The sequence below is a fragment of the Miniopterus natalensis genome, chromosome 18 (genome assembly GCF_054644295.1).
Source record: "Miniopterus natalensis isolate mMinNat1 chromosome 18, mMinNat1.hap1, whole genome shotgun sequence".
NCBI classification, from domain to species: domain Eukaryota; kingdom Metazoa; phylum Chordata; class Mammalia; order Chiroptera; family Miniopteridae; genus Miniopterus; species Miniopterus natalensis.
In genome coordinates this window covers 4,893,230-5,034,864 of record NC_142098.1, presented here as the reverse complement: position 1 = coordinate 5,034,864, position 141,635 = coordinate 4,893,230, and the positions used below count along the sequence as shown (strand labels likewise).

The 141,635-nt window shown below is 48.6% G+C and overlaps 3 protein-coding genes across 5 annotated transcripts; 2 read left to right on the top strand and 1 right to left on the bottom strand.

The window, feature by feature from the left end:
• The first annotated feature begins 25,770 nt into the window (after positions 1–25,770).
• SIAH1 (siah E3 ubiquitin protein ligase 1) lies at positions 25,771–42,305 on the top strand. Of its 3 annotated transcripts, none has more exons than XM_087827115.1 (2): positions 25,771–25,787; positions 40,386–42,305. In XM_087827115.1, the coding sequence occupies exon 2, from the start codon at positions 40,388–40,390 to the stop codon at positions 41,234–41,236; it is 849 nt and encodes a 282-aa protein (XP_087683241.1). In that variant the 5' UTR covers positions 25,771–25,787; positions 40,386–40,387; the 3' UTR covers positions 41,237–42,305. The 3 variants fall into 3 exon arrangements, with proteins under 3 accessions (XP_087683241.1, XP_016069259.1, XP_016069258.2); XM_016213773.2 differs by lacking the exon at positions 25,771–25,787 and adding an exon at positions 26,327–26,417; XM_016213772.2 differs by lacking the exon at positions 25,771–25,787 and adding an exon at positions 26,431–26,491.
• On the bottom strand, positions 42,152–95,361 carry LONP2 (lon peptidase 2, peroxisomal). The gene is made up of 15 exons (XM_087827116.1): positions 95,057–95,361; positions 88,059–88,293; positions 86,594–86,725; positions 84,982–85,104; positions 81,239–81,402; positions 79,814–79,908; positions 76,307–76,565; positions 70,377–70,518; positions 69,052–69,202; positions 66,937–67,063; positions 63,272–63,399; positions 49,819–49,961; positions 48,428–48,635; positions 47,892–48,082; positions 42,152–43,741 (listed from the first exon to the last, which is right to left on the bottom strand). Exons 1-15 carry the CDS (start codon positions 95,287–95,289, stop codon positions 43,520–43,522), a joined length of 2,553 nt encoding a protein of 850 aa, XP_087683242.1. The 5' UTR covers positions 95,290–95,361; the 3' UTR covers positions 42,152–43,519.
• Positions 95,362–99,397: 4,036 nt separating this feature from the next.
• Positions 99,398–141,435, top strand: ABCC11 (ATP binding cassette subfamily C member 11). The gene is given in 32 exon segments (XM_087827384.1): positions 99,398–99,486; positions 100,117–100,181; positions 103,111–103,253; positions 104,516–104,574; positions 104,576–104,647; positions 104,946–105,104; positions 106,020–106,167; positions 107,511–107,744; positions 110,577–110,750; positions 111,478–111,625; positions 111,767–111,915; positions 113,258–113,365; positions 114,678–114,938; positions 116,929–117,000; positions 117,834–117,958; positions 119,536–119,608; positions 120,526–120,729; positions 121,811–121,945; positions 122,021–122,117; positions 125,271–125,360; positions 127,024–127,127; positions 128,346–128,543; positions 129,656–129,882; positions 130,005–130,142; positions 131,382–131,568; positions 134,137–134,226; positions 135,538–135,727; positions 137,154–137,313; positions 139,426–139,504; positions 140,030–140,143; positions 141,064–141,233; positions 141,330–141,435. Coding segments are annotated over 32 exon segments (4,368 nt in total).
• Positions 141,436–141,635: the final 200 nt, after the last annotated feature.

The following is a 141,635-nucleotide window of genomic DNA, read 5'->3' as shown; positions in this document are numbered from 1 at the left end:
TCACCATCACCACCATCATCACCACTACCATTATCATCACCACTACCACCATCACCATCATCACCACCACTACCATCACCACCACCATCATCACCATTGTTGGGAATGTAAATTGATGCACCAATTATGGAAGAAAGTGTGGCGATTCCTCAAAAAATTAAAATTAAAAGTAGAACTACCATGTGATTCAGAAATCCTCTTTCTGGGTAGTTATCTGAAAAAAATGAAACTATCTTAAAGAGATATCTGCACCCCATGTTCAGTGAAGCATTATTTACAGTATCCAAGATATGGAAACAAGAAGATATCAATGGACAAGTGGATAAAGGAGATGTGGTGTACACACACACTGGAACCATAAAAAAGAAATCCTGCCAGTTACAGCAACATGGGTGGACCTACACAGTATTATGCTAAGTAAAATAAGTCAGAGGAAAACATATGAGCTCATTTATATGTAGAATCTAGAAGGAGGAAAACAACAACGTGAGCTCACAGACATGGAGAACAGATTGGCGGTTGCCAGGGGCGAGGAGTGGAAGGCGGGCAAAGTGAGTAAAGGGGTCACACGGTACAAGCTGCCCGTTATAAAATAAGCTCGTCCTGGGATGTGATGGACAGCGCGGTGACTATAGTTAACAGGACTGTATTGTACATGTGACAGCTGCGAAGAGGGTAGATTTTAAAAGTCCCCATCATGGTCCAGCCGGGCGTGGCTCAGTGGTTGAGCGTCGACCTAGGATCCCAGCGATCGGGGTTTGATTCCCGGTCAGGGCACATGCCCGGGTTGCAGGTTCTATCCCCAGTTGGGGGGCGTGCAGGAGGCAGCCGATCAATGACTCATCATTGATGTTTCTCTCTCTCTCTCCCTCTCCTTTCCTCTCTCCGAAATCAATAAAGATATATATATTTTAAAAAGTTCCCATCATGTTGCAAACCATATTTCCTTGGATTAAATGGCTTCTTTTTGCAAAGAATGTTCTCAAAAATTTTAACTATGTGTGGTGATGGGTGTTAACTAGACTCGCTGTGGTGATCGTTTTGCAGTGTTTAAAAATACCAAATCACTACGTTGTACACCTGACTAATATATGCCAGTTGTATTTCAATTTTAAAAGATCATAAAATGATTTTTAAAACAGGAATGAATATGGAGTAAATTAACACAGGGAGGAATGATTGAATAGATGAAGCCTTTATCATTGCCTCTTATAAGGCAAAATTTAGGGGAGTTGAGCTATTTCCCATTCCTCCCTGTCCAATACCTGTCAGTGCGGCTGTGCCACAGCAAACTCAATCCTACGAGTTGAATGAGTGAAGGCGTGCTCCCCTGAACCTGGGGACTCCTAGTGTCTGTCATGCTGTACAGTAGAGTGCATAGCATATGCTCTTTAAATGGTTGACAGTTAATGAATGGAATTATTAACAACACACATACCACTTAGCAAATGACTGAAATAATATTTCCCAATATCGTCCATTAATATTTACTAGAAACAGTTTGCTACAACCACATGACTGCTGGGTTTCTTAGCAAGTTAAAAAAACCCCACTGTGGGGAGGGGGCTGTGCCTGAATCTAAAAGACTGTCGGTGTGCGTTCCTAGGAGCCCTGCGGGTCTGCCCCTCGCCTTCTGCGCCGAGGCTGCGGGGCGAGCCCGGGGCGAGGAGGCGGCGCCCGGGCAGGCGGGCTGCTGGGGAAGCGGCTTCCTCAGCCACGTTCTCTGGGATTCGCCTTTTCTATTCTCAACATTATTATCCAATTTCCATGTGACTTTACACGATGCAAGGTAAATATTAGGACAAGTACTTCTTTGCAAAAGGAAGCCATTTCACCCAAGGAAATATGGTTGGTTCGTAGTGATGGATGGTGTTTGGACAAGCTGACTTCGTACAAAGTCAACATTTATGGGACTCGGAGCAGGCTCCGTGGCTAAATAAAGGCTCCCACCTCTGCTCGGCCTGGTCCTCCATCACACGGAAGCAGCCAGGAATGGGAGCCGCGGAGGAGCGGCTTTTGGAAACGTGGAGGTCGAAAGGCCACGGCCGAGGCCAGAGGCTCCTGCGCACTAGCCCGGGGGCGTCCCAAGTCTACCTGCTGCTCCGGGCGCTCCGTGGGCTCCCGTCAGCACGAGCCCCCCTGCTCCCACCCCGAGCTCAAAGCTGAGCAGGGGGCAGCTTCCTTGCCGCCAGCCTCAGGAGCCCCTCTCCCTCCTCCCTTTCTTGCTGGGAATGTTCTTTCAAGAAACAAAAGCTCCGAGACCAGGAAAGGTGCGGCTGAGAGGCAGGGTGCCCTGGCTGTCCAGCCACCTGTTGGTGGTGCAACGACGTGACTGGAAAGAGCGGACGGGAGGCTGGCCCGGGCCCCGCGCCCGCCCCCGCCCGCGGTCTGCCCGCCTTCCTCGCGTGTGCCCGCGCTCGGGACTCAGCTCCACTCGCTCGCCTCTTTCCTGCCTCCTCCAGGGACCATGGCTTGTTGGAGACTCTGCCCGACACTGACTCCCAGCCCCTTCCCTGCCTCTCCATTGTTCTCGATTACAGGAAACCACAGCTCCCAGGCCCCCCCCCCAAGTGGCTTCCAGGCGGCTTGTGTGATGGGAGAGCCGGTGGGAAACTGCAGCGTAGAAAGAGGGAGAATCGGGCGTTGCTCCCTCTTGCTCGGCCTTAGGTGGCACCTCCAGCAGTGGCTGTGTCTCTTCTGTGGCTCCAGCTTGCAGAGGACAGCCCTTACGTGGCTCTGACTCCTTCGGGACAGCTCTTGTTGCCACCTGGCTGGCTCCACAGGCAGCCCGGGCCCTGGTCTAGCTTCTGCCAGCCAGCGTGGACTCAGGGCTCGCTCCCCAGCCTTGGGGAGTCCTCCTGCTGTCGCTGAGCTGTGTTCTTCACTGTCCCCTGCTAACTTCTCATCTCTCCATTCTCCATGCAAAACCAATTCCTTGTATTCAATTCCCTCTGTTCAAAGATCAGGAGTAATCTCAGGACTCTGACGGATACAGAGAAGCCCCAAGAGGAGTTAACCAAGGGAGTCACCCAAGTGTTTATTTACAGTCACCACTGAGAGGCTCTGCACAAGTCGGTCACTTGGCTGAGACTCACCCAAAGCTAAGGCTAAGGTCCACTGGCTGGGAAACCCGGGTGGAACACAGTCACCACCTGTGCCTGTGCCTCCAGAAACCCACCAGGGCTCCCAGCCCTGGCCCTGACCCTGCTCCTTGGCCCTTCCTCTCAGCGTAGAGCTGGCCCCACCTGGCTGCTTGGTTTGAGGGACTAGCTCCTTTCTGCCGGCTCTTTGGCCCAGTGGGGCCTCCCATTAACAACAGGGTGTAAAGAAACAGATCACAGTGGGACTTAATTTGGAGCCACTTAAATAGGTGGATTTTAGAGCCTTAATTCCCTCTGTTTCCTAACGGTGCCACTGAGAACCTGAGGGCTTGCGGGCTCCACCATCAGGTGTGGGCGGGGGCTGCCCTGCAGGCAGGAGGTGACCCTCGGCAGGAGAAGGCCAGGTCAGTCTCCAGTGCAGGACTCTGTGGTCATTTTCTCCTTGGAAATGGGCCATTATTGGTGAGAGGACCAGAAAGGAGCTCCGGGGAGGTGAGGGGAGCAGCAGAGCAGCCTGGTGTCGAAGGGCCACCCCTTGCTGTGGGGACCTAAGACTCCACCGTCTCCCTTGCTGGAAGGGATTGCCTCCAAGCCACATGCAAGGGCCTCCAGACGCAGGGCCTGTTCCACTTCCCACTTGGGACGCATATCTTTTAAAAGAAAGAAAGAAAACCCACTCTGGAGGCTTGTTGCCGTCTGTGGATTTTACCCACAGTCTAGGCAATATGGCTTGATGACTGTGGACTGAGAATCCTGCCAGCAGCCCACGCTCCAGGGTCCTGGTGTCCGGAAGGGCACGGCTGGTCAGGCGACCATGGCGGAGGCTGTCCCTGCGCAGCAGGACTTACCGGCCAGCAAAGTGGGGAGGACGGGTCCAGGAGCGGGTTTTGCATCAGAGAAACGAGAGGAAAGCTGGGTTTATTCCCTCTTTCTAGTTTCGTAAGCGTCGGTTGACTACTTACTGGTTCAGGCACTGCGGGCTCTTACCTTCCCTCACCTGATCTTCACAACCCTGGAGTCGGTGCAGCGAGGTCACTGGCCGAGGTCACATGGCTGCCTGTGGCGCTAGCTGCAAGGGCAATGTTTAGACTCCTCAACCCCGGAGGCCAAATAAACATCTGGTGAGGCAAGGGTCAGCAGCTGGAGACGCAGAGGGAGGCTCCCAGCGCAGGGACGGTGGGAGCGGGCTGATGTGAGCGCTGGGCCAGAACAGCGGAATGAGAAGCCCGCGGGGAGAGGAGGACCCAGCTGGGAGGGAGACGTCAGTGCCGCAGCGAGAGCAAGTTCCTGTTCCATCCCGACCTTTGACCTGCAGGCGCTGCCTGGGGTTTGTCTTCCTTCAAGACGCAGCCCCCCGCCCCCCCAAAGTAAACTGAAGTGATGACCTTGGCGGACTGGATGTGAGCACTAAGGGAAAGGAAGGGGTCCAAGATATTTCCGAGTCTCTTTGGTTCCACGTGTAATTCCCTCTGGGTTAGTGTTTTTTAAAACGTGGTTATTGGAATAGCATTCCTCAGATGAAAACATATGCGTTGAATTAAACAAAATGCAGAAACCTAAATTGCAAAAACCTGTGCACATTTTAAAACCAATGATGAGTGGTTTACATTGCACTTGACAGATAATTTATTTAGAGAGCAGAGAAAATGACCCTTCTCAAGTTGCATTCACGTGATCTTTTCAAACAGCTTATTGAGACATGATTCACAAGTCTACATCTCACCCATTTCAAGTGAGCGATTCAATCGTTTTCAGTATACTCACAGCTGTGTAACCGTCACCACAATTAAGTTTACAACATTTTATTTACCCCAAAAGAAACCCTGGACCCTTTAACAATCACTCTTCATCCCAACCCCACCTCCATCTCCCCAGCCTTAAGCAACCACTAACCTCGCTGTCTGTATAGATTTGCAGATTCTGGACATTTCACATAAATGGAATTCTGTCATGTGGTCTTCCGCGATTGACTGCTTAGCATGAACCTTCTTTTCAAGGTTCATCACGCTGTGTGTCAACACCTTATTCCTTTTTGTTGATGCATAACATTCCGTTGTATGGACATACCATGTTTCATTTATCCATGCGTCAGTTGATGGACACGGGTTATTTCCACTTTTTGGCTATTATGACTAATGCTTCTATGAATGTGAGTGTACAAGTTTTTGTGTGGACATAGATTTTAAATTTTCTTGGTATATACTTAGGAATGAAATTGCTGGGTCACATGGCAGTTTCTATCAGACTGTTTCCCACATGGCTGTCCCACTGCACATTCCCACCTTCAGCGTAGGAGGGTTCTGATTTCTCCACGTGCTTGCCAACACTTGTTATTATCTGTCTTTTTTATGACAGCCATCCAGCTGGGTGTGAAGTGGACTCTCATTGTGGTTTTAGTGTGCATGTCCCTGATGGTTAACGAGGTTGAATATCTTTTCATGCATCCAATTCACCTTTGAATTCTCTAACTGCCCCCCTGCCCCGACCCTGCTTGTTTAGGCCCTTACCATCTCTCCCCTGACTGGTTTGCATGCTTCCTCACTGGTCTTTCCATCTCCCACTCCACTCCCTAAAATGCAACCCCAGACAGTGTCACTCTCTGCCTAATACCCTGAATGACTCCCAGTCACCCAGAGGACAGAGTCCAAACTGCTGGGTGGGGCATTCATTTCCCTTTGCAGTCTGTCTCCAGCTGATCTATGTCCCATCTCTCTGTTTCCTCTTATGCAGCTGTGCTGTGGCTTTCCCCAAGCTGTTCCCTCTGCTTGTCACCCCTTCCCTGAAGTGTCGATCTAGGCAGCAATTACTGTTCTTCAAATAGAATCTGAGTGAAGGCAGGCAGGCCCTTCTTCTGCACAACTCCAGGGACCACCATTTTCATTGAAATCTGTGTCAGGAGACAGCCAAGTATACAGCCCACAGGACAAAGCCAGCCCGCTACCTGTTTTTGTATAGTTCATGAACCAAGAATACTTTACTTTTTTTAATGATTGAAAATAATTAACAAGTAGCATATTTCATGACACAATTTCAGTGCCTATAAATAAAGTTTCGCAGGAATTTAGGCCAGCTCATTTGTGTACATATCACCTATGGCTGCGTTTGTGCTATAATGGCAGAGTTGAATGACTGCAATGGAGATGGTATGGCCCACAAAGTGTAAAATATTTACTGTTTGGCCCTTTACAGAAAATGTTTGCCGATCCCTGGTCTGTATGAATGGCGCCAACCCTCTAATGGTTATCACAGGGTGTAATGCTATGTCTCCTTCCCCCACAAATCTGTGCTCCAAAACCTGAGGCTGGCTCTCTGAGTCTCATCCATCTTTGTAGCCTCAGAGTGTCGCCCAGGGTCTGGCACGAAGAGAGACCTCCATAAATGTCTGTGCCACCGCGCTGAATTAAATATTTCCTGGATATGCTGAAGATGAACTAATAAAACACTAAAGATTTCAGAATTAATGTAACTCACAAAAAAACGAAGACAGCCCTTGTCAACTGATGATCATTGTGCCAATTCAGTGCCAACAGGGATCCCCAATTTGGTGTGGTGAAGAAGGAAACTACTCAGTGCAAAACAGCTCAGCTGTGAGACCACCAGGGCGGTGGAGCTGCTCTGGGGCAGGCGGGCAGGCCCCTGGCCCGCCAGACGGCTCTGCTCTGCGCCCAGCCAGCCTGCTCTGCGCTGCGCTGCGGGGCCTCCGCTCTGCTGAGACGCCTCGGGTAGCCCAGCCCGGCCAGGGAGCCCGCCTGTGCCTCAGGGGGCGCTGGCGAGCGGCTCCCACGCCCACAGGGGAGCTGTCTTATAGGGACAGAAGTGCCCACCCCGGTCTCTGATTGGTCCATCGTCATGCAGATGAGTACTCTGAATCCCCGCAGCCTGATTGGTCCAAAAGGCACTGATTGGTCAGAAGAGAACCTACCTCTCTGATTGGTGGAAGCTGCGGGCTCTATGGGGAAAGCCTGGTCCTATTGGCTGAAATAGGATTCCAGGAAGCCTTTATAAGGGCTGCTCAGCCCCCGACACGGGGCAGGCAGGCAGGCAGGCAGGGCGGCAGGCAGGGCAGGCTTCCCCTTGAAGTGCAGTGTGCGTGCGGGGCTCCTGTGCAGACAGGGCTGCTAGGCTTTGGTTTTTAAAATTTGAGCCCAGTTAGCCACCAGGAGCCTTTCTTAGTAGGTGTCTTTCCCCCCCCTTCAGGGTTCACAACCTGCTGACAAATTTCTAGATCTGTTGTTTCTGACTTTAAACACATTCCACATTTCAGCATAACTTGTATGGTTTCTTCTCTCTCTCCTCCCAGAGAAGGACTGATTGGCATATTTCATTGAATCAAATTATATTCATTCACTGTGGTTGCTGTCGGATGTTGGACAGGTGGTAGAGCCCCTGGATCCACTGGAGGTGGCCCGGGCTGCACAGAATTGAGAGCCACGCCTCGGGGAACATGGTTCATGCAGAGACTCATCTGGTGAGATCAGAGCTCTCGGTGAAGAGGAAGCCTGGGCTCTCTGGAGAAGTCAATAGAAGAACTCAGAAGCTGTTACACTCAAGAAGTATTTGTGCAATGCAGGGGAAGGCACCGGGCAGTATGGAACCCATGCTTGTGTGCTGGATCCCGTGAAAAGAAGGCACCTGGCCTTCCTCATCTCATTTAGTATCTTATTTCAGTTGTGGGCACAGACCCGGAGAGGGGACGCCACTTGTCCACACATGCTCCATAGAGCTTGTGTTCTAGTCCTGGTATCGCCGATCCCCAGCTTGCACCTCTCTCTCTGCCAGAGCTCTTGCTGGATATGGAGAGCTTGCTTTTACCAGGGGGCTTGAACAGGCCTTTGCTGCTCTTGGTTTCCCTGAAATTTATTTATTTTCCTGCAGGAGAAAAGTCCTGACCTCTGAACATGAGTCAGAGACCTTTCAAGGATTGCCCTGTGTCCCCCACCATCTGTGTCTTCATCTCCTCTCTCCTCCCGGATGGGGAGGATACAGGAGGCAACCAATTGATCTCTCTCTAGAATCAATGAAAAAAATACATCCTTGGGTGAGGGTTTTTTAAATTTAAAAATGAAAGTAGTCACCATATTTGCAGACTTCCTGATTCACTCAGGGCTTCTGCCCTCAGAGCCTCAGAGGAGGTGGCCCTGCTTGGCCTCCCTGCCCCGAGGCCCTGAGCACAGTCCAGCCAGCTGGCTAATTGCACAGTAAGGTTTGCAGCCCTCCCGCAGTGCTTCGATTCTTAAACCTTCTTGGAATTTCAGGCCATCCCAGGTCTCCCAAAAGACTCACGGAGGGAGTTTCCCACACCCGATGTTTGCTGGCCACGCCAGGCACTGTTAGGATGTACCCCTTTCCCTTCCCAGACCTGGCCAGTTAGCACCCTTGGTAAGAGCAAATAGGTGTATGGGGGCGGGGGGGGGGGCTGTTAGGAGAGACTCTCACTTTCAAGGTTTTTAATTTTTAAAAAAATTCTGTATTTGAGTTTTTACAATGTGTATACATTACTTTTGAAAAAAAATAAAAGTAAAAATAAGTGAAGGTATGAATAGTGACTGATAAACTCCCAGGGGCAACCAGCCTGTGGAGGCCAATTCTGTGTCCTGGGGAAGGCCCAGCCCTTCAGATGAGTAGGAGGCCTCCTGCACCCGGAGGCTCGCCTGTGACTCAGACGGTGCTCAGGCAAGAGGGAGTCACAGAGGGTTTAAGGGGGCGGGGGGTACAGTGTCTGGTCGCCATGAGCACTCACATTCTCCCTCTAGGCTTGCCACAGGCATACTGTAAGCTTCTTATAAACTTCTTGTACTGTTCCAAACTTAGATTTGCCCCACTCCATCCCAACCACACCACCTCCGACTCCCCAGTCTGTACCTTCTCAATAAATTCCCCGGTGCTCAAGCAACACGCTGATGTGTATTTATCCTTCCTCTCCCTCCTTCCGAGGGAGTCCTAGTCCTGTGGATTCCTCTCCGGTTCACCCTCCTCTCTCCACACTCAAGCTACGTCCAAACCCAGACTGCCCCTCACCTGGGTCACTGTTGCAGCCTCTCCCTGGTCCCCGCACCCCTGTAGCCCCTCCCCGGTCCTCTGGGACTTCACAGCCAGAATGCTCTTGTTCAGACACAAATCCGAGCCAGTTTCTCACTTAAGCTCCCAACACACGTGAGATAAAACAGAAGCTCTGTGATACGACCTGAAGGATTGTCCTGCTTCTGCCCCAAACTCACCTGTCACCCCACGTGCCTTCCACTCTCCACGTGCACATTTACCAGCAATTTCAAGGTTTTTCCTGTAATTTGGCGTCATGGCACTTGCCTGTTCCCCTGGGATCTGGATTTCTGCACAAGAATCAGCTCCTTTCCTCTCCTCTCGCCCCCGCCCCAAATTGTACCCACCTGACCCTACCTACACTCACTGGTAGAAAAACCAAATGTTTTCTTCTTCACCAAACCCTCCCTGCTCACTGACCAGTGGGTCAGGTCCACATAACCCTCATGAGTCTTTTGGCTGATTTAAAAAGATTAAATCAACCAATTAAGTTCAGAGCTCACCAAGTTGGGGGATATCATTTGAGAACTCTTAGAGGGCTCCAGGAAACAGCATCATGTGATGCGGGGTGCCGTGGGGAGCACTGAAGCACCCCTAGGCAGTTCCGGCCCGACCTCGAGACCAGCAGTGCACGGGGCTAGGAGGATGGCAATGCCCGCTCACTAACCCGCAGGGCCTCCCTCTACCAGGGCCTTCTCGGACCAGCTCGTTTCCTCAGCCACAGTACTTTTCGAGCTGTTTATTACCTAGCCCAACTTGTGCATAAGTTGTTTTCAACAAATGCACGTTTCATTCCATTCAAAAAAGCGGACCTTTGAAGACCGGTGGTCAAGTCTGGGGTCCCAGCCCAGCCGGTGTGGCTCAGCGGGTGAGCTTCGACCTAGGATTCAGGAGATCGAGGTTCGATTCCTGGTCAGAGCACATGCCCGGGTTGCAGGCTCGATCCCTGGTGGGGGCGTGCAGGAGGCAGCCCATCAATGACTCTCATCATTGATGTTTCTATCTCTCTCTCTCCCTTCCTCTCTCTAAAAAAACAAAACAAAAAAACACACCAAAAGACTGGGGTCCTAGACAGTGTACTGTTTGGGGGAGGTAATTTTCTGGGCCAGGCCACGCTGCTTTTGTCGCTAAGTAACAACTGGTTTTTAGTGGAAAACTCAGGGAGGGCTGTGCAGTCGTGTCCTCGCTCCGCTTCCCCTTCCCTCGGGCTCCCCACGAGCAGAGGCTCCGCACACCTCGAGGGGGCAGGCCTGTGTGTAGACACGTCTGTAACGAGCGTTGAGGAGGCGCACGAGGATGTCACAGAATTCTTGTGTGCGTGCCAAGAAGGGGCAGGACTAGAGGGGAGCCTCCTGGCCCGTCCCTGAGCTCCGAAGGACCCCGAGGAAAGCCCCCCGCTGACAACCCAGCTCCAGGGCACGGACCTGAGGCCGGGTGGGCTGCAGGAGGAAGATGCCCCGCGGACCTGTGGCCCCTTTCGCAGCGTTGCTCCGGCGTGTGCGGCCCCCGGCCTACTCCTGCCGGCTGCGCGCCAGGTAACCTCCCCGCAGAGGCGGCCCAGCTGGCTCACCAGGGCCCGCGCCGCTCGGCGGTCAGCTGGCGGTTGAGGCCGAGCTGGGGAGAGGGCCCAGGCCCACTGAGAGCGTTTCAGCACCCGGACTCCCCTGAGGAGGTCCTCATGCCTCATAGAACCAACAGGAGGCTATCTTTTTTGTGGAAGGGAGGGAGGGAGGGGGAAGGGAGGAAGGAAGGGAAGGGAGGGAAGGGAGGGAAGGAAGGGGAGGGAGGGGAGGAAGGGGAGGAAGGGGAGGGAGGGAGGGAGGGAGGGAGGGAGGAAGGAAGGAAGGAAGGAGGGAGGGAGGGAGGGAGAAAGGGAGGAAGGGAGGGAGGGAGGGAGGGAGGGAGGGAGGGAGGGAGGGAGGGAGGAAGGGAGGAAAGAAGGAAGGAGGGAGGGAGGGAGGGAGGGAGGGAGGAAAGAAGGAGGGAGGGAGGGAGGGAGGGAGGGAGGGAGGGAGGGAGGGAGGAAAGAAGGAGGGAGGGAGAGAGGGAGGGAGGGAGGGAAGGAAGCGAGGGGGGAGGGGTAAAAGATAAAAGGTGGCAGGCAGGGGCACAGTGTGCTGTACAGAAATGGACTTTGGCCCAGAGCTCGGTGTGGAGGCCGCTACGAGGCTGCCTACCATTGTGACCTCGGTTGGGCAAGTTACATTTCCCGAACTTTATTTCCTCATTTATAAAGTGGAGGAAACAATTGATAAAATGGGAAATCCTACTGGGGTGGCGAGGATTACGTGAGTTAATGAGGTGGCTGACGTGATGCACGCAGCCGATAGCCACAGCCTCCCTGGAGCAGTTTTGTCGTTGTTCCTTTTCACCCGGGTAGAGATGAAGCGTTTCCAGGCCAACACCTTCACCTCGCAGACGGGGACACTCAGGGCGGGGTACTGACTTGCCTGAGCTCTCAGCAGCCAGGGCTTAGGGGCCTTTCCCAGTCCCTGGCCATTGCTTGGCCCCATTCTGTGGGGCCCCTGTGACCCAGCTTCGGAGACAGGGAGGGAGGACATCTGAGATCCCCGCTGGGGAAGGAGTGGGAGAAACCTAACCCTACTGGGACTTTGTCAGCTCCCCAGCAGGCCTGTGTCAATTAGTTTAATGGAGTCCTTTGTGTGGACCCAGGTAGGGAGCAAGAGGGGACAGTATTTATTTGCTCTTTCCTTTCACTACCTGGGTTTCACAAAGGTGCATCCTCATATTGACTTAGAGGCCTTGGGTGTCAGGAAATCTATGCTTGCCCATCCCTGTTGCCATGACAGCAAGGTCCTGAAGGGTGCCAGTGGCATCATGTCCTGCCTTGTTCTTTAATACCCAGAAAAAAAAAAGTGACCACTCAGATCTTATACTCTTTCCAAGAAAAGGGAAAAAAAGCCAACCCTGTAGTTCACGTAGTTTAAAGAATCACACAAATTATTTGGAAGCTGCTGAACTGGATGCTTAACAAGATGCCGACCTCCCTTGGCCTGAGCCTTGGCTTTCCGTCTCAGTCCCGATGTTCTAGCATGGCCTTTGGGTCCTGCAATACCTATCAAGCGGGCAAAGGACACCTAGAGATCTGACCCCCACCCTCACCCCTGCAACACACACGTACACATGACTCACACACACACACACGACACACACACACGACTCACACACATGACACGCGCGCACACACACACAGGCCACCAGTACCAAGTGACCACGTGTCCAGGTTTAGAGGCAAGGACTCACCTCTTCATTGTATGAATATCTCACTTTCCTGGGCCAAACATTTAGCAACTTGCTGTGGATTGAATACCCCAATCCCATTTTCATGTAAATATCCTGCACTTTCCAACTAAATCTTTCCTCCCAGGTTGGGTAGGCAGGAGAAATTTGCATTTTTCATTCAAGAAGGAAACATTGAAATTGGGTAGAGGAACCCAGTGGTTTTTTCTCTTTGAGTCTGGAAAATCATTTTGGTTCGCATATTATTCCAGCAAGAAAGAGGGATGAAGGAATTAACAGTGTAAGAACGGGAGCCCTTTAATCCTGGCCTCCCTTGAAGGTAGCCCTCCCACATGCTCTCTGGCTTTCTGTTTCCATCTGCTCCCTTGGAGGAGTCTGGAAAGTGTGACCTCAAAGGGAAGGAGAGGCGGGAAATATTCTGGGGGACTTGCCCGAGGCAAGAAGATGAAGAAATGACTAAGGGATGTGCAAAGGTGCTAGAGTTAGTTATGGGGGCAAAACATAGATGTTTAACAGAGAACAAAATGAGGGCACTCAGGCCAAACCGTCCCTATCTAGAGGGGGAATTAGCAAAACGTCGTCACAACCAAGCTGGGGAGACCCGGTGACAGGGCACTCTCGCTCTGGAGGGAAATGGGAGATGGATGGGCAGAGGGGCGGCCCTCCCGCTAGGGCAGATGAGGGAGAAGGGGGGATAATCGACGGAGAGTTAGGAGAACTCGGGGTGCATCCACGCTGCCTTGAAGCGGGGTCCATATTTGGTGAGTGGGGCGGCTCAGGGTCTTCCAATGCCAGTAGCCCATGAATCGTCTGTGCCTCTGATGGGTCAGGAATACAGGACGCCAGGCCTGTCCTGGATGTGCTACAGCCTCCCGTAGCCCAGTGGGATTGTGCCCTTCCCTCTGCCTGGAACTCATTTCCTCTGGGTCAGCTCTATTCAGTAGAGGTTTCTGGAGTGATTCGAATGTTTTTATTAACCTGTGCTGTCAATACAGTAATCACTAGTGAAATGTGGGAATTCCACGCTTGAAATGAGGCTAGACTGACTGAGGAATACATTTTTAATTTTATTTAATTTTTATTAATTTAAATTTAAATAGCCACAGGCGTCCTCCCTGTTGGAGACTAAGGTCCCAGCCATTCTTGGGCTAGCTCCTTTGCAATGCTCAGATCTCAGCCCTCAACAACCTTCTCAGAGAAGCTATCCCTGAGGACTGCCGCCTGCTGTGGGCAGAGAACGCCACCCCCCAGGATGTCCATGCCCCCCAGAACCCGGGGCTATGTTGCATTACACCGCAAAGTGGGATTAAGGTTGCAGATGGAATGAAGCTGCTAATCAGCTGAGCTTGAAATGGGAAGATTATCCTGCATTTTCTGGGTGGGCCCAACTCAACCGCAGGAGTCCTTAAAAGCAGAAGGAAGTATAAAGCAGGATAGGCAGGGAAATGAGATGCATGAGAAAGTAGCGAAGATCTGAAACCCCCCTCGCTGGCTTTGAAGACTGAGGAAGGGGCCGCAAGCGAAAGACTGTGGGCGGCTCGTGGAAGCTGGGAACGGCCGGCAGCCAGCCAGCAAGGAGGCGGGGACCTCAGTCCTACACCTGCAGGGGACTGAATCCCGCCACAACCTCCCAGGCAAGCATCTGTGTCTGGGAGGGAGGTGAGGCCAGAGCCAGGCACTGTGAAGCCGAGTCAGAACACCTGGGGTGGGGCAGGGGCAGGGGCAGGGGCAGGGGCAGGGGCAGGGGCAGGGGCAGGGGCAGGGGCAGGGGCAGGGACGGCCGCCAGGGGAGGTCCAAGGTGGAGCCGTCTCTCTGTGCTGCCCTGTTCCAGGGCGGGACTCTGGGAAGTCTGCAGATTATCAACTCCAACCTGGTATGCCAGGTCTTTATGAAGGTGTATTTGTCCACGTGGGAGAATAGGACATTTTTATTAGCGGTCTGTTAGCTTGCTTACACTTTTTAAATATTTGGGCATATGCCTGGGCCTCCGTCTGTGCCCTCGGTCTGGCCCCACAGTGAGGGCAGCAGGCATGTAGCTTACTCTCTACCTGGAGCCTCACCCCGTCCACTCAATCTCCCCGTCACGTGGTTTCACTTCCTCGGAACACCTAAGGCTGTCTGAGGCTATATAGGTGTTTGTTGCCTCATCGCTGCCTTTCCCCATTAAAGTGGAAGCTCAGAGAACAGGTCTGTCTTGCTCCATGCTGTTTCACCAGCAACTGGATGGAGTGGGTGCTTAATTGGTATTTGTGGGGTGAGTGGGTGGGCGAATGAGTGAAGGGGGAGAGGCTGGCGGCTGGGAAGGCGCGCTTCACTTTGCACGGGGCGTGTGGGAATGCGGGTCTTCGAGTAATCTCTGCCCCAACCCTTCCCCACTCTGGAGAATTGGAATGGGGGTCGCTGAGGTTTCATTAGGTTTTTAATTTCGTGGGATATTACAGGAAAGGGGAAAATCCTAGTGGTTCCCAGCCAGGAGGCTCCTCTCATCTACTCTATTATTTATCTATTGCCAGGTATCAAATTACTCCAAATGTAGCAGTTTAAAACAGCAGACATAGATTTTCAGTTTCTGCGGGTCAGGAATCACAGAGTGGCCCAGCTGGGGGTTCTGACTAGTCTCTCCCGACATTTGGTCAAGCTGTGGGCCAGGGCTGCGGTCATCTGAGAGCTTGACCGGGGCTGGAGGAGCCCCTCCAAGACAACTCACTCACAAGGCCATTTCCTGGACACCTCGGTTCCTCACTGGCGGTTGACAACCGGCCTTGGGATGTGACATCATTCTGGCCGCCATGTCACTGACATATGGAGTGGAAATTGTAGCCAATGGGTCAGGGCTGGGGGAGGCTCAGGAGAGGAAGGCCGTACCCGGGGGGCACGGTTGACCTTGACCCTGGTCTGCTCTTGGGGCTTGCCTGGCTGGTGTGTCTTAGTGAAACCTTTGGCAGGAAGCAGGTCTGAATAGAGAGAAAAGTAGGGCTTCCTAGAGCTTCCCACGCACCTGAGAGGCTAAGCGGAGCGGCTGAAGCTTGGCTGCTGATTCTGTCCGGGCCTCAGGAGAGCCGAGCTCTGAGGAGGAAGGGCCTCACGATACACATCGCGCCCCAGTTCCACTGCCTGGATCCGGCTCCGATGGCCGCTGGCAGTTGGCCTTGATCACGAGCCCCATCTCACAGGCTCTGCATAGACGAGCTTTGTCATTTCTCTGAGGGAATCACTGCCGTGTCTCTTCAGAGAAACGCCCGGCCCCGAGGAGACGACAACTGAAACCGCTCCGATGACCAGGTTTCATTAGGTGAGTACTGATTAAGCAACGGTGGCCCAAATAACCTCAGTGGCACCGACGTGGTTTCCAAGCCCGCGAAGTCTTGCCAATGGAAGGATGTCCGGGTGGGATCCTGTGAGTATCGGTTTCCCTCGCTCTGGCAGGGACAGGATTAATTAAATGCCTGTGAAGTGCTTTGAAAGTTTAAGCTGTTACAAATTATTGTTCTGTGTAAGAGGGAAAAAATAGAATTCTTGGCTCATTAGAGCTGTAATGCTGAAGCAGAGTACTTTTTTCAGGGTATCTTTGAGAGCTACTTTTTTATTAAAAGAGAGAAAATGAAACGTGTCTATGGATACACGCAGGAGCTTGCTGGGCAGCCGGCTGGGTTCACCGAGGTTGCTGTGTATTAAGAAACGAACTGCGAGCCCGGCTGGTGTGGCTCAGCGGTTGAGCGTCGACCTAGGATCCAGGCTATCGGGGTTTGATTCCCGGTCTGGGCACATGCCCGGTTGCTGGCTCGATCCCCAGTCGGGGACGTGCAGGAGGCAGCAGATCAATGACTCTCTCATCATTGATGTTTCTATCTCTCCCTCTCCCTTCCTCTCTCTGAAATCAATAAAGATAAATTTAAAAGAAAAAGAAACGAACTGCGAGAAGCCACTTTTTATTGACTACCTACGAAACAGTTACTAAAAATCAATTGCTCGCATATGTAGGGACACTTCACGGAAATACTAGCACCCAGGCATTTGCTTTCTTTCCACAGGACCGAGGGACCGGATCTGAGATTGTGCCCGTGTGCCTGGGCTGTCAGTGATCTCTGAGGCCTCTTCCACCTCGACTGAGCCAGGCAGGGCCTCCCGTCTTTGCTGGCAGACGTGCCGGGGCCTGTTGGCCTTGTTTCCAGATGTGAGGTCTGCAGCCTGCCGTCCTCAGTGGGCCCTCCCTCCTCTTTCAATCCGTGTTGACCAGGACTCATGCTTCCCTTTGTCTGTATCCAGTTCCTGCGGCAGCTGTAACTGAGGATCCCCAGTGTGTTATCTTTCCATCCTGGAGGCCAGAGGTCTGAAGTCTGTCTCATCAAGCCAAAGTCAAGGCTCCTTCTGAAGGCATCAGGGGAGAGCCTGTGCCCGTGCCTTTTCGGCATCCTGGAGGCCACCCGTGTTCCTCAGCTCATCCCTGGCATCGCCCTGACCTCTGCTTCGGTCCTCGCCCCTCCCCCGACTCTCCTTCCTCTCTGTTGAGACCTGTGGTTAGTTACCTCGGCTGCACCGGCAGAGCTCAAGATCAAGTCCTCGGCTCAAGAGCCTTAACTCAGTCACACCTGCAAAGTCTTTCGCCACGCAAGGGGGCATACTCCCAGGTTTGGGGATTGGGTTGTGGTCATTTTGGGGGGCCGTTTTCCTGTCTGCCACAGCCTCCATCTCTCAGCCTCCTCTTGTCTCCCCCCTGCCTCGTCAAGCCGTTTTGCACGTATTAACTCACCTAATCGTCACAGCCCCCCTGGAGGAGAGGTCTGTTGTGACATATGAGGAAACCAAGGCAAAGGGTTCAGTTGCTTTCCAGGGGTCACTCATCTCAGACCCAAAGGTCACACAGACCTTACCTCTGTCCTTGAGGACTTTTTAACGTCTTTGTTTTTAAATGAAGTGATTAAAATTCAAAATACTTCGAGTGAAAAACCAGTCTCCTCTCCTCCACCCCATTCCAGCGGCTGGCCCTCCTGGGAACCAGGGGAGGAATCAGGGGACCCTCACAGCCTGCGTGCTTCCTGTGGCCACCACTTTACCCTAAGTGCTATACACACGCCTCTTTGTTTTTAATTCACAGAGAGTCTTAGATAGTTCTCCAGATAACACAAAATACACTTTTATGAATCCTTCCTGAATTATTAATGTGAAAACCCTGAATTTAAAAGTTCTTGAAGAAGATTTGAGGGCTCTGGAAGAGAATTTGTGTGTAAAAAACTGTATTCCTCAAAATAAAGTGTATTTAAAAAAAGGGAGAGAGCCTGGCCGGTTTGGCTCAGTGCTTAGAGCATTGGCCCGCGGACTGAAGGGTCCCAGGTTCGATTCCGGCCAAGGGCACTTAAGTCTGTTGCAGGCTTGATCCCCGGCCCTGGTTGGAGTGCATGTGGGAGGCAACCAATTGATGTGTGTCTCTCACATCGACGTTGCTCTCTCTCTCACCCTTCCACTCTCTCTGAAAAGCAATGGAAAAAACAGAGAAACAATTTGCCATGGTCTCCCTCCCAGCAGCACGCCCATGCCGTTTCCTCCCCACTCTTCTTGCCCCACAGGCGTGTGTCTCCTAAACTCTAAGGGACCCCAAGAGACTTGCAACCAAGGGAGCAGCGGGCAGCAGCAGCTCATCCCAAGCTAACCCCCTGAGCCTGTCTCCAAGGTCCCCTTTCCTCTGACTTCCCAGTGAGTCAGAGCAGCCCCGCCCAGGCTCTCCTGTGTCGTCTTCTGTCCTAAGCCCGCTCTTGTTTCACTGTTCCCAGGTTTAATAAACGCACTCTCAAAATTAAAAAGAAAAGAATTTATGTGTAAACCATTAGAGGTCCATATACTTTAGTTGAAAGACAGCTTAGGCAAAGAGAGGAGGCTCTGGAGCCGGGCAGAACTGGACGCTCACTTTCTCCCACAGTGATGAGCACACGTCCTTGGAAAGGTCCTTGTCTTCTCTGAGTTTCCTCATCCAGAAAATGCTCCCTTTGTAGTGTTTTCATTAAGCAACCCATAGCTTAAGCACACATTAGGAGGTCAATAAATACTCGTTCTTTCAAGAAAGGAGCAAATATCTGCCAATGATCCACGGAAAACATGTAAAAGGAAAACTGAACAGATTCTGGAAACAGGAAAACTGAAGCCAGAGGTTTTAAGGACACGGTCCTTGTCTAATATGTCTCCATTTGCTCAACTATAATGTGAGGGCTGTCTAGGGGATCGAGCCCACAGCCTGGGCATGTGCCCTGACCGGGAATCGAACCGTGACCTCCTGGTTCATAGGGCGCTGTTCAACCACTGAGCCACACCGGCCGGGCACATACACTTTTTAAAGGCTAAATTCTAATGACTATAAAAAAGACATGGACCCATGGAATGAGTATTTGTGTGATTTTGGGGGGGGGGGGGGGAAGAGTGGGAAACAAGGATTGTACAAACTGCATTTCAGATGACTTAGACTGGCATTTGGAAAGTAAATGTTGTTAATATCACCTACCCCCCCACAGACCACTAGGTACATAAAAACCTAAATGATTTCCTAGCTTCCTGCAAAACTTAGTGCCTAGCATATACCCTTTTTCCTGAAGAAACAGATTACATTCAAGGAAAAAAACCTGTTGTGGGCTAATGCATTTCCTGATCATTCAGGCTTTCTGAAACTTTCTGCAGTTAGGTCCAGCCTCATTTTGGGATGCTCAGGCTATGCCTCCAATTTCTTTTCCCCCACGTTTGGCAGAATTTGTTTGGGATGCTGTTTAGTACATTCGCCAAGCCAAAGAGTGACTGGCTGGTAGCAGGTGTGTCTGATAAAGAAATATTGTTTCTGCTCTGCTTCAGCATGTCTGACATGTTAGGGACCTGCTCTCCTCTGCGTGGCTGATAGGAATCTCTGAGAGGGAGGAGTGTCTCCCACTTTCAAGCCAAGAAAGGCTCTGGGTTTGGCTAACAGCAGAGCTAAGCTTGGAAGGGAATGGTAATGTCTTCCAAGCTCGCTCCGAAGCTACATGACAGATAGAGATTCATGGTCTAACATGAGAGAAGACAGAAGTAGTTTCTTAGGCAAGAGATCTCTGTGATTGCTTAGAAGCCAACGGCCACGCGTGGTCCAGGAGTGAGGAGTTTGATCTCGTGAGCTGGTCTGTGGTAAAGCAATTGTACTGACATCAGACACTTGGAAATCATCTGTGCTGCCTTCGCTGGTTTTGCCGACCTCGAAGGCATTCTCTGGGGTTGTGTGTGATCCATGCAAAGGCCAGCTTGCTTTGACTAGTAGAGGACAGCTAGAGCGACTTGAATGACAATGACAAGTTCATTGAGTAAGTCAGTGAACTAACAGAGGCTTCATGGAGCAGAGGTTTGAGAAACGGGCCTTCCAAAAACTCAGGGGTTGCAAAGACCCATACAGTGAGCTACCAGCTGCAGCAGCAGCAGGATAGACTTAAGGCAGCGCTTGTGTTACGGGGGAAGGGCACTGGCGACGGGGAGGAGGAAGAGTCAGGCTAAGGTGGTTTTTTGTTTTGGGGAGCATTTGGAAAATCACTCTAGCATTGTATTGTTGTATTGGGGGGACGATATGGAGGTTAGGGTTTTATATGAACCTCTGTTCTCGAATGCCTCCCACCTCGAACAATTCGGTTCTCGACCAAGTCATTCACCAAAAAAGAAATGACTTGGTTGTTGAAAAAAATTTTGGTTTTCAACCTTGGACAATCCTTTCATGCTGCATGATCAGTCACAGGCCTCTCAGGTGACAGACAAAGGAGAGAATGCCCGAGTATGAGTCAGTTTAGCTCTAAACCTCGTGTCATCAACATCTCAGGAAATTGTGCTGTGAATATTTTTGGGTTTTTTTTGCTTTTGTTGCTGCTTATTATTATTTTTTATTTTACCCCACCCCATGACTCCACTTACACCCCCCCCATGGGACTCCCAGCAGCTGCCCCCACCCTGGCCATGGGGCAGGTTAGGGGTGGAAACCAGACAGGCCAGACAGCATTCGTCTGTGGTGGGGTGGCCCCGCACTGAGGTCTGTTGCAGCTTATTATTATTAAATGCGTACAGGAAGCCACCATGGGTCCTACGAAGGTTAGTGAGATTAGCAAAGTGAAAAGGAAAGCTGTGAGAACATCATGGGGGGATTAAATCCTTAACATGATTTCTTATTTTCTTTTTTTAAAATATATCTTTATTGATTTCAGAGAGAGGAAAGGAGAGGGAGAGAGAGAAACAGAAACATCAATGATGAGAGAGTCATTGATCGAGCCCACAACCGGGGCATGTGCCCTGACCCCCAATTGCCTGGATCCTAGGTCGACACTCAACCGCTGAACCACGCCCGGCAGGGTCTTAACATGATTTCTAATGAAGAAAAATGATTCGATCTGTGAACAAACTGCTTCTGAAACAGGCTTCTGTGATGAACTGAGTTTGAGAACCGAGGTTCCAGTATATCTGAAATATATACATATAAAACTATAAATATAATAAACAAAAATATATACTTTGTACACATTTGTATATATGTATAATTTGAATTCATGTTTCTTCAGTCAAGCACCCTGATGTGCCTGAAGATCTGGCTGAGAGGTGTGTCTGAGTGCGCCTCAGTCCAAAAATAGTCACATAAGAAAAGGCGGGAGAGAGGCGGCGGGTGTGTATGTGTATCTTGTTAGGTAAGTCACATGGAAGAGACATAGTGCTATCTAATTTTGACAACGTGGGTCAGTTGTCAAAAACCTGATCAAACCCTGGCTGAGTGGCTCACTGGGTTGGAGCCTTGTCCTGTACACCAAACGGTTGCGGGTTCGATTCCCGGTTGGGGCGTATATGGGAAGCAACTGATCCATGTCTCTCTCATATTGATGCTTCTCTCTCTCTCCCTTCCCTCTCGATTGAAAAATCAATAAAAAACCATACATATCCTTGGGTGAGGATTTTTAAAAAATGTTATGTGGTGATGGCAGTGGGGAGGGCGGTGGGTGGAGGTAGAAGAGGGCATAGAGGGGATAAATGGTGATGGAAACATAAAATAAAATAATTTTTACAAAAATCATGGACTAACACAGTTGAGTCGAAACACTTTCCTCTTGGTTCATGTGTTCCCATTTCATCTCTTGGTGAAGTCTCACCAGGCATTGTGGAAAGAAGAGCTGTTTTTGAGAAGATGCCAGTGAGGGGGTATTGACCTTTGACCTGTGTTGAGTGTGAATTCTTATAGGAGCCCAAAACACAGACACTATCACCGGGGCCTGCTTTATTCACAGGGAAAGAGGAAAATAAAGCTGCTTGCTATCTCTGGAATGTCTCCTAGGGCCAGCTAGGGGCCCAGCACGTTCTGTTCCTTCAGAGTAGATGGAATTGCCATTTGATGTGATTTGAGGGGACCGGGCTCCTTACCCTGAAATATTTTCCCCACGTGGCCTGAAAATATTTGGCACTCATCCTGAAACCCCACCGACCAGAGCACTGTCTGGGCTGACCTTACAGTTTACAAAGTGCTTTTCTATAGAGCCAGGGTCTGGAAGCAGATCCGCCTGCCAGTCAGAGAAGGGTGTCTGGTTACTCCACAGGGGGGCTGTTTTCCTTCAAGTATTTACAATTTATAGCAGTGATGCTCGTGTCCCATCGTACCTCTCCGCCATCCATCCATCCATCCATCCACCCACCCACCCACCCACCCACCCACCCATCCATCCATCCAGTAGGAATTAATCAGGTTGAATCCCTCCTAGATCTAGTCAACAGCAGCAGAGATAGATTAATGAGATGAGTGTTGCATAAAATGAAGTGGGGGGAGGAAGAAGTGATTTGGACTACGCTAGAGAATAGCCCAGGAGAGTCCAGCCAAGAGGCGCACGTGAGAGAACTCCAGAGGCAGAAGTTGCTTCTAATGGACGAGCTTGAGGGCCCCAACACTTCGACACCCTACAGGTGTGTGGTGTCTTCAGGGGACACTCTGTCCTGGGCACCCGCTGGTATATAAGGTAACTCCCTGTCAGCACTGGGCCAAATGTCTGTCATTTTCAGACGACAAAATGCTGTCGGGCAGGAGGAGGACTGGGGATATCAGGGAGCCAACATTTGGTTTCTGCAAAGTAGGGTGTTTGGAACTTTCACGTCCACATTGGCAAGTTCTCCGCGAGGCCGAGAGGTTCTGGGGAGCAGGAACATTGACATCTCGCCCCCATGCTGCTGCTTCCCCTTGGGGCCAAAAAGTGACTCTGGTATCTTTTATAACCCAGTACAAGGCCAGAGGCTAGGCCCAATGCATTGCTTGTGAAAATGAAAATTTAGCTCCAAACTGGAGCGAAACTGAACTCTCTTGACCTTCCCCTCCTCAAAAAAAAAATGTGAAAAACTGCAGTTCAAATAATGTGATTAGGAACAATGAAATACTGTATTTTGTGTAAGTAAGCTGAATCATGTGCTGAAAATTTACACATATATATCAGGTACAGGATTGTATGAACAAAACAGTGGATACAATTCAAAGAATTTGAATTCAAAGGATTTTCAAGGGTAATCTTGAAACAATAATTTTTAGTAGTTACACATTTTTTCTTTAAGGGCAAAGTTTAGAACCTACCCCGGTAAGATCAGATGTCACTATATGCCTACACTTTTGTATGTACCATGAGTTTGCTTCATGTATACCCTTTCCATTTAGTTGGTTGAAATCTTAGGTCTTTAAAGTATGTTCTATATTTTACCTTGTAAAGTTGAGTTTTGCCTTAATTGAATTGAAATAGACAAATCTCAAAATGGCGGCTCTAAAAAGAACCCTCCTTTTTGCTGTTCCTTATTAATTCACCTCCTAGGCCCCTATCCTGTGACTCCAGGGAATCTGCTCCAAAAGCATGGCCCAGCCCTACCCTGACCGGAAGAGCCCCACCCCTGGGGCACGATCTGCAGCCTCCCCATTTCCAGCTGTTTTCTGCCTGGCCCCAGGCGCTTCACAGAAAATGCCTCCAAAACTGGGATTTCCCTTTCCTTCTCAGGTGCTCCCTAGCCATCACCATTCGCCAAGCTGGAAATCTCAGAATAGGCCTTAGAGCACAGCAATGGCCCTGGGCTTGGGCTTGGATCCTGGCTCTGCCACTTTGCAGCTGGGCAAGCTATTTGACCTCGTTGTGCCTCAGTTGCCACATATATGAAATGGGGATAATAATTGTATCACTTCACAGAGTTTCTGCAAGGACTGGTGAGGTGATGTGCACGGCGGGTTCAGAGCAGGCGCTTAAAAACGCTAGCTAATGCTGTTTCCTTTGTCAACCTCAGCCTTGGCTCTTCACCCTCCTTCACATCCCACCCTCCCTAATCCCACTGATTTCCCTCCAGATGCAGCAGTTGCTCCTGGTGTCTCCAAGACCCTCCTCTCCAAGTCTGTAGCCACTTTTTTGGTTCACAGCTTCATTTTTTGCTGGGACAGAAGTGTTGTCCCTGGTCAGTCTTTGCTCACTGTGGCCAGTCTGCTCAGCGAAGCCCTACCTCCCATCACCCCATTCAGTTTGGGTGCAGGCAAGTCTTCTCTTTTGTGATTGTCCCTTCACATAAGTTACATGGATTTGGAAAACTTTTCCATTTCCCTCTGGAAAACTCCTCCCCCTTTACCAATGCCCAGTTCCAACTTTCTTCCTCAGTGTATCCTTTCTTGGCCTTACCAGCCTCAGAAGTATGGTCAATTGCATAGTTTGGCGACCTTGGCCACAAAGCCAGGGCCCCATTGATTTAATCAGCATCAGCATCCTCTCCTTCCATTTCTGGCTCCTCCCTCTAGGGGTCAAAACCCACAGTGGAGATTTTCTTTAGTCAACGGAATTGGGCAGTCTTCTGGCCATGCAAGGCTGTCCTCTGAAACGCTTTCCCCCTTACCCAAGTCCTGCACCCTCCACCTCGGTTAATTCCTCCCGTTCTTTACTCAGCCACCTGTCCTGTTATATACCTGGCCTGTTAATAGTACCTTAGCATCAGGCACCTTTGCTTATTTCCTCTGGAACATTTTTTACAGTTGTAGTGATGCATTTATTTGTGAGATTGGTTAATGTTTGCGTCCCCCACTAGACTGTATATACTCACTGCGTGCAGGGCTAGTGCCTGTTCCCAGAGCCTAGCAGGGTGCCTGGCATGTGGAAGGAAGGAAGGAATGAACGAAGGGTCTTCCTCCTGGGTCAGCTGCATGACAGAGCACCTTGGAATCCCTCAGCATCGCCGGAGAAGCGCACACCACCATCCACTACTGCGTGCTCCCAATAACTCACCCAATTCTCCCAGTGACTTTTGGGCTTTGGGGATCAGCATCTTGGCAGTAGAGCCTGTGGCTAAAACACGGTTTTTTTGTTTTGTTTTTTTACTTTCCAGACCTCAAAAACAGTGTTTGGCTTTGCTAAGGGTCCCAGAGGAAGTCAGCAGGCACCGTGAGCAGAGCGCCAGGGGGAAGTGGCCGCGCGGGCGCGGGGAGCCCGGGCGCAGGGGCGGCTCGCGGGGGGCGCGCGGGCTTCCTGGTGGCGGGGCGACAGCTCCCCGGGCGGCTTCTAACATGTAAAAAGTAACTTTTTTGCCTCCGCGGAGCACACTGTTTCTACAGAGGGTCCTGCACGGAGCCCCGAGCGGGGCCCGCGTCTCAGGGCCGTGGCCGGCCCCCTCTCACCGTCGCGGAACGGGGGGCGGGTCCACTCGGGCCCCGGGCAGAGCGCGGCGAGGGACTCGCTCTCCAGCTGGAGCCAACCTCTGAGAGTCGTCCGGCTGCGGGGAAAGGGCAGCTCCAACCTACGGGAGGGGCCTGGACCTCGTGTCCCCAGGGTGGGGTCCCCGGTCGGCGGCGGGAAGGCCCCGCGGAGGCGCTGAGCCAGGCGAGCGACCGGGGCGCGCGGGGGCCCGGGTCGCCTTCCTGGCCCAGCGACCCCTCGGGCCCGGGACCAAGCCCCGCGGGCGGCGCTCCCGCGGGGGGCTCGGCGCGGGCGGGCGCGGGGACGCGGGCGCGGAGCCGCCGCGCCGCCGAGGAGCCGGGGCGCCCGCCGCGCCCTCCGGGGCCGCCCGCGAAGCCCGCGCCGCGCCGCGCCTGCGCGCCCGTGCGCCTGCGCGAGGAAGCCCCGCCCCCGGCGGCCGGCGCGGGGCCGCGCCTCCTCATGGCGGCCGCCGCAGTGTGTGGTATTTAGCGGGAGCGCGCGGCGGGCTCGAGGACGCGCGAACGGCGGCGGCGGCGGCGGCCAGGGGGGAGCCGGGGCGGCCGTTGCGGGGCGCGCTCTCGAGCGGCGGCGGCGGCGGCCCGGGGCGTCCGGTCGGTGTCGGCGCGGGGCAGAGGCGGTGGCGCTGCCCGCGGCGGCGGGGTCGGCGGCGGCGACGGAGCGCGTGTGAGCCGGGGCCGGGGTCCGAGGCGCGCTCTCCGCCCGCAGGTGAGTGCGGCTCGGCCTGGAGGGAGGGCCCGCGCGCGGCGCTCGGGAGGCGGCCCGGAGGCCCGGCCGCGGCGGCGGCGGGAGGGCGGCGGGAGGGCGGCGGCCGGGGCGCGGGGCGCGGCGGCCCCCGGCCCGGCGCCTTTGTCTGGGCCCGACCGGCCGCGAGCGCCGCCCCCCGCCCCTCCCCTCCCGCCGCCGCCCCCGCCCCCCGCGCCCGGGGCCCGCAGCCCGCGTGGGGTGGGCCCGGCGCGGCCGGGCGGGGGCGGGGAGGGGCCCGCTGGCCGCCGGTGGGCGCCGCGCGCCCGGGAGGCGGGCCGGGCGGGGGAGGCGCACCGCGCTCGCGGCGCCCCGGCCTTTGTTGGGAAGGGTCCGGGGTGCGCGGCCAACATGGCGGAGGTCAGCTGAGCGCGGCCGCGCCGCGGGCCCCCGCCCGTCCCCGCCCGCCCGTCCCCGCCCCGCCGGCCGGTGGCGCCGCGGCTCCCGCCCGCCGCCGGCCGGGTGCTTTGTGCGCTGGGAAGAATGCGGCCGCCTCCCTTGTTTGTGTCGTCGGGAGGAGGTCGCGCCCGCGGCTGCCCGGGAGGCTCCGGCTTCTGCTTGTCAGCCTCGGTTTCCCCGGGCGCCGTTTCTCGGGTACTTTGGGGTCCTTTCCCGACTCTCCCAGGTTTGCAAGTTGGGGATGTGGAATACCTGGGCCACGGTGCTGCGTGAGTTTCTCGCTCCCCGTTCCTGGAAAGGTGCAGACTTTGTTGGCTCTCGCGTCCAGCGTGTGTGGGGAAAAGGCGACCTGCAGCCGGCTGCCCAGAGCCCGCAGCCCCGCTCCTGGCAGCGGCCCCTGTGCCGCCCCCGGCAGGCGCCCGCCAGGGGTCCATCGTTAACAACCCTGGGCGGTCGAGTGTTGGGAGCGACTCGGGCGTCAGGCCGCCGGCTTCGGCTTCAGTCCGGCCCCCCCCGGTTCGTGACCTTGGGCGAACCACCGCGCCTCCCTCGCCTTCATGTTCCCTACCTGCGAAGTGGGCCGGCGGCGCACCTCCTCCTGGGGGTGCTGGGGAGGGGCTTGGAGCCGGGGCCGCCCCGGGGGCGCGTCCGCCGGGCTGCTGGGCGACTCGACTTTGGGGGTTCCCTCGGCACGGCGGGCCCCTTGGAAGTGCCTGGGCCGGAATTTGAGAGATCACGTCATAGGTGGTTGGCTTCTGGGTTTTTCTTTCAGTGCATTTTGTTGTTAACATTGAAAACAAGAGGTCTGGGGGAGAACACTGACAGGTGTGAGATGGCGGCGTGTGGAAGTTTCTCTGGGCAGGGCTTGGAGAGGTCTCCTGGGGGCTGGAATTCAGAGGAGCAGGCTGCTTAGGAGGAGGTGCCCTTTGAGCACCTCGGCGCCGGCGGTCAGCGCGCGTCCTAGGACCGAGGTACCGACGTGGGGACCTGGAGCCGCGCGGGGCACCGGTCCTCAGGCGCTGCGGGGAGCAGGGGGCAGCGCGGGGTGGGCCCGCTGCCGGGGCACCTCGCACAGGCTTTGAGGCAGAGTGGGCTCTACAAATGGTGTGAGTTTTTGTTCTGGAAATTAAAGACAGACTTTTATGACCGGGAATGGTTAGTTGCAACCCTAAAGTTTGCTTTGCCACATATTTTCTTTTCAATGGGAAGCATATCCTACTTTTTACTTTTATTATTTTATCTTTATTGTTGAAAGTATTACTGGATGTCCCGTCTTTCCCCCCATTGACGCCCCGCCACCCTGCTCCCCTCCCCCCAGGCTGCCACATATTTTCTTTAGATACAGTATAGAGTTGGTCTAAATGACCCCTCTTGGCACCCTTCTAGCATGTTTTAGCAACATTTAATAATATTTTAAACTGAAGTACAGTAAATTAATAGAGATGGAACTTTTCAGGGTACGATTCCACAGACTACTAATTCAGAAAGAGATTTATTTCAATTTAGCTTAATATCAGTTGCCTCTAAGCTTTGGGAAATTTTTATAAAATTGCTGTAGAGCAGTATTCTTTAATATCTGGTAATCAGGCTAAAATTAATTGGAGTTACAAAGGAAATATCTAGCTATGGCAACTGACATAATTTGAAGACTAGGTCTTTATTTTCAGTGTTTTGAAAACAGGTCTTACATAATGAGGATAAAGCAGTAAGTTTAGTAACTTTGCAGTGACCACTTATATTTTATTTTTTTTAATCCTCACTGGAGGATATTTTTTCCATTGCTTTTCAGAGAGAGTGGAAAGGAGAGAGAGGAAGAGAGAAACATCTATGTGAGAGAGACACATCAACTGGTTGCCTCCTACATGTGCCCCAACCAGGGCCAGCGCTGGGGATCAAGGTACGTGCCCTTGACCAGGAATCGAACCCAAGACCCTTCAGTCTGTGGGCTGATGCTCTAACCACTGAGCAAAACCTGCTGGGGCCCACTTATATTTTAAAGCAGTTGATTTACTCAGTTTCTGAAGAGATCTGTTATAGCCTTTTGGTTAATGCCCCTTGTAAAATGTTTATTTTTATTTTATTTATTTTTTAATCTATTGATTTCGGAGAGAGGAAAGGAGAGGGAGAGGGAGAGATAGAAACATCAATGATGAGAGAGTCATTGATCGGCTGCCTCCTGCATACCCCCTGCCGGGGATCGAGCCCAAAACCTGGGCATTTGCCCTGAGTGGGAATCAAACCTTGAACCTCAATCTGGACCACAGGTCAATGCTCAACCACTGAGCCACACCTGCCGGGCAACATGTTTAGATTCTGGATGTTTTGGTATAGACCTCACTACAAACATAATATATGAAAACTTCAGACTCCTTCCCACTTCCTCCCCCCAAAGTCCCCCCCCCGAAAAAAACAAACCCCTGGGATAAAATTTTCCTCTTTATAGTGTTTCTTTAATGGTTTCTCTTAAATAGTGGTTTTTCTAATGCACTTTGAATTAGTTTTTCGTGGCTATAGTTACTAGCACATCTGCTGCAGAAGAGTAGGGATTGTGGTTTTTATTCCTGTATCATCAGTGCGTACCATGCAATACATACTTGTTTCCTGACATACTATCTGTATGCTGATGACACTCACATCTCTGCTTGCTGAACTCTAGACTCATGTATTCTCTTGCCTGTAGGTCATTTTTCAAATGACTACTTTTTAGAGCAGTTTTAGATTCGCAGCAAAAAAGAAGGTACTGAGATTTCCCATGTACTCCAAGTCACCCCTCATACATAGCCTTCCCTATTATCAGTGTCCTCCACAAGAGTGGTACATTTGATATACCTGCATTGACACACATTGTCACCAAAAGTCCATGCTTTACATTCTGGTTCACTCTTGATGTTGTATAGTATGCATTTGACAAATGTAGGTGATATGTATCCACATTTATGTTATTAAGGTACTTCAAAATTACGTGTCCAAAATGAAAACCTTTATTGTTTCTAACTGTCCACAGTTCTCACCCTCCATATCCAGTTAGTGGTCAAGCCCTGATTTTTCTACTGCCTGGTTACCTCAAATCTGGCATTGCTGCTTTCTTTCTGTCTCTCATTTTCACATTCACTTTCAGTCCTCTTCTGTCTTCTGAGTGGTCTGCCTGCTTCTGGTCTCTGCCCTCCCTCCAGTTCTTCCTCCTGCAGTGTAAATAAGGAGCTTTCTAATATAGTGACCTTAAGGCCACGAGTACAAAGTTTCAAGTTCCTTTCATATGGGTAGACAGACGTACACAGCCCCTCCTGAACTGGCGCTCTCACTTTCCCACCATTTTCAGCTGTGTGCTTGCAGGTGCCTCTCTGTACTGTATTTTCTCTCTTCCTGTTAAGCTCTGTAATCTCAGGTAGACCTCACTTAGCCGAGATGTTCTTTCTGGACTCTTGCCTTGATTGGGTGCCATCTCTTCTGTTCCCATAGCACATTCTGCTTGGTCCCACTGTAACGTGTATCCTCCTGGACTGTAGTTTTTCTGTACTCCCCTCCTCCTCAGTAGACATCATTCTCTATATGTCCCCAAAGAGAGAAAGGTTTTGATCACCCTTGTTTGGAGTTTAGCATTGTTCTGGAATGCAGTTGGTGCTCGGTATATATTTATCAAATGACTGACTGATACCCTCACACGACCTTTCGTATGCTTTTCCAGCCTTATCCTCCTGCAGTTTCTCTTTGCCCTGCCTAGTCAAACTGGATTCTTTTTATTCCTTGAACTCTATCTGTACTCTAATGTTTCTGTGCCTTCACACACAATTGTTCTTAATCTCTAAATGTCTGTCTGTGCCACTTTGGGCAGATGCCTTAACCTCTCTCCATGCCTTAATTTCTTTCCATTAGCAGGGAACCGTTATCAAGTCTGCCACAGGTGGTTCAGAGGACAGGCTCTGGGGGATTAGACCTGTTAGACCTGGAGGGGGTCTCTTGGCTCTGTCACATATGGTGTTTGTGACTTTAAGCCCCTTGAGAGCAAGGACACTGCCTGCTCTTGCATCTAAAAGCACACTGCCTAATGCAAAGAAAGTGCTTAAATAATTCTAAAAAATTAGTTGAATAAGTTAATTTCTCTAAGTATTACCACATATATTCTAGTGAGGGAAATAAACAGAATTACAAATTGTGATATGTACTGTAAAGGACTCAGGTGCTGAAGTAAAGACTGATGGGGCAGGAGGAGACCTGCTGTCAGAAGTGACTAGAAGCTATGGTGTAAGGGTAAGGAGCTAGCTGCGCTTTGAGGGGGAGAGAGCACCTTGGGCTGAAGGATAGGTACAGGCCCTGAGGCAGGAATGAGCTGGACTGATCCCAGCTCAGAGGAGTGTTGGAGCAGATGGATGGGGAAGAGACAGGCCAGGTCAGGTAGGGAATGTGAGTTTTATTTTAAGGGTACTGAGAAGCCATCAGAAGGTTTTAATGGAAGGAGTAACATAATCCTCTTTTAACTTTTGAGCTTGCTGTCGCTGCTGTTTGGAGAATTGATTGGCTAGAAGGGCGTTTCTCTGGTCAGGCAGTCGTTGATTATGACCTGGATTAAGGTGGTGGCAGTGGAATGAGGAGAAGTGGATGGATTTGAGAGAAATTTTGGAGGCAGAATTCAGAGGACTTGCTGATGGATTAGATATGCGAGGTGAGGGAAGGATGGAATTAAGTGGTTTCTGGCTTGAGCAACTGTGTGGATCATGGTGGTGGTTCCCATGACTCAGGGGGATGGGGCAGGGATGGGAACAAACTAAAGTTCTGGTGTGCTGGACTTGAAGCATCTAAGGGACATCTAGAATGACCAGTGAGGTAGAAGGGTGGGCAGTAGGGGGTGTGGGTCACAGAAGCCAGATGGGAGATGAAAAAGCATGTCTGGATGTCAGAGAGAACACACCAGTGAAAAGGGAGAGATGACGGCCAGAGAGGAGGGATGTAAAGTCCTGAGAAGGTGAGAGGACGGTGCCCCAGGGTGCCAAGAGCAGGCCGCTTGTTCCATTCTAAGGGAGTATGTGTGAAGCCATCAGTTGAGAGTATTTCTGGTTAGTGTAGCATCAACTCTTCATAGGTTACTCCTGAGTTTGATCTGCTTTAAAATTTGTTCTGGGGGTGTGTGTGTGTGCACGTGTGCGTGCCTGCCTCCCATCTTGGTCAGGTGGAATGTGGAGTTGAATGGGTTATATTACAGTGTGGAATGGGCACGACATGTTCTATAAGTAAGGCTTAGGAAGCACAGCTTAATGCCAAGATGGAGCAGAACTAACATTTACTGGAATGAGGGGTAATTTTGCATCCTGAGAGACTATAAATCATAATCAAGGCAGTAAAAAGTTGTATTCACACGTGGACACAAAGAGCTGCGTGACTAGTATTGGACGCTTTTGTCTAGGCGCTGGGAGAGCTGTGTGTGCTGCAGCAGCGACTGTTACCAGAATTCTAGCTAGCAGTGTGCGCTGCGGGGCGGACGGTGGCAGAGCCTGTGCCACCCTCTTCCTCTGTCACTCTTTCTTCTTGGCTCTTACCTTTTTTCTTGATACTTTGCTAATGATTTAATGACAAACTCAGACTGTCAGATTCTACCAGTTGATAGAAAAAATTTCAACAAGCAACTCCTTACTAGGGCTAGAGATTTAATGTAAAGAATTTAGGGAAACTTTAATTATTTTGGTCAACTTTTATTAACACGAAAGAAGTGTTAGATGTGAAGTTAAATATTCTGTACCAGACTGAGGAGCAGATTATACTTTTTAATGGGTTATTTGAAAGAAAATGAGATTTAGGAATAAAGCAGACAGTCTGGCTCTGTTCTTATGACTTCTTCAGTTTTCCGACCTTTAATTTCCTCACCTGCAGAGTGGCGATACAACCTGCTTGATGAGGCTTGAGCGTGTATGAAGCTGCTAACACCTTGCCTTACAGGTGTAGGTGCCCAGGTTAGCTTCCTTCACAGCATACTCTGTGATCTGTATCAGATTTCAGACACAGTCCCAACTGAGGTTATTGAAATAACACAGGTTGAAACAACAGTTTTCAGTAAAGTTCTGAATAATCTGGGTCTTCTTATTTAGCAGTTCGCTCCAGGGTTCCCAGTACGGCTCTGTGAACATCACTAAGTAAGTTTGTTGTTAGTAACATCTTGAGTGTTGTCACTTTGCATTCCCACCACCAGTGCTCCACATCCTCACCAGCATCTGGTGGTGTCAGCGCTGGACTTGGCCCTTCTGGTAGGGGTGCAGTGGTATCCTGTTGCTTTAATTCGCATTTCCCTGATGGCACCTGATGTGGAACGTGTTTTCATGTGCTTGTTTACCATCCTTTTATCTTTGGTAAGGTGTCTGTTAAGGTCTTTGGCCCATTTTTTAATCAGGTTGTTTTATTGTTGAAATGTGTGGTTTTTTTGGTCTTTATTTCAAATGTTGTTAAAGTCAAGAGCAAAGATAACCCCCTGCACAAACTTAAGAACTGTGTACAGAACTTTACAGAACAGAGGAAAAGCTTTAGCTGAGGAGTTCTGTATATATTTTGTGTACTTATCTCTTTGGCAAATATCTTCTCCAGCCTGTGATTCGTCTTCTCACCCTCTGGACAGGGTCTTTTGCAGAGCAGAAAATTTCAGTTTTAATCAAGTCCAGCTTATCAGTTTCTTTCTTGGTTCATGTCTTTTGGTGTTGTTTCCAGAAGTCATTGTCAAACCAAGGTCATCTAGCTAGATTCTCCTGTGTTGTCTTCTAGGGGTTTTATAGTTTTACATTTAGGTCTGTGATTCATATTAATTTTTGTGAAGGTATAAGATCTGTTTCTAGATTTATTTTAACTTCCATATTTGCCAATCCATGGCCCGTTCTTACCTGACCTGTTAGTGGATTCCGAAAACATGGCTGATTGCGCCTTTTTTTTTTTTTTTTTACTACTGTCTTACCATATGGTTGTTTATTATAATTATTTGCACCTTGCTAAGGTTTATAATACTTACATTCTAATTTGTAATTATAATGCCTACAGTTTAGTGTTAGTTCTATATTTAAATGGAGTCACTGTTAACTAACTTCAGTCTTTTTACAGCTGAATCACCATTTCTAAATTAAATAACTTTGATTTATTACTTGATTGGTTTGATGTTTCCCACCCCCCCCATCAAATAATTTTCTTAAGGGTTCGTGGATACTGTATTCCTTGAGTTCTTGCATATCTGCTTGTTGTATTTTTCTTATTTTTTTTCTAATTATAGAAATAATACAATTTCCTTATAAGACTATAATAAAGCATAGTTTATTCTAATATTGATGCACATGTGAGTTTTTATGTATCTTCTTTAATCCCTGCCTTCCCTTGATTTCTGGGATACTACCCTCTCCCAGTTTTCTCTCTCCTTTGCTTTTTCTTCTCAGTTCTTTAGACTTTTGCTACCCAGTGTGGGCCTTAACCAGCAGCAGTGGCCACACCTGGGGGCTGGTTAAACATGCAGACTCTCAGGCTCTGAATCAGAATCTGCGTTTTAACAAGACCCCCTGATGATTAGTGAGCACAGTGAGGTTTGAGAACTCTTGTAGCCTAGGGGCTCCTACCTTTTCCTTTAAGGAACCCATCTTTAAGTGTTGTGATTTTTCTTATTTTAGGTAAGTTCCTCCTCTTTAGTCTCCAGCCTTAACTCTTCTTCTGTGTATCAACTGCTTTTTTTATTAGACATCTCACAAGCATCTCCTACTTTGCATCTCATCTATTTTCTTTTTTTGTTGTTAATCCTTACCAGAGGATATTTTTTCCATTGCTTTTCAGAGACAGTGGAAGGGAGAGAGAGACACACACATCAGTTGGTTGCCTCGCACATGTGCCCCGACCAGGGCTGGGGATCAAACTGAGGTGCCTGCCCTTGGCCTGAATGAAACCCGGGACCCATCAGTCCACGGGCCGCCACTCTAACCACTGAGCAAGACTAGCCAGGGCTCATCTCAACTATTTTCATATTTCAGTATCTAATATAGTAGTGCCTCATAGGTTTTGATTAAGTTATGCTATTTTTTTTTTTAACCGGAAGTGGAAGTCTCAGAATACAGTGATATAGGCAGTAAAAAAAGGAAATGTACTTTGCTTTATGAATTTGAGTTAGAGTTTGCATTTTCCTTTCCATTCACTGTCTTCACTTTTGTTCAGACTTCTGTGTTTATAGCAGCCTTTTCTTAAGTCCTTTGTCCTGCGCTTTCCCCACATCAGACCTTCAGTCTACTAGGCACAAACTTTTCTTCTATACCTATAAGTTTTCAGAATTACCTTCAGGAGGAGGGAGCTTTTGGGAAAATATGTACAATTAAAATTTTTTTCTTATTTGCTGCAGTTCTGGAAACTAAAAATAGGTTATTTTTTTTCTTAGCATTGTTTTATAACGAAGTTTGATATTTAACTTGGCATTTTAAGCTGTTCAGTTTTTAATGAGACTTGCCTAAATTTTAATTTTGTCAGTGTGTGAAAAGTAAATCTTAAAAATGCAATTTTTAACATTATGTTTAACAAACATTTTCTTTTTTCTCTTTTTAAATATATCTTTATTGATTTCAGAGAGAGGAAAGGAGAGGGAGAGAGAGAGATAGAAACATCAATGATGAGAGTCATTGATCGGCTGTCTCCTGCACGCCCCCCGACTGGGGATCGAGCCCACAACCCAGGCATGTGCCCCGACCGGGAATCGAACCCTGATCGCCTGCTCAACCACTGAGCCACACCTGGCTGGGCTTAACAGACATTTTCTGCATAATTCCCATCATAATATCAAATGTAGAAAGTACCTTTTTTTGCAAAAAACAGTTGAGGAAAGCCCTTACATGTTTTGAATGTAGTAGTTTCATTTAACCCCTTGATTTCTAAAACAGAGCAAATTCATACCTTGAACCTGTGCTTTTATGTTACAGTAAATATGTCGTTCCTAGGAATAATTTTTGGAGAAGTAAAAGGGGTAATGATACTTGTAGCCTATCTTTTTACTAAACTAAGAATGCAAATTTTACTTCCTATTTTAACTTTTCACATTTCTCAGTCAGACTAATCTTTATAAAGCAGCTTCTTTATTGTCCCCTTTGAAGGAAATACAGCTAAAAACCACCAGTCTCCCACCACTCGGATAACTAAACCATTGGTCATTTTCTGGTGCATGGCCTTCCTGATTCTCACGCCCCACCCTGCACCTCCCATGTATGTTCTCTTCGTAACTTGCTTTATGACACATTGTGATGCAGTTTCTATGTCTGACTACTTCTCCATTTTAAACTTATTTTGTAAGTAACTGTTAGCTTTATGCTGCTGCTGCTGCTGTAACATAACATTTTCACAGGTAGACATTTTTGAGGGGCATGATTTGCCTACTATTGTAACATTTGTAAACTAGAAGAAAATGGTAGGCACAACATTATGTCTATTAGAGTAGCCAGGCATGCGGCTATGACTAATCAAAGGAATTCTTCACCAGCCACTTAATAAAAGGAAACAAGTTCCCACGTGAAATTGAGATTAAAAGTCCTTCTACCTCTGTAAGTATGTTGATATGTCAAAGCAATGGTTATAAATGCTCTGAAATTAGTAAGACAGTATTAAAGGCTGCTTCTCACATGTTTTTATTTAGAGTGAAACCTATTTAAACTTCATCCCAAACTGGGCTTGAGCTGTAGTGTTTAGAAAGTGTAGGTGATTAGTGCACTCTTGCAAAATTTTGGATTTTTGCTTGCTTTAGCTTCTCTAGGCTTGTCTTAGTGTATTGTAGTTTTTGTGAAATTTTCAGCTCTTTGTGAAACCAGTGTAGATGAGTATTATACTTAGTTGAGAAATTATTTTAAGGTTTACTGTAGTAAAAATTAGGGATGTGCTAGTTGGTCTCCAGCAGATACATTGGGTCATCTTTACAAGCAGAAGGCATCTTGTAGATTGTAAGTCTGGAACCAACTAGTCCCTGGTCTCTAACTAGTTGATGACCCAGGCAAGTCAGTTTTGGAGGTCTCAGGTGAATGCTTAAATATTTTGGAATTGGATCTCCTATGATATACATAGTTACGCACTGCCATTAATCCAGACAAAAGCCACTCAGGCTGGAGATGTGTCAGTTTTACAGTTGCGCAGGGGCTAAAGACTGGCTTTGAATCCAAGTGTAGATGACTCCAGCACTTCTGTTACTGCCCTGAGTCATGGTGAGAAGTCCGTCCACAGAGTAAGGGTTTTCAGACAGTAAGACATCATATAGTTCCTTTGGAAGTTTGGGAAATCATGAAATTTTTGCTTGAGGAACCAGTACTCCACTTATTTTATACTTTTGGGTTCTGCCTTCATTCTGTTTAGAAAGTTTCTTTGCCTAAAACAATGGAAGTCTCCTTTCCTAGAAACCTGAGACCTATCTGGAATGAATATATATTAGAAAATAAAATGTAGGTAATAATTTATGTGTCGATGTTTTGCGTAGCTTAATAGTACAATAAGACTGAGGTGATTGAACACACTGTTAATAGTGTGGGACGTGATTAGAGTTAACATGCGATGCGGAAAGTGGGTAATCTACAGTCTCCTGCCCGGGGTGCGGCCCTGTCCCAGCTCCCGCTGCGGGAAGGGCCGCCCGAGCCCACTGCAGTGACCGGAGCTGCAGTGACCGGAGCTGCAGTGACCGGAGCTGCAGTGACCGGAGCTGCAGTGACCGGAGCTGCAGTGACCGGAGCTGCAGTGACCGGAGCTGGCGCAGAGCGGCCCAGGCCCAGGCCCGGGCGCTGTGGGCCAGGCGGTGCTCGGAGGAACCAGCCGCCGTGTCCAGTGAGGCCGCGCAGGACGCTTTCCCAGCGTGGGCGGCGGAAGCAGCTCAGCGGGGGCGTTAGGCTCCACTGCAGTGTTTCTGAGGCGAGGGGGCGTCTGGAGTTGGTGCTGACGGTGTGGAAATGGAGAGGTGAGCGAGCTGAGCGAACCGTAGCCGTAGCCGGCGACCGGGAGAGCGCTGGAGCCCGAGCGCCCTGGGGAAGGCGCCCGCCTCCTGCAGCCTCCCCGGGCGGACTGGAGCTCAGTGGAAACCACACGGAATCGCGGAGGGCCCAGTGTGTGCCGACAACCAGCGCGTCTCGACCTAAATGAAGATGAGCCGGGGGTGGAGATGCTGGGGGTCAGGAGGCTCGGCCCCCTGGGTGGGAGTCGGGGGTGCAGCGCCGCAGTGGGCGGGGCTGAGCCTGCGGGCCCTCCCCTGGCCTCCCCCCCCCCCCCCCCCGCCACACCCCACCCCTTCCCCTCCCCGTTGCCCGCCCCCAGGCTCTGTCCCGCGCATCCTGCCTGCCTGCTCCCCAGGTGGGCGGCCACAGGGCTCTGAGCTGCCCACGCCGGGCACGCCGCCCGTCCAGGGTCCGCCACTGGGCATCTGCAGCCCGCCCTGCCCCGAACTGGCCGCAGCCTGGCTCGTGGTCTGGGGCGCACGAGCTGCCGGGCGGCTCAGCGATGGCGCCCGTGGTTTTGAGCCCGAGCACAGGCGGAGTTGAGCTGAGGGCGGCGAGAGGAGAGGCTTCCGTGGTCTCGGTCGCCGGGCGTCTGAGGAGGGAGTGGGGCGGGTGCTCCCGTTCGCCTCTTGACAGCCTCCCCCCCGCGCTGGGAGTGGGAGCCGCACCGAGGGCCTGTGCCCGCCGGGTCTGCCCCGGGCGCGGCTGGGCGCCGCCCGACTGCCCGGCACCGAGCAGGCTCCTTGTCTATGCTCCTGGGGGCGCGTCCTGCTCGCGTGCTCACCAGCCCCCGGGACAGGAGGAGACGAGGCATTGGCATGGAGGAGGCCGGGCTGCGTAAACGGTGGACCCGGGAAGTTGTGAGCTGGTGGGATCTGACGACCCGGACGGGCTGCAGCGTCGTCGAGCTCACAGTGGCCTTTTGATATGCATCTAAATCAAACTTCAGGTGACACCATGACTTGTGCAGAGCTGCCCGTGACTCCTGGAGCCTTGCCCACTGCAGGGCTGCGTGTGGGGGGGATGCTTTCCTAGTTGAATATGCAGCTGGGCTCTACCTTTGGAGCTTTGGGAGATTCTAGCAGCTGCTGTCTTGTGAATGTAATACCTCCATTCACAAGAAATACCAGCGGCATTTCCCGCGTTTTCACACTTTGAATAGGAATTTTAATTGTGCTTTCCACAATTATGTTTGGAAAAATAATAATGTATATTGTACCATGAATATGAACTATTGTTAAATGTTTAACTATTTTGCTAGGCCAGGAAATTAAATGGTGGTGCTTTTCTTGCTTAGTAGTTACATTTACTACAAACTGATTTACTGACCCTCGCGATTAGCTGTTTTGATTTAGTGATTTGAAAGGCTTTGGTGGCTTAGACTTTTTTGCCCAGGGAACCACTTTCCAATTATGTTAATCACTAAGTGAGCAGCACAAAATGGACCTTGAAGTAGGCATGTAGCCCACACAGGCGTTTGGCAGTGCTGACCCATTGCTTTCAAGTGACCTAAAATGCCAGGTCATCACCGGGAACCTCCTGGGAGGCCTGGATTATAGGAGAGCTACTTTGTAGTTCCTTTGTGGGCTAGAACTCTGGTTGTGGGGGGCTTCAGATGATGGGCACGGTTGTCTGTGCTGCGTCCATGTGATGAGCTGCATTATTATGGACTTTTGCTGTACTTGTTTCCCCTTGAACTTGAGAATATTTTTGTGACAGTGAGGTTGATCTCTTTTGCACCCTCAGCCCCCATGTTAAAGTGTTTATTCTGGAGTAATGTAGAACCCAAATTGCACTTACACGGTCACATCGGAAGCCAGCATTGTTCTCAAAATTAAATTTTTGTAACAGAATAACGATTGTGATTGAGAAAATATTAAGTTGGAGGCATTAAGTACTAATTTTGTAGAAATACGGTATATATAGTTATTGGGACTGTACTCTTAGGCCAGTAGGCTGGTCTTTTGTTAGGGAAGCCAAGACATAGATTGTTTCCTGGGGAAAGGTGCCGTTTTATCTTTCATTCAGCCTGGATGTTACATTGTTAGTCATTTCTTCCAGATGACATCTCTTCCTTAAATGCTTTTTGCATTTTTGTGCTGATGCATCTTTCAGCAGCAGTGGTGAGCCCTAGGGTACAAGGAATTCTTTACCTGTGGGTGCACACCCCCCCCCCCCAAGTGTTGTGTGTGTCTCTCTGGTGCTTTTATCTTTATTCTTTATTACCTTCTTTTCCGACTCTCCTCCTTTGCAAATCATACCTGATTTATATTGTGGAATGGAAGTAGAATAGAATGGTTTATTTTCTCTAGATATCAGACTAAACACTTTGAGAAAACAAACAGCCTTGCATTTGTTCTCTACCCCCCTCACTTTTGAGGGGGCACCTCACAGTAGGAAACAAGTTAATGTCCAGCTAATGAAGATGTTTGCTGGGGTGGCAGCTGGCCCTTGTGATCGCCTCCATTCCCCGAGCGTACCTCCAGAGCAGATAACTGGTTGCCATCAGTTCATCAGAATCGATACCTTGGTGATTCTTTGGGTGACTTACAACCTGGTACCTATCAGCAGCTGACTCAGACCGGGAAAGAACAGGCTGAGCAGGGGAATGGGACCCAGAGGGAGGAGAAAGTCCAGGAGAGACTGATGCGATGGAACTTTAGCTGTTTGGGCAGTGCTTCTCAGTTGCTCATGGCCTAGGGTGTATTTCAGCACTTACTCTACCGGTGCATCAAGGATGGCTTTCACTTTTTTTCTTTAGGAGGGAATTCTAGCCCTGGCCAGTTTGACTCAGTGGTGAGAGCATCAGCCTGTGGACCGAAGGGTCCCAGGTTCGATTCCAGCCAAGGGCGCTTAACCTCGTTGCAGGCTCTATCCCTGGCCCTGGTCAGGATACATGTGGGAGGCAACCAGTTGATGTGTCTCTCACATCAATACTTCTCCCCCCCCCGCCCCCCAAAAAAAAGCAGTGGAAAAAATACCCTCAGGTGAGGATTAAAACCCAACAGGAATTCTGAGGTGTTCTGGGACATTTTGAAGAGAGAGTTCACCCAGCATGTAACTCCTAATCAAAGTGCATATTTTGTGTAATTATGGTTTTTTTTAACCGTTTGTTTTCCTTCATTGTTTTGCTCACAGTAAATTTTGCATGAAACACATATAATTATTTTTCTACTTCCTCCTTTTACTTCTGTTTATGTTTTTATTACAGAAATGAGCCGCCAGACTGCGACAGCGTTACCTACTGGGACCTCCAAGTGCACACCGTCCCAGAGGGTGCCCGCCCTGACGGGCACCACTGCCTCCAACAATGACTTGGCCAGTCTCTTTGAGTGTCCTGTCTGCTTTGACTATGTGTTACCACCCATTCTTCAGTGTCAGAGTGGCCATCTTGTCTGTAGCAACTGTCGCCCAAAGCTCACATGTTGTCCAACCTGCCGGGGCCCCTTGGGATCCATTCGCAACTTGGCTATGGAGAAAGTGGCCAATTCGGTACTTTTCCCTTGTAAATATGCCTCTTCCGGGTGTGAAATAACTCTGCCACACACAGAAAAAGCAGACCACGAAGAGCTCTGTGAGTTTCGGCCTTACTCCTGCCCGTGCCCCGGTGCTTCCTGTAAGTGGCAAGGCTCTCTGGATGCTGTCATGCCTCATCTGATGCATCAGCACAAGTCCATCACAACCCTGCAGGGAGAGGATATAGTCTTCCTTGCTACAGACATCAATCTTCCCGGGGCTGTGGACTGGGTGATGATGCAGTCCTGCTTCGGCTTTCACTTCATGCTAGTCTTGGAGAAGCAGGAGAAGTATGACGGGCACCAGCAGTTCTTTGCGATTGTACAGCTGATAGGAACACGCAAGCAAGCTGAAAATTTTGCTTATCGACTTGAGCTAAATGGGCATAGGCGGCGATTGACTTGGGAAGCCACTCCTCGGTCTATTCATGAGGGAATTGCAACAGCCATTATGAATAGTGACTGTCTAGTCTTTGACACCAGCATTGCACAGCTTTTTGCAGAAAATGGCAATTTAGGCATCAATGTAACTATTTCCATGTGTTGAAACGGCAATCAAACATTTTCTGGCCAGTGTTTAAAACCATTGCATTCAATTTTACAGAGAATAGGCATCCTTCTGCCTGCCAACCTGAAACTTTTGGTAGGTGGAGCGAGTCACATGAAGGTAAATAAAAGGAAAGGCTGTTGAATACAGGAAACAGTTGCATGTAGTAACACTAATATATTTAAAATAAGTCAACAGTAAACCACTGAAAATATATATATATATACATCCAGATGGGCATCTTTTGTATTAAGGAAGGAAGCATTGTAAAATAATTCTGAATTTGTGTTTGTTGTAGATTGAGTGTACTGTTGAAAAATACTGGGTTTTTGTTTTTGCGTGAGTGTGTGTGTGTGCGCGCGCGTGTATGCTTGGGTTTTTTTTTCTTTAACTGACAAGCCATGTTGAGTGGTCTTGGGCCACTGCTTCCCCCTTTTTGAGTCAATACATAGTGCTGCTGTGTGTGTACATTTGTGTGTGTATTTGCTAATTTTTATTAATTCTAGTTTTTCATTAAATAAATTTGACTTTCTTTTCTGTAATTCAGGCTTTTTCCACCTTTTTTTGTACCTTTTTAAAGTTAGTGTTTATTTTGATATGCATAATTGTTTATGGTAAAGTTTATGTGTGTGTCCCATACATATTTTTTTCTCCCCATTAATCAGTTCATTAGAAATACTTTAAATTCAGCTATCCTGTGAAGGTAAGAGTTCCAGAAAGGGAAGGTAACATCGGAAAAGATGATCAGAAGCTATTTAAAGCAGCTATACGATGGTCGGTCTTTCTCTTTTTCTCTCCAGTTGAGTCATACCTTCAAACTTATTCTTTGAAAGGTTAGGATATACTGATTTTTTAAAATACTGAAAAACCCAGCCCGCCCCCCAACATCTTGGACAAATCACACGTTTAAAATTTGTTTTCGTATTTATTGGTTTTGCAAAAGAAGGCATAGTCTTACACAGTATTTGTAATTAAAAGCAAATCATTTGTTTAAAAAAAGGCAGTTTGCAAAAAAAATGTTTTTGGTCTTTTATAACTCTCATTAAAAGAATATCTGGCAAATTAAGAACTCTTGTGTTTGCTTTGCTGTTTGATTAAAATCCAGAGTTACCTCCCTTTTCAATTCTGTGCTTTATAGCGGACAGTGGTGCGCTGCTTTGAAATATGGTGGGTTTTATGCTCAAGTACAGCACAGGGATGGGTACAGGCCACAGTGAGTCCTGGGTCTGGCTCGTCCTACCAGCACATTTGGATTTACTAGCAGGTCCAAGCAGCCTGGATAACTTGCGGCCCTGTCCCAGCCAAGGAGTTCCAAGGTGTCCTCATACGCCCGCTTTACAGTTTGAAATGGAAGATTCTGGAGCCCATTACTGGCTGTGACAGTCATTAGACATCACTCGGTTACTTAACATTGCATTCTAACTTAATATTCGTAATTACACGGGCTTGGGCACTACAGTCTGCACCGTACAGGTAAGGAAAGCTGTGATCCAGGAGCTCGCTTGGCCTAGCTGTCCATACCCTGGGTTCATCATGGGAGGGGAGAGATGTGGGAGTCCCCAGACCTGGGGGTCGGCACAGGCATACAAGGAGCTGGGGCCGGTCAGAATAATGAGCCTGCCTGCCTCTGGGGCCTGGGCTTTGGGAGGCGACAGGCGTTCGGGGCTGGTGTATTTCTGTGGCTTTGCTAACATGTGCCGCTCTGCCTGGCTTGATGTCGTAAGTGCTACTCCCCTCGCAGAAGGGACGTGTTGGGGTGTGGACCCCAGAGTTCACTTAACCTGAACACTTCATTTCCCACAGAGACTAACCGCTGGCTGTGCTTTCACATCTTTGCCCAGTTCCCCTTCTACCTGTTTCCAGGACTCCGCAACATAGACAGGAATCTGCTAAGGTAACGGTCTCTACCAGTCGTTCTTGACCTTGACTGTGCATCTGAATCACCTCGAGGGCTTCTTAAAACACTTCTGAGTGTGACTGAGGAGTGGGGCTTCAGAACTGACTTTTCTAGCAAGTTCCGTGCTGTTCTGGGGCCACGCAGAACCAGCGCAACACATTTCCAGGGACAGTAATGATCCCACGAGAGACAAAAAAAATTAATGTCATCAATTTATTAAATTAACGTTTCTGTAATAAACACGAGCCACTGATTGGGTGAGGTTCGTGACTGCTGTGATTATGTTCACAAGGGACATTTTGCTCGCCTGCCTGGTGTGAATAGTGAACCGATCAGTACCTTGGGGCACTTCAGAAGTAAAAGCCCTGAACAGTTGAGCTCTGAGTCTACAATTTGCTATTTAAGAGGCCAGGTCTAGGCTTGACCAAGAAGCCTCCATCAAAAGCAGCATTAAGGACTTCATCCAGGCAGCTCGCCGTGATGAAACTTAGGTCCCGACGCACGTTGCCTGGGATTTCTTCAAGGTCTTTCTCGTTCCGCTGAGGAATGATGATCTGCTTCAGTCCTGCCCGGTGTGCAGCCAGCACTTTGTCTTTGATCCCGCCCACCTGGGGGAGGAAGGACAGTGTTACTCGGGCTGTGACCATCCTTGGCTGTGGAAGGAACCCTGGCCCACCTCCTCCACTACTTGAAAACATCCAGATCGTCTGTTCTGTTGCACCATGAGCTAGGAAAGCTACTGAAAGGTTAATAGTGAATTCTTTTCACCTCAGTATTACAGTAAATCTTTTAATGGGGGAAGATTCTAGTTTTCTGATAGCTGGCACCTCTTCTGTCCATGGTTCCTGTTGTCAATGTCTACATTTACAGTCCATTCCTGTAGTCATAAGCTCATCTATGGGATGATTCATAAAAAGTGCCATTTTGACCATAAACACTGCTCCTACAGAGCTCAGCTGTGTGCCAGGATTACTTCCTTCTGCACAGGTTTAGAGCCAGGACCTCTGTGCCACCTGAGGAAGAAAGCATGTCCCCAAACGATGTCCACAAAAACTGAAAAACATGAAGACATGGAGGCTAAATAACACGTTACAAAGCAATGAATGAGTTACCTTCTCACTAAGTTAATGAGATCAAGGACGAAATCAAAAGATACCTTGAAACAAATGAAAGTGAGAAAAACAACAACCCCAAATCTATGGGACACAAGGAAAGCAGTCCTACGGGAGAAATGCACAGCATTACGTGCCTACCTCAAGAAACAAGAAAAACCTCCATCTAACTTTACACTTAAAAGAACTTGAAAAAGAACAACAAACAAAGCCCAGAGTGACTAGAAGAAAGAAAATAATAAAGATCAGAGCAGAAATAAACGGAAGTCTAAAAAAACAATACAAAAGATGAATGAAACCAATAGTTGGTTCTTTGAAAAGATAAAACAAGATTGACAAACCTTTACCCAGACTCATCAAGAAACAGAGACCCAAATAAAAGCAGGAATGAAAAAGGAGAAGTAACAACTGACACCAAAGAAATACAAAGGATTTTAAGAAAATATGAACAACTATGTGTCTATAAATTGGACTATATGCCAATAAATTGGACAATCTGGACCAAATGGATAAATTCCTAGAAATATACAAAGTTCCAAAACTGAATCAGGAAGAATGAGAGAATCTGAATAGACAAATTACAACTAGTGAAACTGAAATAGTAATTAAAAAAACTCCCAGCAAACATCTTGGACTGGATGGCTTCACAAGGGAATTTTACCAAACATTCAAAGAGGAACTAACGCCTATCCTTCTGAAACTGTTCCAAAAAATTCAGAGGAGGGAAGACTACCAACCTAATTTTGTGAGGCCAGCTTTATTCTAATTCCAAAACCATGTAAACACACTGCAAAGAAAGTTATAGGCCAATATTGATGAACATAGATGCTAAAATCCTCAACAAAATATTAGCATACTGGATCCAGCAATGCATTAAGATCATAAACCAAGACCAAGTGGGATTTATTCCAGGGATGCAAGGGTGGTACAATATCTGCAAATTAATAAATGTGATACATAATAAAATGAAGGATAAAAATCACAGGATCGCATCACAGATGCAGAAAAAGCATTCGACGAAATCTAGCACCCATTTATGATTTAAAAAAAACTCAGCAAAGTGGGAATAGAGGGAACATACCTCAAATGGGACTACATCAAACTAAAATATTTGCACAGCAAAGGAAACCAACAAAATTAAACGACAGCCCACTGAATTGGAGAACATATTTCCAATGATACATCTGATAAGGGGTTAATATCCAAAATTTATAAAGAACTTATAAACCACAATCCAATTTAAAAAATGGACAAAGGACCTGAATAGACACTTCTCCAAAGAGGACATACAGATGGCCAATAGACATGAAAAGGTGCTCATCAGAGAGATCAAATTAAAACCACAATGAGACAGCACCTCACACCTGTCAAGAGTGGCCACCATCAATAAGTGCTTGAGGATGTGGAGAAAGGGGAACCCTAGTACACTGCTGGTGGGGATGCAGACTGGTGCAGCCACTGTGGAAAGCAGGATACAACACCAATAATGGACTATCCGAAAGGGAAACTAAGAAAACCACCCCATTTACACTGCATCAAAAACAAGCCTAGAAATGAATTTAACCAAGGGTGTGAAAGACCTGCACTTGCAAAATTGTAAGACATGGAAGAACGAAACTGAAGATGATACAGATAAGTGGGCATATACCATGTTCATGGACAGGTGGAATTAACAAAATTTCCAACTACCCAAAGCCATCTACAGATTCAATGCAATTCTTATCAAGATACCAATGGCGTATTTCACAGAACTAGAACAGACACTCCAAAAATTTATATGGAACCACAAAAGACCCCAGATAGCCGCAGCGATCTTGAGAAAGAACAGAGTTGGAGGGATCACTCTACCTGATATCAAACTGTACTACAGGCCATAGTAATCAGCCTGGTACTTGGCCATTTCGGTTACCCCACCCACTGCTGTCTTCCCCCAAGGGTTTTCTTTATGCCCCTGAAGTACACTTCCAAAGTCCCTTCCTCAGAAAGTGTAAGAGAAACAGATTCCCTGCATGCATGACTGACAGTAATGCTGTGCACACAAAGCTAGGTGTGAAATAATTTCCCTCAGGGTTTTGAAGGTGCTGCACAGGGGGGCACTGATGAGAAATCTCTCTCCTCAGGAATATGAAGAATCACGAGGATAAAACCTTTCTCCGACCTGGGTAAGTCCTTTCGAGCTAAAGACAGCCTAAGGAATGTCCCATTATATGTTGGACAATTCTAGTCCATTTCCTCTGTTGCTAGAACCCCTGAGAGGCAGATGTTGGATCTGCCAGATTGTTTATTATTTTTTCCTGAATAGTCTGACCAGTTCTAAAACCATAGTTTTACATCTGAGAGCTCTGTCTCGGCCTCTGCCCTGGAGTTCCATTTCCTCTGGCCACAGCAAGTCCAGCGTCAGTGCAGCTGCTTCGTGGTGTCTCATGTGACAGATGACACTGCAGTCTTACTCAAAGTCCCTGCCGTTCACCTCTGCTGGAGTAGGAGCCCTTGCTCTGAGAACGGGGCAGCGCAGGGCAGGCTGCTGGCCAGAGACTTCAGCAAACCCCCTGGTTTTCCTTTCTGTCTCCCCTGAGCTCCTGGGCTAGAGCTTCTTCCACACTTGGCTGGGAAGGCTGTCTCTCCCTCCAGTTCTGTGTCATCAGCCAGGGTACTCCCAGCTTCCAGAAGTTGGCTGAACTACCGGCTTTGACCCCTGCTTGTTATTAAGCGTCAGAATGTGTTCCTTTATTCCTTGATCAGCTGACCATCTTGACCTGGGGAACTGGAGGTCTGTGGTTGTCAGTCTGCTTTTAGGGGACAGCTGGTATTCCTGCTGTCACCCATTCCCTTACACTAGTTCCTGGTGAGCTGAAGAGGCCAGCTGTTCCTTCTGAGTGTAGACCTAGGATGTCACAATAAGTAGGGCCTAGAATACAACTTTCAGGTTGACTTAAACCAATTGGGGAACTGAGAGCACTGGTCTTAACTGGTGATTCTACGATCTACTTACCATTACCTCATCAAGTAAAGATGTTCTCAGAATAAAGACCGTTCCTTTTTTTTCTCATTTTGCTATGAACCTGCCAAAATTTTGTTTTAGACTGGTACAGGTAACTAATGACTTAAAACTAATAATAATCTCCCAAGGTTATGTATTTTATCAGTGTTTTTATCAGTAGCTTAAGATACGGAACTGTATATGTAGAATTTTTTCACAATTTAGCAGTTCGACATGGTCAGTCTTTGCTGCAGTGTCCATTTTATAGTGCCCATGTTCCTAGCATCCACCAGCTCTAGGAGTCTGATGCTCTGCAGGACAGAGGTCTCCCAGGAAGGCCCAAAAGTGAGAGCCGGGCTTACTGTGTCACTGTAGCTCCTATCCTATTTTATACCTGTGCCGTGCATCTAACACTCGGCTAACTGGAACAGAGCCCCAAATCTTCACCAATGACCAGACCGATCTTTTCCCCTTAGCAAGTCCTCATTCTCAGAACAAAAAAACATGGGGAAACTATTTGCTCTTTTTGAATTTGATTAAAATTTGAGAATATGAATTACAGCTATAAACATTTTCTATGTATTTAAAACTAAGGTATCCATAGGAAGAAGGCAAAACCACTCTTAAATTTAAAGTATGATTATTTAAAATTTAAAAGTCACTCACCGGAAGAACCAGGCCTCGCAGTGTGATTTCCCCAGTCATGGCCACATCAGAGCGGACCAGCCGCCCACTGAAAAGTGAGGCGAGGCAGGTTACTATGGTAACTCCTGCAGACGGTCCATCTTTTGTGACAGCTCCAGCTGGAAAGTGCAGATGAATGTCTGTGTTGTCGAGAAGATCGAAACTTCCAGAAGCTTTACAAAGGAAAAAAGGACTTTAATGGAGAAAAATTAAACCTGTTTTCTTTTTCTCCTAAAAAAGAAAATCAAGGATATAACCAAAAAAATGAATGTTTTGGGTAAAAGACTCCTTCAAAATATTAGTGGTGAGTACAACTCGAGTGGGGGTCTGGGAGAACAGGTTCGTTCTGTTCCAAGTGGGATTAAAAACGAAACACAGCCTTGGACTGAGTTTCTGGGTCAGGCACTTGCCAGTAGGCTCTGAAATGGGAACTAGGATTTCCACGGCGCCCCCAAATCAAAGGCCTGTACTTGGGAAGGTTAGGTTGGTCCTAACGCTCGCCTCCGCCTCCGCCTCACCATTGGCCAGGTGGTATTTCTTCGCATTGCTGCGCAGCCAGCTGATAGCCAGGTGGGCGGACTCCTTCATGACGTCCCCCAGCTGGCCTGTCAGGGTTAGCTGGCCCTCGCCATCCATCCGACTTGCCTCCACGAACATGATCTCGCCGCCTAAGGGAGTCCACGCCAGGCCTATGGCCACTCCCGGCTGGCTCAGGCGCTCGGACACCTGCAGAGAATGATGACAACGGCTGGTCAACAAGAGCTGTTTGTTTTCAGGCCGACTGACCCGCCCCTCCAGTGTCTACTACCCCCGGGACTTGGAGTCACACTTGCACTTACTGTGTGGCTTCCTGCCAGGACACAAGATGGACTGACTTCCTCTGTGGCATTTCTCAGAAGCCACTTTACCTTAAAATATCTGAGTGATGTGGATTCCGAGGAGCACATCTACTTACACATCTAATCTCCCAGGAGCAAACCCACTGTCTTAGCTATTTGACTATTCCTAGTAGGTTGCGTGTCTATAAACACTCCCGATCCTAACTTCATGTGGTCACCATGAATTTGCTTCAGAGAGTACAAACCCTCTTTTTTAAAAAAATATGTCTTTATTGATTTCAGAGAGAGGAAAGGAGAGGGAGAGAGAGAGAGAGAAACATCAATGATGAGAGAGTCATTGACCGGCTGTCTCCTGCACGCCCCCTACTGGGGATCGAGCCCGCAACCAGGGCACGTGCCCCGACCAGGGATTAATCTGAGATCTCCTGGATCTTAGGTCGATAATCAACCCGAGCCATGCCGGGCCGAGCACAAACCCTCTTTTTAACCCGCACTGAGGAAGCGTGAGCTCCAGGTGCTGAGGGACAGCAGACATCAAACCCCCGTCTCACTGCTCTGCTCCTTCTCTTCGCTCTGGTGCTGCTGCTGACACTAAAGTCCACTGCCCAAGGCCCAAGGCCCGAGGCCCCTCCCCGGGCGCTCGGAGCCACTGCTGCCTCACTGCCACTGAAACAGCATGCGCTCCTCTGAGATCACGGGCCCAGCTGATGAGCCACATCCCAGTTATGAAAACAGACTGACAGTGAAGAACCAGTCCTGCTGACTTGCCAGCACCTCTGGGCCTTGACATTTCCTACCCTGCAGGAGTTACCCACATCAGGCTCTGAGCACACGGTCCACCCGCATGTATCTGAGAACGTGGCTGCACCACAGGCTCTCTCGCAGGAGCAGCTGCAGCCTGGGCTCTGGTCAAGGGCTGGGGAGTTGATCCTCACTCCTTTCCCAAGGGGCTGGGGTGGTAAAACATTCTCAGAAATCAGGGTGGCAGCATGGAAGCTACTGGGCTCCATCACTCAGGAGAGGACAGCAGGGTAAACTGGGGGGTGTCCACAAACAATGAGAACGCTCACCTCCATCTCGTACATTGGGGGCCCCAGGATGTCCTTCAGGGCGTGGAAATCTATCAGAATCGGCATCTCGGGTGGGAGGGCCAGGTCGGCGGTGTCACTGATGGACTCAGGTTTTGTGTCTTCTAAGACATGCTCTCTGCAACCTAAGAGAAAACTGAATTTAGAAATTCCTGGGTCGGCAGGTTTGAGAATTCAGTTGCAGTGACTATCAGACAAGCACAGAGGATGTCCGAAGTCCAGCCCTTTATGCATCTACGAAGGCACAAAAATTCACCTGTGTATCTGCAGCTCAGGCGGCAGGGAGAGTCAGGAGCCCCGAGGGTGGCGTCTGGTGTACTCAGTGCCCTGTGTGTGTCGTCTGTCTCCCCCACTGGAGTGTGTGCTCTGGGAGGGCAGGAACCTTGCCTGTCGTCTTCTTAAACATTATATTCTTAAGCCAAGAACAATGCCTGACACTGTTCAACTCATGGCCTTCGAAGGTCAAATGCAACAGATAACCTGTACAATTCTCAACAGACCCCAAACCTTTCAATGCCCTCTTCAGAGGCATCCCATCAGGTGTCCCATGTCCTGACAGGAATGTGAACTTGAAAACGACGGAACCCATACAAGCGATGCCTCCACTGTAAACACAGCTCAACTCCAAGATGACCATTTTCCAATAAAACTAACATAACTGGCAGGGCGGGGTTGGAGAGCACGAAGCCTTGTGCTAGCCCAGCTCTTTGCTGTCCTGCGCGGCGTTCTGAGACACAGCCATCCCCTTTGCTACAGACACCCGTCCTCCGGGAAGCAGTTACCGCGTATGTCAATACCCTATGCACCTACACTGTGTATCTAAGTAGCTTTAGTTTTGCTATGATTCTCCCACTGGTATCTTGTGAAGTTAAAAGAGCTGTTTTTCACTAACTTCTTTCCTTCCAAAATTGATTATTATGTGTAATAGCATTAGATCCTAATCTAGACTCCAGTGGTAACTGGAGACCCCGCAGTGTCCCTAAATGCTGCTGCGCACTGAGCCGCGGTGTGACCCCAGGATGCGGGTCTCTCCTGCTGGGCTCCTCAGGCAGGCCTGAGCCATGAGTGATGGGGAGACAGAGGGGTCGCAGGCAGACTCCCTGCTGCCTGCCGGCAGTGGGACCATGTACAGAGCATCGCCCCGCTGCCCACTGCAGTTCTCGTGTGAGAGCCGTCTTGTCACCTGATCCTTCCAAGTTTGGCTCAGGCAGATTCTAGAAGGTCTGTGCTGATCTTTCCAACTCTTACAGCACTTGTCTGGTGATGACCGGTTACTCGGTAGCCTGTGGACACGGGAGATTTTGTTTGCCGCCCACCTGGGATGCAGGGTGGTGAGGCCCTCAAACGCCACTTTAGCTACATGTGATCAGGGCAGAAGCAGATGCCACAGCCTCATTAGCAATCATGCCCCGAGAGAGGCCCGCCCGCCTGAGGTCACTGCCCAATAGTCTGGGGTCTGGAACTTGGACCCACATGTGCAGGGAAGGGACCCTGGGCTTCCTCAGCTTGCGGTGCTTTGTGCCCAGCTTTTCTGAGACCTAATTACTGCTGCCAGCAGGGATCCCACTGTCCCCAATGTCCCAGAGGAAGTGAGGCATATTATGTAACCAGCGCTTCAGGACACCGAGCTCTTTCCAGGGGGAATGGTGAATCCAGAGCTCAGAGCTGAGGGGTGAGCAGGGGAGGGTTCCTCCTGCACCCCGACCTTATCGTATAAAAGATGACGATTTACTCCAGGCTTCAGGAAAAATTCGGCAGACTCAGAACTCACCTGTGCTTCAAACTGCTCCATTGTCAGAACACAAGCCTGGAGGGCTTAAGCTTAGGCCAAGGAAACGGGCCCTGGTCTATAAAGACAGCCCAGAGCGGGGTTGAAGAGCTGCCACTGGGCCTAAGGACAGCAAGAGCAAGGAAATGCTAGCCTCTCACAGACACGCACTTGGATTCCTCACGAAAACAATCGACAGCAAGTGAGCTCACAGGGCCCAGGCTGCAGCTGCACCTGAGCCCCGCACAAGCAGTCGGCTGGCATGTCTCAGTGGCAGCAGCGCCAGCGCCATGTGTCTCCCTGTGGGGGAGGGAGCAGCACCGAGAGGACGGAGGCAGAGGCCCCAGGAGTTGCTGCTGCCCAGACTGACAGGCAAGCAGGACAGACTCTCAGGCCAGGCAAACAGAACTGCAAGAAAAGTCCACCTCCCAACATGGCATGGACCCTGTCCCAAAAGTCCTCCCACGGAGTTGTGACACTGTCTCCTGCTGGGTCCTTCTCGGGCTAAAACAGTGGTTCTTGAGTGGTGAGTCGTCACATGAAAAAGTGATTATTTCACCGAGAAGCAAAGAAGTTTAATTAAAAGCAGGATACCATTTCTGGATACCAAAATAAAGTAACCAGTAAACAAGTTTAAGAAATAACAACAAGCAAAGTGAAAGAAAGTGGAGAGATCTTTGCAAACATGGTTGCTTGTGAAAATAAAAATTGGTTCACCCTTTCAGGAAAGCACCTGCCAATGTTTAGAGTAATATTTAATACAGGCTTCTAAGACTGACATGTCTTCCTTTCATTAGAAGAAAACAAATGCTCTAGACACCCCGATTCCAGGCTGGGCCCCGCAGCCAGGGCTCGACCACGATTTCGCTATCGCTGGGCCCGCAGGCGGTACAGGGAAGGAAGCGGCCGGCTCGAGGCCGCACCCCACGCAACAATGGACGTCACTATTATATTTCCAATAGTAACATTCTCTTCACGGATAATTTTCAGGCATGTTCTTAAAAGTGCTAAGTGATATTAAATAGAGGCTGAAAAGAAAGGCTATGAGGAGCCCAAGCTGCTCAGCCCCCTCCACTCCCCTGCCCTTGCTGGGAAGAAAGGGGACTGCGGGTGGAGAGCATGGCCGCTGGCTGAGTGGCCCTGAGCTCAGACAGCTGCGGGCTCCGCCTCCCGCGCCCTCCTGCTGAGCCCACCGGGGGCTGAAGAGCTGGGGGGCAGGTGGGCGAGCGCCCGCAGAACCTGCAGTGCCCTTGGCCTGCGCAGGGCACGTGTGGACGGCCCCTGGGTGCACTCCCCACGGCTCAGCCACCGGGAGGGATGTGCCACAACTACCGCCTCAGAGGAAGGGTGAGGCTTTCCCAGAGCTGCTGCGCCAGGACACGGTCCCCTGTCCTTCTCACCATTTCCTCTGCCAGAGAGGGACTGGGGTGAGAGCAAGCCCAGAGCAGAGTCCCTGTGGGAAGCAGGGAGAGGGAAATACATTAAGAGGGAGCTAAGGAGGAAGGATAGAAGAGTGTAACATCTCAGGAAACCCCAGGAGCTTTCCGTTACAAAATAGTTTCTAGCCTTTCGAATAAATCTTGCAACAAATGGGTCTCCTGGCAGGTGATCCAGCCGGTGGAGAGTAGGTGAGTCCGAGCTACCCTGTTTCCCTTCTGTTGCCTGCGCTGTTGGTGTCATATCCACGGGGTAACTGCCAAGTCCAATGTCCTGAGGATTCCCCAATGTTTTCCTCTAAGAGTTTTATCATTTAGCTCCTAAGTTTAGGTCACTGATCAATTTTCAGTTACTTTCCGTCTATAGTCTGAAGTAGGGTCCGCCTGTTCTTTGGCATGTGCATGTCTCCTTTCCAGGTGCCCTTCCCACTGACTGGCCTTGGCGTCCTCGCTAGAAGTCCAGGGACCACAGAGGCGAGCGTTATTCCTCTGCTCTCCCCTCGACGCCATCGTCTACACGTCTGTCCTTACGCCTGTCCTGCACTATCTTAATCACTGTAGCTTCGGGGAAAGTTCAAAGCCAGGAGGTGTGATTCTTCGTTTGTTCTTTTTCAAGCCTGTTTTGGCTACTTGGGAGCCACTCGGATTCCATGTGCACTTGAAGACTGGCTTCTCCACTTCCCTGGCAAAGGCCCGTGGAGTCTGGAAGAGCTTGCCCTGTGTCTGCAGGTCTCGGCAACGCTGGGCCTCCCTGTCCGGGGAAACGTCCTTCCAGCCGCGCTTAGTAGTGTTCAGCACATGTGTCTTTCACCTGCCCGGTGGGATTCGCTCTTAAGTGCTTAACTCTCTTACATGCTGCTGTAAGGAGACTTGCTCTCTGAACTTCGTCGGCCGTTCATTTCCCTACTGCTGTTCAGCGTCCACGCCCTGGTCTGAAAGGGCAGGCCCAGTACCTACCCCACCGAGGGCTGCGACAGGGATGGCGGGCGAGGATCTACAGGAGCAAAAAGGGCCACTGAGTGCAGACCTGGGGCCCATCTGCCTCGGCTAGAATTCTGACTGACATTAACTAGCTGTGAACCTTGGGGACATTATTTAATCTTTCGTGCCTTAGTTTTCTCATCTGTAAAATAGACCTAAAAACAACACCTATCTCATAGGGCCATGAAAGGAATAAATGAGTAAATACATTTAAAATAGAGTCCAGCATATGGCAGGAACCTTATAAATGATCATCACCCTTCCCGCCTGAGTTACCATGACAGCTTGCTCGTTTACTTTCTCTCCCCTGCGATCCTACTGCCCATTTTACTCACTACCTAGAAATCAGTCTAAGTCACTGCTGTAATTATATCCTTTCTAGACTTAAATATCTTTACTACTTTTCATCACAAATTAAGCAAGTTCCTAACTTCTAAGAGTTGCACTCGAGAGCTACAGCAACAGTGTTAACTTACGTTTCTTTTTTTTAATCCTCACATGAAGAAATGTTTTTACTGATTTTAGGGAGAGAGGAAGGGAGAGAAACACTGATATGAGAGAGAAACATCGATCAGTTGCCTCCTGTACGTGTCCCAACCAGGGATCAAACTGGTAACCCAGGTATGTGCCCTGACCGGGAATCAAACATGCAGCCTTTTGGTTCATGGAACGACGTTCCAACCAACCGAGTCACCTGGCCAGTGCCCAACTTGGGTTTCTAGTTGTGCCTCCCACTCCTCTGGAGTGCCTTTAAAGCTGAAGGAGTCACCACTACCCAGACTAGCATTTATGGGGCACAATCTTGGGTAAGAAACTGGGCCCAGATTCCTCCTCTGTAAAATCAAAGTCAGACTAGATGACTCTAACCTTTCCATCCCATTTCATCTAGTGCCTTATACAGAACTGTCGTCTCCCAAGTTAAACCGAATTTGGGCTATTTTATTTGTAAATCTCAATAACATCTGTGGACAAATGACAAATCACCAAAATACTTAATCATAACTTGGATTTGCCAAAAAATTATTCAGTTTTTAACAATGCTGACTTTGGCAAGGAAACAACATTTTTTCATCAGTGAACATTAATTATGTTACAAAATTATTACTAAATGATTAAAAATTTTCTTGAAAGTTGCATCTGATCCCACTGGGCCCCTGCTGTTTGTGTGCTGGGCATAGGAGGAGTGTGACTAGGTGCACTAGCAGCTCCTTGCAGAGAGGCTGTGTGTGAACCAGTGAGAACACTGCCCACATCTCCACTCTCCAGCACACAAGTATGTGTACACAGATCCAGACCTGTTAGGCCCGAAGAGAAAGACGGGAATGGCTGCAGTTACAAAAACCACTCAGGTTTGTTTTTTTCCCCCTAAACTGAGTCTACTGTAAAAAGTGAGCTGAGGTGCTGAGATTATTAGTGGCTTTGTTATTTCTTACAAGACAGTAGAAGTATGTGCCTCAGAGCGAAACTGACCATGGATACAATGTATCTGAGAGCCTCCTCTTGGGAAGGCAGAAAGAGAAACACAAAGTATCTACCAAACAAATCAGAAAAACCTCAATGTTTCCAACTGTATAATATGTGCTGTCAGTTTCAGGTTAATCTTTTCCTGAAGTCCACCCTCCCGCCAGAAAAAGTGTGCTAACTGCAGGGGAGACTTGAATTACTGACCAGGGCCCAGGCTTCTGTGCCACCTACTGTCAATCTCCTTTTAAAGGAGCTAGCTGCAATGGAGGAATCTGTGGATCGAATGCCCAGAAAAACCGTCATACTAGCAGGAAAACTTTTGAGTCCCTTCTGCCAATATTTTCTCCGTTATTTTGGGGATGATAAATTACCTTCACATTACCAAATATAATTTCAAGTTTACCTACTAAGCGTTTCTACTATATAGTAACTATTGAGATAGAAATGGACATTATGATTGTGAACCATTTCTTGGTTTTAGTAATAGCTGCCTACTCATGAAAATAAAGAACATCAAAAAAGAGCACCTGGAAAACATGTTTTCCGTGTAATTATCCATTCAAATTAATTTTGAGATGTAAGCAAATGATCATTTTGCCTCAATTTACTAAAAACAATGTCAAAAACCTACAATATCTATAATAAATGAAGCTTTCAGTGATCAATCCAGTAACTCCACAGCACTTTAATTATCCCACATGTAAAAATTATTTGTTTATATATCTCCCTTCCCCAATGGACTGCACACTTGTTTGTTCCCTTCCATCTGCTTCCCAGAATCCAGTCTAGACCCTGGCATATCATAAGTACTCAGTAAATGCTAGCTGACTCACTGACTCAATGAATCAATATTATATAAGGGTCCAAAATGTAGGATCCTAAGTGTACCACACAAGGGAGCGCTCACCTGCCTCCCAGGGTTTTTTTGCATTAATAAATCTCATTTTCTGTATTAGAGATTCAGAAAATAGTCATGGGGAATTATTTTGATTAGCAGTTAAAATGCAGAGACATTTGTAATATAAAAAGTATTGTTTTAATACCTAACAACTTAAAAGGCTGGCTTTGCTAATGTATGACAATGACATCCAAAGTCTCCCCGTCAGACTCATTAAGTGGAACTGACATGTCGGCTGGGTTTTGCCTTCACTGCAGTGCAGCTTCCTCTGGTCTACGTGGGTGAATCACTCACGCCGGGCAGCACCGACGAGGGAATAGCTGGTGAGCGTACACGTCAGGAGAAGTACTCGCCGCGCCTTCATGGCGTGGGCAGTGTACACCAATGTGGTGTTTTCATCTCTACCTTGGACACCACTTGATTTTAGATGTTTGGAGACAACATGATGCCTAATTTCCTACAAACGCAGGGGATCTAGTGCAGAAAGTCTCCCCTGTGGATCTGTTTCATAACCTTGGTTTGCTCTAACAGCACCGTACAGACCCTGAGGCTTCAGAGCCGGCAGGCCAGGTGCCTCGGAACTGAAACGCTCTCTGATGTCCACATTTCTCAGCTGTTAACCTGAGTTCCTCTGACTCTCAGAAAATTTTATTTATCCTGAGCTACTAATGCAATCAAAGGGAAGATAAGCACGAACAGATGAAGCAAGACTTTAAGTGCCGAAAAGGCAAAACTTCCAAGCCCTATCTGTGCAACCTGAGTCTTTAGTAACAAATGAGCTCACGTTTGGGGGACAGGCGTTCACCAGCACTGACCTCAATGCTGGCTTAGAAAAGTTCTCTATGGTCAAGTCTCACATGGTGATGATGGCCTTTTAAATTAGTACATTCTATGGGAATAAACAGACATTTTCAAAGTGATGCTGCTTAAAGATTAGGAATATGTAGCCAAGTTAAATCCAGCCCCCGTCACACTGCTGACGCTGTGACTTGTCACAGTGCATCCAGGACCTCTCACCACCAGACATAGGCCTCTCTTCTGAAACTAACCCTGGCCTCTGGGGATGACGGACGACAGGCCGGAGTCAATGCTGAGCCCACGCATCTGGCCTGCGGTTCTGGGTGCAGAGAAGCACACAAATTACTCTCTGCTTTGTTCTAACTCCAGCCAAAAAGGAAGAGAAGGGATTTAGTGTAAAATGTTTGAGGACTTTTATCTGTAACAGGAACCAAGTAACAGAAAATTACCACTTATCCTTGCTTAACTAAAAACAGCCAACACAGCTTTTATGTCCAAAAACAAAACAAACAAACGCACCAACAAATCCACATTAAAAGCTGACAAATAAAGGTTATTTCAATTGTTGCTAAAGACTCATTCATTTGCTGTCAGTCTTACTACACTTTTCTCCTCCAAGGGCCCAACTGCTATTCTTTTTTTTTTGGTTAAATATATCTTTATTGATTTCAGAGAGAGGAAAGGAGAGGGAGAGAGAGAGAGACAGAAACATCAATGATGAGAGAGTCATTGATCAAGCCCGCAACTGGGCATGTGCCCTGACCGGGAATCGAACCCCGATTACCTGGATCCTAGGTCGATGCTCAACCGCTGAGCCACGCCTGGCCAGGCATCCAACTGCTATTCTTAATTGTTTTGCAGCACAGAAATTTCCACCTTATTAACAACTCAAACTATAGGTTTTCTTTAGAACTCCCACTATTTCAACTCTTGGAAATGGGGGTTGTAGTAATAGAAATGAAATGTATAAAAACCTTCTTTAAAATATGGAAAAAGAAAAATCTGTGAGAGCCAGCCTTCGAGATGGTCCCAACAAGCCTGCCCTGTGGTGTTCATGCCCTGTGCAGTGCCACCTCTCGTAGTGCCAGGGCTCGCCATTGTGGCAGTCAGGATGCACAGGAGAGCTGGGTATAGAAGAGCAGCTTTGTCTCGGGCTCTGTCTCCCATTCACAGTGACAGTCTCTGGGGAAGCCCGCGGCCAGGCTGTGAGCCTGGGGAGAGGCCTGTGTGGTGTGGCACTGAAGGTCTGGCCAGCAGTCAGCAAGGAACTGGTCTGCTCACAGTGAGCCTGGAAGCAGGTCCCAAGCTGACCCTCTGCTGGCCGATGGCTGGACTGGAACCTCGTGAGAGTCTAGAGCAGAACTGCCCGGCTGAGCTGCTCCTCGGCCCCTGCCCCACAGACTTGAGGTGGTAACTGCTTGTTAAATGCTTTCATCCACTAAGTGTTGGGTGCTTTGTTACACAGCACAGGGAACTAATGTAAAATCCAAATGATGAAGACAGACCTGCAACAAATACGAGATGTTCCAAGACAAAAGCATTCAGCAGAAGGGGACACAGCTTCGAGCTTACTCCCTCAAAACATCATGGGAAGTGTTTTCTATTAATCTAAGAGATGCACTCAGGACAGCAGACCGGAGGAGAGCCAAAGCACCAGTTCTGCAGGAGCAGCTTCCTGTTTTGGTTACTGAGGGGCCACACTTAAAATAGCCACCACATCACAAGCTCAGGGCTTGAGAAGTGATGGCAGGAAGCCACAACAAAGAACCCAAAAGCAGCTACCGTGGACGAGGCCTCCCAGGCACTGGACCTGAGAGAGGTAAGGAGAGGACTAGCCGGGAAAACAAACAGTAAAGTGAGAACCGCACAACCTTGAGCAAGGAGCAGGCCCGCATGGCGAGTCCACGGCTCTCCTGTGTGCCCAACTCGGAGGCACAGGCGGACTTGCTGAAGTGGCAGGACCCTCCCTCACCCAGCAAAGTCCTGCCCACAGCAAGAGTGTGGTGGGCTGCAGAGTCAAGTCAGTGGTGTAAACTGCGGGCTTTGTATTTGGATAAATTTTAACTATACAGTTGTGTCAGGCTGGTTTCACAGCCCCACACAAAGCAAATACGTCAGAGAAATGACATGTGTCCAAGTGCAACTTGGTCGAACTGAGATTCGGAATGAACTACAGAAATCGTCATGGAGTTAGACTTGTGGCAGCAGGGGCCCCAGGGATCTGTCACCGGGACAGGCATGTCTTCACGGCCTCAAATCCTACTGCTCAGGACTCACAGCTCCCATCATGCAGCCCTCTCCTTGGACAGCTGCTCTTTTTTCAGGTGGGAACAGCCATGCTCACAAACATCTGTGGCCAGTCCCACAGGCCTCGCAGTGGCTGCAGGGATGCTGTGAAGGAGCGAATGAGTCAAACCACAGTCAGACTGGACAGCCGCTGAGAATCCCACTCATCTGAGGCTTCAGGGTGTTCAATTAGGTGCTGAGTGGGGACCCAAAGGCACAAAACCAAGGCTCTGTAGGCTGGCAGTTTCTCCATAGCTTTTTTCTGTCTACTTCATCTTTTACCACCATGTCCACATTTTCCCAGAGTTCCTAGCTAGTGCATTAGGGAACAAATGAAATAAAAGGTATAATGTCAGAAAGGAAAAAGTAAAAACTATTTGCATTTGTATTGGTTGATGGTGTACACAGAAAATCCAAAAGAATCGACAGAATTAAAAGTTTGCTGGATACAGGTCAATATAGATTCCCATATACTCGCAACAAAAATAATTAGAAAATAAATAATTAAAAATGTCACTTATGATGATACACTCACACAAAGATCAAATAACCAGGAATGTATCTAAAGAAAAATGTGCAAAAGCTCACCACCAAAAACTATCAAAACACTAGAAACATTTGCTAATACTTAAATAAATGAAGCTAGTCATTAATCAAAAGACCTGAAAAACTGTCAGCTCTCCCCAAAACGATGTACAGATTCATTGCAATCACAATCAAAACATCCTGAAGTTTGATTTCTTGACTGGTAGAAATTGACAAGCTGACTATAAAACTTCTCTGCACATCTGAAGCACCTACAACGGCTTGGGAGTCCTGAAGAACACGCCCGAGGGCTGACACCGCCCCCTGTGACCAAGACCACCTGAGCCAGTCATTCCTGGAACCATGCACGAGGCTGCCACGGGACTCCCCGGGACTCCCCCCATGAGGCTACCACGGGACTCCCCCCACGAGGCTGCCACGGGACTCCCCCCACACGAGGCTGCCACGGGATTCCCCACGAGGCTGCCACGGGACCTCCCCCCCGAGGCTGCCACAGGACTTCACCCCCCAGGTGCCTGCACTTGCTGTGAGTTAACTCATGGTCCCGAGTGTTGGTCTGAGACCCACAACAAGCCCACTTCTCAGTGCTGCTTCACGTGATATAAAAAGCTTACTTACAATGACATCTAATACCCTCATGAATAGTTGTTAAATTTGTGTTGATTTTCTCTTCTTTTCCTGACCAAATTTTCAGGTGACTTCTATGAGAACAATAAGAACTAACATTTTGACAGTCACTGAGTTTAATGTAGCTTCGCTCATAAATACTATTCTTTTTTAAAACATAACTGAGATACCACGTGTTCTGAGAAACCTCACAAGGGCTGATGACAGTACAACGCCTCTGTGAGGACATTTTTCCAGGGAAGAATCTTACTGGGTGTTAGTGGACACACATGGCGCCTGAGCACTGGGACAAGGGGACGTGGCCTGACTGACAGAGAGGGCTGCGCCCAGGCGTGCAGCGCGGAAGAGGCAGAACATCTGTCCCGGCCAAGGGCAGGCAAAGAGCAGAACAAAACTCAGCCACACACTTTTCTCTCTCAACCCGACCAATACTGCAGAAGGAAGAGAGCAGTGCAGACTCCACTGACAACATACAGGAAACAGCGGCGCTGCTTAGGAAGGAACCCCCATACCTACAGCACGTGACCCGAACCCGAAGTGCTCATCCCCCAACACACCCCAACTATTACCCTCCCACCAGCCCACCTGCCTTTTAAACCCTGCTGTTATGTGTTCTGTTTAGTGGACAGTTCAGGCCCCACAAACACAAAGACAAACTGTTCCCACAGACCAGTGCTGCTGGGCCTCCTCCAGAAAGCTTGTTTGATACACTGGAGGTTCCTGCCTGCTCTGAAGCTTGTGGCCTGAAATTCCTTTTTCCTGGCAGCCACTCTAAGTCCAGCAATATTTTCAACATTAAAAATAACTCCCTCACTGCATTACTTGAAATTTCTACAACTGCTTTATTTTATACTCTAATTTTAAATAATCCATTTCCTGAAGAGAAACTTTCAGTTACTAAGCTAGCTCCATCTGAACTTTGTGGCATGAAACGCTGATATGGACTTTTTTGTAGAAATTCTTCATTTGGCCTGGCTGAGGTCAAGAACACCAAATTCAGGACACCGTGTAATTATCTTGCTAAAACCCAGAGGGAGCAGAGTCATTTACAGTAACTCAAGGGTATCTTACAGCATTAAAACTGCTTAGAGGCCACGAGCTTCTAATAAAAACTACAACCAATATGATCCTCAAGAGACAAGTATTTATCCTAATTACTAATTCATCTGGATGTCCTGGGTAAAGTCATAAGAACTCAAATCTAATTTACTTAACTATGCTATCATTTAGGATTCTTCTGTGAATCATGGATTTAAAAAAATGACCATATAAATGTTACTATGAAACACTGTATGTCCTCACACAGCTCACAGGTGGCTGAACAAGTTCTTGAATGTTCCTGGGTTACCTTTAAATAGCTGCAGTGACACAGACACTGTAGAACTACGCTGATGGGGATGGATGAACAGTAAGCACCATGAACTATGAACAGTCTCCTGTGACAGCACATCCTTCTGAATGTTTATTATCAAAAACACACCATCTAAATCCTGAAAACAATTTTCAAAATGTGTTAACTAGATAAACTCATTTCATACTCTGCCTTTCTATTATCTCACAGACAAGAGCGGAAAGACCACTCACACAGGGTGCTTTCAAAACATTGATTTTTTTTTAAAAAAAAGTATCTCTATTGATTTCAGAGAGAGGAAAGGAGATGTGGAGAGAGAGACAGAAACATCAATGACGAGAGAGTCATTGATGGAGCCTGCAACCCGGGCATGTGCCCTGACTGGGAATCGAACCCCGATCGCCTGGATCCCAGGTCAACGCTCAACTGCTGAGCCACACCCGGCCGGGCAAAACATTGATTTTTTTAAATGGTGGTCTGAACATGTGTTTATCTTTAAATTTCCTCTCTGAATCCTATTAAAATGACAAGAAATTTAATGAAGGGGAAAACCTCCAAGAACACAAAGAATAAGAAAGAAGACCACAGGTCGCGCAGCAGAGCTGCCTCTTGCTGGGCATGTTGCATGTCGCGTGATGGGTTAATCCTTGGAACCAGAAAGCCTCATATACAAGTATAGGCACCTGATTTTTTAAAAAGTCACTTTGGAGCAAAAAGGGTAGGTAATTATTATTAGTAGTAAATCAATCAAAATTATACTTTTTTTTTGTCAGACTGGCAAAAAATGTAGTTTTGGTGTGCTGCAGAATTTTAGTAATTAGTTTATGTGCCATGAGATGAAAATGGTTGAAAACTGCTGCCTTAGCCCGGCCGGGCGTGGCTCAGCGGTTAAGCATCGACCTAGGATCCAGGCGATCAGGGTTTGATTCCCGGTCAGGGCACATGCCTGGGTTGCGGGCTGCAGCTGATCAATGACTCTCTCATCATTGATGTTTCTCTCTCTCTCTCTCCCTCTCCTTTCCTCTCTCTGAAATCAATAAAGATATGTTTAAAAATAAAAAAGAAGAAAATTGCTGCCTTAAAGCATTAACACTGAGGGATTCCAGCTATACCCTGTGCTCTCTGTAGAGAGCCTTCTGGACGCAATCCCTCCTGGGCCAGCTCTTCCCCGGGCGCGCTGACCAGGACCAGGGTGCCAGTGCTCAGGACTGCCCAGCCGCCCTCACCTGCCGTCTGCCTCTGACGCCTCCCCCGCCCGAGAGCCCTGCTCAGGGTCAGACCTTCTGCCTCCTCAGAACGGTCCAGCTTGGCTTCTCTGTGCTGTCCTTCCGCGACCTTCACGGCAACTGCTCGGCAAATGGCCCCCAACTTCCTGTCCAGAGAGCGCACGCCCGCCTCACGGGTGTACCTGCCATCAAAGAACAACCTTTTAGTGTGGGCTGAACACCACCTGTGGAAACAGGCAGAAGTACCATGATTAGCATTTACCCTCAATGTGTAAACAGTGTGCATTTAAAAGTTCATTATGTTTTCTTGAGCACTAAGTCTCTAATATTAGAAGTTCTTTATAAAAGTACTGCCATTTCTGCAAGATGCAGATGTATTTGCAGCTATAGCTCGTCTCTCTATACAGTCTCTTGAACTATTACCCTAGACTTACAAGTGAATTCTTGGTTCTTCAAAGTGAAGCTGGCAGCACACAAGACATCATTTTCTCTTTGAGAATGTGTAAGTGCTTTCTTAAACAAAATTAGTCAACTTAAGAAAATTGTAGATAGATTTATTATACTTCAAATACTGCTGAAAAATTCAAAACACAGGACTTTTTTCCCCACGAAAGCAAAAAATAACCTGAGACCGAGGTCTAGTTTGCACTGGCAACAGAGCGAGCAGGTAGGGTGTGTTTCCACCGCAGGGCTTCCGCGGAGGGCCGCCGAGGGGCACAAACGCCCGACTGTGTGAAAGACACTGCATGTGCTTAAGCAGAGCTGTCTTACAAAACCTCTACGATCCCCTCAAATCCATAAGCCATTACGCAGTACAGCCATTTCTGGCCACGCAGCTTTGGAAGGGTGTGAGTGGGCGGGATGAGGTACAGAATGCAGTTTTATGTGAAAAACTGGATTTGACTGGCAGTCAGACATATATTGGAGACTGTAGGGAAGCAGACTTTTAAGGTTCTGGAAAAAGACAAATTAAAGCTCTTGGAAAAACGCTCTAAAAGTAAAACTCATTCCCATCAAAAGGATAGGAGGCTGTGAAGATAAAGACCACAGTACACAGCCGCACATAACCCCAGTAAGGAGGGAAACAGGGCGGCATCTTAAAAATCAATCAGCCCTGGCTGGCGTGGCTTCGTGGTCAGAGCGTTGGCCCACTCACCGGAGGGTCTTGGGTTCAATTCCCAGTCGAGCACGTACCTGAGGTGTAAGGTTCAATCCCCGGCCCTGGCCGGGGCGCCTTGTGCGGGAGGCAGCTAATCGATGTGTCTCTCTCCCTTCGATGTTTCTCTCCCTCTCCCCCCTTCCTTCTCTCTCTCTGAAAATCAATGGAAAAAGTATCTTAGGGTGAGGGTTAACAACAACAAAAATAAACCAACACATAAAATAAGACCAAAAACCCGCTGCAGCTTCCCAGACAAGCATCTGATCAGCTCGGACGAACCGTCTGGACGGGACAAGAAGAGGGACTGAGGAAGCTGACAGGGAGACCCACCGATGCGCAGACACGGCCACAGGAAGTTCAGGGTGAGCTGGAGCAAGCTGACAGTCACAAAGACAACAGCGACAATGAAATACCTTTTCATAGGCATTTTGGACAATAAGGGGCTAGGAACCAATGCAGACAGTTCAAGGCGAGCAGCTGACTGCAGGAAGGAGACACCCGCCCTATTTTGTACCCCCACACCGTGAAGAGAAGCACCTCAGTGTCCAGCAAGAACCGGCTCGTTTCCTTCGCATGATCTGGACACGAAGGTGCCAACTTTCGCAAGACATAAAACCAACATCCTTGATAATCAGTAAGATGCAAAAAATCGGTCTGCTGCAATGGTAGCAGAGACTAACAACAAAATACACACAAATTGCAAACTTCCACATTTGGGCTTAAAAAAACCCCGCCCTATGAATACAGAATGGTATAGGCCAAACATAGCAGAAACTCGCGTGAAAAAGAACTGAAGGTGTTTGTAACTGAGTGCAACAGAGAGAACACGAAGAAGCTAAGAATCCAGAGCTACAGTCATAAACTAACACAGCCAGAGAGAGCGAGCCGGGTCCTCTCATGCCGGGAGGGCCGAGCTGCACTGTCCGGCAGCAGAAGGCAGTCTGGATGCTGAAGCCGTGAAGAGGGTCACGAGGAATGGGAAAGAGGGCAGGAACGGCCAGTCTGAACAAGAGAACATTTACGGGTTGTGAACCAGAGACAGCATTTTTTTTAATGCCAGAAGGGCTGTACAGGGAGGAGCTGTACTGAGATTCCAGGTGCTCCCATAGGGCAGAACTAGAAAATCGCACCCCCTCGCCCAGCAGGCGGCAGCGAGCCCTCTAAAGGGGAGGATCGCAGGCAGCTACTCACGCTGGGAGGAGAGCCGGCCGCGGTGACTCCTAAGCTCCCTCCTCCTCCCGAACATTATGGGTCTATGACTACGACACAGGAAAAGATGAGAACACATCCAGAGATGAAAAGCCATGTCCTGGGTCTAGTCACTCAGTAAACATCTAAAACATGCCAGAACTTTCTAGCAAATACCTGTGTTGTTTTAAACATATTAAAACTGATCAGAGAAATGCTCTAATGTCCATCACTTTTAATACCAGGTGTTTTGAGCTAACAAGTAATAGGAAAGAAATAGTTCTTCAGGCAACAACTGGGAAATACAAATAGAGATTCCTCTTCAAGCCATTGTTTCGATCCAGATAAGCTATGGATATTTTATTCCATCACTCAAATTTTACAGGTGGGAACGCCACCAGAGTCTGAGTGACTTCCTGAAAGCTGCTCAAAGGCACCAGGGGGTGATCTGAGTAAGGCTACTACTGGAGGACTTCGGCATATAAATCACATAATTCATTTCTCCTGGCATTATCCACACAGCAGATCTCAAGTTAAGGAAAGGAACTCCCAGGTCAGATTTAGTCTTCCTGTTATGTATGTAAATTTAAACAGACTTCCAAAGAAGGCTGGCTTAGATCAAACAGCAGTCTGGCCAATTCCAAGTCAGAGTCCAAAAAGAGGAGACATTTCACTTCTCCTGAACAGCAGCAGCTGCCAGGAAGGGCTGCCTGCGAGGGCCTGGCAGGCTGATGGATGGGCCAGGTGATGCAATGGTCTGCAACGCTGAACAGCCAGGAGAACTGTAAGAGGCTATTGCAGACACAAATTCTCAACAGGGTGCACTTTCCATCCAAACAAGCAGTTTGTAACTCAGACTGAGCAATAATCTGAGATAATTTATGTGCCGCTCGCCACAGGCTTGAACACTTGATGGCTAACTTGGGAAGGTACCGTCTCTATTGTTCCAGCGTTAATTCTGAAGATGAAAACTCGAAGGATTTTAAAAATCTCTCAAAAAGAAGAAAAGAAAATCTGAATAACTTAAAACTGATGTCTGAAAGCAGCATCTCACATATTAAAAGAATTCAACTTTTAAGATCTGGGCCATACAAGTTGTCTCAATATTTTCCATGTTTTGGGTCTTAATGTACCAGATACATCCCTTATGCCTTACACGGCTACTGGGGAAGAGTTGAAATTCTGGCCCGAGTCGAGTCCTTTGCTGTGAAGATACTCTCAATGCTGCCCCTCTGAATTCCTGCCTAATGCGGAGGCTCCTGCAAACCGCTAACGGTGGGAATGCTTGTTGGCCACCCGCTGGGAGTGATGGATGCAGTAAGCTGCTGTGTCAGACTCAGCATCTAGAGAAGCGGCAGCATTGTTGACTGACCTGGTGATGATGTCCAGTGTCGTGACCTGGGGGATCTGCACTTGTTGGGCAGTCAGCCCGTGCTGTTCCAGCTGCTTTGGGATCAGGTGCCTGTGGGCAATCTCTATCTTTTCCTCCTGTGTGTACCCTGGAAGAAGGAGCCTTGGTTTGCAATTATTCACATGGCTTCCCAGTGCCGTGCTTTTAAAGAATGAACTTAAGTATTATTTCAGCTAAGATTATACAATCAGAATAAAGAAATTTATTCTCTAATCAGCAATTGTTAACATTTCCAACTTTTGCCCGGCTGGCGTGGCTCAGTGGTTGAGCATCACCTATGATCCAGGAGATCGAGGTTCGATTCCTGGTCAGGGAACATGCCGGGGTTGTGGGCTTGATTCCCAGTAGGGGGCGTGCAGGAGGCAGCCGATCAATGACTCTCTCATCATTGATGTTTTGCTCTCTCTCTCTCCCTTTCCTTTCCTCTCTCTGAAATCAATAAACATATTAAAAAAAAATTTTCCAACTTTTCCCCAATCAAAACAAGCATTTACTAAGCATAGCATTTGAAAGTCTTTTGATTAAATGATATGTCTCTGAAGGGAGAGGAAGAAAACCTCAGTCAAACCTTAGAGATAATTATCTCCTTAGCTCAAATTTGAGTTATTTTATTATTTAATAGGAAACACATCCCTTTTCTTAGCATAATTTGATACATAACTGAAAATACTTAAAACACAACCAGATTTAATTAAATAAGCAGTGGGTTCCAAGGGAAGAGCCACACATAAATTTTAGCAACAAAGCAACCCCAAGACAAAGGTGTCCTATAAAAGACTTTCCCCTTGATGAGTTGGAGTCATATATATAATTTATATATTTAAAAGATTTTATGTTCTTGTTTATTTAAAGGCTCAACGAGTATAGATTTCCTTTGTCTTTAAATCTATAAGACAAAATTCTCCCTAAACTAATTGCCTCCTTTCCACTGAACACGCAAAAATTAAAAAGATGAACAGATAAGACATCTTTTGAGTAGAAAAAGGAAATAAATAGCAGAAAAGGTAAGAGAGAAGATAACCACGCCTGCAGGAAGGTGCCACCACATGCCCACCCTGCACATTAGTATATCTTATGACTATCTGCCTGAATTTGGAGTTTCCAGGCAATTGGGTTTTGCGACTTACTTATTTTAGTCTCATAAATATGCACAAAGCAATTTTTCACTCCACCCTATTTTAAAATGAGTACAGGAACTGGCAGGGCTCACAGATAACTAAGAAATATAATTATCATTCACTTGATAGTAAAATTATATTTCAGATTGATATGAAATATGGGCTTAGCTTGTATTAGAATCTAAATTACTCTAGTTTCATTTTAACAAATACCCACTGATATCAGCTGTCTTCTAGAGAAAAATAATTGAGACATTAAAATAAGATGAAAACACGGGGAGTTATTTACTGTTAGTAACTAAAGGACTTTTTGCAAAAAACAAACAAACAACAAAACAAAACCCCTATGTGGCTGCTGCAGCCAACAGGAATGTGAAGCAGCCTGCGCGTCTGTAGAAGGCGAGGCGAGGTAAGGTCTGGCCGCTCTTTGTGACCACCCTTCACTTAATGAAAATGAATGAGTACACTGCCCCAGTAGAAAAAGGAATAAATAGCAGAAAAGATGTACAAGGAAATGGTACGAGATGGCGAGAACTTCAAAATCTGATGGATAAGAAGCCACACTGACCATGTGAAGATCTGGTTTTGGTTTTTAGAGAATTACTTTGAAAAAAATTATTTTAATCTATAATTTTAGAAATTGCTTCAAAGAAAAATGTCTTGCTTTTCATTAAAAAATTAATTACTCTTTAATACTAAGTTCCATCTGAACTTATTATGCAAAATTTATTCCTGAGACAGAATAAGCAAAATTTATTCCTGTGCTGGCTAAGCAAACACAATCCTGCTGTTCAGACTTTGAATCTACGTGAAGCTGGTTTATTTAGCTGACTTGGAACTTGGGAAGATGATACATGGCAACTTTTTACTCAAGACGCCACAGCTCGACCAATTTTAAAGGGTTATGTTCAGAAAGACAAGAAATATCAAATAACTAACTTTTTTATGAACCAAGTACCTGGCACCTGAATGATCTCCATTCTGTCCAACAAAGCAGGTGGGATTGTGGCTGTGGTGTTGGCAGTTGCTATAAAAAGAACTTGGGAGAGGTCAAAGGCCACATTTAGGTAATGATCTGTGAAGTTATGGTTTTGTTCCGGATCCAACACCTACGGGGGAAGAACAGACATTAAACAAATGCAGTGGTTCCGAGGGAAAGCCTATGAAGGAAGAAATGATGTATCAGCAAGGCTGGCATTTCTGCCCAATACAGTTAGTTGGGAAACCTGGGACAACGCTAAAACCGGGCCTCCTCTTCACATGCCCCTCATTCTAAATACTATTTTTCATAAAAACGGAACATGTTGTATGTCAAAATTTTTGACAACATAAAAGCACAAAGAAGCAAAAACTACCCTTCAGCTTATTCTTCCATCTTTCTGTTAGTGACTCACCATGTGGCCATCTCACTAAGTATCAACCCTACAGAACCAGTTCTCTCCTGGAGACACGCCCTCTCTGCTGTGGGAACAGAAAGTGAAATGTGTGCAGAATTCTGAAATTCTTAGGTAACAGGTAACATAATAATTAGCATGTTCCTCTTCAGACATTATCAGCAAGTCTGGTACAAGTTTTCAACTGAAAGGGGAGTGCCAAACAAGAGGAAACCAGTAAAAATGACCCTGCTGCTATGTTCTGATCCAGCACAAGGACAAACTCACTTTAATGAGCACATTGTCAGTATCTACTAAAAATATTTCAAATGGATGAACTAGATAATTTGCCAATTAGATTCCAAGACGCTGAGCAATGGTACCGTGTTTATACTGCTGCTGGGGAGAGGCCTGCAGAGGACTTTAAAGAAGGTTCCAAGTGCCTCCCACGAGCTCTAAACCTCTCTCACACAGCCACTTTCACTGGATTATAGATATAAACAGGGTTGGCATACATACACAAAACAGAAGTAAAATGTGCAACACAGCCGTGCCATTGTGACACTGGATTAACCAACAAAGGCCGAAGTGCAGAAGACATGGGGGACCCCAGGGAGAAGGAGGCTTGGTGCTGCTTTCTGTAATAACCCTGTGGGATTACTGGTCTCTAAACAATGAGCATGCATAAAGTTCTGATAAACCATTTGATAAAAACAAACAAGAAAAAAATGAGAATTATTAGAAAAAGAAATCTCTAAGATACTTAAATTTAAATATTGAATTGCTTCAGACTTCAGTCTGTCTGAAACTGGTTTTCCCGGGCCTAGCCCACAGCCACGCACGTGCACTGAGTGTGGTGACCTCGCAGCCACGCTGCAACGAGCAGTCGGATTGATTCTCCAAGCCTCACCTCAAGCAGAGCTGCGGCAGGGTCGCCCTGCAGACTCTTCCCCAGCTTGTCGACCTCGTCTAACAGGAACACTGGGTTGTTAACCCCGACGGTCTTCAGGCCGTTGATGATGCGGCCAGGCATGCTGCCCACGTAGGTGCGCCTGCGGGGCGAGCGGAAAGGACAGTCAGGGCCAGCGCCCCCCACTCGGAGGCCGGGAGCCGGAAGCCAGAGGGGAGGCCGTTCAGTTATCACGGTGCTGCCGCGAAGCCCCATGTGCATCACACTCCTAGCCTCGATTCATACCTTATTTTCTATTTAAGTTCGGTTGTAAGCACCCATGGTACTGGAGCAACTGTATCTAATTTTGGCCACTTAGTGACTGAAAAACATTACACTTAAGTGACACAGTTATGACTCTTACTCTTTGAGATTGCAAGATGTTCCAATAAAACTTTAATCCCCATGCTGCTCCCTCCTGGCACCCCTGCCCCCAACACAACCAGCTCTGTGCACAGTGAAAAGGCTGCCCAGGCTGGTGCATCCTTATCGTCTCCATGAAGGAGTCAGAATCCAGTCAAAGGGCCACTCAAAATGCGGACCCCCCAAAAAGAAAAATTCCAAACTCTTTTATTTTCAGAGGCAATCAATTGTCACTATTCATAGTGAGAGGATCTGGAGTCAACAGTATTTATATCAAAATTCCACTAATCCTGGCCACTGAATGAAACTGTGTCCATCCTGGCACAACCAAGTTGAGCCAGATACTGTGGTCTGCATTACACTGGTACAGGCGGCTTCACCACGTCTGAACAGGGGTCGTCTATGTGATGACGACACGTACACGGTGTGGCATGAAATAAAAACACTATGCTTGTCCAACTGGACATAGCGCCTTTTCTACAAAGCCAGCACACACTATCGTGAGCAGCAATGCACTAAATCTACCCTGGCCGGGTAGCTCAGCTGGTTAGAGCTTCGTCCTGATACACCAAGGTTGCGGGTTCGATCCCTAGTCAGGGCACATATATAAGTACAACAACAAAATCAGTGCCCCTCTCGCTCTCCTTCCTCTCTAAAAATCAATAGGTAAAACTTTAATTACAACCTGCTGTCTAAGCCGTGTGCTGTCTGTGAAAGGGATGAAGGGTGATGCCTGGAAGAACCATCAGTGAAGAGTGGGGCAGCTGTCTCCCCATCCACACAGCAGCCTCCATTCTGCCACGTGACTGGTACAGAGTACAGATAAACAGTGTGACCTTTGAAACGATGAGAAAGCCTCAGAAATATCGTGGGAATGCCCTTCACCCAGGGAGGGAGACCAAGGCCCTAGAACCAGACACAATAACCACGGTCAGTTACAAGGCGGAGTTAGCACATTTGAGATTTCAGAATGGGATACAGGAAGGACAAGACTCAAATTAATATAGTCTCTGAAATATTCCCCAGAGAACTGACAGATTTGCCAGTATTCTGTGATAAGTAGGGAAGGAAGACAAGACATCTTTTAAAAAAGCCCTAAAAGCCTCTAAGAGTCATTTCTTGCTATATTCATTACTTTTCCTCCCCCGTTTTTGAAAATTCTAGACCTAGAGTCATGGAGAGAAAATAATACTCGAGGCAGGTGCCCTTTCTAAAGGAGTAGAAATCTAGATACCAGTCACCATATACAAACAACTCCTGCTAAATCTTCCATTGCTTCCCGCAGCCCAGAGAGTCCGGTCCAAGCTCCTCTGTCTGAAGCTCAGGCTCTTCACAGCCCTCCCCGAGCCCTCCTAACTTGCTGCCACTACGCTCCTGCTTCATCCACAACAGCATCCTTTTTACGTTTGTTAACGTGGTGCCTCCTGTCCGTGACACCCTCTGCCTATGCAAACCCCAGCAACTCCAAGAAACGTCCTGACCTCTCACCAAGTGCCAAAACGCAGAGTCTACAGCATTTAGTGGCCCCACAATCATTGGATGCATATGTCCAACCTAGTTTCTAATCACAGGTACTAAGTATATAGTCTCCTCTAAAGAACCAGTGAGCAGCTGGCTGGGGGAGAGCAGATGCTGGACACAGGGCTGCAAGGCTGTCCCCCAAACAGAAGCTGTTTCTCCCATTTACTGAGGCACCATGTCAAAGATGCCAGCACCCAAAGTACCTTTTGATCACCACTGTTAAGGTCACACAGTCTTTGAATTCTGCTTTAGACAAATTGCTTGACCTAAGCCTCAGTTTCCTCATGTGTTACAACAGGGATAAGAATAGTGCCAACCTCATGGATTATATTTAATTTCTATGAACTGAATTAAATTATTTAAATGTAACACTTAAATATAAAAATGTAAGTTGCGAGAACTGATAGATGGGAACAGACTCTGTGGCTTACAAAAGTACAGAGAAATCCCAGCGGAGATAAACCCAAGCGAGAAATGTTGAGAAGACAGAAAACCTACATTAGTTAGCACGGAGCAGAAACGCGGCTGCTCTTCCTTCAAGCTGCTCAAAAGAACAGGAACAAAACCATGGGCCGACGTCTCGTCAGACCACTATTACTTCCCCAGTTTAAGATTTAAATGTAACTGAGTCTTTCTTTTTCTTCCCCATCTCCCACCTCCTTATCATTTAACTCTTTGGCTACTTTTAAAATCAATTCCTAACACATCAACAGGTACTTGTGGCAAAAGGCTGGAGTCTGGAGCCGGGGAAACAAGGCAAGCCCGGGACCAAACCAGAGATGGACGGGACAGGAACACAGGGCAGCTCTGTCTGTCCCGGCTATTTTAAACTGCAGAACAGTGGTGCCTACTCAGAGGCAGGGGAAAACAAACTCCGCCTGAACTCTGCTTGTGAGCACGTGACCAACACTCCAATGCCAAGGCCTGGGCATTTCCAAAACGTCCAACTGTCACACGAAAGTACTCGCTCCCACCCACCCCAAGGTCGCGCCATGATCCTCCAGCCTCCCCACTGTGCTCCCCTCCCCCGCCCACCATGGACACGGCACAGACTGGGCTCCCAACCTCTCCTCTCCCCAACAGCCGCACCCCACTCTCCACCTGCTTCCCAACAGGTTTTCAAATAGAGTCCTCTCCAGGCTCTGAGTCCCCAGTGGCACAGGGGCAGGTGGCTGTCGTCTCAATGGAGCGCCCGCTGCCGCGGTGGCTAAGTGGCACTGACCGGCGAGGTGTACCAGGAACCAGGTTTAACGTTAACAGAGCGACTCAGGCCCGCACACCTTTTACAGCAGCAGCAACCTCAGCCTCCGTCCATGCCACACATACCTAAAAGCTTACTTTATAGCTTTCAGGCAAAAATACAACCTTCTTTTACAAAACAAGTTCTTATTTTCTTTATATTCAGTTCTCTCCGTCACACACATTAAAGTATATTCACTGGAAAAAAGTGAACACATTTTATACCTACCAATGTCAGTAAATTTAAAACAGAGATCTGTTCACAAGAAGAGCTGAGAACTATGACATTACATTTTGCCCATCGACAGCATCATAAAAATACATTTCCCACAATCTTGCCACACAGATTAATCATGCCAAGAACAGGATCTGTTGGGCACAATTTAAAACTCAGATTGAATTTTATAAAAGTTATATCGAAACATGTGGATCTAAACCTGTCCCCCTGTGCATTTAGTTAAAATAATAACAAAAGCTGCTTTTATGAAACACTGCCTGTGTGCCAGGCTCCAAGTGGGCACTTCCAAGCCTCGCTGATTTGTCAGTTCCGATGTGGAAAGAAGACAGCCTGGCTGGGCGTGGCTCAGCAGTTGAGCATCAACCTAGGATCCAGGCGATCGATTCCCAGTCAGGGCACATGCTCGGGTTGCGGGCTCGATCCACAAAGGGGGCGTGCAGGAGGCAGCCAATCAATGACTCCCTCATCATTAATGTTTCTATCTCTCTCTCTCCCTCTACTTTCCTCTCTCTGAAATCAATAAAGATATATTTAAAAAAAAAAAAAAAAAAGGAAAGAAAGACAGATCCCCTGTAAGTCGCATACCCGCGACCTTCATTTCACATGACAGGATCTCCACAAGCTCACTTTCTGAGTTCCACCAAATGCTCCACAACCGGGTGCTACAGCTAACCAGGGCAGAAGTAAACCAGAGCAATCCGAGGGACCAGTCAAGTCAGGTGAGCGAGGAAAACCTCCCCAAAGCTCCGGAGCCAAAGTGAGAAGATTTCAGCCCTGGATCCAGCTTCTCCAGGGTTGGCCCCAGATGCCAATTTCTTTACAAAAGCCAACGACAGCCTCTAGTGGCAGAGTGAGGACAAGACAGGCCAGGTAACAGGCCCTTTGAGATTGCTTCCCTGACCTCACCTGCAGCCCTCACAGCTTATTTACAAAAAGTTTGGACTGATTTTCCTTTAATGCATAATAAAAATATTAAAAAGAACCATTTTCATGTAAGTTTCTGAAGTTTCCTATCCTGACCCAGGACCGATGATCTTGTGAACAGGCAAATAGAAAAGGTGTTATAAAAGCATCATACTCTTTTTTTTTTCCCCACACTCCAAGTTTAACCCACATTCACCAAACTGAAACTATGATTTAAGTCGCCCTTGGCCACGGCAGCTGCCCACTGCTGGCACTGGCCCGCCTGTCGCAGCTTCACAGAGAATCTGGGTTCCTTTACAGCAATACGACTGAGGGAGTGATCTATCTTTTTTTTTTAATCCTCACCTGAGGATATTTTTTCCATTGCTCTTCAGAGAGAGTGGGAGGAAGGGGGGAGGGAGAAACATCGATGTGAGAGACGCACATCAACTGGTTGCCTTCCACACGCACCCCAACCCGGGCTGGGGATCAAGCCTGCAACCCAGGTATGTGTCCTTGACCCGAATCGAACCTGAGACCCTTCAGTCTGCAGGCTGATGCTCTGACCACTGGGCCACACCGGCCAGGGCGGCATGATCTACCTTGAGAAAGAAGTTTTATACTCAGTTTCATTACTTTGACTGGAAATTAGGCAGTTTCTTTAAAAACATTTAAACTGTAGTTTAACTGACATATAATGTCTTACAGTTTCAGGTGTACTACATTACACTCTGTGCAAGGATACCCTGAAGGCATGATACACTTTATATTTTTAAAAAATGTTTTTGCTGATTTCAGAGAGAAGAAGGGAGAGGGAGAGACAGAGAGAAACATCAATGATGAGAGAGGCATTGATCGGCTACCTCCTGCAAGCCCCCTGCTGGGGATCGAACTTGACACCCGGGCATGTGCCCTGAATCGAACCGTGATCTCCCCGTTCACAGGTCGGTGCTCAGGCACCGAGCCACGCCGGCTGGGCAGGCATGATACACTTTCACACACACTGAAGGTGATTATCTCACAACCTGCAACTGCTATGAACCCTTAAACCGAAGGACAGAGGCTCGTGCTTTCCCAAACATGCCCCAGTCTGAGCAACAGGGAATAGAGACAAAGACTCGCACATGTGAGTCTGACCGCAATGTCTGGTTAACCACTCAGTTCTTACAGTTTAAGGTATTTTTACAGAAAAAGTGTCAAAAATGCAAGGATAAGCCTCAAAAATGACCCTAACCTTTCTCCTTATAACTTACACCCTTCTGTACACCAGCCCTCCTAAAAGCAAGTTTAAACTGCAAACGTAACACGTTTGTTACCGAGGGTCTCTCACTTCCTCCCTCCTGCCCTGGCCTCGCTGCACTTCTTCAAATGCAGGAGCTATGGCCATTATTTTTGAAATGCTACTGGGTCAAATGATATAAGGCAGTATAATACCTAGTCATAACTAATTTATAGCATGCGAAAATTCCAGGAGAGCTGAGGGCACCCCATTATGGCAAGGCTCCACATCCCTCTCGCTCAGCATCCCAAACAGCCCTTTCAGAAAAAGGTGTGCATTATGCTTTGGCTTTGGGGTGCTCAAGTCAACTGAAAAGCAAGAACAGCAGGTTAACCGAGAGAACTGTACCTGTGTCCTCGGATGTCGGACTGGTCACATACTCCTCCAAGCGCAATCCTGTGGAACTCTCGCCCTAGAGTCTTGGCCACGGATCTTCCCACACTCGTTTTTCCAACTCCGGGAGGGCCGACAAAACACAGGATGGGGCCCTTCAGGTTGTTCTTCAGCTGTCGGACAGCCAAGTATTCCAGCACTCTCTTCTTCAGTTTTTCCATGGCATAGTGGTCATTATCCAGAAGGATCCGGGCTGCTCGAATGTCCAGACGGTCTGTTGAATAACCCAACAGAAATCATCTCAGCACATGGGACTTTTAAATGGAAAAACTCCTTTCAAGGCTGACAAGAATCTAAATATTTTTTTAGGAAAAAGATGTGACAAGAACAGACTTGGATCCTTCTAAATGAGTCTTTAGGGAGACTGGAACTTGTGGGGATTTTTTTGCTTAAGAAAATTTAGTATCTACAGAAATAGTAGGCATTACACAAATACTCAAGGAGTTAATACACATATTTCACCTGGAATGATTTTCTAGATACACATTTCTATGGCAATGTAATTTCTATAATTCTATTTGTGCTGGCATTTATTCCTTTTTAAGTGCTTTTTTTTCTTATTACTTCTGCTCATTCTAGAAAACCCGATGACATTAATAAAAAAGAAAGAGTCACCCACAACCTCATGCCCCTGTGGCGGCATCACTACCTCCTTTGGTAGTGTTATTGCAGGTGCTGTGTGTGTGTATATCGTCTTACATATCTATTCTCCAAAATGGTAATTTTATGAGGCCTTCAAGTGTCAGACATCTTTCAGTGTCAAACGCATCTTTCAGTCACACTTTAGTGGCTCCCCAATGTTCCATCATTCAATTATCCACTCACTTAACTAAGTCTCTACCATTGAGCACCAGGCTGTCTATAGATCTTTATAGGTAAAGCACTCTTCCTGGCACATCCCTTCAGCTGAATCTCCACATGTCTGACTTCCTTCCTTCCACCAATCTTCTATAAGCAGAGTGCTGGCTGAGCAGTGACACATGTACTGTCATTATAGGACTACTGATTTTAGTGAGAGTCCCAGCTGAGCGATGAGGCTTCACTCAGAACCCGACTAATAAATACATGAATGAACGAGAGAGCAAGTTTCCCAATGCTTCTGCAATGCCAACCCTGACATCAAAACCTAGCACAATAAACACAAAGAAAACTCCAGGCCAATCTCACTTTGTGTATCTAGATATTGAAATGTCCCAGTGAGCCCTGGTCAACGTTGCTCAGTGGTTAGAGCATCGGACTGCACACCGAAGGGTCTTGGGTTCAATTCCCAGTCAAGGGCATGTACAGGAGCAAGCAATCGATGTGTCTCTCTCACATGAATGTTCCCCTCTCTCTCCCCTCTACTCCCTCCCTTCCACTCTCTTGGCAAAGCAATGGAAAAAAATATCCTTGGGTGAGGGTTAAAAAGTCCCAGTGGGATTTATTTTAGTCGTGCAAAGATGAGCTGATGTTAGGTTACTGATATATTTATTATATTACCATATCTAGAGAAACTCTTTCCATCAAAATGTCACTTTGTACCTAAAAAGGCAGTTTTACAATACAATACCCACTCCTGATTAAGGTTTAATAAACTAAAAATAAAATTCTATGTAATTCAGAAAAAACAGAGAACACTGTGAAGGAAAGTCTTCCTAGAAAAATGCCAAATATTTTATTATTTTTTAAAATATATTTTTATTGATTTCAGGGAGAGGGAGAGAGAGAGATAGAAACATCAATGATGAGCGAGTCATTGATTGGGTGCCTCCTGCACGCCCCCTGCTGGGGATCAAGCCCACAACCCAGGCATGTGCCCTGACTGGGAATCGAACCCTGATTGCCTGGATCCTAGGTCGATGCTCAACCACTGAGCCACGCCCAGTCGGGCTATTTTAAAAGTAAGTTCTAAAGAAAGATCATTTCCGTACTATATAAATTACTGCTTTGTGTCTTTTCTATACACGACATATTTTTTTTCTGATTATTTTTATGATTCAGAATACATGCTTTCTATTTTTTTAAAAAATATGTGTATTTTTATTGATTTTAGAGACAGAGGAAGAGAGAAGGAGAGAGAGATAGAAACATCAATGATGAGAGAATCATTGATCGGCTGCCTCCTGCACGCCCCCTGCTGGGGATTGAGCCCACAACCCAGGCATGTGCCCTGACCAGGAATCGAACAGCGATCTCCTAGATCATAGGTCGATGCTCAAGCGCTGAGCCACGCTGGCTAGGCCATGCTTCCTATTTTGAATTATACTTGTGGTTGTAAGTAAAACATTTAAAACTCACTTGACCACACATTTTCCTATTTACAACTGGAAGTCTGAGATGGTCCCTACCAGCTCCTGTTCAGGATGGGAAATTAGAGACCTATCTTCTCCAGCTCGTTTGCTTTCCTCTCTGCTTTTGATAGCCTGGGCTGAGGTGGGCGACTCTCTGAAGAATTATGAAAGGCACGGTCGTGGTTTCCTAACCATACTCACAATTCCTTAGACGTAATTCTACGCAGGACTGCTTTAGGTGCTCAGCACAGGCCCTTTGCCCCTACTCACCACCTTCTACTCCCTGCGGCACTGCTGCCGCGGGAGAAGTGTTCTCACCCAGGCCCACGAGGGTTCTGCTCTCGCTGAGGACCCACAAGCACGCTCTCAGTTTCTGGCACCTGGGTGGCCCCTTCTCTCCTTGTGAAATGGAAACTGCCCTGCCCTGGTTCCCATCGTCTGGGCTGGTATTGTGAAAAATGGGAGTCAGCTCCGTTCAGATCAACACTTTGCCCGCAAATCTCTACAACTACCCGGTATAAGCCCGTAAAACCTCTGGCTCGGGTCTTTAATTTTATTATCCTCAGGCCATTACACTATGTGCACCCTGCATCTCTCTTAAGTCATTAGTTAAAATAAATCCTGCCACACAGAACAGTATTACCGAGAAAACGCCACATCTCCAAATATGACTCTTGGTGTTCTCAAGTTATCTAGCTGTTCTGCTCCCAAACTGAGCACCAGCCTGTCCTCCAGGGAGAAAATATCACAACTGCATCACTGACACCTCCCCCCAGCAAAAACACCCGAACAAAGAAGCTGGGCAGAGGAAATGAAGCAGAGCAGCTAACTTTCCTTCCAGGTCTGAACTGCAGGGAGCAGGGCCTGTCCAGCTCTCTCAGCAGGATCACTGCACCTAAGAGGTGGACCCTGGAGAGTCAGGAGCTAAGAGAGGGCTCTCCATACCAAATGGCACCGAGAAACACATCTCACCAACCCCAGAAAACCCCACTTCTCTAAAATCCGACACAAGGCACTTTCAGGTACACCTTCCTCCCATCTAAATCCGAGACCGAGGGGATACCGGTTCAGTCTCTAAGTGACTGACATCAAAAACTAATGTAGCAGAAAGACAACTGATGGGGAGTGTTTCAGGAGACTCTGTGTGGCTCTGACAGTCAGGTGGCACCAAAGCTGTGATTCGTTGGCTCACCGGTTGTACTTTTGTTCCAAGGAAGCTCCACCATGAGTTCTAGGTAGTTCCTAGTCAGAGCATATTCTGGCATCGACTGGGGCATTTTTTTGAGTCTGTGGGGAAAGAATACATAGCAAATATGTTCAGGAATAAAGAATTCCTAAAAACAGAAAAACCATGCTTATCTCCATTTCTTGGTCAGACATATAATACATATTTAGTTAAACAAATCTGAAAAACTTTTTAAAAAATCTAGTTAATAAAACATTTATTTTGTTTTGAAGGTACATTACAAAGCAAAATGTACTTATAAAACAAAATTAAAGTGATATCTGCAAACTGGAGGCAGGGTGGGGACACTGTATCCGACTTTATCCTTGAAATGTGGCCTGATCAGTGTGAGGACCTTGCAGAGAGTCACTCATCACAGTTAGATCTAAGTGCCTCACCGTGCATGATACAATAAGTATGTATTTTTTATACCAGCGGTGAAGTCAGCTCATAAAAGCAAGCTAACATCAGATATTTAATAAAAAATGCAACTCCTATAACACACAGTGCACTGCGTGTTCTCTACACTGTGGATGGTCTACACTTACTAACATCAGAGTCAACATGAAAGGTTCCTCAACTACATCTACTAATGTTAACTGTGACCCTCAGAAAGTCAAATCTTTAGTTAGGTTCCTTATGCTTCACAAATAAAATAAAATAAAATAAAATAAAATAAAATAAATAAATAAAATAAATAAAATAAAATAAAAAAATAAAAAATAAAATAAAGTAAATAAAATAAATAAAATAAAATAAAATATAGCTATAACGTTACAAGTATGCAAATTAAAAAAAAGGGTTTTCTATTTAACTGAGATTATTCAGAAAATGTAATCATCCCAAATAAGGTCATCAAGGTCTTCCTGAACTTTATCTAGTACGAAGAGAAACTGACAGCTCCTGCCCTCTAGCGCATAATCTAAAGGAAAAGTGGCACATGAAGAACACAATAAGTGAACAAACACCATGTCTGCACAATGAACAGGCAGCTAGAGCTGAGCACGTCCCGCAGCACACTGCAGGGGCAGGGGTTGTGTCACTTACACTCAGCATTTCAGAAAGAGATTAGGGCAAGTGGTATAAACTGAGGAGTGCTAAGAGTGTTTAGAGTCTCATTCTGGATGAGCAATGAAGAGGGAAAAGTGTCCCAGGTCACGGCTCTACCCTGGGAATTCAGGAAGTCGGGAAAGCTGAGTTGACGATGCGAGGACAAGGTGGACAGAGTGGTCCATGAGCACATGACATAGGAGAAGAGGAGAGACCCGAGCACAGAAAGCAAGCGTCAGTTTTCAGGTTGTGGTGCAAAGTGGCAGATCTGTTGCCACGGCAACGCTCCCCCCCCCCCCTTGAACAAGCCAAATGCAAACTGGAAGGCAGGGAGAGCCCCACCTCTTGATCTCCTTGATGCAGACCCTATGGGCCTGCTCTGGCATGCTAGACGTTCGGATTTTTCTCTCCAGCATGACGACGTCATCATTATCTTCCTCCTCGTCTTCATCCTCCAAAGTGCCTGGGACGTGCGTGAGCCTCCTCAGAGGGCGAATCGCTACCACCTACAGGAGGGAGGCGTCAAACCCAAGTCAGCACAGGCTGGGGGCAGGGTCCTCGCCACAGGGGACCTCAGACCTCACGCTGAGCAAATATTTTTATGGTCAGAGTCTGAATCCTCGGGGGCTAAAGCTCGGCCTGAAACCTAAGGGGCACAGCGCACAAGAAGGCAGAATTTAAAAAGCAGACCAAGATCCGGCGGCCAGGATTCTTTGGTACCTGCTTACACGAAAGAAGGAAAAAACCAGGAAACTGAATCCTATAAATAATCAAAACATGTAGGAATTACCTTTCTTGGCGTCACCATTGCAGCCACTATTTTCTGGGTATACATTACCACCCACCATTAGCAACTGAGTAATTTCCATTTTTCCTCCTACATTACAACATTCCTACCAGCTTTAACCTTCTCATCACTGGTTCCACCACTGGCTCTATTCTTTGTCTTGGACACACAGAACAGTCTTCCTCCTTCCAGTCCTCTCTCACCTCCGCCCCTCCCAGTTAATTGCACACCAGTGACTTCCTTCCCAAAACGTGGCTTTCAGCTCCCTTCCCCGTCCTTACCAGTTCCTTCCTGCTCTGTACTTCCTACTGTGGCTTCTGTCTCGGTCTGCTAAAATTGTTCTTTGAAATCCAACAGCCATGTTTTAAACAATCATATTTTAAAACTAACTATGTGCCCTTTTAAAATTCTCAATCATTAATGCAATAATTAAGCTCCAGCCATTACTGGTGCAAAATGATATACTGGTATTTAAGCCTCAGAATTTATTCTTTTAACCTATGAGATTACCCATTTAATACACTCTAATATAAAAAGTTAAAAACACAAAGCAGTAGCTTGGCCAGGTAGCTCAGTTGGCTAGAGCACTGCCCCGATATAAGGTTTCCGTTTGATCCCGCCAGGGCACATACAAGAATCAACCAATGAACGCATAAATAAGTGGAATAGCAAATCAATGTCTCTCTCTCTTTCTCCTCCCCTTCCTCACTCTCTCTAGAAATCAATCAATAAAATTTTTTTAAAAATTAGGAAAGCAGGGATAATTAATATTTAAAAGAAAACACAAAGCAGTAAACAAAAATGTAATTTTACAAAAACAGAAATATTAAAAAGTATATACTTTGATTCTTACATAAGTCATTAGCAGGTAAAATTAATAAAATATATTAAAGTATGAAAACTGAAAATAAAATATTTTATTTTTTTTAAAAGTGAGATTAAGCCTGGCTGGGCATGGCTCAGCGGTTGAGCATTGACCTTAGGATCCAGGAGATCGGGGTTCGATTCCCCGTCAGGGCACATGCCTGGGTTGTGGGCTAGGCAGCCGATCAATGACTCTCATCACTGATGTTTCTTTCTCTTTCTCTCTCTCTCTCTCTCTCTCCCCCTTCCTGTCTCTGAAATCAATAAAGATATGCTAAAAAAAAAAAAAAAAAAGTGAGATTAAAAGTAAAGCACATCAGCCCTGGTCGGTTGCTCAGTGGTTAGTGTCAGCCCACGGACTGAAGGGTCCCGGGTTCGATTCTGGCCAAAGGAACCTTGGTTGTAGGCTCAATTCCCGGCCCCGGTCGGGGCGAATGCTGGAGGCAACCAGTTGATGTGTCTCACATCGATGTTTCTCTCTCTCTCCCCCCCTCTCTCTCCCTTCCACTCTCTCTAGGAAAAATGTCCTTGGGTTAGGATAAAATAATCATCATCATAATAATAATAAAGCACATCAATTATCTTACTGTTGAGATGAAAGTACGTTTTTATGCAGTTTCCCCCTGGCTGCTAAAAAGGGCACCTTTCAGCCCCCAGCAGAAAAGGCAAGGAGGTAGATTTAGACTAACTCCAAATATTACCGTTTCCTCTATTTTCAAATAGCCGTCAGCTGTTTCCTAACTTTCTGGAGCAAGCTGAACCATTTCTTTTTAAGCAGTGCTGACATTTACTGACAGTAAGCAAGGTTTTCTGTCTCCCATGCAGAGTGTGCACAGCTTTGCCTCTGCACAAGATAAAGAACTGAGCTAATGGTCTGACCTCAGGTCTGTGGTGTTTGCTTTAAACAGCACTTGTCCTGGAAAGTACACATCTGAGGGGTACTCCGTCTCCCACCCTCCGCTTGGCCTACGCGACCGCTCCTCCTTCAGTCCCACCAGGGAGGAAGCCTTCACTCCCACTCTGACCATCAAACCTCTAACGTTACCCTCAACCTTTCACCTAACCCCCGACAGCCTTTAGAGACCCTTCTTCACACCTGTCCACAAAAGTGTATTTTCCTGATCTTCACTCAGCCAACACACAACAGTAAAACCAGCTCACGGCGGGTTTCAGCCAGACCTGCCCTCCATGGAAGAGTCACGCACGATAGTGAAGGTATCACAAATCAATGGGCAACTGAGTCAAACAAAAGCTCTCTGGGGAAAAATGCAACTGCTATCTTCACCCCATTCACCCCATTCCAATTACATGTGGGTTAGAGAGCTAAGTGCTTTGTAGAAGTCAACTGAAGGACAACTAAAGAAAAAGTGGGTGCCTGTCCAATCTTGGGAGGACGGGGGACTCCAAGCTTACCAGGCAGAGAGGACTCAGGCTGACTAAATGAAGATCGAAACTTATCAGTCAGAAACACAAAAGTCACATACGGATACAGTCCTTGTAGGGAGCAACCCTGCAGTCTGCTCTCAAACACCTTGCTGACCGGTCACGCGTTAACCTGTGTCTGCACTTCACTGCTCAGTGCTTAGTTTGCTGTCCCCAGCTTTCCCCTTCGTTACGCCTGCCTTTTTCTCAGCTCGGCAGTCCAGAGACATGACGAGCAGAAGTTTTAAAAGATCATGTTTTACAAAAAATAGTAACCAGAGGTAAAAAAATCCCACTGGGGTGTGCAAAGTATGTTTTTCTAAGGGAAAGCGTAGTGAAACATGATATGTGTGTAGAACTTGTTTACTACCATTGCATGCAGACACACGTTATGCAATATATCACACACAAAATTTTTTAAAATAAGATATAAAAAAATATTAAAAAATATTAAAATATATGCAATATGTTTAATTTCAATGTATGGTAATATAAATATAAGATATGATAAAATAAAGTACATTTAAGTTTACTTAGATGCTTTCATTTACTATTCAAGTACAGAAAAGTAACCGGCCACTTGGGCAAGTCCTGGCTCGAAATAGCCGGTCAGCAAGGTGTTTTAACATTACTTGTTTCGTTAAAAAGTTCTACTCAGACACAGCAGTTACTTGCTAATCTTTAAAATATAGAAAACACTGGAAAAAACACAGAATGTTTGGCTAAAAAGGAAATGGCTTGGCAAATCAATTATCCTTTTTGATTCCCAAAACAGAAACAGAAAATGACAAAATGTTTACATGCGTAGGAAAGAAAGATTTGGGCCTGAAAAAGGGCTCGAGGGAAACATGCGGAAATTGAAAATTCTATCAGCAACTTGAGTGGTAAGAGACAAAGACCTTTTTTTCCTTTGTTCGTTTTTTTAATTCCTTCATTTTTTCCTTCAAAAAGCCGCAATCTTATATCCCATAACAACAACGGGGAACCTAAAAAAATGGATTACGAGAAATACCCGCTTATCATCGTCTTGCTTGTGTTTTCTGGTTTTCTGGAGCAACTTCAGGCCTTCAATTTGTCTGACGAGCAGCGGTATGGTCATCTTGAACCGATCCTCCAGACTCACGGCATCTAGAATCTAAGGAAGCAAGAGTGAGTCCATTGCCAGGCTCGTGCTCTTAGAAACGCAAGCTCCGGAAACAAAGCAGGCAGGGTCCCTGACGTAAACTGTTAGCTCCTCTCAACAGTCACAGCTACACTGTGGCCAACGCAACCACATTCACTACATTAACTCAGCAGGTTGCTTGAGAGAAAAGACAAAAAATAGCACCTTGAGTTTTCATTGAAAAATGAAGCCACAAGTATATTGTTCCCAGAGCAAGAAAACACACACATTGTATGGCAACTCTGCCTGGGAATTATTCTCTTAAAGCCTAGAATGTCTCTACATATTAGGTCTGAACAAATTCTAGTTCAAAATATTAAAGCTTTACATACACAAGAGACTAGAGGCACTTTTAACCACCCGCGACTGCCCGTCTGCCTGAGTGATGACTGCTCCCCACACCTCAATGTGACTAGTGTACTTGCCCGTGCCCCTGGCCAGGTGACTGGTGTTTCCACACCCACTGGTTCCTACCAGTTGAACTGAATTCCTGTGTTTATACCCAGCCTGCTTGGATTCGCTGCACTTGCTATTATAATTGCTGGATTTAAGCATTAAATACACTGATAAAATAAGGAGAGTTGTTTCAGTAAAAACTGGTTCCAGTTCTAAGAAGATTCAATAAAGCAGACAGCTTAAAATACGAAACTTACAAACATACGTTTGTAAGAGAACTTTTATGGTTTGGGGGGAAACATGGAGATCTAAGATTTTGTAGTTGGATTATTTGTCAAGTGTCTTTAAAATTCATTTCACTTTTAAGAAATAGAAACTGAAAATTATAGCTAATGCATCACAAGTATGGTTTACGTAGGAAACTTAAGAATGCTAATAAAGCAGAACCATGCCAGAGAAAGGTCACAGCTCCACAGGTTCACAAAACAGTGAGACAAAGTATGTTTACATATTTAAGTTATTCTTTGCTTTAGCTTTTCCCATAAATTGACAAACATCTAATACTGATAATGTGAATAAAAGCCATTGCTTCTATCTATCTATCTATCTATCTATCTATCTATCTATCTATCTATCTATCTATCTATCTATCATCTATCATCTATCATCTATCATCTGTCATCTATCTATTTTCTCCTTTTTTTAATCCTCAGGAGAGGATATTTTTGCCACTGCTTTTCAGAGAGCGTGGAACAGAGAGAGAGACATTGATGTGAGAGACACATCGACTGGTTACCTCCCGCATGCCCCCGACTCGAGCAGGGTATCGAGCTGCAACTGAGGCATGTTCCCTTGGCTGGAATTGAACCCGGGACCCTTCAGTCTGCAGGCCGACGTTCTAATCACTGAGCCAAACTGGCCAGGGCAAAGCCAGCACTTTTAAAGTCAATTTGACTACTTCTGTGAGTCTCCAGTGTCTCTTACCTGAAGGTTGACGTTTACCCACTACCTAGATCCAAATACAAAGTGACAAAGCAACCCCGCACCCAGGGAGGGCACCCTGTACCTGCAGCTTCTCCTTGTTGCTTGTGCGGATGATCGACGTCAGGATGTCTGGGAGAGCTTCCCTCGGAAGACTATCTAGGAGACGCCGCAGCTTCGCAACCGCAGGGACGGACATATCCAACATTTCAACCAACTGCAAGGGGGAAAAGGAATCTGGTGCTATTTCTGAATTTCAAAGATCAGAGTGCCATAAAGCCTTCATGTTTGGGCCTCAGAGTCTTTGCTTTCGAAGGATCGCTGATTATTGTAGTCCAGGAATTTTATAGGCCTCAGAGGAAAAGAGAGGTACTTTCAAAATGTCAATCAGAAAAGCGAAAATGGCTCAAAAGTGGGTAATACTCATGTTTATAAAAGGCTTTATAAATTTGTGAATTTTTTCAATTTTATTTAGAAAAAAATTAAAATTTATTAAGAAGTTGCAATAGTTCAATAAACTATATATTCTCCTAAATTCACCAATTATTAACATCTTACCACATTTGCTTGCTTTCTTTCTGCACAGACACACACACACACACTCAGACAATTCTTATTGCTGACCATTGTAGAGTAAGTTGCAAACATCGCAGTCCTGTTCTTAGGAGCAGGGCGTTCTCTTACATGACCACGGCATGAGGATCAAACCCTGGAAATTCAACGTAGTTGGTGCTATATGTCAACCAATCAATAGCTGAAATGGTGCTTTTTAGTAGGACAGTTGGATTAATTAGAATCTAAGCATTGACTGTGAATGATTTTTATAAAACAACTTCCAGGGAACATCCTGGAGTTAAGAGAGTTGAGAATTCAAGGCAGCTTTCAGTAACTGACCATCACTGGGGATGCTGACAAAGACTTCACCTTCTTTGGGGCGCATGGGAGGGATACTTTCTCAACTCTGCTAAATACATGGCTGTGGGTCTTGCCTTGACCCATGAAACACTAGGGAAGTGACAGTCACTCTGGCAGAAGCATCACGAGCTGCTGAGCCACCACATCCCCCCTGCTCCAGTGACGCTGGAAGCATGTTCTGAGATCAACTGCTAACCCGCCTGGGATCCTACGTCAGAATCAACCCTCCGTGGGCTGCATCCTCAGTGGTTACTAGCAGGCACAGTGTGGCCTTGGCTTCTGAGCCAATACGACTTACATAACTTGGTGCCCAGATATTCTAGTGGCAATAGCAATATTTTCATTTTTAAAATTATTCATGTTTAGTAACTATCTGGTTTGGAGACATCAGAAGTTATAAGGAAAATTCTAGAAATACTTTTTGGAAAAATTTTAGAAAGAGTTGGCTAATACGTCCTAGAATGATTTAGGTACAATCCCGGAGACAAGCACATTGAAATGAACATATTATGATGTACCACTAAACCATTTAAATACACACTGCCCTAAAACTTCACCCAACAAATTCACCATCTCTCAGGGCAGCAAAGGGACTGAAGAAAAAGTTTCAAGGAGAAAAACAGTGAGCCACTCACTTGCACCGCGTACTTGTAAAACTGTTCCGACAGCTCCCCGAGCTCCTCCCTGGTCTTACAGGTGTCGGGGAACTCCTCCAGCCGGTCCAGCTGCTCCACCTCGGCAACAGGGTACGGCTTCTCCTTCAGCACTTGCACGATCTGGAAGCGGCACAGGCCTGTGATCAGCAAAGTGTAGTGGGGCTTTGGCCAGTTGCTGCCCACAACCTGCACAGCCAGAGCCGCCGTCCCGATCCTGAAAAACACACCAAACGTCCCTGTTACAAACCTTGGGTCTGGTAAAACCAAATCTCACCGCTAAAATTGCTGCCTTCCCTAAGAAATTCGCTGAGAAACAAAGAACGCACTACTCTGTTTAATTCAGCATCAGGACACGGTCTGTTAAGTCACTGCCACCAGCTAGCTACGGGCCAAGCAGGCCAGCTCATTCCCATTAGCCCCCTTTTAAGAATTAGGTAGAAATTCCTAAACACTTGGATTATTTAAGCATAAAAATGTAAAAGTAGTTAATTACATAGCTTGTTATTTTCCCAACTAGGCATGAGGCAATCTTACACCAGAACAAATATTAGCTTTTAGATGAATTTACATAGAAAAGCATGACGTGAACTCTTCTCAGAAATCTGTCCCAGTACCAGCTTGGCTACCGACACCGGGCCTAGATTTTTACGAGACCCATCTGTAAAACTTCCACATAACCCCCTCAACACAGTGGCATCAGACCTGGGAACTCACACTGTGCTCTCAGATACTGAATCTCTCCACGTGGGGAGTAGACAGGGAGGCCACACACTGTCATGGGCTGTGGAGAGTTAGAGACCTATGGACATAGCAAGAAGGTAGAGACCTAATTCCAGCTGCTACTCATCCCCCTCGTTCTGAGTTGAAAAGTTGTATTTTACTTAAGTCTTAGCTCCTTATCAAAACATACAATGCTGGCCAAGTAACAGAGGAACCTAATTCACAGGGAGGAAGTCTCATCCACGCTAAATCAACGTCACACTAAATGGGAAGGTCCACACTCAGAAGACACTTCCAAGTCCCCAACGGAAAGTGTCTTTTCTCTTTGGCGATGGGGAAGGTTATAATTTCAGAAGAGTATGAAGGGACTAGAGTTCCTCACACCCTGGGAAATGGTAGCACTAGAACATGCCTTCGCCCCTCTCAACACAGCGCAGCACACACACACAGTGCACATACAGCACAGCACGCACATGGTGCACATAAAGCACAGCACACACACACGGTGCACATACAGCACACACACACAATGCACATAAAGCACAGCACACACACACGGTGCACATACAGCACAACACACACACACAGAGCACACACACACAATGCACATAAAGCACAGCACACATACACACAGCGCAGCATACATACACAGCGCAGCACGCACACACACAGCGCATGATGGGTTCGGTGACTCCATCTGCTTCCACACGCAGCTCACTCGTGAGTATTCCCCACAAATTATTCATCCTGTAGGTGTAACCTTGGCTTCCCTCTGCCACTCAGTTTATTTTGACCTGTACACCTTTCCTTACCACCTTTCCAGTCCTATCATGTGTACAGGGTATAAAAATGGATTTAAATAATAACTTAAACCAAAAAGTGAGGAAGATATTTTGGTGGGGAGGAAAGAGTCACACACTTTGAAAACTTGGTGTGATGGGGCAGGGACCTGCCACTGAGTTTTGGTGCCGTAGCTGCTTCTCTTCACTCATTCGTCAATAGTAGGCTGTGGCTCCCATTTCCCGAAACAGCTCAGACTGCCTGAGAAAGTGAGCAGCGCCTGAAGGTTCATACCGGGTGAAACCAAGCACACTGAGGTGACGTCATCCATGCTTACCCAGTGCTTCTGCCAACAAGAAACTGAGTGAGAACCAGATCCCTGGCCGCAGGGGTTTACACACGGGAAACCAGGGAGAGAGGAGATGAACGCAAACCTCCAGATCAGGGGACAGGTTTATTTATTTGGGCTTCACCACCGATGACAGGTGAGACGAAAAATGAGTTTTCTTAGAGCAAATACAATGCTTTTGCTAATTGTGAAAGGAAGCTGTTCCGGACTGAAGGGTCACGTTGGATGTACACTGTGCCTCTCCTCCTAAAAACACAAACCCTACAGAGGTTTTAAAGTATCTCAATGGGTTCTTACTTTAAATTACTTACAGCTGGATCACATGTACAAAGAAAAACATCTGTGAAATGGCAGATGGCTAGATACAACATGGCTGACAGACATTTTGAGTGAAAAGTTCTGTGAGAAAAGACCTGTTTATGCTAATGTTATTTTAGGGAAATTCTCCTGTGGGTTGGGCTCACCCGCGGGACTGCAGGCCGGGATCCAGACCACTGCCAGAGCAAATATTGTAATGCGGCGTCACAAGAATGTCTGGTTCCCCAGTATGTATAAAAGTTATGTTTACACCATGCTGCTGTCCTTGCTTAAAAAGCAATGCACATACCTTAATTAGAAAAGACCTATTAAAATATGCTCAGTCACCCGGGCCTTCAGTGAGATGCAGCCTTTCTGTTGGGGGAGGGTCCTGCCTCGATGTTGACGGCTGCAGACTGATCAGGGTGGATGCTGCTGAAGGCCGAGGTGGCTGTGGCAGTTTCTTAAAATAAGGCAACAGTGACGTTTGCCGCATTGGCTGTCTCTTCCTCTTGTGAACTTTTCTGGAGCAGTGGTGCCGTTTGGCAGCATTTTACCCACAGAACTTCTTTCAAAACTGGAGTCAGTCCTCTCAGACTTGCTGCTGCTCTGTCAACTCAGTTTATGTCATGTTCTAAATCCTTTGTTGTCATTTCAGCAGCCTCATTTCACAGCAGCATCACCAGGAGGATATTCCATTTCATGAAACCACTTTCTCTGCTCATACATAAGAGGCAGTACCTCCTCCGCTCAGGTTTGATCATGAGATGGCAGCAGTTTCGGTCCCATCTTCAGGCTCCACTTCCAATTCTTGTTCTCCAGCTGTTTCCACCACATCTGCAGGTACCTCCTCCATTGAAGCCTTGAAGCCCTCAAAGTCATCCGTGAGGGTTGGAATCAACTTCCGCCAAACTCCTGTTAATGTTGATATTGTGACCTCTTCTCATGAATCACGAATATTCTTAATTGCTTCTAGAATGGTGAATCCTTTCCAGAGTTTTTCAATTTATCTGCCCAGATCCATCAGAGAAATCACTATCTACGAAATGTTTTTCCTAAATAGTAAGACTTAAAAGCCGAAATCACTCCAGAATGGATGTTGTGTTAGCAGGCATGAGAACAACATTCATTAATCTTGTCCAACTCTGTCAGAACTCTTGGGAGGTGAGGGGCACTGTCAATGAGCAGTGATATTTTTAAAGAAATCACAGGTCTCAACAGTGGGCTTAAAATATTCAGTAAACCATGTAGTAAACAGATGTGCTCTCATCCAGGCTTTGGTGTCGCATCTATAGAGCACGAGCAGAATAATTTTAGCATAGTTATTGAGGGCTCTAGCATTTTTGGAATAGTAGATGAGCACTGGCTTCAACTTAAAAGTCACCAGCTGCATGAGCCCCTAACAAGAGAGACAGCCTGTCCTAGGAAGCCTTCAAGCCAAGCACTGACTTCTCCTCTTTGGCTATGAAAGTCCTAGTTGGCATCTTCTTCCAATAGAAGGCTGCTTTGTTTACATTGAAAATTTGTTGTTTGCTGTAGCCACCTTCATTAATTATCTTAGCTAGAGCTTCTGAATAACTGCTGCCTCATCTGACACTTTTATGATATGGAGACGGCTTCTTTCCTTAAAGCTCATGAATCAATGTCAGCCAGCTTCAAACTTTTCTTCTGCAGTGTCCTCACCTCTCTCAGCCGTCACAGAATTGAAGAGTTAGGGCCTTGCTCTGGATTAGGCTTCAGCTTAAGGGAATGCTGTGGCTGGTTTGATCTCTCTGACCACTAAGACTTTCTCCACATCAGCAATAGGGCTGTTTCCCTTTCTTATTCCTGTGTTCACTGGAGTCACACTTTTAATATCTAGAAACAGGAGTGATACAGACACACAGTCGATCCAATTTACAAAGCTGTGTATCTCCTACATGTAAAGCATTCATTTTTTGTTGACAAATGCCAATTCTTTTGTTAGACAAATGCCAGTGAAACTAATCTGGGGCCTCAGAAATGAAGCAGCAGCCACACAATGAAGAGAGATGGAGAAAGTAGCACTGTGAGGAATGGAGCCATGTACCCTGACAAATGTGAGGTTGGAAGAAGACTGGATGACATGAAAGGACAGTGTACAGGGAGTGCTAAATTAATACACACTTTCACTAAGAGAAAAATGGGTCTCTCAGGAGCCACTAATCATACAGTCCAATTAAGCAGGGTGTCCTGCGGTGGCATGGGTGCCGGGTGCCAAGTTCTATCCTACAGGGATAACCCCCAAGGTCAGGCACGCTTGCTCACTAACAGGCAAAAACAGCTGCTGCTCCCAACAGGAGAGGAGGTGGTACAGGAAATCAACGTCTGGCCCGCTCCTGGGCGTGGCAAGGAGCCTTGGGGACAAAAATGACTCCTGCTGCTCCTTGAAGACTGAGGCAGTGTCACCTGGATGGTGAGAAGGAAACACTGGAGCAGAGAGAGTCCCTCGCCTTCCCTCCGGGACGACCGCCATCTGGAAGAGCAGGTAACTGGCGAAGGAAAGATTCATGTAGCAAACCAAAGTAATGTTGGGAATAACTCAGTATTTGTGCTATTAAAGTTTCTTATTTTTTAAAGTAAGAAGTGTTTCAAGGTCATATTAGAGAAAAAAGGCATTGGATGCTAATACTGAGGAATGCAGTGGGGTCTTTCTACCCAGACTTTTCAAGTAGCAAATGGTATTTCTAGGAAAACTGGATGGTGTGGTGGGTCCTTACAGTGCTGGAATTCTGTGAAGAATGTTCAGTGGATGTTTTCGAACTGGAATGATTAAATTTTAACATCGCTATTCATGTAAAACAAAGGCAGTAACATGAACATGAAGGATCAGATTATGTGTCACCTGAATATTAGTGATTGCTTCAAGGCAGGAGAGTTCAGAATTCAGTCATTGTTATTTTGGAGGGATTTACAATGAAGAAATTAGAAACCCTCCAATGGCCAAAATAATACCAATACATAGTACTCAAACCTAAAATATGATTAAATCTACTTTAAAAAAAAATCCTCACCCAAGGATGTTTCTATTTTTTTAAAAATTGATTTGAGAGAGAGAGAGAGAGAAAAAACATCGATCAGCTGCCCCCCCCCCATGTGCCTGACCGAGAATCGAACCCAAAACCCCTTGGTGTATGGGACGACACTCCAACTGAGCCACAGGGCTGACTAAATTGACTTCTGAAATTCACAGCTTACCCAGGGGTAAGCACCATACAAATGCAGAGTAGAAAGAAAACAATAGTGTAATCATGGTCACTCTACTCAACAGACAACTAAGTACCTGGGCACAGACAGCAAAAAATTATGGGAGAAGTAAACAGAGCTTAAGGAGTGGGTCATATGCAGGGAAGCCAGAGTCCAGTGCAATTCATCAGAGTTGACTGAAACTTGAAAAGCCTCCAACTCCACTCGAGCACCACCGCAGGTCACAGGGGAGCCAAAATGTTGAGAAAAGCAAAGCTTTCACAATATGGACGGTAATGGGCTGTGTTTTGTTTTGTTCTGTTTTAGGAGGGGGGATCTTCTTTGAGAATATGAAGAAAGTTACGGGATCTCCTTTAAAAAATGTATGCAGTCACAAGGTTTTGGATAAAAATAAGGCTTTCCTAACCCTCCTGAAGTCCACTGGGTCAGGAAGCCCCAGTTTTAAGAGAGGGTAACTGCAGGTGAAGGAGGGGCTCTAAGCTGGAAACAGCTCCAGGGGCCTTAAGGACAGGAGGCAGGGCCTGGGAGTGATTCTGAAGGTAGCAACAGCATTTACTGAGTGAGAACCATATACAGCATAATCAACAGAAATATAATGCGAGCCACATATGTAATTTTAGTGCTCACATTATAAAGTGAAAAGTTTTCAAAAATCTAACGTGTTTTGTACACTTGAAGCACAGTGAGGGTGAGGGGTTTGTCTGGGACATAGGACTTTCAGTGCCAAAACCAGGAGAGTCCCCAGCCAACGGGACAATTGGTCAATCTGGAGGACAGCTCGATGGCCACAGGTGGCTGGCGGTCACAGTCCGGATGGCCACAGGTGGCTGGCGGTCACAGTCCGGATGGCCACAGGTGGCTGGCGGTCACAGTCCGGATGGCCACAGGTGGCTGGCGGTCACAGTCCGGATGGCCACAGGTGGCTGGCGGTCACAGTCTGGCCAGCGCTCCCGCCTGCGGAGCAGGGCCCGGGCCCACCACGCACGCGGTCGCGGGAACCCTCACGGCACACCTGTCCCCACCCAGCAGGAAGATCACCGGCGCGGGCTGTCTCTCACCCGAGTCACGCGATTCGGGCCAGGGCGGGTAGGGTAGCCTCTGGGTAAGCGTGAGGCCTGGAGGTGTCAGGAAAGGGGCAGAGGCGGGGAGCAGGAAAGCTCCCAAGGGCGCCCGCGAGCAGGGAAGGCCCTTCAGGAGGGACAACAGGGAGTGAGGGGAGGCGAGGGGCGCGCAGGGCGTGCGCCAGAGGCACCCCGAGGTAACGGAGGCTCGTGCGGCGTAGGATGGGGTAGGAAGAGCAGAAAACGTGCGGAGTAGCGAGTGTCGCAGTGAGGAGGTCAACAGTGACGCGGAGGACGGGGGCAGGAAGAGCGGGGCGGCAGGCAGAGGCAGGCCCCGCGGGCGCGCAGGGGTTCAGATCACCTTGTTAACAGTGACAGTTCCCTGCAGCCGCTCGCCGCCGCCCCACTATCCCGCTGAACGGCCGCGAGCGACACCGGTCACCCCATGTCACGCTTAGGAGGCAGAACCGGGCCGCGCAGGCCGCCGCCCGCCGCCCGCCGGGCCGCGGCGCCCAGAGCCGGCCCGCCCGCGGCCGCCCGCCTACCTGTGCAGCGGCGGCAGGTCCTGCGCGTCGCTGGCCGGGTCGGGCGTGTTGGGGATGACGCCCAGGATGGTGCTCTGCAGCGACGTGCCCTTGAGCAGGCGGCTCCGCACCAGCTGCAGGTTGCGGGCCGAGTCCACGCTGGTGCGCATGGTGGAGCCGGGCAGCAGCACGCCCTCGTGGGTGAGCAGCAGCGGCAGGCGGCTGGGGATCTGGATGGGGCTCACCGACGACATGGCGGCGGCCGTCCGGGCCCAGGACGTCCGACCCAGCCAAGCGCGCCGCTCCGCGCGCCTGAGCCCCAGCCCGGAGCTCCGAGCCTCCAGCGCCCCCGCACTTCCGGCTCCGCGCACGGCCCGCCCCGCCCCCCGGCGCGCACGGCCCGCCCCGCCCCCCGGCGCGCACGGCCCGCCCCGCCCCCCGGCACGCACGGCCCGCCCCGCCCCCTCGCACGCACGGCCCGCCCCGCCCCGCCCCCCGGCGCGCACGGCCGGGCCCAAACTGAATCAAAGCGTCTGCGCGCTGCCTGTCCGGGGAGCCGCGGCAAAAAGCGCGCGCCGTAATTACGCGAAAAGAAGCGCAGAGGCGGCTGTGCGACTGTCCTCTCCAGGCCCGCGCGCCTGCTTGTCCTTGGCCTGGCTCCCACGGCGATCCCCGCTGCCGTGTTCTGAAGGAATGTTTGTAACCCTTAATTAGAACTGAGCTTAGATGTGCAAAAGCGTTACAAGAACATACTAGAGAGGCCTCATACACCTTTCGCTCAGCTGCCACTGTAATCATCTCACAAAATCATGTTCAATTAACAACCAAAACACTAGCGTCACTGTTGTCTAATCTATAGACCTGATTTCAATCTTGCCAGTTTTCTCCCTAATGTCCTTTTTTGCCCGTCCAGGATCTCACTTTTTATTTATAGTTGTGATGTCTCCGCAATAATTTTTTTTTCTTTTAAAACCTTGGGACTTTTAAAGTGTTTTGGTCTGTTATGTTGTAGAATGTCTCTCAGTTTGGGTTTATCTGATTTCTCATGATTATATCAACCATAGGTATTTTTTGGCAGGAAGACCACAGAAGAAATGTGGCCTTCTTACTAATACGTGACGGCGAATTATCTTGTTAATGGCGATTTTTACCTTGATTACTTGGAGGTGGTGTTTGCCAGGTTTCTCCTCTGTAAACTGCTGTTTTTCTCTCTGTAAGCCATAGATATCTTGTGGGCCGTTAAATCTACATTTGTTCATTGGAATTCTACTGTAAGATAAAGCTGCCTCATCTCCCTCATTTATTTACTTATTTAATTATTTATATCTGTTAATATGGACCCATGAATATATTTTTAACGGTTACAACCCAATCATATCCTGTATTTCATTGCTTGAATTATCTCAGATTTGGCTTCTTCATGCTGAGCTTTGACTCAGATTTGACTGTAGGTGGCAAAGGGGGAAATTCCCCCAAATCTGAAGTCCAGCCATGCTCCTAGGGCCAGAGAGGGTAACATAAAGCAGGTCCTACCCTCAAGTGCTGCTTGGCCAGGGGGACAGCCCCATGGATGGTGAGTCTGACACAGGGCAGATGGAACTGTATGTCTCTGTGTGTGCAACAGACAAGGGAGAGGACGTGGCAGGTGTATCAGATGCTGTGGGAGACGCACCCGCCTAAAGCTCTTTCTCTGACATCATCCCACTTTCTGTTATTCATTCCCAAAACAGATCTCTTCTGAATACCTACTAGGTGCTGGATATTATTTTAGATGCTGGGGAATACGTCAATGAACAGGACAGACAAGGTTCCTGCTTTTCTGGAGCTGACATTCTAGTGGCGGGAACAATAAGGAAGAAAAGTAATTGTGGACAGCGAAAGTCCTTCAGATAGATGGCCAGGGACGGCCTTGCACTTGAACTGAGCTTGGTACTATGAGGAGGCAGCAATGCAAAGGTCAGGGGTGGGAGCAGGAAGAGCACTATTCCAGGCAGAAGAAGGGACAGTTGCAAAACAGTGTGGCTAGAATGTATTTAGGATGTCTGAGGAACCTGCTCCTGGAATGTGCTTACCAAGGAGATAAGAGATTCAGTGGAGTCAGACTATAGAGGGTAGGAGGCCCTGGGAAGGAGTTGGGGTCACTCTTAGCCTGACACAAGGCACTGGAGGCTTCAAGCTGCAGGATAACATTACCTGGTTTATGTCATCAAAAGGTTGTTTTGGCTGCTGTGTGACAAATAGAATGCAAGGGTTTAAATCAGTGGGGAAACTTTTTTCTGCCAAAGGCCATTTGGCTATTTCTAACATCATTCGTGGGCCATATAAAATTATCAACCTAAAAATTAGCCAGTTATATTTGGTCAAACACTTAATGAACTCACCCCTAATGTGATGGCTGGAACTGCTTCTCTTTGGTGAGGCCTTGGCGGGCCAGACCAAATGATTTCACTGAAGCTGCTGGATATAATCAGCGAGCTCTGGGTCAGTTCTCTGGTTGTGTACTGTGTGCCTTGGCCTTTGATAGACGCTGGGGGCCATGCAGAGATAAATATGCATGGCCCAGGACCACAAGGGCTTACCTTCATCAAGGCCTTTCCAAGGTTACAGGGGGAGGAGGGGGAAGGGGCCCATATTTTGAAGCTCCCAGTGTTTTGTGTTTTTTTAAATCCTTACCCGAGGATATTTTTTCCCCATTGATTTTTTTTGGAGGGGGAGGAGAGAAACATCGACATTTGAGGGACAACATCAGTTGGTTGCTTCCCACACCTGCCCCAACCAGGGCCAGGTATCAAACCTGCAACAGAGGTACGTGCCCTTGACTGGGAATCGAACCCGGGACCCTTTAGTGCTCAGGCGGATGTTCTAACCACTGAGCCAAACCAGCCAGGGCAAGGCTCCCAGTGTTTTAACAGGAAAGTTCAAAAAACCATCTTACAAACTTTGGGGTGTATTATTTATTTTTTTAAATTATTTTTTAAAATTTAAAAAAAATATTTATTGGTTTCAGAGAGAGGAAGGGAGAGGAGAAAGAGTTGATGAGAGAGTTATCATTGATCGGCTGCCTCCTGCACACCCCTGACTGGGGATCAAGCCCACAACCCAGGCAAGTGCCCTGACCAGGAATAGAACTGCTATCTCCTGGATCCTAGGTCAATGCTCAGCCGTTGAGCCACACCTGGCCAGGCTGTCCTCCTGTTTTAATTTTTTTCTTTTTCTTTTTGGATCTCTGATTGAGTGATTTTTTTCTACTCTGCCTTCTAATTCACTAATCTGATCCTCAGCTTCTTCTAATCTGCTGTTTATTCCTTCCAATGTATTCTTTATTTCTGCTATGTCATCCTTCATAGTTTCCATATCTTTTCTGATGCTGCTGAGCATCCTTACAATCAGTATTCTGAACTCTATATCTGATAGATTGATTATCTCCATTTCATTGAGCTTTTTTTCTGGAGACTTCTCTTGTTCTTTCATTTGGAGCTTGGTTTTTGTGTGTGTGTGTGTTGTTTTTTTTGTCTACCCATTCTGACTGCCTATGTGGGTTTGTTTCTATGTGGTGCAGGCCAGTGTCAGATGCTCTTTGTGACTGGCCTTGAGTACCCTGTTTGGAGCTATCAACAATGCATGGCTTGTGGTTCCCTCTGCTGGGCTGGCATGTTGTTCTCTCTTCTGGGGTTGGGTGTGTTTGGGCAGGACCAAGATGCGCACCAAAGTCTGCTTTTCCAAGGGTGAGGTCCAGCTGGATTTATTTTTTTAAATACGATTTCATACTGCACGACAGGAGGTATGGGGTGGGAATGGGTCCGTGCTTAGGTCACTTGCTTGATGAGCACTTTCTTTCCATCCTCTCAGTGTATCTCTGTGATGGGATGTGCCAGTCCACTTGGGTGAACATCAAGAATCTAGACGTCAGGTCTTTAGTGACCACGTGGCTCTCCTTCTTTAACAGACTCTGTGTCTACTCCACTCATTCAGTCGTCAGACATTAGCTAAGCTTCTGCTCTGCACCGGCACTATTCTAGATTCACAGATACATTCACCAACAAGATGGACAAGTCCCTGGATCTCAAAGAGCTTACACTCTAGGGAGGTTGGCAGAAAATAAATAAGCCAACAGAGAAAGAAATGACAAGTCAGAAAGTGATACCTAAAGAAAATATAATGGGAAACTAAGTAGCAGGTGACGGGGGTGGGAGTAGAATATTAGATAGGAAGGCCACTCAGAGGAGATGGGGCTGGGGCTGAGTGAGACCTGAACAGCAGGAATGCACCGGCTGTGCAAGGAGCCGACAGGAGGCTGTTCTCGGCAGAGATTAGGACTAGAGCAAAGGTCCCTTGTTACAGAGGAAGGGTCCGGGTGCTGGCATGTCGGGATTCAGCAGCCTGCAAGTGGCCAGCAGTGGCCTCCAGAAGCTAGTGGAACCAGTAGAGGAAATCATTCTAGGAGCCGGGCGGTAGCCAGCACAGGGAGTGAACCGCCAGGACAGGGAGGTGCAGGAGGAGAAAGGGCTGGTCTCAACCATCTTCAGGGCCCAGCTGGCAGGTGCCTCTGCCCCACTGCCCCGGGCACCTTCTCTATCCTCTGGCACCTTCTGGCCTTGGACACTGGCCACAGTTCGCCTTGCTCCAGTAGTCCCCGTCCTGTTCACAGGCCGTTTCACCACATGCAAATAGCCTGTGTCTAATCCAAGTTAGTAACCAGGAAGTTGGCCCCCTGGCGATGGGAGAACACAAGGCTGGAAGCCCCTTGCTTCTCTGCTTCATTCCCAGTCACGCCCTGGTCCCCACCCCAACCACAGTGATGACCCTGCCACTAATTAGAGTGAATGAACATCAGCTCTGATGTCTTCCTAAGAGGGAGCTGGGAGGCCAGGGAATTTCGCAAGGACTGCCTAAGGAAGTTCTACAGGGAACGCTCCTCGCTGGCCCAGAAAGCTGAGGTGCGCCTCAGGGCACCGGAAGGCCGCCAAGCTGAAGTGTCGCTGGGCTCCAGCTACATTGCCAGGAGCAGTTGGTGTTCTACAAACATAGCCATTGTGCATATTTGCATTTCCCTAATTTTCATATGGTTTACTTTCCTCTAGTATTCGTTCCCTGGACCAGTTCTGCGTAGTCCCACCTTCGACACCCTCACTGCCTCTCTTTGTCGGTGAGTCTAAATAGACCAGGTTGACAAACCATACAATAGCTGAAAGGTGAGAGGAAGTCGAACTTCTCGATTTGGAAGAATCTGCTCTTCCTCACGAAAACCTACTTGCTGCTTAACGAGGAGAAAGTAAACGTTTATGCCTGCTTACCGTTTTAAGATCTTGTTAAACCCAGTCACTGAAATAGCTCCTTGGAGTGATGCTCAGGAAAGGCTCAGCCTTGTAGCTGTTACCAGGCAGAGGAAGAGTCAGGGTCCTGGGCAGGGTCCTCTGCTCCTCAGCTTTTCCAAATGACACCTTCTGTCCACCTGGTCACTGCCTGCCCCACTGTCATTGGAGGGTCTTGTGTAGGCCTTCAAAAGATGCTCTTCAGCTGGCTCCTGGCCTAGTGGTGTTCCCAGGGTTGCTTGGCTTCTGCTGGCGCCATTTATTTGCAGCCTAGGTGCTCTATAGGGCCCCAGTGGCAAGACCCTCGCCCAGTCTTTCAGCCACTCTTGCTCCCATCTGCATCTCAGGGGAGCCAGGAAAGCGATCCCCGGGCACAACTAGCATGAGCCCACAGAGCACTTAGAAGTGAGTTGGACAAAGATGTCCCTGATTTAGAAAAAGGCCCCACCGTTTCCAGAGGGAGGTGACAGTGGTCTGCTGACAGTGTCCAATTCTCAGGGATTGTGAGAGCCCAGTTGTTAAATACAAACATCATGAAAATTAAATTATATAAACTTACAGCTAAATATACTACATCAGAGACAAAGGGAATACCCCAGATTTATGACTTCCTGATTGTTTGGCTTTGTTTTGCACTTTGGGGTTATTTGCTCACATCGGACCTGCATTGTGGAAGTGCCACACAGTGCTGTCCCGTCGGCCCCTCCACACTCCGTACCCAGCGGTCATGTTGGGAGCCTGAAATCAGCCCTGGTGGGAATCTGTTCACCACAGAAGTCAGCAAAGGCTGCAAATCAGGGCTTGATTTGTTATTATTTTGCTGATTGCCTAAGCTTAAGAAATCAATGCAGGAAATGTTAATAACGCAAGGGAAATTGACCAGTGAGTGGTGTCTTCAGCATTGTGAAGAGCACGAAAAACAGGAAATATTCTTTCAATATTTGAAAACTGTTCAGCACAGTCACTCACGTCATTGGCAAGTGAGTGAAGATCCAGTCAGCATTCATCTTTCACGTTTCACTCTCCCGTTTGCATGAAACAAAATGTCAAGTAGCATTCGTGTTGGAACTACACTCACCAGTTGGGACGAGAGGTTTGTGACACGCAGATGCTAAGGGCATAGCCCAGTGCGAGGGTGATGACTTGCCATCTAGACTTGCTGACTCCACCCTCTCCCCAACCCCTCCCCTCTGCTGGGAAGCTTTGCGTAGTGAATACACTGAAGAACAGTAAACATGGCCCTCCCCCCAGGGCCTCTCTCTAAGGAGTCATGCCAATTTTACTTTAATGTGGCTATGAGCAAGGCAGGTGCACAGGAGCCAGAAAACTGGCCTCTTCCTAGAGTCTTCAACAAAGACTTTAACCTAACACACCTCCTTCTCAATTTTTCCTTTTACATCAGCCCTGAAAGGCCCACTTCTACCATCGCATGGCAAGTCTAGCCCATGGCCTTGTCCAACCCGGGGAGTCTATCTACCTTGTATGCTCTAGAGGAGAATTATAGAAACTGAGCCCACCAAACCGGGCTCTGATTTGCTAAAAGACAGTGAGGTGAGAGGGATAAAAGAATTGAAAGAATCTTCTCCCAAGACAACAGCTGCCTGCCAGTCTGTTTACTTGAAGCACAATCCCAGATGTGAACGTCCAAAGCTGCATCCCAACACCAGGACAACGCCGTAATTTGTGGGGCCCAGGACGTGTGGGGCTCCTTGTACAAATTGTTAAGAATTTCAAGTTGGTGATGGCAGAGCAGGAAACCGAGCCTGGGGCCCTTCTGAGTAGAGGCCCTGTGGACTGGTCACACCCCAGATGCTGGCCGCGTGGCTCACTTTCTCTTTCCATTCCTTCAGAAATATTTCTAATTACCATCCTTCCCCTACCCCAGGCAATGGCTGCTCTGGGAGTGAATCACATACTCAGAAAGCAAAAACAAAAAGCATATTAATACACTGTGATAGCCAATACATGCCTTGGTTATTTAAGTTTCCTAAGTTGTGCCCAGATCCACTGCCTTGAGTCTGAAAACCAAGAATCAGAAAATGACAAAATCGCATGTCTTTCACTTATTTACCCATTCATTTGTCATTTATTTATTGAACATCTGGCCTATACTCCTAGCCCCATCCCAGGCCCCAGGGATTCAATAGTGAGCAAAGCAGGCATGTTCTTGCCCTCTGTTTAGTGCAGGAAATGAACTCTGAACAAATGATTGACATGAATGTACAATTACAAACTGGGATAAGAGAAGAAGCATGATTTTAAGAAAATCCTCACCGGAGGATTTTTATTTTCTTATTTTAGAGAGAGAGGAAGGAGAGGGACAGAGAGAGAGAGAAACACCGATCGGTCACCTCCCCTACACACCCCAACCAGGGACTGAACCTGCAACCTGGGTAATGTGTCCTAACCGGGAATTGGACCTGCAACCCTTAGGTGCACTGGACCATGCTCCAACCAACTGAGCCACACTGGCCAGGGCAGAAGAAGCATGGTTTTATGAGCAGACTTGGGTGTATTAAAGGAGACTGACCTGGCCCAAGGTGGTGGGATTGGGAGTGGGTAGTTAGAGAAGGTTTCCCTAAGTGATGTTAGACTGAGGCCCGAGCAGATGTTTAAAAAGAGAGAGCCAAGTCCATTCCAAGCAGAGGGAAGAGCAGGGGCTGTGACAATGGCCCAACCCTGCGTAGGCCCCCACACGCCCCCTGCAGGGTGCTGGCCTCCTCGGGGCTGGATCTAAGCTGCTCCTACCTGTTGCTTTTTCAGATTCTCCGATTTTGGAAAACAAAGAATTGGCAGGACAACTGAAAATGACCAGGAGGAAGTTATACTGGGTCCCTGGGTCTTCTGGTGGTGTGGTGAATCTCGGCATGGATGTGGGTGATGACACGGTTTCAGGACTTAGCTACGTAAGTAGATCTCCTTCGCATCAAAGCACAGGAAGCTGAGTTGGCAGGGCATTCTCAATGATCATGAACTAGCTCAAGGAATTTTGTCCCATATTTATTCAACCTTGATTTTTTTTAGTGGACCTTGGTCTTCTATAATGAAATGAACCATAATCCTTTGGTCAGGATGCACTTTCATGGCTCTGCATATGTATGAATCATCTATTACCTATTTATGCATCTACTTCTAATAATACACTAAGCACCTGTGAACCCATCACCAACATGCCAACTTGGACCTTGACAATCACATCCGACTGTTGGTGTTCTCCTTCCCTAACTCCCCACCACCTGAAGGAACCACTATCCTGAGCCTCCCCCTGTCAATCCTTTGCTATGCTTTTAAGGTAGATTATTGATTCTATATGAAGTCCTAGAAATGATATATCTCTTTTTAATTCTAGTTCTTTCCCACTTTATCAAAAGAATATCATGTAATGTTTTGGGATTTACTTGTTTAATTATTGACTTCTTTTTAGTAGTTTGATCCTCGGAAGGTGACATGGCCTCACATTTTGTGGGTGAGTCACCATAGCACCCTCTTTTCTTGTTTGGTGATGGATAAAAATCCAGGAAGGCGAAGCCACCTGCCCAGAGTCACCTAGTGACTACAGGGCAGGGCCAGGGCTGGGACCTGGTTGTCCTGACTCCTGGCTTAATGCTCATTTTCTGTCTGGTGGCCATTCATTCATTCATTCATTTGTATTGAGATATAACTGACATATAACAATATGTTAGTTTCAGGTGTACAACATAATATTCGGTATTTGTATATGTTGTGAAATGATTACCACAATAAGTCCAGTTAACATCCGTCACCATACATAGTAACACATTTTTTTTCTTATGATGAGAATTTTATGATTTCCTCTCTCAGTAGCTTTCAGGTGTGCGGCCCAGTCCGAGTGACTGCAGTCGCCATGCCGGTTTCCACCCCAGCCCTTCTTTACTTTGGGACTGGAAGTTTGTGCCTTTTGATCTTTGACATTTTGCCCGCCCACCCGCCTTGCCTCCGGCAACCACCAATCTGTTTTCTGTGTCTATGAGCTATTTTTTTTTTTTTTTTAAGATTCCACAAGTATTTGTCTTTCTCTGTCTGACTCTGGAAGCCTTTTAGGAAGCTGACGAGGAAGGATCCATGCTCCTTGGTTGGCTGGTCTAACACTCCCCCGGGCGGTATTTCTGAGGTCTGAAGCCAACGCTCTTGGCTTTTCTTTCCCCAGAAAACATACGCTCCTGAAGACAGCCCCTGGAGCCAGCCGGCCCGGAAGCCTGGGAGCCCAGGGCGCGGGGGACCCCGCTGCGGGGAAGCCTGGGACCTGGAGGAAGCTGCTGCCCCTCCGCCGCAGGCCGCGGTGAGCCCTGGGGGCACGGGGCAGACCCGCCCGCGCAGCCAAGGCGACTTTGCCTGGACACTTCCCTCGGACATGCCCACAGAATGGACAGCCGCACTTCCTTCTTTTAAAATCACTCCCCTGTTTTTGTTGTTTCTGATTTTTTACCATCACAAATAACAGTCACAAAAGCACACACTTTGTTGCACCTACGGCTGACCGCGCTGTGGGTTTTCTATCATTATTATAATTCACCTGGACTTTGTGTCCCCCTCTAGAGCCACATGCTAACGGTGGCCACATTGCCTGTGACTTCTAGGTTCCCTTCCCCCCACCCCCTGGATGATGCCGGCCTGCTCTCCTACCTCACGATGTGGTGGGTCAACCCCTTCATGATCCGAGGTCTGCAGAAACGCTTAGACGAGAGCACCATCCCCCCTCCGTCGGCATGCCACACCTCGGCCCAAAACAGCAAGAGGTACAGTCATGTTGGGCAAACTCCTGGGTTGGTTAAAGACCATGTCTTGGGGGGATGGTGACCAGAGATGCTAAGGTCCATCCTGAGATAGCCAAGATTGTCGCCTCTTCCTTTGTAGCAAAAGGCCTCCCTCTAGTCTCGAAGCTCTTTTTTTAAACATTTTTTTTCAAAAATTGGCTTTTAGAGAGCAAGGAAGAGGGAGAGAGAAACATCGATGTGAGAGTGAAACATCGATCAGCTGCCTCCTGCATGCCCCCTATATGCCAAGATTGCAGGTTCAATCCCCAAGCAGGGTGCATACAAGAATCAACCAGTGAATGCATAAATCAGTGGAACAACAAATCGATGTTTCTCTCCCTCTCTCTCACCATTTCTTTCCTGCCTCTTTCTCTCTAAAAATCAATCAAAAAAATAAATAAATAAATAAATATAATATATGGACCTTGTTTGTATCTTAATTTAGGCAAGCTAACTGTAAGAACATATTTTTGAAATAATTAGAGGAATTTGACTACAGACTGGGTATTCAACACCATTAGGGAATTATTGTTACTGTGTTATTAATATACACCTATTAATTGTTAACTATTGTTATCATGGTTACTGCAGTTTTTTTTAAAAGGCTTATCTGGGAGAGATACACACTGAAGCCTTGAGAGATGAAATGATATGTCTGGGATTTGCTTGAAATGCATCAAAAAAAGAAAAAAAAAGTGGAGGGGAGTAGAGGTGAAACAGACATGTCAGATGTTGATAATTCTCTAACCTGGGGAATAGGCTTGGGGGAGACGCCCTATACTCTTCTACTTTGTTACCTTTGAAAATTTCTGTAATGAAGCCTACACTACAAGACCTGGGACATTTGGGCGACACGTGCAAACGGATTTCAGTTGGCTCAATGTTCCTCTTTCCAAGGCTTCGCCTCTTTTGGGAAGAAGAAGTCTCAAGGCACGGGACTGAAAAAGCCTCAGTGCTCCGAGCGATGCTGAGATTCCAAAGAACAAGGGTTATTATGTTCATCTCCCTGGGCTGCTGCTTCTCCATCATGGGTGTGCTGGGGCCGGTAAGTGGGGGACGGGGTAAGATGGGAGGCTCCAGGCTTTCGAGATTGGTGCGTTCAAGTCCATGCCATGAATTGGGGAATTAGCTCTTTTGAGGGGAGTAGAGCTGATCATGAGTGTGAGTTCTGCAGCCAGTGTTTAGGTTCAAACCTTGGCCCTTCCCCTTAAGTGCTGGGTGACTCTGGGCGATGTGTCTGTGCCTTGGCTCATAGTGGAACCCCACGGCACGCTCAGTGGTAGACTTCATGGAAATGCTCACGCATAAAATGGAGAGCGTACCGTCACCTGACACATAGGGCGATGTTAAGCGAGTTAGTATAAAGCACTTAGAGCACGGCCTGGCTCTGTACGTGCTAGTTGCTTTGAGAAACGGCTGAGCACCCTGGGAATGTAGGTGGCAGGAACCAATGGTCTCCTCCATGTACCATGGTTGGGATGAACCAGTTGTGACTATTTGGGGTCCTCCAGTTCCTCAGCCCAAGATCTGATTGCAGAGTGAGCCAATTGCCCCAGCTGGGGTCCCTGTTGGTCAGCAGAGGGAGGGTACATAGATTGACAACCCAGCCTAGACTGCTTGCAATGGGGCAGGTGACAGTCCCCCAGAGAAAACAGAAGTGCTGTGAGAATGATGTAGGTCAGGAAGGAACAACAGTTGAAGACACCAGAGATCAGTGCCTTGGGTGACCGTTCGTGTGCTGGATAGTCTCCATTTGTCCCTCCAGATCTGCTGTCCATGCTGTCCTGTGCTCCTAGAGTGTGACCTGTATGGAGCACATGAATGGGTCCCGCTGCCCTCTGGCTTCTGGTGGGGTTTTACAAATGGGAGACTGGAGGGAAGACAGGGCAGAATATTCATTCCTTGGCTGCCTCCCTCTCCTTCACCAGAGGGGACCATACTCCTGTGAGGGGCCCTTTCTTTAGGACTCTTTTCCTGGGTTCCAGGAACCTCGCCATCCCCTCGGTCCCCAGGTCTGGGGAGGTAACATTTCCCTGCTCTCACCAGCTCCATGGGGCTGTGCCATCCCTGTTCTGTTTCTTAAATTCTGCCCATGCCTTAGTACCTCGTCAGTTAACTCCTGATTGCCCGTGTGTATGTGTGTGTGTTCTGTTTCCTGGTGGGGCCAGCTGGGGGGCGGAGGAACTGGGCTCGGATCTGGGTCGGTTGGATTAAGTGTCCTCCATTGGGCTGTATGACCTTCTGAGGCAGGACTGGGCCCAAGTCCGTCTGAGTCTTTCCACAAGCCCCGCATTGGCCCAAGTCCCTTGCGCAGCCGTGTTTGGTACTTGCTGCCTGAAGGAAGGATTGGAAGGTCTGAATGATCCAAACTCGTGGGTTTTGTTTCAGATGCTGATTATACCGAAGATCCTGGAATATTCCAAAGCGTGGCATGGGAATACTGTCTACGGAGTAGGACTCTGCTTGGCCTTGTTTTTCACTGAGTGTGTGAAGTCTCTGAGTCTGTCCGCATGTTGGGTTGTTAGCCAGTACATGGGAATACAATTTCGTTCAGCCATCTCCTCCCTCGCCTTTGAGAAGCTAATACAGTTTAAGGCTGTAACGCACATCACCACGGGAGAGGTCAGTGCCTGGGACTGCGCACCAGGGTGTCCTTTCCTGCCTCTCCAGATGTCACTTTCCTAGGGGCTTAGGGGGTCATCAACCACTGCCTCTGGGGTCATAAAGCAGGTCAACAACAAGCCAGGGAGATACCACCTGCACTCAGAGGGTTAGCTAGGATTCCTCCATTCGTTCCACAGGTAGTTATTGAGGCCTGCCCTGGAGTGGGCCTGGTTCCGGGCCCTGGGGATGCAGCATGTTGGAAAGGGCATCCATTCCACCTGCTTGGAGGGTATGGGAGGACTTCACAGCTCAGGGAAAACGCCTAGGGAAAAGAAATCACAGACAACCTCTCTGGGTGTTCATTTTCTCATCTGCAGCAGAGTAAGCTCCTTAGGGCTGCCTGGCTGTGGTGACCAATGGGTCAGTTCCTGGTCTTGCTCTCCCTGAAGCATAACAGCACACAGACATTGACAGAGATGAGAGGAAGATGCGCCAATTTATGACCCATAGTCATGGGGGATACTGGAATTTTATATACTTAATTCCAATTTCCCTATTTTCCTATGGCTTGAGAAGCATGGATGACTTTTTAAAAAAAATCATCTTTATTGTTGAAAGTATTAAGATGTCTCCCTTTCCCCCCCCTATTGATGCCCTCCACCCTGCTCCTGCCCCCTCCCCAGGCCCTCACTGTACTATTGTCTGTGTCCATAGGTTATGCATATATGCATATAAGTTCTTTGGTTAATCTCGCCCCCCCATCTTCCCTTTGAAATATGTCAGTCTGTTGCATGTTTCAATGTCTCTGGGTCTATTTTGTTTGTTAGATCCCACATATAAGTAAGATCATGTGATATTTGTCTTTCTCTGATTGGCTTATTTCACTTAGCATAATATTCTCCAGTTCCCTCCATGCTGTTCCAAAGGGTAAAAGATCATTTTTTACAGCTGCATAGTATTCCACAGTGTAAATGTACCACAGCTTTTTTATCCACTCATCTACTGATGGGCGCTTGGGCTGTTTCCAGATCTTAGCTATTGTAAGTAAGGCTGCTATGAACATAAGGGTGCATAACTTCTCTCTGATTAGTGTTTCAGGCTTCTTAAGATATATTCCTAGAGGTGGGATCACTGGGTCAAATGGCAGGTCCATTTTTAATTTTTTGAGGAAACTCCACACTGTTTTTCATAGTGGTTGCACCAGTCTGCATTCCTACCAACAGTGTACTAGGGTTCCTTTGTCTTCACACCCTCGCCAGCACTTGTTACTTGTTGATTTGTTGATGGAGCCATTCTGGCAGGTGTGGAGTGATACCTCATTGTGGTTTTAATTTGCATCTCTGATGATTAGTGATGTTGAGCATTTTTTCATATGTCTCTTGGCCATCTGTATGCCCTCTTTGGAGAAGTACCTATTCAGGTCTTCTGCTCATTTTTTAATTGGATGGTTTGTCTCCCTTTTGTTGAGTTGTATGAGTACTTTATATATTTTGGATATTAACCCTTTATCAGATGTATCATTGGCAAATATGCTCTCCCAGACAGTGGGTTCCCTTTTCATTTTGATGCTGGTTTCCTTTGCTCTGCAGAAGCTTTTTAGTTTGATATAGTCCCATTTGTATATTTTTCCCTTTGTTTCTCTTGCCCTAGGCAATGTGTCTGTGAAAATTCTGCTATGTGAGATGTCTGATATTTTGCTGCCTACGTTTTCTTCTAGGATTTTTATGGTTTCATGACTTACAGTTAAGTCTTTTATCCATTTTGAGTTTATTCTTGTGTATAGTGTAAGTTGGTGGTCTAGTTTCATTTTTTTGCATGTATCTGTCCAATTTTCCCAACACTGTTTATTGAAGAGACTGTTTTTACTCCATTGTATGTTCTTGCCTCCATTGTCAAATATTAATTGAGCGTAATGGCTTGGGTCGATTTCTGGGTTCTCTGTTCTGTTCCATTGATCTATATGCCTGTTCTTGTGCCAGTACCAGGCCGTTCTGATTACAGTGGTTTTGTAGTATAACTTGATGTCTGGTACTGTGATCCCTCCAACTTGTTCTTCTTTCTCAATATTGCTGTGGTTATTTGGGGTCTCCTTTGGTTCCATATAAATTTTTGGAGTATTTGTTCTAGATCTGTGAAATATGCTATTGGTATTTTAATTGGGATTGCATTGGATTTATAGATTGCTTTGGGTAGTATGAACATTTTAATGATGTTAATTCTTCCAATCAATGAATATGGTATATTCTTCCACTTGTTTATATCTTTTTTTTATCTCTTTTATCATATCCTATAGTTTTCTGACTACAGGTCTTTTATCTCCTTGGTTAAGTTTATTCCTAAATATCTTAATTTTTTGTTGCAATGGTAAAGGGATTATTTTTTTAGTTTCTCTTTCCGAGAGTTCATTATTGGTCTATAAAAGTGGATGACTTTTATATGAGAGACATTTGGATTTTCAGAAAAGATGGCACTGCTTTGGCTCCTTACCCTCAAGCCAACCCCCTTTGGAACCTGACATCAGCCACTTTCCAGCCTCGCCTCCTCCCACAGGCCCTCCTCCAGCCCTAGGTTGGCTTCCTCCCTTCCCGCCAGTCTGGGTTAACCTCCAGTCCTCAATCACGCCAGGCATGTCTGCCTCCTCCACTCCCTGCCCGTTGAAAATCCCATTCATCCTTCAAGGCCAGTTTGATGTCCTCTCCTTCCTGAGAGCAGCTCTAAACACCGCCCTGTACCCCCACTCCTCCCACACAAATCTGACTTCCCCACTCATAGGAGCCTCCTTCAAAGACCTGAACCCTTCTGGGTACCTAGAGAGATGAGACCTGTGACCTTGGGCTTGCTGTCTTACAGGCCATCAGTTTCTTCAACAACGACGTAAACTACCTGTTTGAAGGAGTGTACTATGGTCCTCTGACTATTATAAGCAGTTTTTTACTGATTTCCACCTGCATCTCCTCCTACCTCACGCTCGGACCCACCACGCTGATTGCCACTTCTTGCTACCTCCTGGCTTTACTGCTGATGGTAATGTTGGACATTCCCCAGAACTGCCAGGGCTCTGTAATCAGGGGCCCTTCTGAGTGGAAATGTTGACTCTGCTTGAGTGTTTATTCCACTGTGGGTAAGATTTAGCTTCATTTCCCACCTCGCACGGCTCTCTGGCCACAATGGTGACCTCATAAATTAGAGGTGAATCTGGTGTCTGAGGTCCGCCTCATAGCTCTCTTTAAGGGGTTATCTGTCTCACACTTTCCTTGGTGGATAGAAAGCCTCTGAGGTTTGTGTTCCATTTCTTTCACCCAGAATGTGTCGATGTAATAATAGCATAGGCAGATTTAATATTTGGCTGAGCATGGGATAATGGGGAGGGGCACATTTGCTGCTTAAATTTCAGGTGACATCAAATGAGGCGAAACAGGAAGCGACTCTTGGATTCCAGGTGCTCGGAATGACTGAAACCGAGTGTTTTCCTCCCTCAGTCCTCTGAGAAGGTGACTGTGATTGTTAGAGGGGGAAAACCTTCTCTTCAGTCGGCCACACTTGGCTTGGCCCGGCACAGAGAAGACCCGGGATGTGCAGGCAGGTGCCCTCAGGAGGCTTCTGTCCGAAAGCCTTTGGCTGGGCCGGAGCTGAGCCTGTGGATGTAGCAGCGCTGTGTTAAACCCAGAGGTTCCACCCGCATCTGCAGTTTGCCTTCGGGAATCTTCTCCCGCCCTTCTCCAAAGATGCCCTTGCTGCCTCCCAACTGCAGGTGCTCCTGACCCTCATGATTATGAAGAGACAGAGACACACCTCAGAGATCAGAGGCCAGCGCATCCGTGTGACCAGCGAAGTTCTCACCTACATTAAGCTGGTTAAAATGTACACCTGGGAGAAACCATTTGCAAAAATAATTAAAGGTGCAGTAAAGCTGGCTTTCTGCCCGCAGCCTGTGGGCATCGTGGTAGGCCATGCCCTCACCCTCTGGAGATTTCCTTTGTGCTCTGTGTTCGTGAACATTTGTGTGGCTAACTTCGGGGCATTTCTCATTTATCTCTCAGACCTTAGGAGCAAGGAAAGGAAACTGATAGAGAAGACTGGGTTTATCCAAAGCCTGAACACCATGCTGCTGTTTATAACCCCCACTGTGGTCATGGTCGTGATGTTCCTCGCCCACATAGGCCTAAAGCTGGAGCTCACAACTTCCAAAGTAACTGTTCGGGGGTTCTCTTTTTCCTCCCATATTGATAGGAAGTCTTCTCATGTGTCCTTTCCCAGCTCGTGGCCCTCAAAGATCTTAATGGTTTTGCAAATAGATAATACAAATTGATTTTAATTTTCCAGGCTTTGGGGGCCCTCAGGCCCATGGGAAAAACTGACATCCCTTGGATAGCAGCTGTGGGAGGCAGAGGTGATGGTCATCTACAGGTGCAGGGGAGGTGGACTGTGTAGTTCATACCCCAATGATCCGGGCATATGCCTTGAGGGTGGAAATCCTAAATGGATAAGTTTCTCTGTTGCCAAAATAGAGCCTTGAAAATACATTTTAAGTGAAAAGGTTTGTTTCCTCTGTCTTTCCCTTTGTGGTCTGACCCTGGTCCTGGGACTGAGAAGCTGCCTTTAGGGTCAGGGATCCCAGTTCTTTGAGGAGAATAGGTCAGGGGACTGATCTTGGAGAGGCAGGAATACAGCTGGGAGGCCCAGAGACTGCACCCAAAGCAAGAGGGGGATCATTTGGGAGCCTGCAGCCAAGGGCTCACTATACCGGACAGCATCCTCTCTGCCTGGCTCAGGCACACACCAGGGAAACCCTTCCAAGGAGCCTGAGGGTGGAAGCAGGGCCATTAAGGAAAACTTCCCATGAGATCTTGGGGTCACATAGCGCTCACACCAAGCATTTCTGTCCCATTGAAGTTTATCTTTAGATTAAGCTGGAGAAAGAAGGGGGTGGGGATGGGACTTACAGCACTAGGTTCCCGAAGTGCCTGCAGGAGCTCATCTGCTGGGGTCCTAGAAGCCAAGGGTGGTTTGCTGTAGGCAGGGGAATTCTCTTGGGGAGAGTGAGGCGTGGGTCAGGCTTGATGTGTAGGGAGATTTTGAAAACTGGAAAAGAAAAGAACCCCTTAGGCAAAGAAGAATAAATATGGTCTTAACAGCAATAGCAGTACTGAGCTATGCTGATGGTGGACAAAGCTGTCTCACCTCTATTTTCTTGGTGCTTCCCAAACGCCCTTCCTGTAGCAAATTTACAATCTTTGGCACGATGCCCGTGGGGAAACTGAGCTTGTGATGAGGGCTGACCCACCCACAGTTATGGAACTGCCCATTGGCTAAGTGACGAGGAACCAGGCCTTTGGACTCGGAGACTTTAGAACAACTGCTCTTTTCCACCCATTTGTTCAGTCTCCCCAAAATACCAGCTTGGCCATTACCAAATGAAGGACCCACCGTGGGAAGCTGCACTGTCCAGTGCTGTGGCTTGAGGCTCTGGGTTGGGGCCTGGGCGGGGAGCGGGCAGAGCTGTGACCCTCACACGTCCCCTCCTCACCCAGGCCTTCACCGTCATGGCCATCTGGAACACCATGCGGCTGTCGGTGTTACTCATGCCCTTCTCCATCAAAGGCCTCTCTCAGTCCAGGCCTGCGGCAGAGAGGTTGAAGGTGAGTGGTCAGGCGGGCTGCTCGGCCCTTGTCATTGGGTGTCCATTCGCCTTCAGCCCCATGATGTTCCTCCTGAGTGTGGACAGTGGTTACAGGGGGTGTGAGAGGGAGAGCCTGGAGGGCTGGAGCACTGGTGCCCACCAAGCAGGCTGATGAGATGGGGAAGGGCCCAGAGAGAGCTGCAAGTTATGGCTCCTCGGGTCAGTGGTGGGCTCAGGGACACCCATCATGTTTTTAAAGATAACAAACACCCACTGACAACCAAAATAAAAGGAATGTGCAATTCCCAATGACAATGGTGTCCCTTCACCTGGATGTTATCATTAATTCAGTGAAATAGACTTGAGGTACAATTTTAAAAACTGAAGAAACAGACTTCTTTTTTTCTTTTGAAAATAGCTTTTTGCTTTGTTTTTTTATAAAATGCTATGTGTTCTTTAGAAAATGTTGAGACTCTACCAAAAGGTGCAGAGAATAAAAATGCCTCTACATCTGCCACCTGGACCTAAAACCATCGTCCAGAAGGTCACCAGGTCTCCGTGTAGATCTCGGTCTAAGCCTATCTCCAGGCGGAGACATGAGCATTTGATTCGACTTTGGTGGAATCGTCCTTCCCACCCTCCTTTTTTAAAGGCTAAAACTCACATAGTTTAACTCCTGTGTTTTACAGATAGGGAGATGGAGATACAGAGGGAAGTGACTTGTCAAGGGTCACACTTTAAAATTTATGACCCACCCGGCCAGGCGTGGCTCAGCGGTTGAGCGTTGACCTGGGATCCAGGCGATCGGGGTTCGATTCCCGGTCAGGGCACATGCCCGGGTTGCGGGCTCGATCAATGACTCTCTCATCATTGATGTTTCTATCTGTCTCTCCCTCTCCTTTCCTCTCTCTGAAGTCAATAAAGATGTATTTTGAAAAAAAAAAAAAAAAGAAATTTATGACCCCGAACAGCATCTCTTGCAGTATGGTACATGGGCAGAAAAACTACACATCAATACTGTGACTCAGCAGCTGTTGTCACTTCAGATGAGACTAATGTAGGTTAGGCCTCTGGTCAATGTAAAATAAAATAGAAAATGACGAATGGGCAGGTAGTGTTCAATGTGAGTGGCCAGTGCTCTGAACGTTGGAAACCTTGGTTCAGAATCTTCAGCAGCAGAAATGAGCCTCTTCTTCATTGCTGGGGTTCCTCATACTTTGACTGTTTCTTAGTTCATAAACCAGTCCAAGGGGCTGAGCAGCAAATGGGGATGCATCCCTACCGGCCGAAGGTCTGAATTCCCCTCCCTCCCTCTCTTCTTGTCTGCACAGAAGTTCTTCCTCCAGGAGAGCCCTGTTCTGTATGTCCAGGCACTGAAAGACCCCAGCAAAGCGCTAGTTTTGGATGAGGCCACCTTGTCCTGGCAGAAGACCTGCCCCAGGGCTGTCAGTGGAGCCTGGGAGCTGGAGAGGAACAGATACAGGCCCAAGGGGACGACCAGGCCTCAGCCACCTCAAGGCGCCCTCGGGGCAGAGGACACAAGGGACAGCCTGGCTCCAGAGTTGCACAAGATAAACCTGGTGGTATCAAAGGTAGCCTCCTCCTGGCCGTGCGGGCAGGCCAGCTGCCAGGCTTTGGGCCCGAGGCTGGGAGCTTGGCCTGGCGCTTCACTATTTCTTTGGCTAAAAACTGTCCTCTCCAAATCTTCCTTTAAAATACAAAATTTTCATGGAGAGCAAATCTAGGAAGCCTTTCATACTTTCCTGTGAATCAGCTGGTCATGTGAAGTTGTTTCGTAATTTGAAGTATCCTGGCAAACCCCAGAATAGTATGCTATGTGTGTGCCGGTCATGGAGAGGGGGTGGGGAGGAGAGTAAGCTAACAAGTATTCAGTTCCTGGTGTGTGCCAAGCACTCTCCTGCATGTTTTAATTCAGTTATTCTGTGAACTCCGCCGGCCTGGCTTCTCCGAGTAATAGCTGCAAGGGTGCTCTTCCCTCCTCTGTCCTCGAGAGTCTGCCCTGCGCTTCTCTTTAATCTATTAACATTAGTAATAGGTAATAGATAGCTAATGAGAATATAGGTAGAACAGGTAGACACTGATCTATATCTAATGATAGGTATATCTAAAATAGATATTCATACTTAATAGTATTTAATATTAACATCTAATAGTCATGGGTGTTAATATCTAATATCCGTTACCTTTTCACACTTTCTCCCTGGTGATCACCTGCAAAAAAAAGTCTCCTGGCTTTCAGTTCCACTCTATGCTATTTTCTCTAGCTTTGAAGTCTCCTCTGAGCTCCAGACTCAGCTGGCTATTTATTTAATGTCTCCTCTTCAATGACCACTAAGCATTTCAAACAAAACAAGACTCCTCCAAGCCGTCCCCGTCTCGGGAGCTGGCTCTGCTGCCCTTCTGTGGTGGAGGACCTGGAAGCCAAAGTCCAGTCCTTCCCCGTCCTCCCACCAACTGACCGTCAGCCAGGACCCTCAGGTCCACTTCAACGTCTTGGGAGCCCAGCCACCTCCGTCCACAGCGCCCTCCACCGCCCCAGCCCAGCCACCGCCTTGCCCTTCCCCGCAGCTCTGAGAGCCTTCCCACAAGCTTCTTGCTTCCACTTTTGCCCTTTTACAGTTCACTACAGGCAGTGGACAGAGGGATTGTTCTAAACCATGCACTGTTCAAGTCACTCTTCTGCTTACACCCTTCAGTGACCCTGAACTCAGGAGGGAGCCCAGGATCCCCAAACACCCTGCCCACATCCCTGCCCTCTTCTCCCATTTATTCCCCCCACCCCACCTACACCAGCCCTCTCACCAGCCCTGCTCTTTGGCAGCCAACCCCGTTCCTGTCTCAGGACCTTTGCACCTGCTCTTCCCATAACCTGGAACCTCTAGATCTTCCTGTACCTGGCTCCTTCTTGTCTCTCAGGTCTCAGCTGCAACAATACCTGCTCTAAGAAGCCTTCCTTGGCATCTAAAATTGCTTTAACCCCCAACTCTCTGAAATAGTAGCCGATTTCATTTGGCTTATATCACTTATCACCATCTGATATTATTTGTTTGTTTGCTTATTTATTGCATGGTTTTTCTCTCCCCACTAGAATGTAAGCTCAATGAGAGTTCTTTTCTTCATTACTTGGTACAGAGAAGGACCCCAAATGATTATTTGATGGAAAAAATAAATGAATCAATCGAATGAATGCATGAACTCACTGAAGCTGGCTCTGTTGTCCCCATTTTACAGATGAAGAAACTGAGGTGCAGAGAGGCGAAGTGACTTCCCCAGAATTGTAGAGTAGAATGCAGGCAGGTCTGGGATTGGGCTTCTTGCCTAACAGGACCGTGAATTTCTCTCTGCCAGTGTCATTCCATCGCCCTCCTTTGAGGCTGCCCCATCCCACCTCTGTAGACCGACCTCAGATCTCCTCTAGAGATTTGCTTGTTTGAAGGGCTTTGGGGGGGATGTGGTTATTTTGTTTTCGGTTTGTCATTTTGTGTTCAAACAACAGATCCGTTCTGGGTGCGTGGGAGGCTGGCGCTCTCCTGACGATGTCTGTCTTCCTTGGCTCTGCAGGGGACCACGTTAGGGGTCTTCGGCAGCACCGGGAGCGGCAAGAGTAGCCTGTTGTCAGCCATCCTGGGGGAGGTGAGTGACCTGCGGCCTTGCCTGTCCACCCTCAGGCGGACCAGCGCCCCCAGACTCAGGTTCCCGGAGTCAGAGGCACCATCACTTTCTTCCTCAAGGGGGGGTGGTGGTGGAGCCAAACCTGTTTTGACAAATTGCCAACAGCGGTGCATGGTCCGAGGGAGAGGTGAGTGAAGGAGGTGCCCTGCCCAGGGCCCACGGGGGGAAGGGGCGGTGCGGGCGCAAGGCCAGTCCCCGGCTGTGACCAGAGCTTTGCCCCTCAGCACGGCTGTGTTTCCTGGCGGCTTTGGCTTCGTTCAAGGCTACCTGCCCCAGTGGCCACTGCTTTCTCTGTTTCCTCTTCAAGGGAACCAGCCACTTTCCTGCCCGTAAAGGAAAGCAGAGGGGTGTCATTGTAAAGATTTGTTCTTCATGGAAGCCTAGTTCCAAAGCAGAAGCTGCAACTATTTTAAATTACAGAGATGGTGACACTTCCCCACTATTTCATCGCGACGTCCAAAGCATGAGCACCGTTTCCCATCTAACCGCGATGACATTATCACATTAGGAATAGTTCTGGGATGTCCAGGGATGCGCAGAGATGGCCTGGGGCTTTCCACTAGGGAAAGGGGCTGGGAGACAAGAGGGTTGAAGTATGGGGCGTCTTCAGCGTAGCCCTTGTTCAGTCCCGTGGGGACCTACCTGGGTTAGCTCTCCATTCTCAGGGCCACTCCCTCGCGCACCGGTAGGCCCGGCAGGACCAAGTTAGTCCAAGTCCCCGGGGTCCTGAAGGTGGTGGGGCCCTGGTCCGTGCCCTGGCCACCTGTCCTGAGGCTGGGCTCACTGTCCCACAGATGCACCTGCTGGAGGGCTCCGTGGGCGTGCATGGGGACCTCGCCTACGTCCCCCAGCAGGCCTGGGTCCTCATGGGCAGCATAAGGGACAACATCCTCCTGGGAAGCCAATATGACCAGGCCCGGTAAGGCTCTAGGAGGGGCAAGGACGGACAGAGGGTGTGCGGCTGGTTTGGGGAGGGACCCCCAGCTACGCATGGTAATTTGAGAGCTGCTGAACTTGCTGTGCACTGGCTTACAGGCGCCACCGTAGCCCTCGCTGTGAAAGAAAGGTCATTATCAAACCCATTTTCTACGCCAGTCACTTGAGGCCCCGAGGTTCAGTAATTTGCCCAAAGTCACACAGCTTGTGGGATTTGATGTCGCTGGGATTGAACCCAGTTGCTTTCAGAAACTTCACACTCAACTGCTTTACTCTGCGGGCCCTCCCCCTGCAAAAGGTTGCTTCACATGTGTTTGCATGAAACCACCCCAACCCTAAGTCAGAAAGTGAGTTAATGGGGCCACCAGGTTGTCAAGGTGGAGGAATCCAGTTGGGTTCATGGCCTGAGGGCCTCTCCCTTCCTGGTGCCAGGTGATCTGCTTGACACATTCCCATGGGAGTCATGAGTGGTCTGTGCAGTGGGGGGTCTGGGGAAACTTGCCCGAATGTTACAGCTGGCCGGACTCTGGTGGCCTCGGCCTCCTTTGATTCTTTGCTTGATTTTGCAATCTGCCCCTCCCCCCCAATATTAGCCCCGAGGGCATAGACCTACAGGCTGTCACACTGTCCAGCTCCACCCGGTTGTCCCTTGAGCTCCTCAACCTCAGGTCCAATACCACCTAGTGAACACCCTGCTTGCCCAAACCCCAAATTGCCCAATTCAGTTTAGTGGCATTAGAGAGCCGGGCCTCCTCTGATAGCGTCCATCTCGTTGGACAGCTCTGTCGCCTCCTGTCTCTCATGTTCTTCTCTTCTCAGTCTCCACAGCCAGTTCCGCTCTGTGCTCTCTGGCTCGGACTGTTCCCTGGTCCTTGGCACTCTGCTCCACTCTCCTCCCGCTCTGCCCCCAGGGCAGTGGTCCTAACACACAGCCCTCATCTGGTCACTGCTCTGCCCTTACGCTGACACGACTCAGGGCGCTTTTGAAATATCTGTCCAAAATAAGCATGGGCTCTGCATGGCTGGGTGTGTATGTAATGCACAGGTAATTTCACCCGTGAATACGGAGACCCCCGCACAAGCATGTTCATACTACACATGGTTCACAGTAGCAAAGACCAGAAAGAGCCCAAGTGTCCATCCCGGGGGTGCTGGTCCAATAACTTAAGGTGCAGCGTGTAGTGGAGAACGATGGAGCCGGTAGAGCAATAGAGGCCTGTGTATGCTGCACACGTATGTGTAGGAATAGATTATTTCTGAGTAAATACATAAGCAACTGTAATGGTGGCTGCTTCTAAGAAAAGCCACTGAGGGTCAAAGACGCGCAAGGGACTTGCTTCTCACTATATCTTCTTTTAGTTCTGTTCAGATATTCACTAAGTACATGCATTAGATTAAAGGGGGAAAAGGAAGGAAGGAAATGAAAAAAGCTCCCAGTGTTTGCATTCAACTGAGGATCAAATCCAAACGTCTTCGCATGGAATGCAAGACCTCTCCCTCCCAAACTTGGGGAGCTGGAGGGCCTGTGGCCACCTGTCTCTTCAGCTCCCTGACTCGCAGGTACCTCCAAGTGCTGCACTGCTGCTGCCTGGACCGCGACCTGGAGAGCCTGCCCTTCGGAGACATGACAGAGGTGAGCGGGAGGCGACATGCTCCAGCTCTGTGTGATGTCCTGGGGCCCCAGGCTGCCTCCCTGGGTACTAGAAGGGGGACCAGCTTCTGCCTAGAGCAGCCGGGTTGGCCCTTCGGCTGCTGTCTCAGAGCCTGCCCATCAAGGGGGGGAGTTGGGAAGATAAGAAGCCTCCCATGTGCCCCCTTCCCCCGCCCACCCGCCTGTCCCTCACCGGCCATCGTTCCCTCCGCCGGTGGGAACATCAGCCATGGTCCCACGCGGCAATTTGAGTTCTGACCATTGCATTTTTTGGATAATTCATCTTTCACACCTGCAGCCGCCTTTACTCCACAGAACACCTGCTAAGATAAGTAGCAGTGATTTTACTATAATCATGGTGCAGTCTGGTGACCACTTACCCCATGCAAAGTGCTAGTCCGGCAACTTTGAGTGCGTTGTCTTTAGGTGAGCCTCAGACAAGTGCACCCCTTCTACCTCTGACAGCCACCTTGCTGTTGTCTGTGTCAATGAATTTGTTAGTTTTGTTTGTTCATTTGTTGCTTTCTGTTTAATATCCCACCTATGTGTGAAGTCATGTGGTTCTTGTCCATTTCTGTCTGATTTATTTCACTTAGTATGGTATTCTCAAGATCCATCCATGTTGTCATGAATGGCGCGATTTCATTCTTTTTTATGACTGAGTAGTATTCCATTGTGTATATGTTCCACATCTTCTTTTTCCAGTCATCCATTGAAGGACATTTTCTACTACGCACATTTTGAGAACTATTTTTAAATGCCAGGGGTGCCCAGCCAATAAGAGTCTAGGAGCGTACGCTGAGGGAGTTCAGTCTCTCCCATCTTCCCACCTGGCTGGTTTGAGCACACCTGGCTGTGCTCACCCTCTGGACATGGTACCTTTGGTTGCCTGTCCACAGATCGGGGAGCGGGGCCTCAACCTTTCCGGGGGGCAGAAACAGAGGATCAGCCTGGCCCGAGCTGTCTACTCTGACCGTGATATCTACCTGCTGGACGACCCCCTGTCGGCCGTGGACACCCACGTGGGGAAGCACATCTTTGAGGAGTGCATTAAGAAGGCGCTCAGGGGGAAGACAGTCATCCTGGTGACCCACCAGCTGCAGGTGACCACCCTTCCAGCGCGACTGAATGACAACCTCATAGCAGCTGCCCCTTCTTCTCAGACTGGACCCCCAAATATGGGGAGTATTGTAAAGAACTTGTACTTCCTTTGCTTTCCATGTGAAGCAGATAGGCTGGTAAAAACCAGAACCAAATTTTAGGGTCTCCTTTATCTTCCAAATGTTAGGAGTAGGCCGGTGCCTTTAAAGGAAAAAAGAAAAGACATCCCTCAGAGAAGAACCCGCCATCTCAGGGCCTTCATACTTGGTTTTGTTCGTAACACAGTATTTTATTTCTCATCTTCTTATCTTTTGGTCTTACTACTTTTTATGGTATAAAATATCTAAGACATAAAAAAGTTTTAGAATGCAATCCAGTGAAAACCCATGTGTCTGGCAACCAGACGACCCAATCAAATGTGGACCCTCCCTCTTCTCCTCGCTCTGTTGTTTGTGGTTCCCACACATCTCCATAGCTTTCCAGCATATGTGTGAATCTTTAGACACTATAAATCTCCTTCCCCACATCTTAAATCTTTATATGGTTGATAGTCTACTTCCTGGGCTCTGTGCTAATTTGCCCTTTCCTGCAACATGATACCTTTTAGGTTTTCTGCTGACCACGTGTAGCTTTCGTTGCCCATGTACCTGAAAATACCAGAATTCACTTCTCTAGGATGGGCATTTAGGGTTTTTGCCTCCATTTCTTACTTTTATTAAAAAAATGCTTCAATGTACATCAGTCTAGATGTGTCTATGCTTGTTTGAGAGTTTTTTAGGATAGAGTTTTAAGGGTTGAATTGTTGGTTTATAATTCTTGAAAAATCTTTAGTTTTACTAGATATTACCAAATTGTTTTCCAAAGCAGTTGTACCAACCTACACCCTCCCCCTCCCCGCATTTTACGAGCATCTCCTTTCCTTCTGGCACCGCCAACACTTGGGGTTGTCCAACTTTTAATTTTTTTGCCAACCTGGTGATATAAAATAATATTATATCATGATCTGAATTCACGTTTTCCTTTTGAATAGTGAACGCCTCTTTGTACGCTTACTGAAGACCTTTATTTCTTCCATCTCTTCAGTATTTACAGTTCTGTGACCAAATCATTTTGCTAGAAGACGGGAAAATCTGTGAAAAGGGGATTCCCAGTGAGTTAATACAGAAAAAGGAGCGCTACACCCACTTCATCCAGAAGATGCACAAGGAAGCCACCCAGGTGATCTGCACCCACCCCACCAGTACTCCCCACAGGAGGAGCCCCCCTGTACTCACAGCTCTGCTTTCTCCTCAGGACACGCTTTGGCACATAACAAAAGCAGCTGAAGAGCCTCCGGTGGAAGGCCAGGCCCAGGCCACCCCCCAGGAAAAGCCTCTTGGTGACAATGCAGGTAATGACCCTGGGAACAGGCCAGATGTCTTCTGTCTGCCCAGGTCCTGCGGAGTACTCGAGTTTCCTCCTGGACCCCACCCCCGCCATGTCCCTCACTGTGGGGGATTCGAGACATCATGCATACGGATCCCTCCTAGTGGGGGGCCGCGGGGTGTGAATGTGCTGGCGCCAGGGGTCCAGGAAGTGAGGATTGTGAGGGGCAGGGGGGAGGGTGTGCAGGGGCAGAGGCAGGGGCAGGGGCAGGGGGGAGGGTGTGCAGGGGCAGAGGCAGGGGCAGGGGCAGGGGCAGGGGCAGAGGCAGGGACAGGGGCAGGGGCAGGGACAGGGGCAGGGGGGAGGGTGTGCAGAGGCAGAGGCAGGGGCAGAGGCAGGGACAGGGGCAGGGGCAGAGGCAGGGACAGGGGCAGAGGCAGGGGCAGGGGCAGGGACAGGGGCAGGGACAGGGGCAGAGGCAGGGGCAGAGGCAGGGACAGGGACAGGGCCAGGGGCAGAGGCAGGGACAAGGGCAGGGGCAGGGGCAGGGGCAGGGACAGGGGCAGAGGCAGGGACAGGGACAGGGGCAGAGGCAGGGACAGGGGCAGGGGCAGAGGCAGGGACAGGGGCAGGGGCAGGGACAGGGACAGGGGCAGAGGCAGGGACAGGGGCAGGGGCAGAGGCAGGGACAGGGGCAGAGGCAGGGACAGGGACAGGGGCAGAGGCAGGGACAGGGGCAGGGGCAGAGGCAGGGACAGGGGCAGGGGCAGGGGCAGGGGCAGGGGCAGAGGCAGGGACAGGGACAGGGGCAGAGGCAGGGACAGGGGCAGGGGCAGAGGCAGGGACAGGGGCAGGGGCAGGGACAGGGACGGGCAGAGGCAGGGACAGGGGCAGGGGCAGAGGCAGGGACAGGGGCAGGGGCAGGGGCAGGAACAGGGGCAGGGGCAGGGACGGGGCAAGGGCAGGGGCAGAGGCAGGGACAGGGGCAGGGGCAGGGGCAGGGGCAGAGGCAGAGGCAGGGGCAGAGGCAGGGACAGGGGCAGGGGCAGAGGCAGGGACAGGGGCAGGGGCAGGGGCAGGGGCAGGGGCAGAGGCAGAGGCAGGGACAGGGGCAGGAGCATGGGGGAGGGTGTGCAGGGGCAGGGGCAGGGACAGGGGCAGGGACAGGGGCAGGGGCAGGGGTGGGGCAGAGGCAGAGGCAGGGACAGGGGCAGGGACAGGGGCAGAGGCAGGGGCAGGGGCAGGGGCAGGGGCAGGAGCATGGGGGAGGGTGTGCAGGGGCAGGGGCAGGGGCAGGGGCAGGAGCATGGGGGAGGGTGTGCAGGGGCAGGGGCAGGGACAGGGGCAGGGGCAGGGGCAGAGGCAGAGGCAGGGACAGGGGCAGGGACAGGGACAGGGGCAGGGGCAGGGACAGGGGCAGAGGCAGGGGCAGGGGCAGGGGCAGGGGCAGGGGCAGGAGCATGGGGGAGGGTGTGCAGGGGCAGGGGCAGGGGCAGGGGCAGGGGCAGGGGCAGGGGCAGGATTGGTTTTGGCTTGAAGCGGCGTAAATTGAAAACTTTGCACCTGGACTTCCATTCATGACATGTTTGTGGAAAGCAAATGCTGAAAACCAAGGTATAGAGATCAGAAAGGATCCGGGCCAGTCCCGACCTCCAGAGCTAATGCCCTTCTTCTCTGAGACACAGCAGCAGAGAGGAAGTCCCTCACTCTAAAGTGAGAGAAGTGCTAGGTTTGCTTTCTAGCCCTGCTGCTAACAAGGCTGTGTGGCCTTGGCCAAGTCACTTAACCTCTCTGAACCCTCATGCAAGGTGAAGACATAGTGCTGACTTTGAGCCCCGTGGATCTGACAGGCCAGGTGTAGAGAAGCCCATGCCAGCACCTGCTCGACCTCCAGGCCCGTCACTGTTGGGGGATTTGCCAGGGGAGAGAAGCATGAGGCTTGCTGAGAGTTAAAAACAGATTTATTGCAAACCACCTGGGTGCAGGTGGGGTGAGGCTCAATGGGCAGTCACCACCCCGAGGAGGTAGAGACTTTATCGGGCTTAGTTTGCCAGGAGGGGGAGTGGGCAGTTGGGTAAAGAGTTCAACCTTGTTTCTTCTTTCTGTCGTTTCTGGGATCAGGTACAGGTGTTCTCACCGCTCGTCTGTGGTTTGGCAGGCCTTGTGTTCACTTTGTGGTTTGTAGGTTGACAAGTTCCCGTGTCTGTGTCGGTTGCCAAGTTCCTGCTTCTGTGACTGCCCATACCAAGATGGGAGTTTTGGACTTGGGTTGCCAGGGACTTGGGTTGCCAGGGACCTTATAGCCACCAAGAGCGTTGTCATCTGGGGAGGTCAGAAACTGGTTTGGGCAGAAAGAGGATTGGAAGGAGAGGGTGCAGATCACAGAATGGAAAGTAAAGGTGAAGCACCACGTTTCAGCGGTTTTGGGGTCTCAGTAGCAGGAGCAGGATCTATTTGAAGAAAATCTACCCCAAATATTTTCCATCTTGGTATAATTCCCCTCAAGATTCAAGTTCCAGGAACAGCATATCTCTCCCAGGAAATATTGGGGTGTCATTATGAGAAAAAGGGGAACTGTCTGGCAGAAGAAACCGACATTCTCCACGGTGCTGCTTGCTGTGTTGTATCAGTAGCATCTACGAGCATCTACTGACATCTCCGGGTACTGGTCTCCCTGCCCTGCTTGAGGCCGAGAATCTGCCTGAGCTGGTGTCAGCTGTTTTGGGCGAGTTGTCTCAGAAGCCTATTGCTGCAAAGCATCTTACTATTCATCTATAGGCCTGCTGATATCAGATGAAGGCACAGAGAGGTTAAGTGATTTGCCTGAGGTTGCACAGTATCATGATGACAATTCTGGAACCCAGGGTTCTGGTTCTAGGTCATTGCTTTCTTCATTCTCTCCAGCTGCCTCTCTCAACCCACCCAGCTCCTGGGAACTGCAGGCCTTCCAGGGTTTATTGAATAGTTGTGGATGGACCCCCATTTCCAGACTTTGGAGTCTAGAGTCTTCCACAGAAAACCTGCTGGTTGGGGTCAGATCAGGTGGGGCCCTTCAGCCGGAAGGTGAGGGAGCTGGAAAAGGGTGGGAGCCAGGAGCAGAAGGCTTTGTAAGGACTCCTGTGGACACTGGAGGGAGATTAGAGGCTTACTGTTTCCTTCTTCTCTCCCCCTGCCCCAGGACAGGAAAATCAGCTCACGAAGAGGGAGAAGATGGAAAAAGGGTCCCTGCCATGGCGTGTCTACCACCACTACATCCAGGCGGCCTGAGGTATGGTCTGTCAGCTGCCCTTCTCAGCCTGGAGCTCTCGAGACCAGCCCTGCTCCCGGGCTGGGTCAGATGGGAAGGTGTGAGGTCATCTGAGGTCCAGAGGCACAGAGGAGTCACGCCACAGGAGGTTTATCTTGCGCAATCCCAACCTCAGTTACAGCAACTCTGGCGCCAAGGTCGCTGCTGGGACGACGTCTCCACGTGCACTGTTACAGGGGCCTGAGGCTCGTCTTCATCAGGTCCGGTCAGACACGCAGACGTGGACTTTGCAGTCACGGAGGAAGAGGTTTATACTACAGATGCCTAGGAGCTGCAGGCGTGCCACCCACATAGGGCCGCATGGGGAGGCACCAGGGCTGGTCAGGAGGCAGAGAGGATGAGAGGGAGAGCGTGGTCCAGAGCTTCATTGGGGTTTTCATGGGAAAGAGTGGGCAAGGCAGGGTGGGTACACTGAGTAAACTTGGGAGCAGATGGTTTGAATAATTTCAGGGGGCTCTGGGCTATAAGGGAAGGGGGTCCCTGGTTATTTGGTACCTGGTCCTGGCGTGATTTAGGGCAGGCGGAAGATTGGCATGGTGTGCGGGCGTGTGACCAAGGAGACCAGTGGGGGCGTGGGCTGTGGACAGGGGGCTTGTGTATCAAAAGCTCCCCCACAGGGGTCCTTTGTCATCTCTAGAAATGAGCTGACTTGGGAAAGGCAGGATCAAGGCCCCAAAACCAAAGCATCAGGACACAAGAAATGAGAAAATATTAGTTAACGCAGTACCCCGTCCTTCAGTGTTTCCCAAACGGCACTGCTGTGAGATCAAATGAGGTGAATTCTTAGCAGCGCCAAGAGAATGGAATAGAATAGACGCTGTGAGCGTCAGTGCATATTGGAGCATCACGAAGCTTTTATTTTGATGGTATTCAAACATATTTCTGAAGGCAGATGGTAATTAGAAGTTTCAAAGCTACTGCCATATGGGCTGGTGGACATTGTCCAGCCCACACACACATCACTGTCCAATGCCAAAAACACCAAAACCAAGTACATGGATCTGCACATTTGGGGGGTAATTTAAGAGATTTCTGAGAGTAATTGTGACTCTGTGACTACTTTTTACTCCTCTTTGATCTTGGAATTAACCCTGTGTAAGGTGGAGCCACATGCAGACTCAGCACACAAGGATAGGAGTTCCTAACTCAGAAATAATGCACATGCCTTGCACTGGGCCTGGCACACCACCCACCACATGGAAGGTGGCCCGTGGTGTTATTTTAAAAACTGAACTCCTGGGCCCTGCGTAAGTGTAACTAACTTCTCTAGAACATGCTTGTGTGCCAGACACTGGACTGGGTGCGAGACATGCCATCTCAGGCCATCTTCAGAGCGGCCTGGGAGGCTGGGACGACTACCCTCGCCATTTCACAGCTAAGCAAGCAGAATGTCATTGACAGTTGGTACCTTGCCCAGGGTCACATCGTTTGTAAGTGGCACAGCCAGAATTTGAACTCAGGGCTTTCGGACCTCAGAACCCAGCTCTTTTTTGTCTTTCCAGGTGTCCAAGGTGGATGGATGGGGGTCAGGGAGATCCGAGGGCCTAGGGTGGATGAGCTGCTTTGTGAGTGGTTGCTGTGCCCCTTCCTGGGGCACCCGTGTCACCTCCCTCTTCCCCCCCAGGGTACGTGGTCACTTTCATGGTTTTCCTCCTCATGGTGATACTCGTCAGCCTCTCGGCCTTCAACATGTGGTGGCTGAGCTATTGGTTGGAGCAGGGCTCAGGGGTGAGTGCCATGGGGGAGCAGGGTGTGCTTCTGTGGGCTCGTGTGGAGCCGAGTGGCTTCTCTGAGGGCCAGAGCACAGGCTGCGGACCCCACAGCCTGCCATTGCCGAGATGACAAATGGTACTCCAGGGAGCACCGCTGGGAGCCAGACTCCCGGGGCTCCCTCTGTCCCGGCTCTACCCCTGTTCACAGAATGAACCGTGACCCCTGCAGACAGCTCCTGGGCATGCTTTGCATCCTCCTTAGTGACTTTGTCTCTGGTTGCAGTTTTGCCTTCTTGCTCTGCATTATTTAAAATATGCCCCGGCATTGGGTGGGCGTTCAGATTTGGGAGGCTGCATCCAAGATAAACCTGCTGAACTTAGTGAAAGCGGAAAACAGGTTTATTCCGTGACTGCTAACAGTAGGGGAAAGGGCTGAGTACCGCTCTGATTTGTGTGGAAATGACCCGGGAGTGTCCAAGGAACAAGGAAGGCGGGGGCAGGCAGGGCTCAGTCAGAGGTGAACCTTACATGGGGAGGCCATGAAGCTGGGAGTCCACCTTCCCACAGAGACGGGGAGACAGGGCCCCTATCCTTACGATGATCACATTTCGAAGGAATGGCTCTTGGGTCCTTGAGAGAGATGCTTCTGACTTGGAAAAGATGTGGACTCATCATGTGAGAGCCCTTTTTAGTAAGTGAGCTGAGAAAGGGGGCTCTGGGGAACAGTGCTGGCTAGAAGCGAAAGCAAATTCTCTGGGCAGCACCTCAGCTTTCTCAGGCAGGCATTTTAACTGGGAGTTGGGGTGCTCCAAGGGACATGCATTAAGCGCCCGAATCCATGCTGGAGTCTGGCTTCACACATAGGCACGTGCAGTGGTTGATGTGATCTCCAGCCCTCTCCCCACACTGAAGGATGGGGGTGGGGCTAAGGGTTCCAAGCTTTTACTCATGGCTTGGTTTCCTGGTGACCGGCCTCCATCCTGAAGCCATCCAGGGCCCCAGCCACCTGCCATCTCATGAGCTACAAAGACCCTGTTATTGCTCTAGAGACTCCAAGGGTCTTAGGAGCTCTTGTATCAGGAACCAGAGCCAGAAGCCAAGTATTAGAACAAAAGATGCTCCTAGCTCCCATCACTGAGGGAATCATGGGAGCTTTAGGACCTCTGTGCCAGCAGCTGGGGACAAAGACCAAGTCTATTCATCATCATAACACACGCCCTGTTCTCCCTTGAAGACCAACAGCAGCCAAGAGAGCAACAGAACCATGGCGGACCCGGGTGACATACTTGACAACCCCTGCCTGCCCTTCTACGAGCTGGTGTATGGCCTCAGCGCCCTGGCCCCAGCCTGTGTGGGGGTCTCCTTCTCGTGGGTGTTCACCAAGGTCACGAGGAAGGCATCCATGGTGCTGCACAACAAACTCTTCAACAAGGTACGGGCCTGGGCGCTGGGCCCGGCCGCAGGCTGAGCTGCCCCGGCCCCTCCCCCGCTTTTAAAATTACTGGACTACTTTTTGAGATGTTTTTGGTTTAAGAAAAACTGAGTGGAAAGTACAGAGAGCTCTTGTATGCCCCTCACCAACCCCCTACTTTCTCCGTGTATTAACATCTTGCATGAGTGTGGGACATTTGTCGTCATTGATGAGTCAACATGGATCTGTTATCATTATTCACCAGAGTCCACAGTCTCCACTAAGGCTCAGTCTTGGTGGTGTACGTTCTGTGGGTTTTGATAAGTGGATGCTGACGTGTAGCCACCATTTAGTGTCATACAGACTATTCTCACTGGCCTAAAACTCCCCTGGGCTCCACCTATTCATTCCTCCCTCCCCCAACCCCCAACCACCACTGATCTGTTTACTGTCTCCATAGTTTTGCCTCTTCCAGAGTGTCCTATGGTCGCAAGTGGGCGCTAGGTCACAAGATGGACACCGGCAGGTCATACCTGCTGAAGGAGGTGTGATTCTAACAGTTCACCATCCCTTGCTGGAGGGTCAGGGGTCACACCCGTGCCGGCCTCTGTTGGCTGAGTCAGTCATATACAGAGTTGCTTATAATTGCCCTGCTATTATCCTCCCACTGCTGTGTGACAACACTGTGCATTGTGGTTAGAATACCAAATCACCTAGATTGGTTAGAATATGCTGCTGTGGTGTCCAGTGACATCCTGGAAATGTCACTGCTGTCTCTCACATAGCAAATCTTTCCGTGTGCCATGTGGTGGGTGTTGGGCTTACGATGGTGAGTGCACAGTGTAGGTGTGGTTAGGGCCACCTTGGCCTTAGGATCTGTTGAGGGAGATGGACAAGAAAACAGGCTCAGAGGGGTTAAGCAACTTGCCCAAGGTCACACAACAGTAGGTGGAGGAGTCTGCAGCACTGGAGCCTAAGCAGAGCTACTCTGGAGCCCCTGCTCTTGACCATGACTCCACACTGCCTTTCCTGGACGCCCTGCAGGCTGCATCCTGCCGCTCTCCATAGCCTAAGGGTGAGTCAGCAGCAAAGCCAGCAGCTCTTCTCACCATCTGGGTGCTTTTGTCCTGCAGGTTTTCCTCTGCCCCATGAGCTTCTTTGACGTGACCCCCATAGGCCGACTCCTGAACTGCTTTGCGGGGGACTTGGATGAGCTGGACCAGTTCTTGCCCGTTGTGACTGAAGATTTTATGATCCTGTTCCTGATGGTGGTCATCAACCTGGTGATGGCCAGTGTACTGTCTCTTTATATCCTGCTGATAGGAGTCATCTTAAGCATCGTCTGCGTCATTTATTATGTGTGAGTGGGCTCTTTTTGCTTGTGGATGGATTTTGTGACTTGGGGTTTGAGGGTGAGCCACCCAGACATGGGTGGCCCTGGAGGTGGACGGCCCAGGCCACTCCCTCTCATCCTGGATGCAGGAAGTTCAAGAGGGCCGTAAGCGTGTTCAAGAGGCTGAAGAACTACAGCCAGTCCTTTCTGTTCTCACACATCCTCACCTCGCTGCATGGCCTGAGCTCCATCCATGTCTATGGAAAAACTGAAGACTTCATCAGCAAGTGAGTCCTGCCATCTGAGGATGTTGGGACCGTGGGGCGGGGGGCAGGGAGCAGACTGCTGGGAATAGGGTCATCTACAGAAGGATCAGAGAACATTGTTTTACTCCGTTCATTCTCTGAGCCCCCAGAGCCACCTCTGTAAGACGATACTCATAAGAACAGAAAATGGAGCACCTGTAGATAGTGCATACATCTATTAATATAATTAATAGTAAGAAGTATCACTGGGCCGGCACTTTCTTCATTGTTTTTTTTTTTTCACTTCCAAATAGGTATCTCATTTTCATAAAATAAGAAGGAACAAGAACTTTCTAAATAACAGAATTTCCTTTACTATATTCATACCCATTGACTTATATTCTAAATGTTTGTTGAAACAAACAAAAATCCAATGATTGTTGCTGGGGCTTAATTGTGGCATATGAACTTAATTATTTGTAAAGACCAACAACACAGGGTCTGCATGGATTGACAGAAAGCTCCTTGTCTGGTGGAAGATGGGAGACACAAAAGCATTACATGTTTGTGTAATAATCCAGAGTTGAATATGAAAGCATAAGAGAGGAGTAGACAAAATGCCAGAGGAGTTCAGAGGGGCAAGAGGTAACCCACTGGGGGGATCAGGGAAGGCTTTCAGGACGAGGTGGCATCTGAGCTGGCCTCGAAGCCTGGTAGGATGTGCGCATGGGAGTTGGTGTGTGTTCATTAACTGGAATATTGGATGAACCACAGCACCAGCTCTCCAAGTGGCCCCTTGAGAGCACCTGAAGACTGTGCAGACATTAGGGCTGAGGCATCCTTGAGCAATGTGTTCACGCAGTCAACACTGAGAGCCCCTCCCGTGCTTAGCACCACAGGATACAGCCATGAGCAAGACAGACATAGCCCCCACTCAGAGCTGGGTAGGGAGGGATCACCACCTTCTCCCACTCACACATCCTGGCATTTATTTATACTCCTTTGCCCATGGGTAAGTGAAGGTAACTTACCCATCCCCGAACCAGTCCTCAAGGCCAGGACTAGTAGGTGTGGATAGGCCTATGTTGCTCAGAGCCCAGATCTGGGGTCAGGTCAGTTCCATGACTGAGAAAGGGGTGGGGAGGAATCCCCCAAAGAAAAGTCAGGTTGTGTTGGTGGGGGTGGGGAGCTGGATGCTGCAGGGAGCAACCAGTGTCTGCCCTTGGGAAACCCTAGGGCAGACCAACACAAGTGGCTTTCAAGCTGTCCTTTTTTTCTCAGGTTTAACAAGCTGACTGATGTACATAACAACTACTTGATGATGTTTCTGTCTTCCATGCGATGGCTGGCATTGAGGATGGAGCTCATAACCAACCTGGTCACCTTGACCGTGATCTTGTTTGTGGCTTTCGGCACTTCTTCTGTTTCCTATTCCTATAAAGCCATGGCTACCAGCTTTATCCTGCAGGTGAGGGGGGGACTCGGACAGTGGGCTTGGTCTGCGGCTCGCAGGCAGACTCAGGGGATCCATGGTACTTCAATTACACCTTGGACTTGGCCATTCATGATCTTTTTTAAGAAAAATTGTTTTATTGTTGAAAGTATTACAGATATCCCCTTTTATCCCCCCTTGACTCCTTCTACCCTGCACCCTTCCCCATCCCAGGCCTTTACCACACTATTGTCTGTGTCCATGGGTTATGCATATATGCCTATAAGTTCTTTGATTAATCTCTCCCCACCCCCAACCCCACCTTTCCTCTAAGATTCATCAGACTGTTCCATGAGTCTATATCTCTGGAACTATTTTGTTCATCAGTTTATTTTGTTCATTAGATTCCACATATGAGTGAGTTCATGTAAAACTGAATCAGGAAGAATCAGAAAACTTGAATATACCAATAACAACTGGCGAAATTGAAGCAGCAATAAAAAAAAACTCCCAGCAAATAAAAGCCCTGTTCTGGATGGCTCACAGAGGAGCCTCATCAAGCATTCTACTTCTTATTACAGCAGTCCCTTTAACATTTCCTGCAGTGTTGGTTTGGTGATGATAAACTCCTTTAGTCTTGTTTTGTCTGGAAAGCTATTTATTTCACCATCTATTCTGAGTGATAGTCTTGCTGGGTAGAGTAGTCTTGGTTTCAGTTCCTTGCTTTACATTACCTTGAATACTTCATGCCATTCCCTTCTGGCTTGTAGAGTTTCTGATGAGAAGTCAGCTCACAGACTTATGGGAGCTCCTTTGTAGGTAACAAGTTGCTTTTCTCTTGCTGCCTTTAAGATTCTCTCTCTGTATTGAATTTTTGGCATTTTAATTATGATGTATCTGGGTGTGGGGGCCTCTTTGAGTTCTTCTTACTTGGGACACTCTGTGCCTCCTGAACTTGTGTGACTTTTTCCTTGACCAGGTTAGGAAGTTTTCTGCCATTATTTCTTCAAACAGGTTCTCTATCCCTTGTCCATTTTCTTCACCTTCTGTAACCCTTATGATGCAAATATTGTTACCTTTCATGTTGTCTCACAGCTCCTTTAAGCTGTCCTGTTTTTTAATTGATTTTTCTTTTTGGTTCTCTGGTTGAGTGATTTTTTTCCTACCCTGTCTTCTAATTCACTGATCTGATCCTCAGCTTCCTCTAATCTGCTGTTTATTCCTTCTGATGTGTTCTTTATTACTGCTATGTCATTCTTAATTTCCTTCATAGTGTCCATATCTTTTCTCATGCTGTTGAGCATCCTTACAATCAGTATTCTGAACTCTATATCTGATAGATTGCTTATCTCCATTTCATTTAGATTTTCTTCTGGGGAATTCTCTGCTCTTTCATTTTGGGCTTGTTTTTTTTCTCCCCATTTTGGCTGCCTGTTTGGGTTTGTTTCTATGTATTAGGTAGATCTGCTATGACTCCCAGTCTTTTTGGGGGGTCTCTGGTGCAGGCCAATGTCAGACACAGTTTGTGACTGGCCCTGAGTACCCTGTTTGGAGCTTTCAGCAATCCACAACTTGTGGCTCCTTCTGCTGAGGCTAGGTACATTTGGAAAGGACCAAGATGGGTACCAAGGTCTGCTTTTCCAAGGCCCAGGTCCAGAAGCTTATCAGGCAAAGACTCAAAGCATCCAGAGGTCCACCTTTGTCTCCAGGCTTATTGTTATTCTCAGTCTTAATGAACCTCAAGGGTGTCGACCACAGCAAGGTGTAAACTCCACAGAGTGGGGCAAGAGGTTTTACAACAGGGTGGGCCAATTGCCCCTCCCCCACCCCAGGAGAAAACTGCCTCAATGGCAAAAGATCTGCCTGAGAAAGATGTCCTATGTTGCATTGAGGAATGACTTAGCACAGGAATCCAGATGGTCAACCCTCTGTTATGCAGATGGGAGAACTGAGGCCAGGAGAGGGGATGGAGTTGTTCAAACAGACAGGGCATTAGAGGCAGAGCCAGGGCAAGAATGCTGGCCTCTTGGTTACTTGGCTTGTGCCTTTTCACTTTACTGTCCTTCCCTGACCCAGTTGTCAGACTTTTCTGAGTTGCCTGGGAGGCTACAAAGAAGGAAGGGGTCCCTCTACTCAATGTCCTACTCAGCCCAGTGGACCCTGCTCCAGAGCACGGAGTCAGGTCCTGGCAGGCTTGGGAATCTAGTTTTAAAGACAAGTTGTCTAGGGAGCTCTAACGTGGCCATTTACATGCCTCCCAGGCACTTGGTATGTGTGTGGGGGGGGTGCGCAGGAGGTACCTGTTGTTTGGGTTCATGTCCACAGACTCCTGCTGGAGGGCTGACATTGAAGGTAGGCTGGCAGCACGGTTCAGGGTGCCCATCCCCCTGGGGAGTTCATCAACATTATCTGTGCTGTGTGGCTTTCTCTCTACCTGGAATCAGAGCTGTGTGCCCAATGCTGACACCTCCTTCTAGGTAAGCAAAGGGCCCAGTCTTGTCCTTTGGTGACCCTGTAGCAGATGTGGCAATGGGCAGTTTCCAGGAACATTGAGAGCCTTTGCACCCAGCAGCCACTCTACCTGACATGTCTCCTTCCTTCCAGTTGGCATCCAGCTTCCAGGCCACCGTGAGGATGGGCTCGGAGATGGAGGCGTACTTCATGGGGGTGGAGAGGATACTGCAGTACATGAAGGTGGGGCTCAGGCCTAGGTCAGTACAAGCCCGGGGCTCAGCTTCCAGGTCTCTGTAAGTCCCCAGGGCCCTGTTACTTTCCTGGGAGGCAACCAGGGCTCCAGGCTTTCCTTCCCATCCTCCCAGACCTGCGTGTATCAGCTCTCTGAAGCTCCTCCATACCTGTCATCTCATTTTGACTAATCTCTCTATGGGCCAGCATTCTTGGATGTTGAAAGAATAATCTCTTTTTAGAAATGGGAGGTTTGCCCAAGTCTAATAATAATAATAACGGCAATAAGAATTATCATTACTATTGCTTCTAGTCATGTCATAGTAGTTAAGCGCACAGGTTTTGGAGCCAGATCCCCTGGTTTCAAGTCTAAGCTTTGCCACTTGAATCAGCTGTGCAGCCTTGGGCAACTTACATGGCTTCTCTGTTCCCCACAAAGATTAAATAATGTAACATGTAACATTGGCAGTGCCTGGCCCATAGGAAAGACTCGAGATTATTATAGATAATCTCATGAAATCACAAAACCATTTTATAAGATTGGTTGAATGATTGTCCCAATATCCAGAAAAGGAAACTGAGGTTTCCCAGGCTGAGCATCTTGCTTAAGGTGAGACAGCAGGGGCTAGCAGAGCCCTCTAAAGCCAGGTCCCCTGCCCCATTACAAGAGCAGAATTTGTGAACCACAGAGCTTGGATTTAACCATTGGGGACGCTGTGGTGACACTATGCTGGCAGGGGTTTGCAGAGCTGTGATTTGCAGCCAGGTGACCCTGCTTCTTCTTCACTGTTGTTTCTTCCCAACACACCCACCTGTGCTTGACGCAGGCTCGTGAGTTTGGAGTCAGGCAGTCCTGGGCTGGAGTCCTTGCTGTCCACTCACCAGCTGTGTTATATCAAGCAACTGTTTACGCTCTCTGAGCCTCTGTTTCCTTGTCTGTGAAACGTGTGAAAAATGCCACCTCATAGGAGTCTGCCCAGGGCTCTGAGCTGTAAAAGGCCCCCCTGCTCTCCTACCCCCCAGGAATTCTCTGCTGCCCTGTTCTCATTGTTCTAGATTCCATTTCTCCAGAACCTCAGGCATTAAATTAGAGAAAGTTCTCTATGTTAATAACAAGGGGGCTGGCTATGGACTTTCTCCCTCTTTGGGGATAAAACTATGTGCCTTTCAGGTGAGTGGGGACAGGGATGTTCTTGGGGTGTTCCTCTGATCACACAGCTGGTGGCTTGACCACGACACAGGGCAGACTGGGGGTGGGTCATCAGGGGTGGGCAGAGGTGGATGGTACCTATTGGTTTCTTTTCTTTCCTCAAAAATGAGATGTGTGCCCCTGAGGCTCCTTTGCACATAGAAGGCACGAACTGTCCCTATGGGTGGCCGCAGCACGGGGAGATCTGCTTCCAGGATTATCAGATGAAATACCGAGACAACACCCCCATTGTCCTCAATGGCATCAACCTGACCATTCGTGGCCAAGAAATGGTGGGCATCGTGGGAAGGACGGGCTCCGGTGAGCTGATCGCCCCGCACCTCATCCTCAACTTTGGCCTTTGGGTGTTGGACCGATTTCTGGGCATGGGTTTGCTCAGTGACCCACAGATGTTTGCTGACCCTCAATTTGTTCTGGGCTCTGTCCCAGACCCTGGCCAATAAAACCCAGCATCCCTGGTGCTGTGGGATTCCCATGGAGGAGACAGATGAACGGGTCATCAGATAGGAAAATAAATGAATAATTACAGGGTAGTGAGTGCCGGGGAGGACATTGGAAGGTGGTGTTGGACAGAGTGGCGGGGTTGGTGGTCCTGGAGCTACGGTGGCCTGGGCTCTGAGGCCAGCATGGATCTGAGACAGGAAGGCAGAACGGGGAGCAGGGGAGGAGAGCTTCAAGCAGGGGCAGAGCAGGGCAAGGAGTGAAATCTGGGCGCCCCTTTCCTTCCCTTCTCCCTGCCCTCCCTTCCTGACCTTTATCAGCCTCCTTCTTCCCTCTGCTTCCCTACTTCTTTCCTTCCCTCCCCCTCCTATCACCTTCGGGAGATCTGGTCCAAGTGTCACTCCCTCCCACTCTTCACTTGTTCAGAGAAATTGCTCAGACTCAGTTCTCTTCCTACCCTTGTGCACCTCGGAGCTGCCTCCTCCAGGAAGCCCCTCAGGGTGCCTAGAGACTTCCTGGGTCTGCTCCTCCTCAGGCCCCTACGGGCTCACACTGCTGCTGGGTGAAGGGCTTCAGGCTGGGTTCTTTAGTGTGTTCTTTCCTTTCTGTTTCTCCGGGTGGTTGGCCTGGCAGGGCTGGGGTCTGACACAGAGAAGCTCTCATGATGCTGGGCCAAATGGCTTTATCCACTCATAGGCATTTCCTGAGCATTGTTGAGCCAGGCAACAGGAACGTAAAGGTGAACAAGACACAGCTGTCACCCACACTGACCTTATCTTTCTGAGCAGAGGCTGCGTTAGCCTCTGGCGAGTGACATCGATGAGAGGCATGGGGCTGGAGCTGATGAAGGGGGTGGGGAGGGCCGCGTGTCAGGCTGGAAAACAACCGTCTCTCTCAGGGAAGCAGCCATGCTCAGCTCCAGCTGCTCCTCGGCCCAGCAACATGGGGCCGGAAGCATGTGATTTGAATTTTATATATAGGATCTTTGGATTTAAAAAATTTTGGCAAAGAATTTAAAAAATAACAGTAACTCTGTGTGTGTGAAACAAAACATATACAAGGCTGGATTTAATACGTGGGCTCCACTGGTGTCCCCTGATCTCAGCTCCTCATGGGTTTGAGTACCACTTGGAGCAGAGACTCCAGCCCTCTTCTGCCCTCTCAGGGCTCCTGATGACAAAGAATGGGCCACGGAGGGCAGGGGAGGTGTGCATGCCAGGTGTCCCCTGTGCTGCCCCTGGGCAGGTTCAGGAAACTGATGCCCTACTTGTTTCTCCCCCAACAGGGAAGTCCTCCTTGGGGTTGGCGCTCTTTCGTCTGGTGGAGCCTGCGGCGGGCCGGATTCTCATAGACGGCGTGGACATCAGCAGTGTTGGCCTGGAGGACCTGCGGTCCAAGTTCTCCATTATTCCTCAGGATCCTGTGCTGTTCTCAGGAACCATCAGGTGGGTGCTGGGCCTGGGGCCAGCCTGGAGCGAGAACCGGATGTCAGGGTGGGATGCCGTGTTTCTGGGCCACTCGTGCCAACCTGGCCCACCTCCCTGAGCTGCCACGGATTAAAGGAGACCGTGATCTACACAAGAGCACTTGGCGAACCAGGATGTCCGAACAAAAGCAAGGAATCGTTTTTAGTTTTCGAAGCCTGATGGGCTGGTCAGCTTTCAGGTCACTGCTCAGCAGGTGCACTGTGGCGACCGTATGCTGTCCTGCCTGGGGCTGGTTGACTCGCTTCTCTCCAACCACTGGGGACATCTGAGGTGGGACCTTAGAAGGGGCTTCTTCACGGGCACACATTCTAGGCAGGAGAAGTGAGAAGTGACCCAGGCAGCCCGGGCTACGAGCAGGCCGCAGAGGCACTCCAGGCCCTTCCACACTGTGTCCTCAGAAGTGAGCTCAGGGACTAAATGCCACCCAGACGAGAGCTCCTGCCTGGCCATGTTGTGTTAGCTGAGTGGGACCGACCGCAGCTGAGTGGGACTGACCGCAGCGGCCTGGCGGCTGAGGGAGCCTGATGTGCTAAACATGAAGCCAGAGGCCCCGGGGCTTCAGGAACACTTAAGGGACATTCTCAGTGGCAAAAGGACAAACGGACTCCAGAGCTCTATTGATCGATTGGCTCACTCACTCATTCACTTATTCATTTATTCATCCATTTAGCCTGTCTTTTCTGAGACTCTGCCAGGTCCAGACACTGGCGAGAGACTGGGGACAATAACCTGAATGATCACTGACCCCCCCCCCCCCCCGCAGGAGTTCACAGTGTAGTGGCGGGGGAGGGAATGTTGCAGAGACGTAAGACCTGATAAATTATAATACAAGGAGGTGTGAAACCCGTGTGGCTCAGTGGCTGAGCATCATCTTATGATCCAGGAGATGCAGGTTCGATTCCCAGTCAGGGCAGATGCCTGATTCCCGTGGGGGGCGTACAGGAGGCAGCTGATCAATGACTCTCAGCATTGATGTTTCTCTCCCTCTCCCTTCCTCTCTCTCTGAAATCAATAAAAAACATATTTAAACACACACACACACAAAAAGAGGCTTTAAAAAAATAATACAAGGAGGTAATTGCTAGATTAGAGATATGAACAAAGCATGAGATGTATGCTATGTATTTATATATATGCAAACTTGATATATGCTACAACATGTTGGGCCTTGAAAACATGTTTGCGAAATAAGCCGGACAGAGTAGGACAAATACTGTATATTTCCACTTCCATGAGGCACCTGGAATAGACAAATTCATAGACAGAAAGTGGAGCAGACGTTACCAGGGGCGGGGGCAGGGGGTGGGAGATTGTTTGATGGGTAGAGTGTTTGTGGGGGATGGTGAGTTTTAGTGGACGGTTACACAACATCGTGAATGTGTTTAATGCCACTGAATTGTATTCTTACAAATGGTTAAGATGATAAATATGTTATGTATATTTTAGTGCACATGCACACTGAAAATGGCTTAAGCTACAAAGTTTTCTTTTGGCTCATGATCCTGGGGAGGCAGAGGCTGGTTCCAGGGCCAGTGTCCCCCTAACTCTGCTTTGGTTTATTTCTAGGCTCCAGTGAGGGCCCTCGGGGACTCCATGTGTCCCTCCTGGTGCAGGATGGTTGTAGCCTCCTCCCGTGGTCAGTGGGAGAAAGAGTGACCCTCTTTCCCAGTGATTGCCTTGACCACCCTGAGGCACACTCTGGGCGGTGCCCTTCCACCTCCTCCATTGATCCCTCTAGTGGGGGGGTCAGAGCGGAGGGGGCGGGGCCGTGTGCTAAGTTGCTTACACCTGAGTCACGTGCTCCACCCCTGGAGCTGGTGGGAGAGCTCCACCTGGACCACTTGGGCTTGGGGGCTCAGGGACAGGTGGCCCTCAAACAAAATTCCTGGGGCTTCTGCCTGCAGAAAGGATGGATACCGACCGGCACAGGAAACCCCACTCACGGTAGTTCTGTGGGTTTCTTTCAGCCCAGGATCTACCTCTAACCATTCTTGGCTGTTCACTGTGTGCAGGACAGACTGCTCCGCGCTCGGGGTGGTTACTGAACACGTCTCTTCCTCTCGTGGGCAGATTAAACCTAGATCCCTTTGACCGCCACACAGACGAGCAGATCTGGGACGTCTTGGAGAGGACATTCCTGAGCAAGACGGTAAGTAGCCTAATTCTCAGGCTTAGCTGCCTCTTCCACAGGGGTGCCTCCTACATGTGTCCAGTGGTGCTGCTCTGGCCACGGACGAAACCGTCTTGGGGATGGGATGGTCTGGGGTTCCTCAACAAAGGCTGGTGACACCCAGACATCAGCAGTGAGCAGGCCCACTCTAGGCAGCAGAGGAGAGGCCAGGCCGGCCTCTCCTTCTGGGCCTTTGCATTCCCTGGGCCATAAGGCACCCGGCCGGGGAGCACAGACACTCTGGGGGTGGTAAGTGCTGTGAGGTGGCCGCCAGGCTGCAGCACTGGGGTAGGGAGCAGCCCCCTCCGGTGGCTGGCCAGGCAAGGCCTCTCTGAGGACCGGAGGCTGGAGCTGAGGCCAGCTGCGGGGGGGCAGGTGGGGAAGGAGAGAGCCACAGCTGGCGCGGAGAGGGGGAGGTACGAAACAAACAGGAGCCCTGTGAGGGCCGCGCTAGGCCTCACCCCCAGGCCCGCGCGGCCTCTCTTGTCTGCCCCGACGTGACAGATCTCAAAGTTACCGCAGAGGCTGCAGGCGAAAGTGGAGGAGAATGGCCAGAACTTCTCGGTGGGGGAGAGGCAGCTGCTCTGCGTGGCGCGGGCCCTGCTGCGCAGCTCCAAGGTGAGCAGGGCCAGGGGGGCTGGGCCCTCAGCCCCACACCCTGCACCCCAGCGGAAACGGTGCCCCCAGAACCAGAAGCTAAAAGGTCAGAAGCTCACTAACTTAAAGGTTGCCCACTGTGCATTCTTTTTAAAACTTGGGCACCAGATACTACCTTGTCCTTATTAGAGGTGAGACTCGGAGCTCAGCTGTTCCAGGGGGTTATGTAGGTTTGACAGAGTCCACCTGGAATTGTTTCCAAACAATTTCACCAGTCGTTTCAGGGCTTCAGCTACGTGAGTTCGTTAGGAGCAAGCTTTCTCTCACAAGCAAGGCCACACACATACACACATGTGCATACACCTCCACACACGTGTACACGTGTACATGCACCTCCACACTCACATGTGCACACATGACTTCTGTCACATTTGCATGTCCTCTGGTTTGCTCACAATGCCCTATTTTTAAGGATAGTCTCATCTTAAACATTCGTAAACTCATATTTTCTGTGCTAGTTATAGTTTCCTAGTGCATGTGGTTAACGAAACAAACAGGACACTGCTGCATAAAAAGAATGGACAGCCATAGACAGACGGGCTGTGTCGTCTGGCAGCCCCCCGGGGGAGGGGGTGCCTCCCCCATGGTGGGGACACTGCTCTACATCCACTCAGGCAAACAGGAAGGTGGTTCATACAACAAGAAGTGCCACTGGGATGTTTTCAAGAATTTAATTCTCTGGTCACTAAAACATAATCAGCTGTTGGTGGAGACCTAATATTCATAGTGTCCCCAGTGAAGAGGCCTCCAACTGGGTTTGGAACTCAGTCCAAAGTTCTCTGTTTCCAGCTAAGGGTCTCAGTAAGTTAATGGTTGACCCACGATCAGACCTGGGTCTCGGGGCCCAAGGAGCTGCTGCCACCCTGCTTTGTATCCAACAGATCATCTTCATTGATGAAGCCTCCGCCTCCATCGACGTGGAGACAGACACCTTGATCCAGCGCACGATGTGCGAAGCCTTCCGGGGCTGCACCATGCTCGTCATTGCTCACCGCATCACCACCATCCTCAGCTGTGACCGCATCCTGGTCATGGACAAAGGCAAGGTGAGAGCCACCTCCCGGTCTGCTGGGAGGGCAGGGGCTCGAGCCAGTGCGCAGGCGCCTCGGACCCTTCCAGACAGAGCTCAGCCGTGTCCCTGTCCCTTCTTTCTCCATTCCCAGGTTGTGGAGTTTGACAGCCCTGAGGTCCTGCAGAAGAAGCCCGGGTCCATGTTTGCAGCCCTGCTGGCAGCAGCCAACTCGCAGAGCTGAGGAGAACCGGAGGCTGGTGGCCGGGCTCACTCGCCCAGGGTTCACTGGGGAGCGGCCTCGAGGCCTGCAGAGGCAGAGCCCCCTCCTGACCGCTGGGCTGGGGATGGGATGAAAAAGGAGACTAGGGGAGCAAACCTGCAATGGGCCGCTCTGTGGCCCCCCAAACCCAAGAGCCCTAGCGTCCTTTGAGGTCATGTGAC

What these genes read in the sequence shown, in the direction of transcription:
- SIAH1 (XM_016213772.2), top strand. Translation starts at nt 26,464, where the DNA reads ATGTGGAATACCTGGGCCACGGTGCTGC. An exon ending in TACCTGGGCCACGGTGCTGC is followed by an intron (nt 26,492 to 40,385) that starts GTGAGTTTCTCG and finishes TTTTTATTACAG; the next exon opens with AAATGAGCCGCCAGACTGCG.
- LONP2 (XM_087827116.1), bottom strand. Translation starts at nt 95,289, where the DNA reads ATGTCGTCGGTGAGCCCCATCCAGATCCCCAGCCGCCTGCCGCTGCTG. An exon ending in TTTACAAGTACGCGGTGCAA is followed by an intron (nt 86,726 to 88,058) that starts GTGAGTGGCTCA and finishes TCCCCCTTGCAG; the next exon opens with TTGGTTGAAATGTTGGATAT. An exon ending in TGCGAGGCCTGGTTCTTCCG is followed by an intron (nt 43,742 to 47,891) that starts GTGAGTGACTTT and finishes TTCCTCCCCCAG; the next exon opens with GTGGGCGGGATCAAAGACAA.